At 38.9% G+C, this 144,179-nt stretch overlaps 1 protein-coding gene and 1 pseudogene across 2 annotated transcripts; one reads left to right on the forward strand and one right to left on the reverse strand.

Annotated features, from left to right (window-relative positions):
• Nucleotides 1-14,028: 14,028 nt before the first annotated feature.
• Nucleotides 14,029-116,509, forward strand: LOC135224539 (uncharacterized). 2 transcript variants are annotated; one of them, XM_064263611.1, is made up of 6 exons: nt 14,029-14,193; nt 40,468-41,118; nt 41,468-41,678; nt 93,616-93,767; nt 94,000-94,158; nt 115,674-116,509. In XM_064263611.1, exons 2-6 carry the CDS (start codon nt 40,825-40,827, stop codon nt 115,884-115,886), a joined length of 1,029 nt encoding a protein of 342 aa, XP_064119681.1. In that variant the 5' UTR covers nt 14,029-14,193; nt 40,468-40,824; the 3' UTR covers nt 115,887-116,509. The 2 variants fall into 2 exon arrangements, with proteins under 2 accessions (XP_064119681.1, XP_064119682.1); XM_064263612.1 differs by having other exon boundaries at nt 40,810-41,118.
• Nucleotides 33,674-35,989, reverse strand: LOC135224811 (uncharacterized; annotated as a pseudogene).
• Nucleotides 116,510-144,179: the final 27,670 nt, after the last annotated feature.

Here is a 144,179-nt window from a genome sequence, read left to right on the forward strand (position 1 = left end):
AGTCTTTGGGCTAAAGCTAGTTTTGTTATGAATTCTACATCATCCACGATGCATATCCGTTTTGGATTTCTAAGTGATATATATATATATAGATATATTATATATATATCTATATATTCTATCCATATATATATATATATATATATATATTATATATCTATATATCCGATTATATTTATAATATCTATCTATCTATCTATCTATCTATCTATCTATCTATCTATATATATATATATATATATATATATATATATATATTGGAATCGGTCAAAAGGACTAGGGATAATCCGAGGCACCATTCTCTTACTAATGTTCGAGTGGTTCCACCCACCAAACTCGATGCAGGTGGAAGGAACGAAGAGATGACAACAAAAACAACAACTGATCATTGCCTTGGATATGCCTCTCTCTCTCTCTCTGATATTTTATATATATATATATATATATATATATATATATATATATATATATATATATATATATATTATATCTATCTATCTATATATATAGATAGATAGTAGATAAAATTATATTTTATAGATAGATAGATATAGATATAAATATATTATATATATTATATATATATAATATATATATAAAATATCAGAGAGAGAGAGAGAGGCATATCCAAGGCAATGATCAGTTGTTGTTTTTGTTGTCATCTCTTCGTTCCTTCCACCTGCATCGAGTTTGGTGGGTGGAACCACTCGAACATTAGTAAGAGAATGGTGCCTCGGATTATCCCTAGTCCTTTTGACCGATTCCAATTCCTTGTTTCATGAGCATTGGCGGATTTAGTGATCTTCCTTTTGTACAGGCAAACGAATTTTACTTTCCCCGTGACATTTGGCCGTCGACAAGGGAATTCCGAACTGGCCATCATCAATGAAAGAAGGAACTGGAATCTTTGAAAAGGACTCGTTATAATTCCAAACCCTCATACCAAGCGCAACAAATTCGTCACGGGTGGGAACGGGAGCAGTAAACAAAAATAACCAATCATTTCATTCAATATCAACTACGTTGCTATCGTACAAATTTCTGTATTCGCCAGTTATACGTATCATAGTCAAAACATGTAGTGTGTTTTAGACGTAAAATTGACTGAAATCTGAAGAATTGAAATAATTTAATAAACTGTTTTGATAAAAAAAGTAGGGTGAAGATAATATAGTTTCTATTCACCTAAATAAATCATACTAACTCCCAATGTCTAGCCCAGACTCACCGATGAAAATAAATGAAACAGTGCTATAAGAAAAAAAACTGTTATTGGTTCCTCAAGTGATGGCAGATTAACTCGGCCTTGTCCCGGAACGGCCTCTTTCTTCTGGACAGCCCAGGGGAGGGATAAGTAGGATTTTATGACCGGATTAAAGAACCCCGAATTGTGGATAGAAGTTTGGAAACGTAGCTAATGACACCCATATTGTGTACAGTGTTTCTGTGTGTACTTTAAGTCAAATTATATACATGACACTCATCATACATATATATATATATATATATATATATATATATATATATATATATATATATTGTTTTTCTTGTAGTGTTGTTAGAGTTCTCTAACGTTGTTCTTTATCATTGTCAAAATTGTTAGGTTCGAATTTCTGTATATGGCATCAGTGTTCAAAGGAGGGTAAAGCAGAATACAAAGAAAAGTTTCTCTCTCTCTCTCTCTCTCTCTCTCTCTCTCTCTCTATCTCTCTCTCGTCTCTCTCTCAACTCTCTCTCCATCTCTCTCTCTCTCTCTCTCTCTCTTTACACGACTTAGACTCAAGGGTAATTTGATTAAGAAAATGGTGATAGAGATAAATTTCATCATCTGTTTTTATAGATTTTCCTTTATCGATGTAATGGAACTGCCACCGTTGTCAAATACGAAATCTTAGGACCGGAAATTGCTGGCAACCCTTTCCGAATCATTACACATATTCATACTTTATTGTTTTTACCTTGTTTACCCTCTGTTTTCGTTTTCATCACTATAACTGTCGGATGAATTTTCAGCAATGTTTGTTGTGTAAGAATTTTGTACATAACTTTCATTTAGAATATGGTACTTGTGCATTGTTTCATAAATGAAAGTTTGTGCGTTCTACATGTAACATCTTGTTCTGTAACGTTCCAGTACATTTTTTTTTTATATTTCAGTGGGAAAAATTTCAATAAATTACAATTACGTGCTTATCATTTTTTATCTGCGTTGGAGCTGGAAAGGAAACAGAAGAAAACAACGCACGACTGACGGTAAGTTGGCTTAGAAGGATTATAGCCCCTCTACCCCCTGCGTTGAAAGACCAAAATTCCGAGTAAATGAACGACCAGCCAGCAGCATGTTGTCTCGCTACATAACGACTCCACCAAGTGATTGGCGAATTCCCGCGTTAGATATAGAAAATCAGGAAAATTATGATAAAAGGGGTTCGAGAGGAAGTGTTTTTGTTTGGATAAGGTCGACAACACCTCCTCGAACCTAGAGAGAATACATTAGAGAGGATTTACCTTGAAAGAAAGGCAGGAAAAATCAACCGTATATATACGTACTAAATGTCGTGTTGAAAACATCCGCTCCCAGTATATATACGTACTAAACGGCTCAGGTAGCGTTGGCATGCTACATATATATACGTACTAAACAGTTAAAGGGTTAAATGTCAGTGTAGTATTTTTTAATTCTCATTAATTTATGATATAGTTCTTCTTGTTATTTGGAGTCTTAATTCCTGTCTTCGACCAAGTACAATTTATTTATGATGAGAGGAAATGTCTAGCATCCTACAAAAATTAAAAGTTATTACGGCCCAGACACCTAGAAAAACAGATATGCATTGCAACATGTAATCAGCTGATTTTTCTTTTTTTTCCAAGCTCTGTGAATAAAGCCAACATTACAACGGTCGTGGGTTTATTCGCCGATGTATGATCCAGCCTCTAGCCTATCGATAAACATCATTTACACAACACGGACAAATCAGCAATGCTGTTATTCATACCCGTGATAATAGACTGAGAAGTGGTCCAAGGAAAAACCTGTGGCTAACAGATCCTGTGACTAAGCAATGACCCACTGTATACATGTATATGCCCACCCCACCCTGGACCTACTGATATCCTCTATGAAGCCTGGCCCACCTTCGGAGGGCAGACTCGGTAAAGGAACTTCCAAAGATCCAGAACCGCCTCTAGGCCGCCTGGGCCATCGCCCAAGCTACCGAAGCAGCAACCCAAGAGAGGCTTAAGATCAGGTTTGATAAGTCCACCAGTGCACGAACCCTTACCATGGGAGATGAGGTGGTGGTGCTTAGGACAGGAGCGACCAGACCTCTAGACACGTATTTCATAGCTCCTCATAAGATACTTGCAAAAAGAGGACAACTTAACTACCTGGTGGACTGTGGACAATGCTGAGCTCAGTGGCTCCATATAAACCTGCTGAAACCATACCAGAGCAGACCTATGGAGGATGCCCCCCTACCCATGTCGCCATTGCGGCTGTATTAGGCGTAATCACTGCCCCTTCCTTGCCTAACACAAACTCAGATGTCTTGAATAACCTCGAAATAATCTATCCAGAGATCACCGACACCCAACGGGAGGATATGAGGACCTTTCTTCAGGAGTTTAGAGAGGTCACAAAGGACACACTTGGCTGTACTTCCATACTGGAGCATACCATCACTCTGGTGGAAAGCACTAGGACTATCACTCTAGGGTACTATAGAGTCAATCCAAACAAAGCTGTATACATGTATACGCCCACCCCAACCTGGACCTACTGATATCCTCTATGAAGCCTGGCCTACCCTCAGAAGGCAGACTCGGTAAAGGAACTTCCAAAGATCCAGAACCGCCTCCGGGCCGCCTGGCCCATCGCCCAAGCTACCGAAGCAGCAACCCAAGAGAGGCTTAAGATCAGGTTTTATAAGTCCACCAGTACACGAACCCTTACCATGGGAGATGAGGTGCTGGTGCTAAGGACAGGAGCGACCAGACCTCTAGACACGTATTTCATAGGTCCTCATAAGATACTTGCAAAACGAGGACAACTTAACTACCTGGTGGACTGTGGACAATGCTGAGCTCAGTGGCTCCATATAAACCTGCTGAAACCCTACCCATGTTGCTCTTGCAGCTGTATTAGGCGTAATCACTGCCCCTTCCTTGCCTAACACAAACTCAGATGTCTTGAATAACCTCGAAATAATCTCTCCAAGGGTTACTGGCAAGTGCCTCTAGCTGAGGAATTGAGGCCCTTAATGGCCTTCACTGTCATGGATGGATTCTACCAGTATAAAGTCATGCCATTCTGGATGAAGAACACTGGGCTGCTTCCAGAAACTAATGCATCAAGTTCTCTTGGGGATAGATAATTGTGTGGTGTATCTCGATGACATAGTCATCTTTGCCATGTCTTGGCAAGAGCACCAGGCCATCTTGCACAAGGCGCTGTATTCACTAAAGAAGGCCAATCTGTTATCAAATCTAGAAAGTAAGGCCAGTTTGGGGGCCTTCGAGATCAACTACCAAAGCCACCAGATGGGCAGTGGAAAGATGATGTCCAAAGATGCTAATATTCTGGTAATCAAGGAGATACCATATCCTAGTACTTAAGGTTCTTAGGTACGGTCAAGTATTTTCATTGGTTTATACCTAACTTCTCCGAAGTCACTATCCCTATCACTTACCTTTCAGTTCCTTTTTGCTCCGATTAGTTGAGGAATTTTAGGCAAAAAAACATCAATCGACTTATCAAATTTGCAGGAACATGAAAATTAGTCTGTGGTTTCTCTAGGCCACTCTAGTGAACATACTAAATGTCTATACAGGTTGTGCTAAGGCGGCCATCTTTGAAAATGGTGGACAACTCTGTTTTTTCTCGAATAACTTGTAAACTATTGTAGATACAGAAATTTTTCAAGGGTAAAAAATAGTTCCTTTTCAAAAAAGAGAAAAGATTGGCATAAACAATTTTTTTGTTAAAATTTAGAATATTAGAGATATGCTCAATTAAAGATCTTAGCCATTCAGTTATAACATATTTGCATATTTGAAACCAGTTTGATGTTTATGAAAAATGCATATGTTGTAAAACGTTTTAAATCAACTCAGTAAATGAGCAAATTTATTATTATTATTGTTTTGGTAGAAGACCCTCTTTTAGACAAATATTGTTAAAGAGAATGGCAAAATCAAGCAAGTTGATTTTATATATTGTTTTTTCTATTTTCCTTACAATCAGCTTCTCAGGTTCAGCGATGTTTCTGAGTAACTGGCCAATACTCATATTGGGAATTTCTAAAAGTTAAAAAAAAATGCTGAAGGATCTTTTATTTTATTAAAACAAGATCTCAGGTCTAGGTCAAGCTTGGCCTGGACTTGAGATCCTATTTTAATAAAATAAAAGATCCTCCAGCATTTTTATAACTTTTAGATATTCCCAATATGAGTATTGGCCAGTTACTCAAAAATATTGCTGAGCCTAAGAAGCGGTTTATAAGGAAAATAGAAAAAAACAATAAATTATTATCATTATTATTATTATTATTATTATTATTATTATTATTATTATTATTATTATTATTATTATTATTATTTCACAGCTTAATATTATATCGATAGAGATAGGCTATAATATCATGAATAAACTTGTATTCCTTTTATTTTAAATGTATATTGGGCTTTGAAATAATGATTCAAGATGGAATGCTTGATTTGAGAAAGGAAGATTGATGAAGGAGAAAGGGTCTTAGTCGAAAGAGGACGGAGGACTTTAATCCAAGCAAGTGTGGAGAGGGGAGATATAAACACAAGTCATTTGAAAAACTGAAAATTCTCCCAGTCCATAAACTATGTCGTAAAACTGCACTAGTAAAGACAGTATAGCTGTGGTGAAAAAAAGTCTATCACCGTGTTGCAAATACCATCAATTTGGTAGCAGAGGAAGGGCGTTATCACTTCAGCTGCTATACCTAATTTAGGCATATTCCAAAACGAGAATCAGCAGGCCGTCCAGAGGAGTCAGTAGCATTTTCTGCATTCAAAAAGCTTTTAGAATATATTTACAGCAATGATGAATGTCAATACAGTTTGAGTGAGTTAAATAAAATTATGGCTGAAGTTTCTGGGACGAATGAAGATGACCTTTATAGTGACCACTGGCTAAAAACTAAACTTCTCGCTCACTACAGTGACAGCATATACTCTACTCATCTACATTCCCAGCATAACAGTTTTACCTTTACTCAAACGGGACAAAAAATTTCAACTGAGCAATGGTATGCAAACAAGAAATCTGATGAAACTAGTGAGCGCTTGTGCATTGTTGAAGCTGCTGCAACAATTGTCAGAGAAGATATTTGTAGAATGCCACATGATTGCAAGATATACCCAAACATTGAAGATATGAAGACTGGAGGCAAAAATCTCGTTCTAGCATTACTTGACGCATTTAGTAACATTGTTATTACTTGTAGAACTGACTTAGTTCAAACACCACTAATCGAAAGAGAACAATCATTAACCAGTCAATAATTGCAGCAACCAGACCTCGTTCATTCACATCCCCACCCCAGTTAGGTCTTTCAGTACGTTTGCATCGCTGCTATGGGTCAACTTCAAGACATCTAATAGATATGTTGCATGTAATGGGTGTCTGTTCGTCTTGTAAAGAAGCCACAACTTATTTAAACTGTGTTAGCAGTCCACAATCAACCACTGAAACTGGTACCTTCACACAGTTTGTTTTTGACAATGCAGAAGTTAATATAAAAACCCTAGATGGCTTAAAAGCCTTAGGTACATTTCATGCACTTGGAGGAATAAAATGTGTAACTCCTGTATCTGTCTCGCAATGGCCTCCTGCAGAAAGAAAAGTTGGTACAAAATGTGACACAACCTCAAATCATATATCCATAAAACCTTACAAAAACCACACATTTCAGGTTTGAAGAACATCAGCATGTGGGATACGAAGATGAAGAAGTTATTCATAAAAGTTTTAATATTGATGATAGGATTCAGTGAGACTGAAAATAAAATCCAATTTAGAATGGTTTTATGAAATCAGCTGTGAAAAATGTCATGTGTTACCAATCCCTTTCATCAACCTTCCACCAGGTAATATGACAACCCTTTACTCAGCCTTGAACATTTGCTGCAAATCAAATCAAAACTCGTAATCAGACATGTATAGCTACATTTTACCAACCTCTGTTTTAGAAATCAGTAGCAATTGTTACATCAGAGGCTAGTGATAGTCTTGTGTCATCAGTCGTAGTTCGATTAGGTGGGTTTCACTTATTGATGTCCTTTATGGGAACAATAGGAAACATAATGAGTGGGAGTGGTATTGAGGAGTTGTGGCACACTGTTTTTGGAAAAGCTACTGTAGGGCACATGATGAAAGGAGAAGCATATGCAAGAGCAATGCGGGCTCATATTTTAACAGCTACTGCATTATTCTGTCTTATTCATGTAGAGTTAACTTCATTATCTGAAGTAGGGCAAGATACTCCAAGAGAACTTTGCAAAGCCTACTTAAATAATGAAACTACATGCAATGATGTATAGTGCATTGCTCTCTGAATAATTACATTGACTTGTTTGAAAAGTTCAAAAAGGATCTTGAAACGTCTGGTAGGACCCCAAAGTTATGGCTTCAATATTTTCAACGACTGGTAACTGGAAACTGCATATTGCAGTAAAAAGAGATGGTGCCCTATTTTCACAGTGCCGGGCAGTTACACTACGCTAAATGTGCTCATCTTTATTTACATTTGATGGAGGATTTACATACTGAAATGTCAGCTCTTGATTTTCATAGATTTACAAGAGATGGTTACTTTGCAATTAGGCGTAGTTTGATCAGGAGTCTCAACTGATATGTGTATTGAACAAATTTTGATGAGTAACTTCAAAGTAATTGGTGGCCTTACTCACGGTCAGTGAATAAAAGATTCGACTCTACAGAGGTGGGTGTCATTAGCTCCAATTAGTTTTGAGATTTCTGAGGCTTTATCAGAGTTTACCGGGGTCAATGTAAAAAATGTCCTGCAGAGTACAGTCTGGAAAATCTCGAATATCAAGAGATAATGATGAGCTTACCAAGTTTATCAACTGACTAAAAGAACATAGTCCATTTCGTCAGTTATCAGGACAGCTAGTTAACATCTCAAATGGTCTGGTAGCAGACCAAACAATATATGTGATAGAGCACTGGAAATAGGAAAATAAACCATCAGTTCCCTTTCAGGAACCAACTTTTCTGATGTTCTGCTGCAGCGAAAGAAAGAATGAAGTAGTTCCTTTGTCTATACTAACATCGGGCACGATAGAGATGCATGATAAAAATGTAATATTGAGCTTCAAACAAGAACTCTTTCACAGAATGTTACGCCTAGATGTTAGTAAAAAAAATTTAAAAGAGTACTTCGAGTGTGAGCTAGCAAGTGTACCTCCATCATTATTTGATTCCTCACAGTTAAGGAAAGGAACAGAGTCTTCCTTTTTTAATGCCTTAGCAGATATTGTTATTATCAAAGTATTTCTTGAGCTTGCTGAAAAAAAAATCCAACACTTGTTGTAGGGCAGGATACTGACTTGCTTGTACTTTTAACTGCTTTAGCTAATAAAGATCTTGACATATGGTATCTTAAACCAGGAAAATTAGGTAGCACTCACAAATTGTACAGCATTCAGACAGAGACAAAAATATAGGTGAAAGCTGTGACATTTTGTTTTTTGTTTATGCCATGACTGTGTCTGACACGACATCTGCACTGTAATTAAAAGGTCAAGTAAGAGCACTTAGACTTCAGAAAAATAATCAGGTTTTGCGAGACCAGTGAAAATATTCTATCTGAAGGATGTCAGCGGGATGCTGTAAAAGATGCCGGTGAAAAGTTTATTCTTGAATGGTATGGATCTAAATCAAGGTCATTAAATAAGCTCAGATATTTCATGTATAATAGAATTATTCCAAAGAAGAAATTACGTTCATCTTTTCAACTGGCCTCTTTACCCCCAACCTGCAGAACAACACTCCTACAGAGTGTATTTGCAAGTACGGGAATGGCTAAGAAATTGCCTGGATCCAACAAAAATGGGGTTGGTCAATTATAGAAAAATCACTGAAACTTATCCCGAGTACCAAAGAGGCGGCTCCTTTGAAACTCTGAACCTGGTTTCGTGCAATTGCAAGGTTGCACGCAACAAGAGGTGCAAATTGTGAAAACTCAGTTGAATTCATTTTAGAAGAACAAGAATACTGAACTGGAAAATTGTGAAATAACAAGTTTGAAAACGTGTATAGCACTTTTGATATCCATAGTATAATTCATTATTAGAAATTATTTGTTATCAACTGTGATGATATACAAGAGTAATGCACTATATTTCTGGAAAATTAGAAAAAAAAATAATGTCAGCTCAGTATTGCATAAAAAGAAGATTCACTGAAATAATGACTGCAAATATTTTATGAAGTTGATGATTTCACATAGATGTATATTAGTTTTTAAACAGTTATCATTCTTTCCTATGTAACCTGATAATGCGTACTCTTTTGCATTCATGCATAAGGGAAAATACAGTTTTCACCGTAATTTTTTTATTTTTCATCCTACAAGAAAACTGATTGAATATTTTTCTATATTTTATGAGGAATATTTCTTAATTCCTGCATATTTTCTGTAGCGTAAACGGTTTAGAAGATAAACACAAAAATAGGAAATCGGCCGCCATTTTCCAATATGGCGGCTAGAGCACACCTTCAATATAATAAGGACTTTTAATATTTTAATCAGTGTAGGTCAATGTACAACTGTACCAAGTTTGAACTTCCTGCAAATTAGTTAGGTCGATTTTGCTAAAATTCCTCGACTATATCCTATATCTAGCCTAGCCAAGGCATAACATGATCTTAGGATGAATGTATGATAAACCTTAACCAATAGATTTGCGTATTGGGAAATTGGAGTTACTAACGTAAGATACAGGCTAGTCTGCCTAAATTTAGTAAAAATCATAAATGTTGGGCCTGATTGTTTGGAATTCAGCTTGATGCCGACATCTTCCCCCTTAAATCATATTGTGCACAGTAGAGAGAGAGTATATATTACCATTTTCTCCTTTGTTAGTAATTAATATTTGCAGATGCTCGCAGTCGGACAACTGTGAAGCATCTTCGTGTGAGAAAAGGCAAACTGTTATATGCCCCAAATCCTGGAAGGTCACTCTTCCATAAAACACTATCTCTCAAAGGGCAAATTTAAGTGCAAGATAAAAAGGTGGATACTGGCAACCAACTGCAGTTTTCTTTCCTTATCTCCTTGGAGTCACTCACCAGCAGGGCTTCACCATAGGGCGTGGGCAAACTGGTTTCTTCCACTGGGAGGCAAGCAATAGGGCAGCAGGTAGGAGGAGCTTGACAGGAGCTCAACTTGTGATGGTAGCGGTGTGCAACTAGCCAAGTGGTAACCCAAGAAAGTCTAAATGGCCCCTGTCACATCCTGAGACAGAGCAAGGTTCTCAAGGGAGAGGCTAGGGCAGGCAAAGGTCTAGAGCGTAGTGAGTGGAGAGGGTCAGGGCAGAGGCTTCGTACTTAAATGGCACTATGGAAGTGCAAACTTCTTTAATGACTCGAGACTGTCAGTGGAAGTTGACATGAACACTGGTCATGTCCAGGACTCGGTTGAGTGTGGTTTCGAGCCTAAGTCGCGGTTGGCGTGAAGCTAGGCCTGGATACCAAGGTCGCTGGACTTGAACCAAGGATCAGCTGTCACGGGTACCTACTCTAACACATCTTGGCCCTATAGGGTACAGTAAGCACTGCGATGGTATGAACTCCGCAGGGCGTATTTATACCCCAGAAGGAAGGTATTTGAGTTTGGGCTTTCAAACCCCCCAAACTGGAGTTGGCGTCGTGGCGCGTCTTAGCTGACAGCTTACGGTGGTGATCATGATTTTCCAGAGGAGTGATGGCGCCAAGGCCTTTTGTTCCTCCATCTCGAAGACCAGGATTCTGAAAGCAACAATTAGACCAGTATAAAGATTTTTAGGAGGGGGAGAGGTGCATGTGTTCGGAGAGAGAGAGGAGGTAGCGATTGTCAAAGCTGAGAGGACCACGTCTGAGGGCGTTGTAAATGGGTCAAAGGTCGATCGAAGAACTGACCGGTAGGGGATGGGGCTGGAAACGTTAAGCTGGGTCAGGGAAGGTGTGAATTCTTGTGCTACTCCCCGACAGGTATTGTTAACCCTTGAAGAGGTTTAGGGAGTGTGGCAGAAAAGCAATTTACAGGTGTGGGTGGCGCCTTGCTCTGAGGGGACGTTCCTTTGGAGAAGGTGTTTGACAGGCCATTTATCATCGAGGATTTTAAAGGGGGGAACCTCTTCCCGATTTTACGTTAATGACTCGAAAGTCAAAATATTCCCAAGAGGACTGGTGAGATACGACTCTGGCTAAGGACCTTAAACATATGGGGAAATGCGTCTGAAGAAAACTTTCCAAATCTTACCCTATGGTTGGAGATGGGCGCGGCAGTGAACTGAACTTTTACTTCGCTTTTCTTATTTGAGACTGTGTTGTAAATTTATGCTATAGAAACTGAGTATATGCCATTATTAGACAATCATACTCGTATATATATATATATATATATATATATATATATATATATATATATATATATATATATATATATATATATATATGGGGATAAAATCCACAATGAAGTAAAATCCTCTTGTAGTTTATAATATATATTTCTTGTACAGGATTAAAGCTTTCGACCATCAACTGTGGTCTTGTTCACTAAAATGTGAACAAGAACTACAAGAGGATTTTACTTCATTGTGAATTGTATCCCCATTTACTTAGAGGTACGACATAGTACCTGGCTTCTGCATATATATATATATATATATATATATATATATATATATATATATAGTATATATGTATATATATATATATGATATACATATATATATATATAAATGTTAATATCATATATTATTATATATATATATATATATATATAATATAGATATTATATAATATCTATATATGTATAATACATATATAAATTATTATATATGTATAATCTTACATACATATATATATAATATATAATGATATATATATATATATATATTATATACGCTTCTATGTATATACTATATATAGTATAATATGTATATCTTATATATCATATATATATCTATATATATTATATATATCATATTGTATATACATATATCATATCATCATATATATATTATATATCTCAAACCAAGCAAACTATATATATTTATATATGTATATTATATCATTTATCTCGATCTTATATTATAGTATCCTTATTTTCTAATCATATCTATATATATCTATATACTCTATATCTATCATATATATATAGTATATATATATAGCTCGATATATGTATATGAATCACGGAAATGTGATATGACTTATAGATTGGCTACGTGCTGTCAAAAGCACTACAAACACTACCGGAGTCGAGGTGGGTTGATGTTGTCTCCAAACCACTAATTACCTGCGCGCGAAAGGTATATGAGGGTGTGGAGGCGACATGAACTTTTAGCCTCTCGCGGTGGTGTAGTAGATAAAGCTTCACTGACGTTCCTGGGTTTTGAAAGGATCCTAGGTTTCGCGCCCTGGTCCAGGCAAATCTATTATCGAGAAAAAATTCCCCTTCGGTTAAGCATATATGAAAATATATTAATTCCGAGGTAGAGCGAATTAGATATTAAAGGACATTGTAGCTCGATATATGTATATGAATCACGGAAATGTGAGATGACTTATAGTATTTATATAGATATAGATATAGAATATATATATAATATATATATATTTATATATAGTTTAGTATATATATATATATATATATAGTTTAGTTTAGGATATAATATATAATATATATATATAATTATATACTATATATATATTATATACACACACAAGATTTTAAGCTGCTATGCGTCAAGCAGCCTAATATCTTGTCGAATTTTGAAGGAATGGAAAAGTTATGGATAAATAGCAGATATGTCGTTGAAGTATTCTGGCCTTAAAGCAAAGCAGATATCCGATCAGCTGGGAGGGAGGAGGCATTCAGTTCGACGCTGGGTTGTCCGGCTAGTCATAAAGTATTCTCATTTGTTTTATAAGTCGGTTTATTGATTGATATATAAAAAATGAAAGTTGGAAAGGGAGTAACATTTTATTTACAAGATCTCGGGTGAGGAATTCCACAGTGTGACAGCATTACCGGAAGTACCAAAGAATTCATCAAACTGAACAGTTTATTTTCCTGACCACTGAAAGCAACGGGACTTTACTTTTGAATATTATTAATCATTAGTATAATAAATATGATGAATTCATTATTCGGTTAAGTAAAGATAATTAATTCTAATAAGAATTTTATATATATATATATATATATATATATATATATATATATATATATATATATATATATATATATATATATATATATATATATATATATATATATATATATATATATATATATATATGTGTGTGTGTGTGTGTGTGTATATATGTATATATATATATATATATATATATATATATATATATATATATGTTTGTTTTTTCTGTTCTCTTTGACAAAACAGCTCGTCTTTTTTCAGTTGCCATCTGATGTCTTTAGAACGATGTTTTTAGGATCCGGTCGCCATGATTTTGTTGCTCATTTTGTACATTAGCATGATGCAGGTTCCTCCTCTACGGTTTCTCCTAAAATCATAATAATATAACAATAGTAATTATATAGTACATATTAAGGTCGCTGTGACTGGCTAAATGAAAGCATTATGTGCATAAATGAAATGGCTTCGTTAGCAGTTGAGGTTGCTGGCAATCCGCACTGAAAACTGTGGGTGGTGTCAAAACAAATTTCACCACATGCGCGTAGGCATGAGTTGAACAGGTGTTCCAAATACTTCATTTTCACCATTAACAGAGTGAGAGCAGAACCAAACGCTAACATTCATCACATTTTGTTTTTATCGTTTATCGTGATGTGTTGCCATACGAACTAATGTCACAGTGCTCTTTCGTGACAGGAGAGTTTGTATCATATACTTGGACTACTGAAGTTACTGGAGCCGTGTCTGTGCGCCTGGCTAGTTTTGTGGAAGGTCAGAGATAAAATTATGTAAGCGTGTACGAAAATGACATTCAATAAAGGCTTATGTACGTGCTGCTACATCAAATAAAACGTTTCAGATCCTAGACCAAGAACTGGTCTTTTGAAAAGACTTGTCTCAGACTATCGTTTAGGATTATTATCAGTGGTGCCAAGCAAATATTGTTATTTCTGTGACTAGTGACTGTTGCTAATTTGTCTTTCAGAATACCTACAAAGTACCTATTTGTCTATTTGTCGTTGCAGTTTATCTCTCACATCATTGTATTCGTACTACAGGCTGTGACCACTGTTTGTCTTGTGAGGTCAAATCCATTCCCAAGGAAAAAATACTTCATGTTTTGGCAAAATTCGGCATCATGCCCAAAGCTCAATACAAACGTGATGTGGTATAAATTCAAATAATAAAACATCTCTTACGAATTACTTAGATGAGAGCCTTTTTCTGTTGTCACATGTATGGTTTCCATTGCAACGAACTATGGGCGCCCGCACATAGGGGCAAGAGGGGCCACTTGACCCCCCCACCCCCGAAATCCTGGAAAAATGTATATATATATATATATATATATATATATATATATATATATAATATATATATATATTACTTTATTAAATTTAACTACATCACTTTGTTTTCCCTCCATTTTACAATATATTCTTACAGTTTCAGTAAACTGAAGTTATCATTAAGTATTGTATAATATTTGTGAAGGGTATATAACGGCGTTGTTCTTTCCAGAAATATTTTAATAACCTGAACAGTATTTGGAACAATTGAAAAAAGTCAATGTAACATTGTATTTTTTCCGTATCGCATTTTGCTTATCTTAATTGGGATCGCAGTTCCACTGCACACACACATACACATACACACACACACACACACACACACACATATATATAATATATATATATATATATATATATATATATATATATATATATATACATATATATATATATATATATATCTTATATATATGTATATTATATATAGATATATATTATATATATATATATATATATATATATATACATACATATATATATGTATGAATAATTATCACATCACAATCCGATCCGATCCATTTATATATCAATTCAAGCTACAAATGTCCTTTAATATCTAAATTCACTTTACCTCCCAAATGATATATTTTCATATATGTACCGAAGGGGAATTTTTTAATTGATTGGCTGATTGGATAGCGTCACTGACTGTCCTGATTTCGTCCCCGTCCACTTGGACGGTGGTTCGATCCCATGGAGGGACGAAATTATTATCAATTAAAAAATTCCCCTTCGGTACATATATGAAAATATATCATTTGGGAGGTAAAGTGAATTTAGATATTAAAGGACATTTGTAGCTTGAATTGATATATATATATATATATATATATATATATATATAATATATATATATATATATATATAATTTGTCCCCTCTTGAAAAATATGCTGAGGGCGCTCTACAACGAACGCGTGTTGCTTATGAAATCTAATGAAGCAAAAGTAAAACTTTTGAAGCTGCAGAGTTGTCAGCTGGGAAATTCATAGCAATTGAAATATTTGGTTGACTTATTTAGACTACCATTATGAAACTCCTCAGGACTTTTTTGAATTTCACCTTGATGGCACAAATGTAATGGCGCCATAACTTTTTTATTACAAATAAATTTTGAAGCCTTCTTGCTTACGTGGAATTTTTCATGATTGGCTTTTGTCGCTAGGAATTACAAAAGCCTAAACAAACGTTGTTTCTATTTGAACATCAGAGTATTGACTGACTGGTTTCCGCAAACTAGCGCAACAACTAGTACTATGATAAATAACGGGATAAATCTTCGGGATCTGCTCATTTCGTCACCATCTTTGGAACCCGTTTCGTCACCACATAAAAATATTAAAATGCAACAGTGTATAAATGTTGGTCAAACGGATTCATAAAATAGTTGTTTTGGAGGACAAAGTTTGTCTTATCATGTAGCATAATTTCAGCGGAACGCAACACCCCTAGAAATACTGTAGTGAACGGCCTCAGAAATAGAATCGAGGCAATAGATTAGATTGTCTCTCCATCTGTCCATTTCAGACGTTATGAAACATCGTTTCAGGCGAACCTGGCAGGTGCCACGAATATAATCAGAACGAGTGTGGCAGTCCCAACACTCGTTATCACCTACCCCCCTCCCCCCCCCCCCCCCCCCCCCCACCCTCCGCTCCTTCCATACTCCCTTCCCTTCCTTCTAATTAATTGTATGTAATTAATTGTATTATAAAAGTTGTTTTGGAGGACAAAAACAGTAGAACAGTTTATTAGTTTGCCTTACAATGTAGCATAATTTCAGCGGAACACTAAACCCATTCAAATATTAGGCTACTGCAATAACAGGTTGGCGGTGTATCATCGCAGTCTAAGGAAAGCGGAATTATTAGTGACGAAACACATTTCACAATGGAGTATTCTTGGTGACGAAAAGGGTTTTTGGTGATGAACGGGGTGGGTGACGAAATGGTATGTAAATACATGTAAATATATGATATTGTAATTGAATTTGTGAACTTGTTAACATTTCAAGTAGTTTGTAGCTATTTTTAGAGATCACAAGATGATTGTACGAATCTGTCAATTTGAATTGTTTCTGCATCCAGTTGATCCCACAACCCCTCTTCAATGGAGAGCAACACTAGGCAGTTGTGATTCCAAGTTCTCCTCAGAGCGAATTTCTTAGCCTTGTCTTTGTAAACGTTAGCTTTTAAACTGCTTTCATGCCTGTTTTCTCTAGGTGCTAGGAAGTCTTGTTGCCCATATCCAAACAAAGTATATATATATATATATATATATATATATATACTATATATATATATATATATATATGTATATATTATATATATATATATATATTTATATACATATATAAACATATATTATATATATATATATTTATATAACATATATAGATATATATTAGATATATATATATATAGGTATATACAAATATATATATATATATATATATATATATATATATATATATATATATCTATATACCATACATACTCTATATATATATATACTATATATATATATATATATAATCTATATACATATATATATATATATATATATATATATATATTTATATATATATATCATATAATATATATATTACATACATATAATATATATATATATATACTTATAATATATAGATATTATCATTGTGTGTTGTGTGTGGTGTGTGTGTGTAATATATATGTATGTATGTATATATATATATATTATATATATATATATATATATATATATATATATATATATATATATATATATATATATATATAATATATATATATATATGACAAATAATATTGCCAAGACCAAGAAGAACATTCTTTATCTAACGAGCTTCCGAGGTATAAAACCTCATCAACAGGCTGAAAAATTGGCAAGGATGAGAAATCACTAAAATTGCAATAAAATTAATTGTCTTGCTAAAACCTTCAGTAAAAACAAAATAAAACGAACAGCACATGCAAACTAAGAAATTAAACACAAATTACGAAAAAAACTATAAAAAAAACGCAAAACATATAAAAATAAAAAGGTGAAAGGTAAATTCCCTCGAACCTATATATGCAGGTTGCTTCATGGGTTATTGTGAAAAGACTTGGATGTCTGAATGCCCTAGTGTTTTCAAACCCTTCTATTATCGCAGGTACGTGAATAACACTTTCCTTATGTTTAAGGAACATTCACACGTAGATTTTTTTTTTGAATATTTCAAATCTCTTTTACTTGTGAGACAGAACAGGATAATAAGTTGTAATTTTTAGATGCTCAGGTATACAAAACTAGAGGCAAATTTGAAACCTTTGTTTATAGGAAAAGTACTTTTACTGGCTTGGGATTGAATTACCTCAGTTTTTCACCAAAGCTGTTTAAACGTATTTCAGTACTACGTACCATGATAATAGAACTTACAATGTTTGTTGTGATTTTAATTTATTTCATCAAGACATGACCTTCGTCCTGAATTATTTTCTGCAAATGCTTATCCCATATTTGTATTTTACAAAGTTCTGAGTAGTCTTCTATACGAGAAACTTTGTCCCAGTCCGGTGTACAGATATGTTCGTTCCACAGATTAAAAAGTCACATAGTATGAAATAGTCTCTTCATTTCGTAATACACAATCATGGGCCTATCAAGAATGACAATTATTCGGCCCAGAGAGACCAACAGAGTTCCTGTCTAAATGAAATACGACCCGCATTAAAATACATAAGAATATTAGTACATCTCATAAGTGAATCATTATAAATGAAATAACGAAGCAAATAATTCAGTGCATCAGTACATTACTATGAAATTAAGGGCCTCTGTAACACGGTTTTTTGGATTTTGCTACTTATCAAAGCATCGGAGGTAGCTGAAAGTTGACATATGTATATTTTACAACTACACACAAATTTTGTCAGCATTATCAATAACCTAAACCCGATAGTTTTAATTTTTATAGAGTAAAAATTATCTAGCCGACGACATGGCCAATGATTGCGAGCCAAGAGTCGAAAAACATTCATTACGTAAGCAAGGTAAACATCGTTTACGAAACGTTGCCCCGCCCATCCACTAGAAAGAAATCCATTCACCTTATTCCATCGGCTCTGAAACCCATAGTAGTCAAGAATGGCTAACAGGATTTCGAACTGTCCCCGTGGTTGCAAAACTGCATTTGTCTTACGACTTGCAACTTTATACAGTCAAGAGAAAGCCCGTGGCCATACTTACTATAGTCTGAATAGGTAATTATTCAGTTTCTAGTTTAAATCCAATGTTTATGGTCTGATTTGTATTTAGCGTAACGTGATTATAATACTTGTAATGTCATTCAGGATTTCGAATATTTCCATTAACTATTCACTATGCCACCAAGAGAGAGAGAGAGAGAGAGAAAGAGAGAGAGAGAGAGATTGTATGTAAACAGTCTTTATATAACTATTTTTGTTAAAATAAGATTTTTATCCAAAGTAAATACAAGCTTATATGTGCTAAAATCTCCAGCAGACCAAAGGATCATCCGATATAATTTTTTTTCGTCTTCTTTAGTCTGTACGACCATGTTGGGTATAAAGACTTTATGAATGGCGGAACGATACATAGATATGGGTGGGGTATCTGTGCTAGCGTAGTAATACTACTGTAGCAGTAGTGCCGCAAAATTAGTAATAGCAGCAATATACATGAATTAAACGTTTAGGCCAACTGCTGGAATCCCTGAGGATCATTTAGCACTACTCGAGAAATAAGTTTTTATAGCCAGAAGTTAGATTTTCTAATACAACAATGGCCATGATAGCCTTCATTGTTATCCTGAATTATAACGAGGCCAAAGTGGGTGGAGCCTCATGACGTCATCATTCTGACGATAATTATTGGTGAAGGTTTAAAGCCAAAATACAATACCGTCTTTTTTTTTTTTTTTTTTTTTTTGTAAATAGGTAGATAGCCGATAAATAAAATTGCTTGACATTGGATACAGCAGTTATCAAATCAAGCTTGTCTACTATGTCTTTGAAAATTACCAACTATTCCCTACATCTTGTCAATCTGATTGTGACCTATAAAGTAGATTATAATTTCTTAGGACACTTATTTTGGGAGTTAGACTAATAATCAAAGTGTTTTTGTATTTATTAACATATTTTGTTGGTTTGTTCATTATGACAATTATCAGTGGAGAGGATTCAGAGTTCTTAAAGGTGTACTGCTTTGCTTGTATTTAAATTTTTGTCATTGTTGCCAGAGGTATAGCCTTCGTTACGTATAGCCAATCATCCATCGAGAAAGAGGGAAGAAATGCTGTCATAAGTTACGTAACGAGTGCGTTCGAAACCTTATCTCTGAGTAAGTTGGCCCGTCTTCAAAAAAGGTCACTTTTACATTATAAGTACCAAATTTATTCAACCTACGTAATGCAGAATACAGTCAAAATTTATGTGTAGATATAATGTGTATTCTGAATAAGCGTTATATCTATGAAATGCATAGATAAAAAGTTATTGCCAAAAAACCGTGTTACAGAAGCCCTGAATCTCATAGTAGTAGAAAAGGTCGGAAGTGTTTAGACACTGAAAAAAGAGAGAGAAAAAAAAACAGGTTAGGGGAAAAGAATAAATTCCATTACTTCTCTATTTTTTTATTTAAGAGCAGATTTACAAAGTGAAAGTTGTATATAAACAAAGTGAATATTATTTACAATTAGAAACTTTTATAACCTATTCATTTATCAGAAAAAATATAATTAAAATAAATATTCTCATCTTTCAAAAATCTAATTTTTCTAAAAAGGAACCGTAATCATTCTTTACTCTATTGCCATGTATTAAATATAAATCTCTCCTGTAATTATTGATATTATTAATAAGTAACCTTATGATATCATCTGCAACCATATTCAAATCCTTTCTAGTACACCATATCGTATATATATAAGAACACAATAAAAATATACACACATTCCTCCTACAATTATCTTTGGTATTGAAGTCAAAATATAAACATTTCATATTGTTTTCCGGCTCAAAATTACAAATGTTTTTAAGTATATTTCTCAGCCATCTGAAAACTGGTTTTTTTTTTTTTTTTTTTTTTTTGGTTTTTTTTTTTTTTTTGTTTTTTTTTTTTTTTTTTGTTCTCTTACAATAATAAAAAAAAAGTGAACTGCTGGATACATTTAAAAAGTGAAGACGTTCTTTCACAGGTAGTACATCATGAAGATGCTTAAAGATAATCTCCTTTCCCACGAAACGGTCAATATCACAAAAATTCTTCCATATTACTTTCCAGTCAAATGAAGGATATTCATATACTACAGAGAGTTATGTTTTTGTTTAAATACTTCGGTAAACACTTTTTTTTAGATAACCTTGGAAAATTATGAACCTCCTTTAATTTAACTATGAACCTAATAATATAATTGTAATATGGTGTGGGATAGCAAAATATTTGTGGAGCTTTAAAGTCTTAAGTCAAAGAACTTACACAACCTAAAATAACAATAATGGAAAATTAAGCTCTGAGGACCCTCATTCAACATGACAGTTTTTAAAAAGGTATTAACAATAATAGCATTAGCTTTAGCTCTCACATCGACAACAGCTAAACCACCTTCAGTCCTACCTCTAGTCATTGTATAGGGCTCATGCCTTTGTATAATAAGGCGCCCTGTGAGGTTATGTTAGACCTGCGATAATTTTACGCTAAGTCGGTTGGTTATGACTTCCATACTCATTGGAGTGTCTTGGGTTTTGATGATAACTTACGAAGTCAGTATCTTCTTTGGTTATGACGACGGAGATGTTTTAACTCATGATGATAAATTCTAAGTACATTCAATATCTTCTTTCTGATGTGAGGTTTCTAGTAGAAAACACGAAGCACAAAAATATCTCTATTCTTTGAGATTACATGATGAGGATCGGATACAATTTGTACAGGTCTGCCAATGATGATGGCTGATTCAATTCTGACTACAATCTCGGTTACAAATCATAAAGGAAGCAGACAGTAGCTCGAACATACGAACATACACACAGATGACATAGATTACAAGTCACGTAGGCCGTTTGAGCTATAGGTCACAGTGGTTGTCTCAAGCAGGAAGTTTGGAATACAGTTTACAAAACAAATGAATGACCACAGGTGACGAAAAACTAGACACTGACTCATTACAACACGTCATCTTGGCCTACTTTATCGTATCTGGTCTGATCACATTCCTGCAAGCAAACTGGTTGACCTCTTGGGTCACTGGTTTTAATTAATCATAGTTTTAGTTTTTTATATATGGAATACCATTCCATATATTCTGCTTATGTAGCACTTACATAAATGTTCGGTCGGCTACAAAACCAACACTGAATATTACTCAAGCTTGACTTGCATTTGACTTATAGGAGTGTGATACAGACACTATGGTGAATGTATGTAGATATATAGAAAATACTTATAAGTAAAAAAAATTCATGGTGTACACAATACAGATTCATGTAATAAGATATAACACATATGCATATGATGATATTCGTAAATAATAATGATCACGTGATATATAATGATACAGTCTTTCACTTCAACTCATTAAGATACATATGCTACAGAAAATACTAATGTACTCCTGATAATTGCATAACTTAAAGATTAACATGATAAAAATCATATTTTAACTGATAAAAATCATATATGAAATTATAAAAATCATATATTTACTGATATATTAACTGATTTATTAATTGATATATTAACTGATATACTAACTGATTCATTAACCCATATACTAACTGATTCATTAACCCATATACTAACTGTAGTTATTGGTAAGATAAAAGGTAACAGATTGATTATAGGCTACCTGATTTATTAATACATATATATATTGATTCATATAATTACGATTAATATATGTGCACTATAATAAATTCCTAGTGCGTACACTCACAGATTCATTGATTCATTGATTAACTTTTATATTCTTCAAATAGGATATATTTTGATTCATAAACTGATTCTGTTATTTACTGATACTTTAGCTATGATAATTTATTATTTACTGGTCCTTTACTGATACTTTATATATGGAATACATAGCCAAGGGTGTACCCACTACACATTTAACTAGCGTTTCGAACTACTTTTCGTCCATTAACAAAGTTCCAGACAACCACCTATAGCCAAATGAAATGGCTAATTCCAAATGGTTAAAAACAAGGGGAAATTGCCTGGGCACGGTCCGACGTTCTATTTTGTGCTCATACTTGTTCTCTGCATCCTATGCCATACGAATACGTTTGCGATGAATAAAATCATCCCCAGCACAAGTCCTCCGCCTGCAAACGTAGAGTTGAATACCTCCTTGGTCGTAATTGTCGGAAGTATGTCCCTTTGTAGTCAATTCCGACAGCCGCCGGAGCATTCCACATTAAAAACGAGATTAACGACGGGATACAGGTGTCGGTCCAAGAAGTCCATGAAATAAGCTTGTTCACTTATGATGGTGCATATTCCCTTCACATTGTAGGCGGTTGTTACTTCACGGGTTTTGAAGTTGTAGACGATCTGTCCGAGCATGCGATGTGAAACTCTTGTACCGCAGGGTGTAACCAGGTTCCGCTAATCAGCCTGTAAGTGAAATTATACTTGTCACAGGGGCAAAGTAAATTCAGACAACATCAAAATATGGGAGGGAAAAAGCCGTTAAGGACTAGACTTAACCCACATGAATTCGCTGGTATTTTATGGAATTCAAAAGAGTCAGCTGTACAGACTTTTTTATCCATGGCATTATAACAGTGAGTGAACCTATCCAGGTCTCTGACGACCGTAAAATATCCATATTAACAGATATCAATACGAATCCCAAAGAAATTCGATATTACTGGTAGTAAGTTCTAGACAAAGAAGTGGGAAACGGAGCTATTTGTAAGATTGCCAGGCAACATAAGAGTCAAAGAGAATATTAATCATGATTCTGTAATTCTCTATGCTTACTGAAATTAAGCTGTGATAAAATCTGATCCTATGTGCCCCTAACAAAAGGTTCATATTCAATTTTCTCGCATGCATCCTCTGAGATTAAATTTTAGGCAGGAGATGCTACGAAAGAACCCACTATGTAACTAATTTCTATATAAACTTTGGGTTTTTCAAGAAAATGTGACATTTTCCCATGAATGTGATCTACTTGAATTGTAATAGGCTAATGTTGCAAGTAAATTTTTCATACCCATGACCTGATACTTCTTAAAATGTCTGTTTACCAATGTCATAAGCTGATTTATTGACTCTAATTGTCTATGAAGTTCAGAAAAAATTAATTCATTTTGATGTTATAGAAATTCTATTCGCTATTTTTGTTCATTAATTTTAAAACGATTGCGATTCCTTAACTAAACTTGCATTGCACCGCGGATAGACACTTCTACCTAACAACCTGCCTTGCCCGTGAGAAGTTCGTGCTAAGCATTCCTCTCCAGTTGGCTTGTTTTTTGCAAGCCCGAGACAACACACAGCCTGTGCAAGCGGATTATTGGGGTTAAAAGGAACAATGATGATTCAGCAAACAAGCCAGGCACGAGGCTGCGCTCAAGCTAGCTTTAAGAGTTACGTTACTTGCTTATATAAATACGACTTTAGTACTTTCAGTGATAGCCATGTAAAAATTAGATATTTTTTTTTGTTTTAATACTCCACCCACACAAGAAGAATGTCTGAAAAAAACAGTATCAAAATTGAACAATATAATATTAGTTTCATGTTGGAAACCTGCAAGATTGGTAAAAATATATGTAATTACTTGCGTTAAGTTAGGTATTCCTTATTCAAACTAATGAAAAGGGTTTCCATACAAATTTTATATATTATTTACCCTGTAAGATCCATATAGGATTATTCACATAGATATCCATTTTCACTTCTAGACTTCCTGACTTTAAAGCCCCCCCTTTTTTTTTTTTTTTTTTTTTTTACTATGAATATAAACCACCGGGACAGACAATATTCCAGTAGGTTTTGATATGTGCTTGAACTTTTAGTTTATTTGTCGTTAATATCCCTAGAATACTGAATGGACTACTAAACTAAAGCATTAAGTTAGAGTTCAAATCTTTACGCATATATATTTGGATATTTTATAAACACTTACTGCATATGGTTACGTTTTGCTTATTGGTTTTATTGTGATTCGTTTTTCATTACAATTTGTAACCCTTTCAACTTCTTATGGAGTGTATTATATCGACTCCACTTGTATCCATATTAATGGTTGGACTATATGTGGAAAAGTGTTCTAGCGGCGTACCATATAAGGCTACTTGCGGTATCATTTCTATAATTACAAGATATGAATGATAAAGTTATTTAAAACCCCGAGAACCGCTATAATCCAGTTCGGATCCAATATCACGAGTGTAACTCGTATGACATTGACACTTTCTTATTTATCCATTCTACCAAACCGATTGACTCTGAGTGATAAAATATGGTATTGGTTTTCTTAATGGAAAGGAATTCACACAACGAGTTAAGGAAATTATTATTGATTTACACCACCCGAGTCAGAGATTATCATGTGTTGAATTCCATGTTTACTGATGTAGTACTCATAATTATTCCTAGCGCACTCAATTGCAGTGTTTGTCTTTTAGTGCTATTAATTCTATATAACGTGTCAAGGCAACTATTAACACTAAGAGGTGTTTATTTCCTCGGTCAGACTCGTAACTCTGTTAATAATTCTACGTGTATTCTTTCAAGGATTGATTTGGTACGGGATAGGCCCCTAAACCAACAGGTGTCTTAGTGTGTCCCTTGTTTTCATGAAACGTGTGACAATTAGTTATGTGCTTTTTTATATCGGTAAGCACTGTAGGCCAGAAAAATAGTGATTTGGCTTTCTGTGACACAATAGAGAACCTTGGATAACCATGTAATGGATTGGAATGCAACCAGTTTAGGATGATTGGTATGAACGAGATTATTACTACTACCTGGTCGTTAGTCACCTGCTGTGTTCTTCGGGTTTTCCTAGTCACGGACCTACATATAATATTACATTTGATTACATAATTCTGCTACACATCCTTTAAATATACTTTTGCTTTGGGATTTCCGTTCGAAGCATTTATTGTTTTGCTTAGCTGCTGACCCTTGCTTTGTTCAGTTTGTAACAGTTCAGCGCTCCAACCCAGGTATTCAATGTTCACGATCTCTTGGGTTAATGAATTTTCTTGTTCAGATACGGTTTTAACAATAGGCACAGATGTTTCTATATATTTTAGTCCAACTAATGGTTCTTTGCAGTATGGTGCGGGATTGCGGGATAATGCATCAGCTATAATATTTGCTTTCCCAGGTAGATATCGTGTCTTGGCTCCAAAGACCTGAATGATCATTATGCCGCCAAGTTCCTTTAGGACTGTGATAAAAGCCTTTGAAAAACTCGGTAAGGGACTTATGGTCAGTAAGGACTTTAACAGGATAGCCGTAGATTGTGAACTTAAAATGTACTGGTGAGTTAACGATACCTAGCCCTTCCTTGCCTAATACTGCATATTTACTTTCAGAGGGCTTTAGTTTACGTGAATAAAAAGCTATAGGAAAGAACTGTTTATCATATTGCTAAAGTAGTACCCCTCTTACCCCTTGGTCCGAGGCGTCTGTTGCAATAAAAAAAAAATTCCTTATTTAAATCAGGGATTTTTAAGATAAGTGCGCTGCATAATTCCAATTTTAAGATATCGAACTCTTGTTGATGCTTTTCAGACCATAATAAATCTACGCCCTTCTTCGTAAGATCTGTTAAAGGAGCTGCTATGATTGAAGAGTTACATATTTACTTACGATTGTAATACCCACTACAGCGCAAAAGTGCTGTATCCCCCTTTTACGTTAATAGGTACCGGAAAGTTATGAATAGCCGACACCTTACCATGGACTACTTTAAGACCATGGCTAGACAAATAAAACCTAAATAAACATGTTCGGTTTTAAAAACTCACATTTAGATATTTTACTCTGAGATTATTTGTCTTTGTCTCTGTAGCACTAGCTCTAGTTTATGCGAATGTACTTCTAAGGTATTAGAAGTACATGTAGGGTATCTCCTTAAAAGTCTCCAAGCACTATATTAATCATTCTGGTGAATGTAATTGGGGCGCAACGTAAGCCAGAGGCACACGTAAAAATTGATAATGTCCCCTGAGTGTGCTGAAAGCAGTGTATGAGGTACACTCACATAGCTAATGGTATCTGGTGAAAGCCTTTAAGTAAGTCCAAGCTGGTGAAAAATTTATTCTGACCTAACAAAGATAAGATATCGTCGGTACATGGCACTAGAAAATGATTGGGAATCGTTTCCTTGTTTAAGCGACAGAAATCTACTCAGATACGCCAAGTCCGATCTTTTTAGGCATGACGTTTAAGGGAAAAATTATATGGGGTATTTGATTTCCTAATGACTCTTATTACTAACATTTTTTCAACTTAGTCATTTCTCTCTATTTTGAGATTTCATTGGGAGTCTATACAAAGGTACGTATATAGCTTTATGTTTGTCCTTAGACCGTATTTTGTGTTCAATGACATCTGTTTTCCCCCAGAGATCACTCACTAGTGGAGAAACATCCTGGTATTCAGGTAAAAGATAAAAAAATTTCTGCTGAATCACCTCTGCTTGAATGACTTTACTGATTTTACTTTAGATAGAATATAACTGTTTGGGCATGATCAAATTTAGCAACAGCAAAAAATGTGATATTTATAACTTCCATAGCGACGATATATATACAGGTTTTGTGGATTACTAGATTGGTATTAGGATGGTTACAGACTTCAATATTAACTTGTTGCTGTGAGTCAACAGTGTATAGTGGTTTGTTCACGGAAATCCATTATATTTCAGTGTCAGGAAGGATTCAAATTTCAGATCCCAGCAAAGTCTTTTACATGCGCTAAGACATTTGAGGGTGCATGCGTCTCGAGATTTTGCGTGCAAACTGCAACTGCGGGTGTGGGAGAATTCTGTTGGGTCGCTTGAACCGTGTCACGATTTATGAGACAAGTGATTGGTTCCTCTATATAAGTTATTATTTGATTAACTCTCTTTTTGTTCAAAACGGATTTTAATATGTTAGAAGGTTTATAGAATTTTCCTTTGATAAACACGCCTTATTTGGCAGGAGGCAAGATAATGTTTTGTATACCCATAGATGGATATCCTACAATTACACTAGATATAGATCTATGGTTTTTATAACTATAGAGGTCTCTGTTAGCGTGCGCTTACCCGCCCTGTACTGAAACTAAGTTACGCTACGACGATTAACTCTTTATTGCCAATTACTGAACCATACTCCGGACTTCTCAATAGGGAAGTTCGAACAACAAACAGTGAGTCCTTAAATACAGGATATTACTTGGACTAAAGGAATAAAAACAATGTAAATGGCTGATATTCTAATTATGTGGCACGTACAGTCGGGCATAATCCACCACTACTTATAATAACTTATTGTATTAAAATTACGAGAACCTGCTCTGATTACTTGATACGGTCATGTGATTCATAGGAAAATTCCTTTTTAATTCAAAAAGGTATTGGCATGAATGATCCAACATCACTCTCCCCCCTCCACTTTGCTTTGAAGACTCGGCAGATTTGACTGACCCTGACCGTTATGCTAGATGGCGCAGTAACAAAGTTTGCTGAAGCACAATTTGTTTGTTTCTGATTTTTAGGGCTACTGTTTACCTATTTCTTTTTATAACAATTAGAATTCTTCTCTTTATTATCATCGGCAATGTATTGTGTGTTTTTAGCATTATGTTGCTGTTAGTTACATATAAAGCAACGAACGTAAGAATAACTTAAACTCTTATGAACTGAGTGATTACTATTAAGACAGGTTATCTCTACGGCGTTATTATTAACTATATGTACTTGCTGTGGTTTACTTTCATCTTTTGCTAAAATTTGAAATAGTGAGGGATCCAGGTCAGCGCATTTAGACATATTTTGTTAATTGGTGTATATGAATGTTAAGTATGTTAACCTAATGAAAGTTTTTACAGACATGTTATTCCCTGCAATCCAGCCGTATTTTTTAAAGTAACTCAAAAAACTCAAGGCTAAAACTGCCATCGGGACCTTGCAAAGGAGCCTTTATTGTCCTGACCCAAAATAGTGTTACCTCTAATTTATCCAGATTTGTACGGGTGTTCCACTTGTTTTTGTGTGTTTTCTTATCACTACGGTACCTAACTACCCTATCCATGCATCTGTGTAAATACAGACGTCCACTGCGTAAACTCATATTCAATGTTTACTATGATTTGTTACGTACAGAATTAATAATCACCCAAAATGATAAAATTAACACAGTAGAACTTCTGGAAACAGAAACTCAAAGATAAAAACTCGCAGTAACAAAGTCCCAATTATGTAGATAATTTCTGTAAAAAAGTAATATTAAGAATGTCTCGTAACTTCAGCCACAGGAATAATGAAAATTCGACCTGCAAAGGAAACACTCAAAGTTACTCCAATGAATAAAAAAGGATTGTACTTAGCTTGATTTTGTGGGAAATCACGGTGTTTCAATACGGCCTTGGCCCTCCTTCTCTGTTTAGCGGATGACCCTGGTTTTTAGCTTGAGTTTCCCCCGTGCGTGTTGTTCATTTGTTGGATGATTCGAGTCCTTGAAGATCCGATGCTGCAGACGCATCCGGTTTGTTTCTTGAAGTGCTGGAAACGCTCAATAAACGATAATGTTTTCTTGAATGTTTCTAATGAGAGACATCTCTTAGGACGAAGATTGCGTTGCCGTAGGAAGCAGACACGTCAGGTTTGTTTCTTGAAGGTATGCACTGCTGAAGATGCTCACTAACGATGATACTAAGATGCTTGAAGAATCTCTTGCTTTTGCCATCGTTGACTTCTGATATGATACATTATTCATTATTCTGGTTATTCTTCGGAAGACGTTGAAGAGTTCTTGTTGTAGGCTGTCGCCAATGTATAGCTGCCACCAATTCTATAGGGCTCATGTCTTTGTATAATAAAGCGCCCTGTGAGGTTATGTTAGACCTGCGATAATTTTACGCTAAGTCGGTTGGTTATGACTGCCATACTCATTGGAGTGTCTTGGGTTTTGATGATAACTTACGAAGTCAGTATCTTCTTTGGTTATGACGACGGAGAGGCTTCAACTCATGATGATAAATTCTAAGTTCATTCAATATCTTCTTTCTGATGTGAGGTTTCTAGTAGAAAACACGAAATACAAAAATATCTCTATTCTTTGAGATTACATGATGAAGATCGGATACAATTTGTACAGGTCTGCCAATGATGATGGCTGATTCAATTCTGACTACAATCTCGGTTACAAATCATAAAGGAAGCAGACAGTAGCTCGAACATACGAACATACACACAGATGACATAGATTACAAGTCACGTAGGCCGTTTGAGCTATAGGTCACGGTGGTTGTCTCAAGCAGGAAGTTTGGAATACAGTTTACAAAACAAATGAATGACCACAGGTGACGGCAACTAGACACTGACTCATTACAACACGTCATCTCAGCCTACTTTATCGTATCTGGTCTGATCACATTCCTGCAAGCAAACTGGTTGACCTCTTGGGTCACTGGCTTTAATTAATCATAGTTTTAGTTTTTTATATATGGAATAACATTCCATATATTCTGCTTATGTAGCACGTACAATTGTAGATCGTTTAATTGGTTCATATCTACCACACCAAATACCTCAAAAAACTAGTCTCTCAACTCTGACGCCATAATTATGAGTTAAGGGATACACATGAGCAATATACCATACATTTGCCAGAATGCAGCATTTGCATATGACGTCCTCTGAAAAAGGTTCAATTTCCTTGCATGAAGCACTTTCAAATGGTTATCTATTTTACTTATGACATGTTCCCAATTATTCTTTAGACTTTCCTTATAATCATTACAATGATGGATACCTAGCGTGAACAAAGAAGTAACATTCTGCCTTATCCATGTAAGGGGCCAGCCCCTTTCAGTCTTCCAACCACTGATACTGACTAGTCTTGACTTTTCATTTCTATCAATTTTGCTATTTGTAGCTAACTCAAATTCCTGTATCCACTTCTCTTAAATTATCTTCTGTTGTGATTATTATATTATTATCATCAGCATAACCAACTGCTTTGAGAGTAGTGTGATCAGGTAAGACTAAGGGTTTCACATTAATATTTTCCTTAATTGCTATAAAGAACGATTCTTGATAGATTGCATATAACATCATGCTAAGTGGACATCCGTCCCTGACTGACCTTGCTATGGGGAAAAAGGAAGTTATATTATTATTTACATACATTGCACTTTCTATTTCATTATATAGCATACTTATTTTCCCCACAAATTTGTCTCCAAACCCTAGACACTTCAAAGATTTATACAAAAATTCTGTATTAATCATATCAAAGGCCTTATACCAGTCTAATTTAAGAAAGGCAGCGTCCATATCAGTAGAATTATCATAATACATAACATCCATGATCAACATATTGCATTGAACAATGCTTCGTCCTGGAATACAGCAAAACTGACTAGTATCTATCACTTTGTCTAACACTTCTTTCATACGAATAGCTAAAAGTTTAGAAATTATTTTACAATCAAAACAAAGGAGAGAAATTGGTCTTCAATTCTTCAGCTCTTTTTCGTCTCCGCCTTTATGAATAAGTGCAATGACCCCTTTCCTTTGCGAAACTGAAATCACCTTATTTCCCATTACATACTTTGCCAATGAAGAAAAACCATCCTGTTACATCCCAATTTTTTAAATAGAACTTCACTGGCAGACCATTGATTCCATGTGTACGATTCTTCTTAAAACTTTTGATAACTTTCAAAATTTACCCTTTTGAATAATCTTTATGCAACTCTTCCCTGTCACTGTCATCAAGCTTTATTTTTAAGAAGGATAAAATTGTTCTTGCATTTCATTATTAACTGCCCTGAACTATATTACTCAGAATAAAAGGAATTAACATAATTATTTATACTAGCCGAGGATTGAAGCTTATACCCTATATTATCTTTTAAACAAGCAATTACTTTCTTCACCATAAATTATTATTGTTTGGCTATTACAAATTTTGAAACTTTTCATCATTTTGAAAATTTAGCAAACGGGATCGAACTTTGATACCTTCTTCAAATTCGTCTCTTATATCCTCAATTTTCTTTTTCACATTATTGATTTCTAATGTGTTACGATTTCCGGTCTGATAAGAAGCCTCATACAAGTATCGTAATCTACTTTCTAACAAGTTTAACATACCAAATCTCTGTTGTTTCTTAAAAGAACATGCTTTCATATAGAACATTTTAACTTCCTTTTTAACCAGAAAATATCCCACCACAGTAATATATGAGCATATTCACCCCTTTTCCTCTGTAACTCAGTCCACGTTTGTTTAAAGTGTTCTTTGATTTTGGTGTCTTTTAGAACTGAACAATTCAGCTTCCAGTAAGATTTCCCTACTATGCATTTCTTGGCCGTGTCCAATTGATTTTCGCTGATAAAATCCTACCAAAAAATCGGATATGGGTCACATTTTGGAAATAGGTATTTGAAGCCACAGCCTAATTGGCAAAAATATGCAATAATGTCTAATGTGAATAATAAAGGCACTTACCAGAGTAAATCTAAGAAATTGAAAGGGTAACTTAGCTAAATTTAGACGCACCCAGAGAGAGACTATGTAGACGTCATTACTGAAGACCCTCCCACTCATTGATACTCTATTGTAGTATGACGTAGTTACTAGACACTCCAGTCGTATAGCCACTTTATGAATGAAGACACACAAATAGCTACCCTATACACTTCTTCCCTCATATCTATAATATATAATATTTATAATTATATTTTATATATTATATATATATGATATATATAATATATATTTGTATAGTTATATATGTATATATATATATATATTTAATATATATATATATATATATATATATTTATAGATATTATATATATATATAGATATATATATATATATATATATAGAGAGAGAGAGAGAGAGAGAGAGGAGAGAGAGAGAGGAGAGAGAGAGAGAGACGAGAGAGAAGAGGAGAAGATAGAGAGAGACAGAAGTGTATAGGGTAGCTGTTGCGTGTCTTCATTCATAAAGTGGCTATACGACTGGAGTGTCTAGTAACTACGTCATACTACAGTCTACAGTAGAGTATCAATGAGTGGGAGGGCCTTCAGTAATGACGTCTACATAGTCATTATATATATATATATATATATATATATATATATATATATATATATATATATAATGAATATATATATATATATATATATATATATACATATATATATTTCCTTTAAACATAACTACATTGAAGTGCAATATGATACTCATAATTCATAGTCTAAGCACTTGGGCTATAACATAAATTTTATAATCCATTAATCCAATTATTCTGCTGAACTGCATTAAAACTGAAATGTGAAATAAACTTATACAAAGATTAAAATATAAAACTATGTAAACGCATATGTTGTTGTTTGTTTAAGATTAAGACAGAACTTGTTCGAATCTGAGTCTTGCTCATTGAGCAGACCATAAGTAAAGAAGTTTCGTTACAAATACAGAAATCAATATTTCTACATGAGTAAAGGGAAAAAAAAAAGAAAATAGAGAACACACAACCAAAATAATTTTCACCATCGTCATCATCCAGGTATAGGTCTTCTATATCCTCGTCATCGTTGTCTAAGTTTATAATGATAGGTCCAACAGGCTCTTGAATGTTGTCCATTGACCAATACCCATCCTCAAAGGCTCGAGATCGTTTCACTGCAGACCCCCAAACACTTTCAGTGGCCAAAAGGTTGGCTTCCTCCAGTCTTGCCTGCAAGTCTGCCCGGGTGATTCGCTGTAAAGATGAACGCACATGACGTTTCATTCACGCCCATACTTGCTCAATGGCATTGAGCTCTGGGTGGGCAGGTGGCAGACGCACCACCTCGTGGCCCCACTCACGAATTATGTTGTCCACGATGTATTGTGGTTTTGGCCTGTTCTGTTGACATATGAGCAACAGCTCAGGTCTTGTGGCACCGTCTGGGGCAGGGATTCGGCGACTCTGAAGCCAGGTAATAAGGTCTGCTTTCTTGGTAGCCGTGGTAGGACACCGACACTCGTCTAATAGCTGGCTGTGATAAGGTGCGTTGTCGAGCACCAACACTGATGGTTCAGGCAGCAATGGTAGAAGCTGCGTTGTTAACCAGCGTATGAACAGCTCGCCTGTCATTTCTCCGTGGTAATCGCCGCTTGTACTCTTTGCAGGATAACAAAGGAAAGAGCCTTCAATAAATCCATTTGCAGTGCCAGCTGCTACCACCACGAAGCGCTCTCCCTCGCCAGGTGGTACCTGTCGGCTATGCGTGGCACTGGTAGCAGGTGGTGCGGTGTCCACCCACTCTCTGTTGTGGCTCATTCTGGTGGTGAACCACGTCTCATCGACATATACTATCTCCCTTCCATCTTCTCGATGGCGCTTCAGAGCCCGGAGAGCCCCGATCCGTCGGCAAACTACATCAATGGACTCTTTTGCAAGATACATCTTTCGTTGAGACGTTTTATATCTGAATCCCATATCTTGCAGGAGCCGCCACACCGCTATCTCGGAGGTTGTTTCAGGGATTATGGTGGCTGTCTTCAAATCTGTCATCAGGGTTCTAACAGTAAATACTTGCTTTGCAGCAAATATCTCGTGAACAAACCGACGAATGGCACCCACTGTAAAATTATCAAAGACTTGTGGTATAGGAAATACTTCGCCAGCAGACTCATGTGAGATCACTGATCTGTTACGGTGAACAATCTTCTTCACAGAAAGCGACGTGATACCCATGAAATTTGCCACACAGTAGTAGGGCCTGTGTGGACAAAGACCAGTATTTAGCCAGTGAATAAAAATATATTATATGTTATACTTTGTTTTCTCTACGCACACGTTCATGCAAAGAAATTGATAATATTATAAGTCATAATAATCACATTAATATTCGTCACAGTTATTATCATTATTGTTGTTATTAATATAATCATCATTATTGTTATTATTCATACTTCGACATCAAGGAAGAGTATGAGTAGAATATTTAGAGATATATAAATGCTTTACATATATGAACTTAGACATATATAGTACATACATGCACATAAACATAATTTATAAATGAAGCTTTATATATAAATGTGTGTGTGTGTGTGTAAGTACAGTGTATATATATATATATATATATATATATATACACTGTATATAGATATGATATATTTTTAATATATATCTATATATATATGTAATATATATATATATATATACACTGTACTTACACACACACACACACATTTATATATAAAGCTTCATTTATAAATTATGTTTATGTGCATGTATGTACTATATATGTCTAAGTTCATATATGTAAAGCATTTATATATCTCTAAATATTCTACTCATACTCTTCCTTGATGTCGAATTATGAATAATAACAATAATGATGATTATATTAATAACAACAATAATGATAATAACTGTGACGAATATTAATGTGATTATTATGACTTATAATATTATAAATTTCTTTGCATGAACGTGTGCGTAGAGAAAACAAAGTATAACATATAATATATTTTTCTATTCACTGGCTAAATAACTGGTCTTTGTCCACACAGGCCCTACTACCGTATGGCAAATTTCTATATATATATATATATATATATATATATATATATATATATATATATATATATATATATAAGGAGATCAGTAGAATAGGTAAATTGTTAAATATGGTTGATGAAGCTAGTCAGTGAGATAGTTTGCAGTCAAGAAAAAATCTGTCATCTCTTATTGTTATTGTGAAAATTTAGAAATACATTAATATAAACAAAATATTTTTATATCTCATTTTTTTTTCCAAACTCGTCATTCAAGTATGACCCCTATAAAATTTAATTTAGGCTTCCTGTCTGAATCATTTGGTGTTTGTGCATGATCTGTTATCCACTTACCTGTTAATATTAATCATATGACGCATGCGGTTCTTTTCTTTATTGCATACTGCAAAAACACGCAGCACGAAAGCAGTCTTGCAGCCACGAGGACAATTTGCCAGGCCTGCCATAAGTGAAGCACCAGACAGCAGTCACGTTGAACAGATTGGCTTTGACGTATGAATGCTCTGCTGTCCTCCTCCTGTTATCAGCGTGTTTACTATTGCGAATGGAAAGTTTACTGGGTATTACGTCTGATGTCATAGTACACGTCACAACTAGCCTCTCTCTGGGGGCGTCTAAATTTAGCTAAGTTACCCTTTCAATTTCTTAGATTTACTCTGGTAAATGCCTTTATTATTCACATTAGACATTACTGCATATTTTTGCCAATTAGGCTGTGGCTTCAAATACCTACGTATTTCCAAAATGTGACCCATATCCGATGTTTTGGTAGGATTTTATCAACGAAAATCAATTGGACACGGCCCTGAAATGCATAGTAACTATACTATAACAGGTAATCTTATATCGCAGAGGAAACAAGTGTGGTCTGAAAACCACAATGGAACAGTTTTAGTTTCTGTGACACTATTTTTGTCTATCTGCATATAAATCCTGTCCAAAAGCGCAGCATAGTTCCCCCTAACAAAAGTGTACTCAGGTTTACCTATTACGGATGTTATGGACATCCTTTATCTTCTGAGCATCAACAATATTCTTCAAACCATTCGAAAACAAGATTTTTTATGGATGTGGAGAGTCCTTATCATTAATGATGCAATTCCAATCTTCCCCAAAAATCGCCTTATCACAATTATTCTGTATCATAGTCTTGACGTTGGATGTAAATACACACTTTCAATTACTACATCTATCTTCTTACTAACTAGTTCTGCAGTCTCTCCCTTAATATTGATAGTTGGATTTAAAATGATTTTATAAAACCTCTCCAAAAAAACCAAGAGAAACTATGGACTTCACATTATGTCCTTGCAGTAACAGTATATGTATCTTATTATAATAAATGAATGAGTGTAGTTTAGTCTGCTTGTTAAAACTAGACAAACCATTAATATTAAGGGCTGCAATACGTAGGAAGATAATTTTTTTCATAAATGATCATAAACATTATTGCTAATCAACCAAGTTATCTGTAAACATAGGGGCATCTTCGGCACGAATTTCAGTTCCTGTATATTCTAGATATTCATCGTCTTCCCCCACCCCCCACCCCCCAACAGAAACTTGTCATCAGTAGTCCGTTTAACATTGCCCTCAGTATGGAGAACTGCTATAAGCCTCTTCAGAGCGCCATTTTCTATCTCTTCTCACAAATTCCCTCATAACATTGCTTAACTTGAATTATTTTTTCATGATAAAACTATTTCTCTAGTAAATGTGTTAATGTTTAGAACTTTATTTTACTCATATATATTTATGTATAATAAAGAAATTCCCCATAGAGCAAATTTAACTTTTACGCAAGGGAAAATACTGAAATATTGTTCTTTTCAGCGAAGACTTGTTTTAAGTTAATACATTAGAAATGTGTGCCATAAAAAATCATACACAATAGCATACTTAAACACACACACACACATTCACAATATAACAACATAATATCGTGCTCACCAAGGGAAATAAAAGGCGCGGCAACTCCCAAAACCTACGTCAGCACGCAGTTGCCTAGTGTAAATTATGGCAACACTCCCGATTTTTTTTTTTTTTTTTTTTTTTTTGAGAGGTTGTTTAAAGTAAAATGTAATAAACATAACAAGCAGTTTGAGTTACCATGGTAGTAATTGTTTATTTTGTATTGGGTATGTGTAAAGCTCTATTTTGATAACAATGAAAGCGACTTACGCATTGTTTGTTTGTCAGAGAGAGAGAGAGAGAGAGAGAGAGAGAGAGAGAGAGAGAGAGAGAGAGAGAGAGAGAGGATAACCTTTTTATGAAATATTCTATGAAATGTCTATAATCATTACGTAATTCCATGATAAGAATTTTCTATATTTTTTGCACATTCCTACAAAAGGTGGTGGTGGTGGTGCATGGTTTCGGTTTTGGTATAGTGCGTATTATAAAGGAAACAAAAGCAAAAATAAGATAAAGTAAAAACCCTTATCTCAAATTACCCCTAGGTCGTAACTGTCCTTTTGCTCAAATAGACTGGACCTTTTAATTTCAGAGTTGCTCTTTATTAAGAGGATGAAACCGGAATTAAACAACAACTCGTCCGGTAGTCTGCTAGCTATCGTGTCATTTCATAAAAGGTACACAAGTGGGTCGTTAGCCATTTTACTTTGAGTGAGGTAGTTTGTTTATCTTTCACCTGTTTTCATTTTTATTGTATATATTTTGCCTTTGTTTTAGTTTTTTTCGTAACTCATGAATGACCCTTGTTTTGATGATGATGAAATGTGATTTTGTAGCTGCCAAATTGTATCAGGCGGACACCATTATTCTTTATGGAAATAGAGGAAGTTGATTTTTTTCTTTGTTTTCTTATTGACCAGTGTAAACTGCATATAAAGGAACACAATTATTCAATTCGCAGTCATTTCGAATTCATTTTTTTGGCTAAAATCTGTAATAATGGGAGTGTGAGGTCGCAATATGACAGAACTGAGTACTAACTGATTTATTATGGTGTTTGTTGGTTTAGATTTAGCTGGCCTTATGCCAGCACGGGCTCTTGCTCCTAGAGCAGCCGTAATTCAAGATGAAGAGAATATGAGATGCTTAGGATATGAAACTTTATTAGTGATATATACATGGATGGGTGTCTGGTCAATTCGTCGCCAGTTAATTTGACCCTATCAATTCGTTGTCGGGCAATTCGTCCCCAAGTCAATTCGTCGTTGGTCAGTTCGTCGCATCTACATACTCACATGCCTATTTAGGCTGGAGCGACAGCTCTAAGAAGGAAAAGTAAATATTGAAAATATGCTTGAACCGTTATTTGTTGACGGTTACTTAAAAGGAAATGTTTATTTAAGTCTCTGAGAGTAGTTATCCTTATTATGCACATCGATGAGCTTCCAAATATTTGGATGACTTATATTCACTGTGTCTTTCAGTGCGCTGTGGTAGGTTTCTAAACTATTTGTAGTGAAAGCAACCCCCGACATACATCGATCCCAAAAATTCCATATAGTTAATGGAAATGGTGGTTCAAGGCTTCGCTTCCTTTCTCCTCTTCCCCTGAGTGGTCCTATATTATTATTTTCGAAGTAGGATACGAATAATATCATCATCTACAAGTTGTTCATATCCATCCACAACATCATCAACCGGCAGGAAGGCAAGGGCAAAAAAAAAAAAAAAAAAAAAAATCGCATTTTTAGGCTAAAACTGTCATCTTTATGGTTTGTAAGTGGGGTGGCAGGATGATTGGAATCAAATTGCCTCCAACGTCTGATATTCCTATTAAGCTGTTCAAACCGAGGTATTTGCGACAATGTACGGTCGTTTAACTTTTCAACTTCACTAGCGATAATTTGAGCGAGGTGCATTTCGAGATGAAATCGACTTTTCTTTAATATTTGAGATCGTGATCTTTGCATTTACCTCTGCAGCAGTTGAAGTGTGATTATGAATCCTAATCTTCTTAGCTCTATATAGTTTTCATCTGTATGAAGTCTCGCCTTGCACGCACGATTTTCACACCTCCTGTATATCTTCAGTCCATCAGCATTCTCCTTATTTTTTTATTTATATATAATTCTCTTGATCGATCACTTTTTTTTTCATATCTCTGAAGTTATAGTCTTGCATGTTGATGGATGGGTTTATTTTGAAGAATTAATTCGATCCGAGTAAAACTTTTTATTTCGAACTGTCCAGAACTGAAAAATAATCTAAAACTGCCCAAAGACAATTTTAGTCCTAAAGTAATAGCTCCACACTTTCTTTCGAAAATTGCATTTGATGGAGAGTTAATGAAGAAGAAAAAAATAAAACTGTTGAACGACCATTTTTATTCCAATGTGTCTTATTCCCGTGTCTTGGGGACGAATTGCCCAACGACTAATTAACTTGGGGACGAATTGACTTGCGGACGAATTGATCATAGTCGAACTGACCGGGATAAATCAACCGACGACGAATTAATCGGGGACGAATTGTCTTAGCACCCATGGATGAGACGTGGAATGAAAGATTGGATGGGCAAATTTGGAATCTCTTTAAACCCCAAGGTACCCTTCAGTTGTAGCGAAAGCTCGATAGTAGTGAGTGTTGGCAAGTAGGAGAGGCCAACAGATTGGAAGAATGAAAGGCTTGAGTGTGGGCTCAAAATATTTATCATTGTTGTTTTTTATTAAGCTGACCTTGTCTCAGCACGGGCTCTTGCTCACAGAGCAGCCCGTAAATATTTATTACCTGGACAAGCAATATATATATCAGTGTGCGGACGGAAACGGAGTGCCCGACTCCCGAGTCTCGCGACCCGCACACAGACAGAGAAGAATTTGTGTTTCTTAGCGGTTAATAAAATGACAATAACAAAAGACATATTGGACATAGATTGATGAATTATATATCGGCGGAAAGGCCAGGAAATTCTATTATTTACAAACATATACATGTGATTCTTGCTGCTTAGCTAGATGAGATACAAGATCGTGATTAGTGGGTAAAGAAGGTCTTTACAGGAGAAGTGGAATAGACAGTTTCTATTATAAGAAAATGAACTTGAGATAATTGTACTATGGATCTGCTATCGTTTTGACAATACAGTGATTTTCAAAAGGAGTGAAAGCAGAGATTTAACTCAAGGGGCAGTATGGTAAAGTTGGCCATAACTTGTTGAGTTTTATGTCTATCAGCAAAAATAATTTTGATTTACTGTTAACACCAAAGGAGACTTATTGTGGATTATCTTTATAGCCTATTCCTGTATGCGTACTATTCTAGTATAAGAACGAAAAAATAACCTTTTTTGTAGTTATCTTACACGACCATGATGAATAATAGGACTTTCAAAGTCATACTGCTCACGATCATATCTCTTGGTCTTGCTTTCGTACTACTTCTGAACGAAGCGATCTCGAAGCTACGCCAATCAAAACACCAGTCATGTAGCATAACTTTTGACTTGGGTACCTGCCCCTGCAAAAGGACCTTGGAGGCACCTCTCAGTCATCCTTGTTCATGGAATACAACTTCTTCTCAAAAGGCTCTCGAACATTTGGAGAAAACCTACGGGAAATCGACTTGTGGCAGCTGGGCATCTCTTAGAGGACCTAATCAAAGGGTAAGTTGGTGATTGTACAACAAGTACGATTTGTGCATTACTTGTTACAAGATCATTTCGAGATTCTCAGTCATTTACACGATTTTCATACTGAATCCAGAATAATTTAAGTAGGACGTAATTAGTGTTGTCTAGCTTCATTCGCAAAAATTGTTTTTCATGTGCTTTCATAAATTCGTCTTCTCCTGTTGTGTAAGTTTGTGACGACGTAACTGACAAAATGATTTGCTATAGTTATAAAAGTTAAATGCTTTTAACAAGGGTTAAATTAAGCACAGTTTAAATTGCTTTATTATTTGCAACGTCAGTTGAGGTAAAAACTAGACTATCTGGGTTCATCCATTTGCAGGTAGTGAGCTACTCTGTTTACGGTACCTTTCCAAGTGACTACTACAGTGGACTTGAAATTCTCATTCCTGAAGTAACGAAAACTTACCCTGGCTGGAGTGTCCGGGTTTACCATAGTCTTAACATGTCAGACTTAGCCTACACGAGCTGGATGTGCGAGTTGGCATGCAAGTACCCGCATCTGGATCTGTGTCATACACACTACTTACCAGGTTAGTTAAAAACTGTTGTCACTCATTAAATTCCATGATAGACATTGCTAGGCATCCTCATTTTAGGTGAATTTTCACAACTTTAGAATAGTAACATGTCTGAAGGTGTATACTTACCTTAATGAAAAAGAAACCCTGAAGCCTTTTTTAATTTTATGGATAAACGTTTTCCACTTTGGTTTCTGAGTATGTGCATATCATTGATTATATGTTATTGATACATAGTCAGTAGCTGAAGAAACCCCTGATCAGTAGTACCATCCACTGAATCATCGAACCTGGCCTGACCACACTCCCTCTGTTCGCTCAAAGAGGCTGATGGAGAGGAGTTGTAATAAGGGTTTAGATTCATATGAAGATGGTGGTAAGTTTTTCCATAGACTAAGTAATTCCCTGCCCACAACAGATGAGAGACTGGGCCCCTGTTACTGCACTGAATCACTGAAAGTGAAGCCAGCAAAGGGAAGCCATAAATAATCTTTAAGAATGTGTTTGGAAATATCATTTATCGAAATTTTTAAGTCTTGTCATATAATGCCTAGCCTATTGTATAACTGCTACTTTTGAATGAGAAGTGTGAGGAACAGTTTAACCGATCAGTAGTAATAATAAATGTCGAGTGGATCATGTTTGTCTGCCCCGGTATGAAACATGGAGTGTTGGGAACTTATGTTCAAACACTTTGGTATCGACCAAGCAAATTACAGAGGAGGCGGGCCGACACGTGTGCAGCATAGAGTGCCATAAAGCTAGTAAAGAATGTTATTCAGCTATTAATTTTAACTGGATCCTAGTGAGCAGTAGTACTAGTTCACCTGTGATTACTTTAGTAGATAGTATTATTTGTGATGAATGCTACCTACTATTAAATCTAGCCTACATCTTTGCAATTTTGTTTATTTTGAATGCTTGGCATTCAAGTTAAACAAAAGAATAACACTTAGCTAACCCTAAAGGAGAGTGTATATTCACTCCCACTAGGTATTGCTGGAATGTTTAAATTCTTATCAGAATTTGTCCTGCTATGTCTGCATTTGTAAGGTTTGAATTGGCTATACTAATTTTGATTATATTTTGCCTGATGTTCTCCTGTATACGGTACGTATTGTGTTTGTTTCATGTTTTGAATGATGATTTTACAGTAAGCATAAATAGAAGCATTAGATTATGCAGGAATGAGAGTTGTGTAATCTAAATATGTTTGGTTGAACATGATGGTCATATGGTATGTGTTACCAGTAAGGGTAATAAGTGCAATTTTCTTCTCGTTGTGAAGTATATGTGGCATGTTTGATGAGTATGAATAATTTTGTGAAATACTGAAAGACATGAGAGGCTAAAGACTGGATCACACATCGGTGATTCGAGGCCGCGTACGTTGTAAAAGCTGAATTACACTGAATTACGGTCAAATCTTCATGTGCGCTCACACAGTCGCCGAGTCTCATGATGTCCACTAAGTAATTGCAACAACTAGGTGTTGCATGTAGTTGTTGCGGTAGAGCCACGACATCTGCCAAAGGTCTCCATGTCATGCTGACATACCCAACAGCTCTTTTGACATATGAGAGAGTGGCGTAATGGTCTTTCGGCATACATAATGTAATTATGGCAGACATATGTAGCAATTTTGATGTACGGAGTCCGTTTCGACGTACGCAATAGTCACAGTGCGACACGTGTGTTCCCAGCAATAAAAGACAGCATCCCAGCTGCCAGGTCAACATTCTAGCTTGACCTTTTGAGTGCTATAGGATAATTAACCCCCCTCCCCCCACCCCCACAAGGACAACTAACCCCCAAGGACAGTTACCCCCAAGGACAATTACCCCTGTCGTGAATTATTCGTTCTTGACTTAATTAGGTTCTAGCCCAGTGGTCTGGGCGATAACAAGGTCTGAAGGACTAGACTCTACAACTCTGTGGAGGGATTGAGGAAGTAAGGTTTACAGTTTTAGACTTTTATTAAAAAAATAAACTATAATTACACTCAAAACATTACCCCACATATTGTGTGCAAGTTAATTCCATGTGAAAAGGGCACAGGAAACATTTAATACGACAACTCAGTGAATTAAAGTAGCATGTGGCCATTGCAATTCTATGTTCGTAAGGCGAACCAAGAGATAAAAAAGTAAGAAATCTGACACAAAAGTCCATATAATCAGATTGCTCACTTTACATTTGTCAATACAAACTCGGATTAGGCTTCATTATTCATAGGATGCGTGGAATACCCTGCGATAAACTTACACTATAGCATGTTAATCGAATCAAGGTAACGACTGGCTGTGTGGGGATGAGAAGACGATCCATCTTACCTTTATCTTTTCTCTTCGATACCTGGGAAGCGAATCCATGCTGTGCGTGGCGTTGCCCTCGAGCACAACTTTTGTGATGTCATGGTGTAACAATCCTTGACGCTTGATGCTTTACTCTATTGCGTCTCATCTTTATGCGTTAACTACAAGATATGGTAATTCGTATTAAGGTAGACGATGAACTCTAGTTTTACATGATGTGTTGTAACTTAGTAAACTCGAGGGATTCCCCTGTAGACGAAGGTTTTCGCTAGGCGCGCTTCCTTTATTTTTATTTTATATACATGGTTAATTCAGTTTCAGAGTTTTATAAGAAATATAAAGTTTGTAAGAGGTTATTTCACTTTCGTTCCTATCACAGTTTCATAATGATTAGTTGCGGTTTTCACATACCCGTGACATAAGTCATGTAGTCGCTTGCACTCGTCATTGGTTCTTACTCAAGTTAACCTGATGTTTGCAGCAGGTTTGTCGCAAAAAGGGGGATCCGTCCATTTTCGCGACATCCTCCACACCAGAAAAATTCTGGCTGCAACGCTGAGCATTCAGAAGGCTCAGATGGTGGGAGGGAAACTCCAACAACTACGGCCAACTTGACTCCAATGTGACCGAGCCCTCGCCATTGGAGATGTCAGAACAAATACACCAAATACATTTCAAAATACACTTACATATAGGTGATCACCTTTTAATGGTACAATCTTACATTATGACACAAGCAACAACCTTAAACACACATTGTCCAGTGCAGCCTGATCAGCTGACACGAGAACACTTACCCTTAAATATGTACAACTACGCTGTTTTCTATCATCCTTCAAACTCCTTCTGACACAAACTCACCTTACATGGCCCCTCCTGTGATTTGTACATGACTGCCATTTCCTATGTCTTACACATACTCGTTTTCTACCCACTCTTTCATCCGTTTTCTTAGTATCACTGCCGCTCTCCATTTACGACGCATGAACTACACTTCCTCTTGGTCAACTCGCTCATCCTGAGGATAACTGCCCAAAGATACAATACTCATGTTTCTTACGGCCCTGTTATTCATGTCATCTGCACCCTGTCCTCCCTGAGCCTCTACCACCCACTCGCTTTCCCTGGATGTAACTCACTCTCCTCCTTCGATGCCATCAATGGTACTGCTCACGTCCCCAATACCGTCCGTCCCATCCTCGTTGTCCTTGACTGCTTCTGCCTCGTCCTGGGCTGCATCCTCATCGTTGTCGTCTTCCTGATCATCGTTTTCGGTGGACATATTCTCCAGGGGAACAAGGTGGGTGATGGCTCACAGGGTTTCTGTGCCGTCGTATAGCACCATGGCAGATCAGACGACCCTGTCGTCATCGGGATAGACCTCCGTAATCTTACCAAGGGGCCACGCAGCCCTCTTACACTGTTCGATTTTCATGAATGCTATGTCTCCCGGTCGAAGATCAGTCCTTTTCCCGGGGTCTAGAGTCATGTCTGGAGTGTAGGGCAAAAAGATATTCTCTCTTCCAGTGCTCGTGAAACGCGAGCAGAGTGTCCGTCAACTGGAGATAACGGTCTCTGAGCTTGCGGGTGATCAATGTCTGCTTCAGGTCTTCTGGTGGGAGTAAAGGGGCTATAAGATAAATGAGGCGCCCTCACAGCAGGTGGTAAGGTGTGAGGACTTGATCCTCTCGCCCATCCCCAGTGTACATGGGTGGTCAGTTATTGACCACGGCTTCGGCCCTCCTTCACTAACGTCTGGACGTGCTCCTCTGGAAATGACTTCTTCTGGAAGACTACCTCGAGCATACATTTCACTACTCCTGTCAACCTCTCGAAGAAGCCTCCCTTCCATGGTGCTCGGGGTGTCCGGAAATGCCACTGAATGCCAGTCCTCCACAGGAACTTCATACAATCCCTGCAGGAAGTGGCTGGCCAATCTGAACATCTGGTGGTTGTCTGAGACAATGAGAGAAGGAGCGCCATGGGTAGTGTTGAATCGTCACAGAGCCAGGATGAAGGTTATGGCTTCCAGATTGCTGCAAAACTCCAGGTATACTGCCCTGGTGGTCATACAGGTGATGAGCAGGACATGGCCTGCACCCTCTGTGGTGTGGATAGGACCCGTGTGGTCCACTCCGACGTATTCAAATGGGGGCTCAGGTTCGCTCTTTCTTTGGGTAATTGAGGTGGTGGTGGCTAAGTCAGTAGGGGCTTGAAGGCGGTTACTCAGGCTCTAAACTGTCCCACAACTTGTTTCGCCCTGACCCTCAGTCCAGGCGACCAACAGCCCTGACGGGAAAGACCCATGAGTTCATTGACACCGCAATGCATATTACAGTGATGCAAATAAGTAAAGTATGTCCTAACTAAGGTGCCATTGGCAGACAATAGAACAAGTGACTTTCTACAACGGTTCTCATCTAGAATTCTAGTTTGCGTACACAATTCCATCTATTAGACATAGATTTAATTGATTTGCAAAATTAATCACATCTCTAGCAACTCTAATGTTAGTTTCTAAATAGCAACAGGTACTGGCCAAATATTTTTTCTGATCCAATCTTACTAACATTAAGAAAGGAGACTTATTTAAACTCAGAAATCTGAGTACCAATTTCATAACTCAACAAAACAGGAACTCTACTCCCCGTTCCATGATTTCCCCTGTCTCGCTGGGTTCTACCATAGCAACTTCTTCTTTCATCTCACGGAGGGCTGCGGCAACAGTCGCAGTCATGGGCTCTGACACACAGATGTCTTCCAAACGTTTTGGCTCTCCAACACAATGCAGAAAGGGATCGCCACTCAGCCACAACTGGTTCAGTTTCAGTTCTCTCAAGGTGGCTCCTCTCAACAGGATATCAGCTGGGTTCTGACGGGTTGGCACGTACTTCAAGACCATGTTGTTAGTGTATTCTGTAGGGTAAAAAGAATCTCCACCACCCAATTGTTGATGAATACGTTCTTGTTATCCTTACAGCTATTCACCCAAGCAATTACCACTCTGCTATCCATCCACAAGGTGACAGTTGACGGATCCATAAGTGATTTCAGATGTTTAGCTAATCTACATCCCAACAACAAGGCTAGCAAGTCCAACTTAAGTATTGTTAATTTTAACATCTTTTGGGGGGTAACTCGCATTTTGCTCGTTAGAAGAGTGGTCTTTCCGTTCCCTTGTCTCACATATGCAACATCCCCGTAGACCTTACTCGACGCATCAAAAAATATGTGTAACTCTGAACCCTCCGAGCCTACAGATCGTTCAATCCCCTGTTCACTTACGGACTTGAACTCCTGTAGCATTTTACTGGCTTCTTGGGCCTTAGCATCATCTAGCACATAATCCCATCCTACACCATCTTCCCAGAATTTTTGAAGAAACAACTTTCCACTCACAAATAGAGGACTAACCAAGGGGTCGAAATTCGACACTAGAAGTGAGAGTACCCTGCGTTTTGTAGGTACCCACCCTTCCCTCATCTCTTGGATCCCCCAACTCGCCTTCACACGGATCTTATCCTCATCCCTGTTCCATTCTAGCCCCAACACACTCACACGCACAGGTTCATCCCAACTCATTCTCTCGTCTAATTCTCTGACATTACTGGCCCAGCCAGTCAAGGGCATGTTGGCTTGTTCTAAGAGTTCTCTCGTGCACTTGTGTTCCTGCATCAGTGATTTCGTTTCACTGAAAGTTTGGATATAGTTATCTGCATAAAATTGACTAACAAGTCCGGCCGTCCTTCCCTCTGCAAATGAGTCTGAAGGACTTGTTGCAGGAGGAAGGGGCTCTTAGTGACGCCAAATACCACAACCCGAAAGGAGAAGGTAGCCGTACAATTAGGCACCTCATGCCAGAGGAATTGTGTGTACTTGGCATCACTGAGACCTAAGAATATGCAATGGAACACTTTGCAAGTATCTGCAATTAGGGCATATCGACCAAATCTAAACTTCACTAACAATTTATACAAGGTCTCTACCAAGTTGGGACAGATAGAAGTCAATCATTTAATGACAGCCTGTCGTTTGACTTCGCTGATGCATTGAACACAATGTGTAAGGGGGTGGTACGGCTCTGCTTTTAACCCCAAAGTGGGGCATGTAATCTCCTTCGATTTGGGGGGCTTCTAACCTCTCAGTGAATCCCGCTTCTAAGTAAGATTGCAATACCCTTTCGTAATTGGCATGGTATTGGGGTTCCCGATCAAATTTTGCATTGAGTGATTCTAACTGGGCCACAGCATTTCGATAATTCACGTCTGACCTAACCTCGGATTTAAAAGGGAGACTCACTTGATAGCCATATTTAGTATGACCGAGAATATGTATTGTAGGATTTGCAGATGACACGACCATTATAGTTAAGTCTGACAAATCAATTAAAGATTGTTTGGAATAATAAAAGACTATGAAGAAGTAACAGGCGCAAGACTTAATTATCAGAAAACAATGATAACAGGAATAGGATTATGGAAAAAGAAGGAAGTATGGCCAGATTTTAGCATAAATGTAACTAGGGTCCTTTAAAATACTCGTTGTAATATATGATAATGATTATGAAAAGGTTAAAGAAGAAAATTGGAAATTTATAGAAAAGGGTATAGCATCTAATATAGACCAATTGTATCCTAGGAAACTGTCACTATTCCAAAAGTCAGTTATAGTCAATTCGAAGGTTTTATAAAAAACTTGTTATATGTCCCATGTGTTTCCCTTACCAAAAAAGAGTGGGAAATCCGTAGAAAGATGTAATTTTAAGTTTTGATGGAACAGAAACTGTCACCCATTAAACAGGCAGATTATGTATCTAAAAAGAGAGAAGGGGGGCATTGGAATTATGTCACGGACCCTGGAGGTCCGCTACAGGTTCAATATTATAATAAACAAAAAGGATTCAACACCAACAGTTGAAACTCGGGATACGAATATAGAAAGAAACGCAAACAAAACAAAGGTTTATTTACAAGCTTAGTAACAAAGATAAATGCAGAATAGTTTCTTCTATTTACATAACAAAAGTAAAATCTTACAATGCGTGAACTGGGGAAACAGTGAGGTAATGAAATACTTGCGAGGTGGTGTTGCAGCTGTCGAAAATCTGTGCTGAAAGCAGTGGCTTCACAAAGGAGAGCTGTAGAACTTTACACGTCTTCTAGACTCCATACTTCAGAAAGCAATGTCTATTCTTGATACACGAAGGTCAGGTTACTCCTCAAAATCAACTTGTAGGACGTTTCTTCTCTGAAAGCTTGCTCCACGTTGAAAAATCCCTATTCGCTCTCTCTCTCTTACAGGACGACTTGACCCGATTCCGATCACTCGTGCACCTTCTTCTCTTTTCTCTCTCTGATGATCTGATCTCTGGTACTTCGTCAGTCGTATATATACGGCTATCTAGGGGCGGGGCCTACCAGCGAACGTCACAGACTCCCGAAATGACAGGAACGTTTTAGAAGGATCTAGGTGAATAGTTACATCATAATACATGGCAACACATCGGCGCCTGTTGAGTTCCATATCCCACCTGGTGATTCTAAAATAATCATGAGAACCGGCGCCTTCAACCCATGCACGAATGCCTCCTGGCTGCAGACCTACTTGAAGAAAATGCATTTTCCTTTCCTTTAATATATTTTACTTTGCTATAGAGTGATTACCATGACACGTTCCCCCAAAAGAAAAAAAATGAAATCAGTGCAGGGGAACAATTCTGCATAAAGCTTTAATCCAGTTAACACACACACTTCTCCACCCTCACACCCACTCGTGTCAAAACAGAAAATGGTCATCAGGGTACTCATTCTGAAAAATCTTTAGAGAGGCTGTCAGCTATAACATTATCCTTTCCTCTTAATTTTTCCCTTTCTGAACTCTGATCAAAAACTTCGAAATTCTTAAGTAATTCTGAGTTTTTCTCAAAACACCATCTCTATGGACACGGGCTGTGTCCACGGCACGGAGCGTTCTTTATAATTCTGAAGCAAGTTTACATGCATCCACTTTGCTCTACTCTTACCCATATCAATCGAATAATTTAGATTTCCCCTCTTCTCTAACACTGAAAAAGGACCTTCGAACTTATAAGATAAAGAGGGACCTTCTTTCTGGACTAGTACTAAAACTTTATCTCTTACACAGAAACTTGTCTCTTTCACTCTAAGATCATGTTTCCTTTTAGTTTCCCCTTGACTCCCACTCTCGTTCTCCTTCGCTAGTTGCCAAGCATCTCTCAAAATTGTTTTTATAATACTCTAGATTAGTTATGTAGTCTTCTCTACCCTCTTTAAGCATTAAATTACATTTCAACCTTTCCAAAGGACCTTTAGAGGTGTGACCGAAAACCAGATCAAAAGACTAAATCCTGTAGTGCCATTCGGTGCCAACCTTAACGCTAACAGAACAAATGGTAACTTTACTTCCCAGTCATGTTCAAAGTTCCAACACAGTTTTCGTAAACAACTCTTTAACATTTGGTGAAACCGCTCCACAATGCCTTGTGATTCAGGATGGTAAGGTGTGGAAGTTACGAGTTTAATGCCTAACTCTTTCATTCTATCCCTGAAATATTTGGATGCAAAATTTCTACCATTATCACTCTGTATAGTACGAGGCAGACCAAACTTAGAAAAATAATCTAACAATCGTTTAACTACGGTCCTTGCATTACAGCTTCTTACGGGTATGCCTCGGGATAGCGAGTTAGTTTATCAAAAGGTTCGCCTACTGAAGGAATATTACACAACAGAGCTCTGGGAATTACTTGATTCGGTTTCCTGGCAATTTGTCATTCATGACGGCTTAAAACATACCTCTTTACGCCACTCCCCATTTTAGGCCAAAAGTACGCCCTACTAATACACCTGAAAGTTTTATTTACTCCCAAATGTCCTTGCTCATCATGGGCTAACTTCAAAACTAGCTCGGGAAGCTTCCTAGGAACCACTAATTGTACGGTGATTTCCTCTTTACTATCTGACTTAGGACGAATATAATGACACAAAACTTCGTCTTTTAAACAAAATGTTTCCTTATACACATTATTGAGATCATCATCCAGCTCACATTCGAAAATTCGGGTTAGTGTCTCATCCTCTCTCTGAAACTTGACTAGCTCATCCTTATTCAAAAGGTTAGTAACTAGTACTTGATTCCACTACATCGACTACGTTACTCTCGACAGCTACACCTTCTGCTTGGCTATCACTGTCAACACCGATAGAGTCAGGTCTCTCAGCCACACTCACATCAAGATCAACCTCGCCACCTTTATCACACTCAATTGAATCCATGAACTCACACTCATTCGAATCCATGAACTCACACTCGTTCGAATCCACGAACAAACTATGACCGTAGTCTATGTCTGTATCTAAACCCAACCTAGTTACTATCATTTCAGGCACTGGAATCTCACTCACAACAGGATTCACATTCTTGGATAAAGCTAAGTCATTACCGACAATAATGTCTGCTCCATCAACAGGCAAACTGTCAACAACTGCTTGTTTCACTTCTCTTGACACTACCTGACTTCCTAATTTTAACTTCAACAAAGGACAAAGAACGCAAATGTTAGGAAATCCACCTAACATGACTTTTTCTTCCATATTGATTTCTGCCTTGTTTGGCACACTCTCTCTCCTAATCAGTGAGACAGCAGCTCCTGTGTCTCGAAGCAAGACTATTCTCTCAAACCTACTCCTCCAAGAGAGGAAACTACACGTTCTGTCAGAAATTTGCCAAAAATTTTCCTAGTTTCTCTCATTATATCATTCCTACTTGACGAAAGGTTAACTATAGACACTGGTTTCTTAACATCCTTTCTTTCTACTGCACAATTTCTCATCAAATGCCCTTTCCCATTACATCAGAAACAAGTTCATTCTTTGCCACTAGATACCACTTTATTCTTACAAACCTTAGACGTATGACCAGGTTTTCCGCATGCATTACAGGAATAGTCACTTTTACTTGCATTGCTATTACTAGAACTGAAACCTTTACTGTTTTGTACTCTACCAGGCGAAGGATCATTTCGCTTCTTACTGACACTTAAATTATTGGTCAAACTATATTCGTCTGCTAACCTAGTTGTTCCTGCAAAAGATACTTCTCGCCTACCTTCAATATAAATCTTAATCTCAGGGGATACGCTATCTTTGAAGTTTTCTAACAACACTAAGTTCTTCAAACCATCAAAATCCTCAACTTTAGCAAAAGTTAACCAATCGAAAAACAACCTTTCTAACTTCTTACCGTATTCTACATACGTAATATTCTCATTCTTTCTAAAGCTTCTAAATTTCTTACGGTACTAGCCTCTACACACTATACATTCTTCCTTAGACATACAACTATACACAGGAAGCGCCCTACCACTCATAACTGACTGTAAATATAGAGTCCACATTTCTTTAGGAGAACCTACTCTTTCCATTAACTTCTCAAAACACATGAAATATGTCGTTACGTCTTCCTCATCGAACTTTGGTACTAATTTCAGCACTGTACTCATACCTAACCTATCAGCTCCATTTTCGTTCTCGCCTGTCTGACTGCTAAGAGTACTTTGCCTTAAACGAGCGATTTCCAACTCATGCATACGTTCTTTCTCTCTTTCTTCCTGCTGCATTACCAACATTTCTCTCTCTTGCTGCATTTTCATTACTTCCCTCTCTTGCTGCATTTTCATTGTTTCTCTCTCTTGCTCTTGCTGCATTTTCATTACTTCTCTCTCAGCCACTCTTTCATCTCTCTCATACTTTTATCTTTCTTTCCTTTCAACATACTCACGGAGATCATTCCCCTCTAGACCTAGAAGCTTACGAGACTCAATAAACTCTTTCACCATCTCACTGATTCTGGTTCTTTCTATGTTCTCCCTGTTTCAATGTAACGGAGCCGAATAGCCTAGCAAGGTCGCCAATTATGTCACGGGTCCACTACAGGTTCGATATTATAATTAACAAAAAGGATTCAACACCAACAGTTGAAACTCGTGATACGAATATAGAAAGAAACACAAACAGAACAAAGGTTTATTTACAAGCTTACTAACAAAGATAAATGCAGAATGGTTTCTCCTATTTACATAACAAAAGTAAAATCTTACAATGCGTGAACTGGGGAAACAGTGAGGTAATGAAATACTTTCTGGCTAAGCTGTAGAACTTTAGATGTCTACTTGACTCTGTACTGCTGAAAGCAATGTCTATTTTTGATACTCGAAGGGTTGGATACTCCTCAAAACCAATTTGTAGGACGTTTCTTCTCGTTGCTCTCTCTCTTACGGGATGACTTGACCCGATTCTGATCAAACTCTTTTGCGCCTTCTCCCTCTCTTATCCTTCGTCTGTTCCTTCTTTTCTTATCTCTCACTGATGATCTGATCTCTGATGCTTCATCAGTCGTATATATCCGGCGATCTGGGGGAGGGGCCTACCAGTGAATATCACAGACTCCCGAGATGACAGGAACGTTTTAGAAGGATCTAGGCGAATAGTTACATCATAATTTGCGGCGACACGTCGGCGCCTATTGAGTTTCATATCCCACCTGGTGATTCTAAAATAATCATGAGAACAGGCGCCTTCAACACATGCGCGAATGCCTCCTGGCTGCAGACCTACTTGAAGAAAATGCATTTTCCTTTCCTTTAATATATTTTACTTCACTATAGAGAGATTACCATGACAAATTATCAATGTAACATCGAAAGCCAGTTCAATATTTTTCAACACATTTTATAAGTCATTCATAAAAAGAGTAATTTGTTATGAACTTCTTGTGTATTACTGTAAGATGAGGACGTCGTATCTTTTGGAAATTGAACAAAATATTACAGACATACCTATGGTATCCTCCACCTACTAGCATGACCAAATAACAACCTTACAGAAGGTAATAAAGATGGAAAACTACCCAAATGTGAGCTCTAAGAGTGTTTATGGGTTTTTATTGGGAGATGAGAAGTTCAGCCCAAATATTTAAGAGAATTACCCTTTATTTGATGGGAAAATGTTAACAGTAAATTTATTAATAGTTATGATAGAGAAATTTTGTTCAAATATGTTCATGAAATTCTGGCCACAAAAGATAGATTATATATGATGAAAATACCAAATAGTAAACCATGTGAAAACTGTAAAGTACCAGAGAATGTGATGCTTTTAATTTATTTTGTAGGTGTAGAAAGAAACTGGTTAATTGGTTTTGCTAATTATTAAATGAATTGTGTAATGATAAGACAAAAAGTTTATTGAAAATTTTAAAATTGGTTTTTGAAGTACATTCAAAAAAGGACAGGAACATTGCTGTAATTTTAATTTGTGCCTATGTTGTTGGTATCTGGTTAGCCCACAAAGCAGGAATAAAAGATGAAAAAGATGGTATAAACCCCTGGTTTGGTCCGAGGTTAAGCTCAAGTAGTAAAGGAGGGACCCCAGTGGTCTGTGGAGGTCTCGCCCATGGTGAAATTGGATTGGGAAGACTGCTCCCTTGAAAGACTCGAAGGTCCTCCGCCACGGGATGCAGATACCAACCAGATCCAGAGAACATTTGCAGGAAAAGCAGGTAAGGGCAGCGAAGTGAAGAGAGGGAGATGCTAGGGAAGGCGCTCCACCCCAATTGCTACCACCTGTGGGGGTGTCTGTCCTGCCACTGGGTAACTTGACAGCAATATGGAGCCAAGGCCTAGGTAGTGGAGGTCCTCGGGAATGGATACCTACTCCCCTTTGAGTCTCGGGGCCCTTTCACCGATCTCCCGATCCATCTCTAGACATATGTTTCCAGTTCCCTGAAGACATGGCACTCACGGAAGAAGTGCAAGCCATGCTGGACAAGGGTGCGATAGAAGTTATCTTGGACCTCTCCTCAGGTTTCTACAACCGTATTTTCCTGGTGGAGAAATCCTCAGGGGTTGGAGACCAGTAATAGACCTCTCCCCGCTGAACATGTCTATTAATGTACGTCAACGACTGGCTAGTCCTGACAGGTTCACACTCGCAGTTACTTCAGGACAGGGATCAACTTCTCAAGTATTGCTGTACCCTTGGGGTTGTGATAAATCAGAAGTCGGATAAAGTACCTGGGCATGTTGATCGATACAGTGGCAGAGAAAGTCTTCCCCGCAGACTCTCGCACCAGCAAATTCAGGAAAGTTGAGCTGCTATTTCTGTCCAAACAGGAACAACCAGCAAGGCAATGGCAAAACAGTTGGTCACCTGTTGTTCCTGGAGAATCTGGGTCCCCATGGATGTCTCCACTTACGTTCTCTTCAATGGAGAAAAGGGGAGCACTGGTCTTGGTCAAGAAATCCACAATCCTTCCTTATTCCTGTATTGGAGAAAGTAAGGAGGGATTTGGAATGGTGGTTGAATGAAAGGAACCTCTTAATAGGAGTACCCTTGAGTACTTCCCCTCTCGACATGCTCCTGTACTCAGATGCATCGACTGAGGAATGGGGTGCACACCTCAAGGAACTACTGACCTTGGGGGTGTGGGATCAACACTACATATACCTCCACATCAACTCCTGGAACTCAAGGCAGCCTTCCTGGCCCTTCAAGAATTCCAGGACAGAGTGATGGGCTACTCTGTGGTGATCATGACTGACAACACCACAGTGGGAACATATGTCAACAAACAGGGGCCTCGCTTCTTTACAGCACCACCGGTTGACAATGGAGGTACACGAGTGGGAAATTGGGCAATTGCTAACTCAGTGGAACTGTTGGCCAGGCACAGTCCGGGCAAGAGGAATGTAGTGGCAGAAAACTCAGCTGCTGGAGACATATTCCAGCACCCATGGGACAACCTCGACGTCTACACCTTCCCTCCATTCTGTTTGATTCCCAAAGTAATCAACAGAGTGATGGTCACTCCAAACCTCAGAATGATTCTGGTAGCTCTCAAGTGGTTGTAGGCCATTTGGTATCCCGACCTGTTGGCCCTCCTTGTTGCAGTGCCAAGAGTGCTACCCGAATGGCACAACCTCCTGTGCCAGCCACACGTATAATGGTACCATCAGGCAGTACACAACCTTGCTCTTCACGGTTGAAGATTATCCAGTCTCTTGTGAGAGAGAGGTTTTTCACACTGAGCTGCAACAGAAATGTCTGGATTCTTCAAGAAGTCCTGCACAGCCGTATACCAGAGTAAATGGGCCATCTTCTGTGGTTGGTGCTGTCAGAGGGGTGTCTCTCCGATCAGAGCCACACTTCAACAGGTCGTGGACTTCTTAGTTTTCCTTCACCGGGAGAAACTTCTCTCAGTGTTGGCAATAAAGGGCTATCGAGCAGCCCTCAGCCTATTCCTTGAGCTAAAAGGAGTTTCAAAAAGTCTTGCTCGCCCAGAGATCTCAGGCCCCCTGCTTGGGACGTGAGTCTCGTTCTAAGGAGTCTGACATGTGCTACTTATGAACCCTTATGGGACTCATTAGACAAAGATCTAACACCCAAGACCGTCTTATTGCTTGCCCTGGCATCAGCAAAAAGAGGAGGCAAATTGCATGGCTTATCTTTCGATGTTGAACAATGTACGGTTGCGGTTGAGAGTATGAATGTGGATGACTGGCTCCCTTCTCTCCCATTATCCAATCCTTCATCTCTTCCCTTTGGCAGAGAGCAAACAGGCCATGATGCAGGTAGGTGACATAACTAGTGGCCATTCTTTGTCATAGACAATAGAAGCATCTGCTTACTCTTGCAAGGGGAGTTAAGCAAGTTCCAGACAATAAGACAAACCCACTACGTGTATTTTGCCTTACTGTCATTACCAGTCAGCTTTCATCCAAGCTTCTTTTTTGCCTAAAAAAAAGTTCTCACCCGCTTTAGGAAGAATGCCCAGAAGTCTGATGAGAGATCTCACATTTCAACACTAACCATTTCACCGATGCATCATTCATCTCTCTAGCTCTTATGACCAGGGTCAAATCGAGGTGACCAAACTCCACTCAGTTATGGGACTTGTATCAGAATCCTCCCACCAAATATAAATCTTCCTAATGTTAAGGACTGAGGGTTTGTATACCATGTAGGAAAAAATCACAATCTTTTAAAGTAAATAGTATTTTTCCTATCTATACAAACCTAAGGTCCTTTACACATTAGGCCCACCTCTGCCACCCCTCATTCTGCTATTCCTGGGCCAAAAGCAAAGTGATATACGTATACCCAGGTGGGGGTAACCCTCCCACCCAGATGGTATTTAACTACCAAACTACCTTACAATAAAAATCTAGCAGCCGTTCCCAGCTTTGCTAAAGGTAATTCTTAATGTAAAGGGCCTCAGGTTTGTATAAGGAAAATTACAGTTTACTTTTAAAAATTGTGATTTTCTGAACTGCATGACAGTACTTAAGTTGTGGAATCATTTACTCTTCTTTTTCTGGTATTAAACCTTCCCTTATTACCCAACCCCCCTTCTTATTCCCTTGTATTTCTCACCTTTTGATAACTGTAACCTATTTAAATTAGCAGCCCTTCTTCCTTCGCCACATCTTGTGTTGTCCAGATGTCATATATAGTCTCAATATTGAAAGCATAATGAATATAAGTACATAAGTAACAAAAAATCATAAATGCTACCACCAAATTACAAATAAAAGTTCATTGTCTAAATAAAGACAGGAACATTAAATACCAAATAGATATACTTTCAAATCCAAAGTCATTCCAGCAATGAATAATAAATAACTGGATTCCGTTAAAGAAGGACATCTTTATGGGACATGCTCAATTCCATTAACATTACACCAGCACTTTTATCAGTCTATAAAATTATTAACCTTTTGGAATATTCAAACATAAATAAATACCCCGAAAACCTGCAACACAAACTGAACGGTAACGTTTCTAATGCTAGTTCATTTTCGCCATCCAGCAATTTCTAGGCACATATTAGAGTTGGCCCCTAACACCATTCGACTTAAACTGTTCTCTTTTTGAAGAATTTCTCATATATTGTTATATCCTGTACTTTCCTTTCTTTCTTTTTTTTACATAACTTCTTTCAATCTAAACACCTTTCAAACTTTTCAGGAATACACACCATCAATACTGTTAACATGTACACAATGTCAAAAATATATTTTTTAATGTTCGTTATATTTGAACTAAGCGACGAAATCATCACCACGATCACACCATCTATGACTGTTCTACACATTGTATACATTTTCTTTAAGACAATCACAAATTGGTAAGAGTATTTGTAGATGTGTATGCAGCCGTCACTCGACACCTCACCAAAGTTAAAGACATCATTGGCCATCACAACATAACCTGATGATTGCAGTTGTAATGCAAACACGTACCTAGAGAACTTCAACTTAAAAAATTCAGTGAAATCATCAAATAAAGAGCTAAGCCACCACTAACCTGCATTAATTGCTGACAGCATCAAATAAAGAAGTAAGCCATGTTTAACCTGCAAGGTTCATTGACAGCATCAAATAAAGAAATATTCCATCTTTAACCTGTATGAAATGTTGTGAGCATGAATTGCTGACAGCATCAAATAAAGAAATAAGCCACCTTTAACCTGCAAAATTCATTGACAGTGTCGTGAAAACCCTCACGACGGGGGTTTACTGTTAGCCTGATGTCAGTGGCTATATGGCCTACCCTAGGGAACAGCAATTGGTCTGTTGCAAAGGACGAGTGAATAAGGCAGGGCGGAATTTTACAAGATTTTATCACAAAAGTAGATATTTACATCACATAATTACTCTTAAATAATCCGAACATATACTCTTGTACTTTATAAATCACCGATTAGCTTCGTGAATGGCCACTTAGCTCCCGAGAGTCTCACAGATTAACTCTATTACACAAAATAAAGAAGACCCAGGAAATTACTAGCTAATAGTCAATGCGGGTCGGAGAATATAACATCACTACTTACGTTACATAACAGAAGGACACAGTTCAATGAACACTGATTCAAATGAACAGATAAATGCACATGGTGACAAATGATCTAGCCGGCGACCAGGGGGAGAGAGAAAATTATATGCTGCCAACCTCAGTGAAGTCTAGTGGCAGAAGACACTCATCTTCCCTATTTTCGCATTGTGCTTGATTAATTAAGCATCATTCTAAAACCCCTGATTCGATCCCTGATCCCGATAGGATAGTTCAATAACAATTTATGTGATGAAAAGAAACGGATGTACTTCCATGACCTGGACAAATAAAACCCCCAAATAGAGACAAATACGAAAGGGAAGGTTGAGACTGTTGAGGCCGCTTGCATGGGCATACTGGCTGTGGCCTAGGCGGCTCGCGTCCAGCTCACAATGACAACTTACATGTTCCTATCAGAGTGGTCACTCAATTAACTCAGAGGATACAAAATATACAGATTCCACAATCAAGGAAAATCCCTATACGTCACTACTCAATTGGTTCAAATTGTAAATAATCAATATATTACTAGGTAAATTAATATTGCGGAAAAGGGTTGCAATGAACACCATACAAATAGACGAAGTATTAAAGTGCAAATCAATCAGTAGTGCAATTCATCAATAAGCAATAAGCAATATGCAATCAATAATGTGACAAACTCAATCAATAATGTAACACATCAATAGGCAATAAGCCTAGCAATCAAGTTATGCAACAAGCAATCAATAATGCTATAAGCAATGTGATCAGTAATGTAACACATCAATAGGCAATAAGGATTGCAATTAAGTAAGGCAGCAACCAACCAATAATGTTATAAGTAATGTAATCAGTAATGTTTACACATCAATAGGCAATATGCCTTGCAAGTAATGGTGTATCAATACCAATCAGATATAATGCTGAAAATCATGCAAAAAGGATACATCAGTGTTTTAAACATTGTAAGGGTTATCAATGAAAAATTATGAAAAGGTAAAGGGCATGGTATGCACCAGCAATGTAATATTCCCCTCTGGAATTACAAAAAGAATCATGGTTATTTACTGCTAGCATCCATTAGAACAAACGATTGATTGTGAATGTAAACTGACTGTGTTTGTCAGAACAAGTAAACATTTTTTTTGCTAGTTCAATAGCAAGAGATTCTCTTTGCTGAATGGTATGTGTTTCTGTCAATGCTCCTGAGAATGTATGTATTGCATAAAGTCACAGCAGTTGAATAACATAATGCTCCATACGGAGGCACTTGAGGGATAACCTTTTTCCCATGAGTAGATTATGAGTCACACAATGATACAAAAAAAATACAGCAAAATATAACAGTATACATATACATTTCTTTTGTGCTTTCATTAGCATCTGCCATCCGCCCTTGCTGGATGCACGACATGTAAACTTATAAATTAGCCATAGAATCTTCAGGTCTCTTATCAGCTCCCACTCTTTGAAGCTCACTTCTGAAAAAAAATCAACACTAAACACTACACTGTTCTGTCTCTCACCCACTCCAACATTTTCTGTCTCTGCTTGGTAGCAACTTTCCTTTTTGGTCTCGCATCAACACTGTCCACTGCTTCGTTAAGACTTTCAAACTCTGTTTTTGTTCCACTCACCTCGAGTCTCTCAGTTTGTCACATTACACTCTCTATTCAATCTTCCAACATGTTCAGATCGCCCACTTCTGATCCACTTTCCTCTTCGATTTCCTCTTCACTGGCTTCTCTTCCGTCATCATGGGTATTCACTTCCAGCAGCACAATGTGTCCCACTGCTCTCAGATGCTCTTCACCTTCGAAGAGAACCTTTATGGAACACATTACCCCAGGGTTGTCAGGGTAAACAGCAACAATTTTGCCCAAGGGCCATTGACTGCGCTTTTGTTGCTCCACCTTCACCAACACAATGTCACCTACGCTCAGCACAATCTCTGGGCTCTCCCTGAAATCATGTTGCTCTTGAAGCGACCGCAGGGAGCCCTGTTCCCAGTATTGCTTGGAGTATTTGAGGGCTTCAGTAAGCTGAAAGTATTGATGGCTCAATTGCTTTGTAATTGAGTTTGGTACATTTCTTCATGAGGGACAACTGGAGGTAGCAGCCATACTAGGTCACCCCAAATTAGGGAGAGGGCATGAGCACTTCGTCTTCCCTCATATCCCCCTCGTACATTAGCGGGCGGTTGTTGACCATGGTTTCAGCTTCCTTAACGAGGTTACAAAGCTGCTCTTCCACAAAGACGTCACTCAGTAAGTTAGTCACCAGTGTAGGCTACACTTGATCACTCCTATCAATCTTTCAAAGAAGCCTCCCTTCCAGGGAGACCTCAGAGTCTGGAAGGTCCATCGGATCCCGCTTTCTCAGAGGAAACGTCAGGTAACATCTTCATATACCTCACTTAAGAAGGTGCTTGCAGCGCGGAAGTCTTGGTATTGTTGCTATACATCTTGGAGGGTGCACCGTGTGTAGCCGCGAATCTTCCAAGCATCAATACAAATGTCTTGGCATCCATACTGCTACAGTTCTCCAGATAAACTGGTCACGCAAGTGATGATGAGGAGGTACCCCACCCCCATTTCAACTCATATGAGGCCAGTGTGGTTGACCCCAACGTTGGTGAAGGGTCGTGTCAAACGTGTTCTGTCAGCTGGGAGGGGAGGGGGTGGTGTACAGCTGAGAAGAGGTCTGAAGGCTAATATACAAGCTCTACATCCTCCCACCACACGCTTGGTTATGGTCCGCAGTCCTGGGCTCCAACACTCCTGTCAGAAAATGGTCATTAATTCATTAATGCCATAATATATGTGGGGCATGAAGGTGCCTAAGATACAATAGAGCTAACTTCCCCTTTAAGGGTAAAAAATCAATTCAGTTTTTTGCCCTACAGTATTGTTCTTCCTACTTCGAGTATACACAATCCTGGCTCTCATTATCAAGTCTAAATGAACAATAAAATTATTAATGTGGTGGGTACTCTGACCCCATTCTCTAATCGGTCACATACTGTAGGTAACTGGTGTCGTTGCTTGCTCCATATGGGCAAGCTTAACAAGAGGGTCTGCCTTGTGGGATGGGAATTTCAAAACATATTTCATTATCACCATTAAAGTTACAAAATCAACATTACTCTCCATTTCCCAAGGTCAGCAGGCAGAGTTAGCCTTCCTTCATCTCTCAGGTCCAAGAAGGCAGCTATAATATGTGCTTGGCTCTTGGTCGATGTTTCATTAACACTTACTGGTGGGTCTGCTTGGCCTGTCTTATGAAAAAAAGGCTGGTCCCTCACGCCACAGACAGTTATTGCCCAACTCCTTCAGTTATGGAGGAGTGATATGGTAGTTGCATTTGACAACGTCCTCAAGGGTTGTGTGTGAGAGAGAGAGGGAGCGAAAGAGTGAGTGAGAGCGTCGTTGGGTTGTTTGTAGTTGTCGGGAATAATCGAGAGTTTAAATGTTTTTGTACGTTAGTGTGTCGTGTTCGTGTTTGGTGTTGCTGTTTGGTAGTGTGTAAGTGAGTGTGTGTTTTTCTAAAGAGTCTGAGTGAGCAAGCTATCGAAGGAGAGAAAGAAAGAGCGCAAGTGGTGGATGGATAGTTAACAACTGGTTTGCTTTTTGGGCCATTGTCTGGGTTGTCTGCTGGCATGGTTGAGGGTCAGTCAGTCTTGGATCAGTGTCCATACTGGACAGACAGTCTTGGATATTGTAAATGGTCAGTTGTGTTGTGTTTCTGGATTGAATTGTTTGATTTGCTGTTGATATTGCATGCTTAGAGTTGAAATTGTTGCTCTTGTTTGCTGGAAGGTTGTTGAACTTGTGAGTTTCTGTTGAGTTGTATATGAGTTGTTGTAGTTGTGAGTTGTTTAGTGTTGTTGGTGGTGAGCTGTTGTGATTTCTTGATGTTGTTTGTGAGTGGTTATATATGGACTTGTAAGGTTGTTGTTTTGATGTTGGTGTTCGTCTATGCAGTGTTTTGTTGTGTTGTTGAGTTGTTGTATGGTTGTAGTACTCGGTTGGTTGTTTTGTGTTGTGATTCTCGGCAGTGGTTGTGTCTCGACGACCTTATCTAGCAAATAGCACAGCTTCTTGCCTTGAAGACAGTCATAAATGGTAAATACGAGAGTGTGAAATTGTTGTCTGTAGTTTTTGTTGAACCAACTGTCCTGCACTTAAAAGTAACATAACAAGAGTAATTTTGGCAGCTGGATCGTTTAAAGTAAATAGCAGGGGGTCTTACTCGCTTTTGTTTTCTTTTTAGCTTGCGATTCCGCCAGATAATTTTTGGCGCCCGAACAGGGGCTGCTAGAGTGGCGGAGACAGGATGGTAAGTGCATTGTGTGTATGAGTGGTAGAAAATTCCGGATGGACGGATTGAGTGAGGTAGAGAGGTTGAGGCAGAGAGGTTGAGGGAGGAGTTGAGGTTGGCAAGGGAAGAGAATGAATGAAGATGAGAATAAAGTTGAGTGTAAGCTGCAGGATGAGAGGGATTTAGATAGTGGTAAGTGGGAATTGGTAGGTAGGAAGAAGAAGGGTAAGAAAAGTATGACTAAAAGTATGGATGTGCGCATGGAAGTAGATTCATTGCATACGGAAGAGGGTAAGAAATGTCAAAATGGAAGTAGCAAAAGTGAGAGTGAGAGTGAGCAGAAAGTGTAAAAGGCGGTGTATATGAGAGAGGTACCCCGGTGTGAGAAGTATGAGGAATATGGTAGTAGGGACGTAGGGAACTTTTTTAGAGTATGTGAAGTATTGTCTGGCTAAGTATGGGGATAACAAGAGAGTTTGGGCAAGAGAGTTAGATGGCTTTTTGACAGGATTTTTGTTGAGTATGTATGGGGTAGTGATGAGTGTAGGGAATGTGCCGTATGAGAGTGTGAAAGCCAGGATTGTGGAACAGGCAAAGAGAATAAAGAGTAGCGTTAGATATAGGAGAAAGCACGATTATGAAGAGGCAAGAATGAATGTTGGTGAGCCATTGTCAGTGTATGTGTGCAGGTTAGAAACGTTAGCTAGGCAAACGTTTGGAGATGAGGGAATTAGTGAGGAAGTGGGAAGTTGTTAGCCTGAGAGTGTGTATGAGTTTATAAATCTGAAATGTAAGGAGAAAATGAGATGGACAAATGAGAGGTTAACGTGGAATGATATTTTAGAGATAGTTGGGGATTACGAGCTAGATAGGTGTATGAAAGAGAGTAGAAGTGTCAGTGTCAGGACCGAAGTAAATGAGGGTATGCCTGAGTTTAAGAGCTATAGGGAGGTAATTTTAGAAGGGCCGAGGTGAATGAGAGCGCGAGTGGTTGATAGGAGCGTTAGAGCAAGTAATGTAAGCGTGGTAAAACCTAAGAGAGATAGAAGTGCAAGTGTCAGAAGGTTAGGGTCAGTTAGCTGTGAGCAAGAGCAGAAGTTTTACAGATTTTGGAAGCCAGGACACAAGAAGAATGAGTGTCGGTGGGCATTAGGAGCGTGCTTCGGGTGTAGGCAAATGGGCCATTTAGTGAGTGAGTGTAAGAAAGATAAGGATATTAAATGTTACAGGTGTGGACAGGTAGGGTACATAGCGACTGGGTGTCGAGGTACCTGTGTGAATGTGATTTGCGGTAATTGCAGGAAGAACGGACATTATGCGAGGATGTGTAATGGATGGTCATGTAGTGAGTGTGTGTAGATGGAAGAGAGTGAATCAAACTAGTGTGAAGGATTGTTGCATGAAAAAGGGTTTGGTAGTAGAGCACTTGAGTGTATGAGCATACAAGTGAAGTGCAAAGGGATATGTTTGGTTGTTTTGATTGATACCAGGTGCAGTGTAAATATTCTTTTTGAGAACGGATGTGTCAAGTTAAGGAGTGAATGTGAAATTAGGAAATGTAAAGGGGAGGAATTTAGGTATGCCTGTGGTAGGGATGGTATGTGAGAAAAGGGAAATTGATGGGGTAGCAATGGATGAGAGTAACTTAAATGTAATTGAAGGGATGAATGATAAGTATATGTTGCTAGGGTATAAGTTTTTGAAGAAGTGTGGGATGGTGGTCCATCCGAGTACGAATATGATTGAACTGAAGATGAAAGGGAGTATACGAGGGAATTTGTATTTGAATAAGGATGGAAAGGTAGACAGTAAAGTATGGAAGGGAGTGCCATTGGTTGCAAATGAAGATGTGAAAGTGCCACGTGAAGTCAGGGAAGTTGTTAGTATGAAAGGTGTGTGGCAGGATAGTTTCCACATCCCCAGACCATTCGTGAGTTAAAGGTTTTTTGGGTTTGATTGAGTGTGGGAGGAAGTTTATTAGTGAACGTTTAAGTATAGGGAAGCCGTTGACTGAATGGACAGAGAAGAATAATTGTACAAAGCTGAGGTGGGATGAGGGAATGGTGGGAGCATTTGAGAGATTGAAAGAGGAGGCTGCTAGATGTGTCACCTTGGCTTTTCCAGACTATAGTGAAAATGTGAGTAAGCTTGAGCTGTATGCTGATGTAAGTTTAGTATGGGAGGGTGTTTAGTGCATAAGTTGTTGTTAGCAGTAGTTGAGTTGTTTGGAATAAAAGTGTTTTTGTATTTTGAATGGGACAGACTGGTTGAGTATCGAGGGAGGGTGAGTGCAAGTAGTGAGCATGGGGTTTCAATGATTCAGTGTGGGGAACATGGTTGTGATTGGTTGGTTAGAGAAGGGGATTGTGGAAGGGATTTGAATCAGAAGAACGGAAGTGGGAGATAACTGAGGATGAATGTGGTAAGGATGATTGTGATGTGGATAACCAGGTGGGTACAGGAGTGAATGTGTGTATGCATGGTACTCAAGGAAAAATGGTGACGTTTGTCAGAGTAAATGATAATGAGTACTGTAGTTTAGTTGATACCAGAGCACACGCTTCCTTAGTGAGTGGGTCAGTAGTAAGTGAACATGAGAGATACGATTTGGAGGTGAAAAGGCAGTGTACAAGTGTAAGAATACATAGGTTAGGATAAGGAAGTCTTTTAGTAGCTATGGGAAGAGGTACAGTTAAAGGATAGGTTAGGGGATTTTGAAGTAATGCATAACTTTATAATTATGAGAGAAAATGATATGCCAGCTTGCTTTTTGATAGGGATAGATTTTTTGAGGATGCATGATGTAAGCATAGATATGAAACAGGATTCTTAGAAAGGGAGGTTAGCAAAATAGCTAGGATTCAAGATAGTAACGTGTTTGTAGCGAACTTTGTGGGTATGATTGATATTGCTAGAAGTGAGAATGATAGAGTAAGTGAGGAAGAGATAAGTATTTTGCAACAATGTGTTTTGGGAGGAGTATGTGCGGAAGATTAGCTGTGTGAGTTGGATGTGTATAAGAGGGTTGCTAAATGGTTTGTAGTGTGTAAAAATGTGATGTACTTTTTACATCCTGAAGGCATGTATGACAGGAAAGTGTGTGCCGGTGTTTTCTGTTAAGTCAGCTGCGAATGGTGTGGCAAGTGATGTTGCCAATGTGTGTGTGTTAGCCTGTGAAAATGTTGAGTGATAATAGACCTGAGTTTGTGGGATGGGAGTTTGAAGAAATGTTGAAAGTATGGGGTATTGTGTATGTGTTTTCTACTCCATATATGCCCAGAGCAAATTTTTTGGCTGAAAGGACTGTTAGAACAATGACTCAGATTTTGCGAATGATGAGTAAATGGGACAATGATTGGGATATGTATGTAGGACGTGTAGTGGGGGTATACAACGCCACACTGCAGAAGAGTATAGGTATGTCTCCTTATAAGTGTGTGTTAAATTTTGAAAAAATTATTAGGCTGAGGTTGGGTTTGTCAGAGAGTGATCGGGATTTGTGGAAGAAAGCGAGTGAAAGGTTTGAAAGTTTTAAGATTGGGGATAAAGTATTAAAAGAGGTGGTTGAGATAGGAAGAATGAATGTGAATAAGGTAAGGGAGAAATTTGAAGGGCCTTTTGAGATTTGGGAAGTGGGACCAAGTGGATTGAGTTATGTTTTGGGGAAATTGCGAGTAGATGGGGATATAGATGTGGTTAGGGCACACCTTAACCAACCCCGTAGGTGGAGGGATGTACCACAATATGTTCGGGAAAATGCGATGAGTGAATGGTTGAGGGTGAATAAGTATGAGCTGAGTGTCAGGGAACAAATGGGTCTGGGAGATCAACTGTTAGTGTTGGCAGAGTATGGAAGGAAGTCGAAGAATGTAGAGAAAGAGAATGGAAGGAAGAAGCGTGAACTGCATGATAAGGGTGTTAGTGTTAGAGTACAAATTGTTGCTAAGGCATGTAGTACGGATGACTTTGAGGGAATGAATGATACTTATAGTGTGTGTGGATTTGAACTGGAATGGATAAGTGAGATTTCAGTGGGAGGGGAACTGAGTAGTAACAAAATAGTTGGTAGTATGGATGAATCTTTGCAAGAGGATTACAGAAGTATAGATGAACTGAGTGGTTTGGTAGCAGAAATGAGAGAGATATTGGGACCAGAGCTAGAATGTGTAGATGAGGTACTGAATAAGATTTAGTAGGATGGTACTGAGGGAGATAATGGGAATCTGAATGAAAGTGGTTAATGTGGTTTGGAAGAAGTGAATGGCAATGTAACTAAGAGAGTGTATGAGGGTCCTCAAACAAGATCCAGGGGGCCTGCATCCGAGCATCCTTGGGTGTTGCAAAAGGCAATTTAGTGTGGGTGTTGTGAGTGTAAGGTGATGTTGTCAAATGTAACGGGGGAGGTAATATGGAGGAGTGATATGGTAGTTGCATTTGACAATGTGAGTGAGAGCATCATTGGGTTGTTTGTAGTTGTCGGGAATAATTGAGAGTTTAAATGTTTTTGTATGTTGGTGTGTCTTGCTCGTGTTTGATGTTGCTGTATGGTAGTGTGTAAGTGTGTGTGTGTGTGTTTTTCTGAAGAGTGTGAGTGAGCGAGCTATCAAGAGAGAGAAAGAGAAAGAGCATAAGTGGTGGATGGATAGTTAGCAACTGGATTGCTTTTTGGGCCATTGTCGAGGGTCAGTCAGTCTTGGATCAGTGTCTGTACTGGACAGTCATTTTTTGCAGCAATCTTGCATATTGTTAATGGTCAGTTGTGTTGTGTTTGTGGATTGAATTGTTTGCTGTTGATATCGTATGCATAGAGTTGTTGTGGCTGTGTTGGTGAATTTGTCGTGCTTGTGTTTTGGAAGGTTGTTGAGCTTGTGAGTTTCTGTTGAGCTGTATATGAGTTGTTGTAGCTGAGAGTTTTTAAGTGTTGTTGTTGTGAGCTGTTGTGATTTCTTGGTGTTGTTTGTGAGTGGTTATATATGGACTTGTAAGGCTGTTGTTTTGATGTTGTTGGTGTTTGTCTGCACAGTGATTTGTTGTGTTTTTGTATGGTTGTAGTACTCGGTTGGTTGTTTTGTTTTGTGATTCTCGGCGGTGGTTGTATCTCGATGACCTTATCCAGTAGACAGCACAGCTTCTTGCCTTGAATACATTCATAAATGGTAAGTACAAGAGTGTGAAATTGTTGTCTGTAGTCTTCGTTGAACCAACTGTCCTGCACTTGAAAGTAATGTAAAGGGGAAAGCATGGTCGAGGGTAATTTTGACAGCCGGATTGTTTAAAGTAAATCAGGGGGGTCTTGCTCGCTTTTGCTTTTTTTACCTTGTGATTCTGCCACACAGTATGGAGCCTCAGGTGAGAATGTCGGCTAAGTTACAGTTGGTGGGTACATATCCAAGCTCAATGTCCCATACCTGTTGGAGAAAATTTATCTCTCCCCCCCGGTTAAAAATTAATGTGTTCTTATTTTTCTCCCTGCTATCCACCCAGGCCATAGCTACTTTGCGGTTTGTCCAAATGAAAGTTTTCTAAATCTCTAAATGTCTCTTTAAGAATTTTCCTAACCTAAAACCTAACAGCAAGGCTAACAGTTCTAATTTGGGTATGGTTATTTTGGCTTGTTTCCTAGGCATCACCCTCATTTTAGATGTTAGAATGTTAACCTGTCCTTCCTTTCCTCTTGTGTATGCTACAGCCCTTCATAACTTACTAGAGGCATCCATGAAAATGTGCAATTCCGACTCTCATAAAATAACCCTCCTCTGTATTTCAATGTGTGAATGTAAATAAATACCTCTGATATCCTATTGGCCTGCTCTTGTTTCTCCTTACTCAATTCATCATCCCCTCCTACTCCCACCTCCCATAATTCCTGTGTGAAGATCTTAGCCCTTACAAAAACTGGGCTTGCAATGCTAAAAGAATCAAAATTAGATATGAGCAATGACAATAACTTTCATTTCGTAAGCCAGTTGCCCTGTTCGTTCCCTTTTATCCCTTTACATGGTATCAAACTCAGATTCTCCCAATTCATAACCAAGATAGAGATCTCTACTGGCTCCTTCCCCCAATCTGTCGATTGAATTCTTCACTGTTACTTGCCCAACCCTTCATCAGCATGTGAGCTTCATTTAACAAAGATTTAACCACTACATAATCTCTTCCCATCTCTTCTAGCATGATATGTCTGTAAGTAGTTATCAACATAGAATGACCTAATGAGTTCTTTACCCTTCTCCCCAAGATGAATTCTGAGAACTTTGTTGCAATAGGTAAGGACTGGTGTTGATCCCAAAAACTACTATTTTAAAGGTGAAGGTAGCCATTCGTGTCAACATTTTACACTAAAGCAAACGAGCGTATATCGTATCTTTGGGATCAAGCAATAAATGGAGGAATGCCTTGGAGATGTCTGAGGTTATAGCAAAAGTATTCTTTCTAAATGTCAGTAACAAATCATGAAGCATATTGACCACATTTGGCCCTGGGTACAAACAATCGTTTAAGGATGATTCCTCCTTGGTTTTAGATGATGCTTTAAAGACTATGCAGAGAAGAGTAGTCAAACTATGTTTCTTTACCCCGAAGTGAGGCAAGTAGTATCCTTCTATCTGTGCATTGTGTACTTCCTTGATAAAGCCCGCTTCCAGATATGTCTGGAGGATGTTCTGATTAGCAGCTTTGTAATCAGGATCTTTTTCGAACTGTTGCTCTAGGGAGTTTAATTGCACAACTGCATTTCGATAATTATTGTTCGGTCATTCTGACCCACGGAATGGCAAGGCTCACGTGATATCCTTGTTCGGCTTTAGTGATACTCTGTTGTACCTTTTTCATTGCTTAGTGTTCGAATGTGGTGAACTGTTGATACGGGGCAATACCATTTGTATCCAGTTTCCACCATATGCCTACATCCTGATTGGTTTCCACTAACCTACACACGGCAGGGCTCAAACAGCTGATACGTCTACCCCCTGTATAGCCCACTGAGGTACTTTCCCTAAGGCTAAACCCCATCATGAGTGATAAACAAGCTAATCCCATCGACCTTGTCTGCCCCAATCACGAAAAAGTTAATGTAATCAGCCCCTACTAATAAACTGACATTCTTCAAAACATCCCCCTTAATGTCCGGGTCAGCCATTTTGCAGCTTTTTTTTTTTTTTTTTTTTGTAAGTCTATTTTTAACAAACCAACATTGTGAATAGGGGTATCAACTTCATCGTACACTACTAGTTTGGTCCTTTCCCATGTGAATTTTCAGGATATAATATCGAATTTCTCTTTGACTACTTGTAAGCCAAAGGGTTCAATGTTAAGGGAGACACATTTTACCACTGGTAAGTTTAATTTTCTCATCAACCAGCTAGAAATGAGACTCCGCTGTCTCCTGGTGTCTAGAAACACTCAAGTCAAAAATGGCTGGTCATGCGTGTACAAAATGGCCATCGCTGTGGGTAGTAGGGGGGCAGGCAGATTGGCTGAAAGTTTATCATTTACCACCTTTGCGTTCACACAGGCTTCTTTCAATTTCCTTTAGAAGGACTCCCTTGATTTACATTACAACTGCGGATTGGATGGTTTTGATTCAGATGTTTTACTGGTTGGGACACGCCATGAGACGAAGGATGACTGGATGGTCGAAAACTGGAATTGGGTGTACCTGACCATGACTTACTATTACCACCTTCACAGATAAGGCTATGATGGCATCCATTGCACAGCTTGCAGTTTCTCTTACTTCTGCATTGTTTGCTACTATGTCCTAAGGCTAGACAATTAAAGCATTTATGATTCATCACTAGTTGGCCTTTCTTTGCCGCAGCATTCTTGTGTTTAGAGCAATTGAATATGGAATGATCCATGTTGCAAAAGGGACACAAAATTGTTTCTGACCCCTCGGGCACAAGGGTCGTGATAGATCTTTTCCCTTTCTGCAACCCATCGTCTTCCATATACCTAATAAGAAAGTTTAGTGCTTCAAACCATTTATCTAAGGTGTGATCACACTTTTGATATACATGACCTTAGGATAATTTTTAGTTAATCAGGCTCAATAACATACCCTGATCTAATGCAGACCCACTTATGCATTTAATCTGTTCGATTAACACAGTAAGTTCAGTGTGAAAGTTCTTTAGTTCATTATAATTGCACTTTGGAACAAAAATATTGGATAACCTCTGATGCAGTAGGATCAGCGTCTGATGCTGATTTCCATAATATCTATCTAACATATCAAAAGCTATTTTATAATTGGCAGCAGTTATGCTCTGCTTGAGTGGCTCTCCCACTAGGGATCCTAGTAGATATGTGAACCTAGTCACATCATTTAGATCAGTGCGCTGATGTACATGCATATTAAATAGTTCCTTAGAATTAGCGAATTCATTCTTTTCCCCTTGAAACACAAGTAGCAGGAGCTCCTTCAAACAAGTTAGGCGCATTGTAGGGTGCATTGCGCTAGCCAGTGTACTGATTCAGTTACTAAGTAACATGGCCGTACAACCAGCTTCATCAAGAGTTTGTCTAACTTTGTTTTCAACGTTTGACCCCAACTTAGTGGCGCTTGTGATAAGCAAGGCTTGCAGCTGCTGTTCATCAGCTCAAATTCTTTCTAATATGCCTTCGTACAAAATTACATGATGCAATTCTAGGAGGTTGCTTTGAGCACAAGCCAAGGTGTTGGAGAGGAGAACAAGAAGAGAATCATTTTCGGTTTCAATAGCAGTGGCCATTTTGAGCAATGGGAGATTACCCAATTAGTTATGTTATCATTAATCTGTAAAGGAAGGTAGGGTGTCTAAGTCAAACAATCTAAGGAGGTTGCAGGGAAAATGACACAGCCGTTTCAGTTACATGAAAAGGAACTTAAGCTTAGTTCCCTCCTCCAACTTTGCCTGCCCGCTCACCTCGAATCAATTGCATAGTGCAGTTGAGGATAAAGTTTCATATCTGTGCATTGCAATGCACCCTGTCTGAAGTTCTTCCTGTTCATGAGCAGTTGACGTACTCCGTAATGCTTTCGTTTAGAGCAGTACCCCCTGGTATGTGAGTTGAGCCCCTTTACTCTGGCACTGTATTCCTTGGAATTTATGTGGAAGCGGTTTGTTTCCGTGTACTCCCTCATTTCTGTATTACATATTGCTACAGCTATCATAATCGACCTTACTCTCATGATAAAGGCCTTCAGTTTATCCCAGACTTCTTTAGCCGCGTTCTCAGCTAGATCATTCCCACACAGGTAAATAACCACAAGATCATACCTGCGACTCCAAAATGGCAGTTTGGTTACCTTTAAACTAGATATCAGCCTGCCGGGCCTACGGTAAATTTCAATTTCGTAACCTTTGATCTGTGGGAGGTGTGTTGGCAACTGTGAATGCCCTAGCAAGACTGCTCTAAAGACCATTATCCACTCGTCAACGTTCAAAATCCGATAGTTTAGACCAATCTCGTTCAAAGAACCAGCCAGTGTCATGAAAACCGTCGCAACCGTGGTTTACCGGTAGCCTGATGTCAGTGGCTATATGGCCTACCCTAAAGAACAGCAATCGGTCAGTCACGAAGGACCAGTAAATAAGGCAGGATAAAATTTTACAAGATTTTATTACAAAAACAAATGTTTATCACCCATAACTACTCTTACAATAATCCAAAGCAAATACCCTTGTACTTTACAAATCACTGATTAGCTTTGTGGGCAGCCATGTGGCCCCTAAGAGACTCACAGATCAACTCTATTACACAAAATAAAGAAAACCCAGGGAAACTTACAGTTACGTTACGCAGCAAAAGGACACAATTCAATAAACACTGATTCAAATACATGGTGGTGAATGATCTAGCCAGCAACCAGGGAGAGAGAGAAAATTATATGCTGCCTACCTCAATGAAATTTAGTGGTGGAAGGATGCTCACCTTCACTTTTAGCATGTTTGCGTGATCAGTTAGGCCCTGATTCGATCCCTGGTCCCGGTAGGATAGTTAAATAACAATTTATATGATGAAAAGAAAAATAGAATTACTTCCCACGACCCGGACAAATAAAAAACCCCTAAATAGATATAAATACACATGTGTGTTCAGAGAACCATCACCTTCTTGCCATCAGCTTCGAATTCCGTTACCTCCGATTCTGGGGCAGATTCAAGTCAAGGAAAGAATGTGCACTCGTCTTTTCATAACAGACAGCATGAAATAAAGAAATATGCCACCACTAACATGCAAGAATTGCTGACAGCATCAAATAAGTAAATATACCACCTTTAATCTGCATCGTTCTTGACAGCATCAAATACAGAAATATGCCACCTTTAACTTGCAAGTTTCGTTGAGATTATCAAATAAAGAAATATGCCACCTTTAACTCGCAAGATTCGTTGACAGTATCAAATACAAAATTCTGCCTCCTTTAATTTGCAAAATTTGTTTACAGCATCATTGTTTTACCAACAAAAATTGAAATAGATATGTTATATTTCATTAAAAATAAGTTTTCTGTACTGTTTAACATCCACATTATCTATTTTTGACATTTGCATTCTAATAAATAATTCATAAATATCCTATTCTAAAATTCATGTATCTTTAACTCAATGCAAAACACCTTTTTCAGATCTCAGAGCTTTTTCATAGCGCTTACCATAGGGCTTTCCTACCCCCTAACAACAACAACAGCAAAATAGTTTGAAGGCTTACTCCCTGACTAAGCAAAAATCTGAAATGTAAGATCTTTCTCATCTCAAGAACTTCCCACCGAATCCATTTATTACAAAGATGGCTCCTGCTTGTGCCTCAGCATGGTCGTCTCTTGAATTAGATCTTTCGTCTAATTTGGATTTGATGTTGAAGTGTGAGGTGGATGCTTCATCTACCATTGAGACGTCATGCAAGAACCCTCTGTCCTCCCCATCCAACTGTCTATTTCCCTTCCATCATCTCATCTGCTAGTGAGTTTCCTGCTCCCTCTCTCCCTGCCATCCAGCACTTCCCAACTGCTTTTCATGATATCATTGTGATGGTCCTGGGCACGTTACTGTCTCAGGCATCTGTTGCCTCCCTGTCTCAGTCTGTGCATTTGCCGGTTTCTGCCTCCCCAGTTCTTTCTTCAGACTTGGCAGCTATTAATCCTGATCTGGAGGATTCTCCATCGGATTTTTAGCATTTGAAAGAATATGGTGTTTTGCTTCACCCTCAACTTTTACTGAGGATGATCCTGTTGAGCGACACTCTCTTTCATGGGCTTCTACCATGGTTCTTTTTTCAGGCATGTGGGAAGTTGAAGTTAAGGCACATTTTGAGGCGATTTCAGAAGTGCTACCCCGTAAAGTGGCTCTCAGAATTTGACCGATTCAGTTTCCAGTTTTATATAGCTTCATAAATCTGCAGCTTAGGACATACATCTTTGTCCTGCTCTCAAAACCAGATATGTTGTCTTTGGCTTAATGCTGAGGTGGAAGCACTTGAAGTCAGTATATTGTTCAAATAAAGCACAAACTTTTGCAGAAATTGTCTAACCACAATTGCTTATTTATTGTGCTAGAAAAATTGAGAGAGAGAGAGAGAGAGAGAGAGAGAGAGAGAGAGAGAGAGAGAGAGAGAGAGAGAGAGAGAGAGAGAGAGAGAGAGTTAGTCCTGAAGCATTGAAGCACTTACTTTGCCTAGTATACCTATTTTGGATACTTTTGGAGACTGTCTCTTGTTTTTATCATCTCAGTTGTTAAGAAATGGGAACATTTATGGTCATATTTATAAAGTAGCTACATGTCAACGATTTTAGCTTTTTTTACGCATCTTAGCATTATCTCCTTAACCCCAAACTGTTTAATGCCATAGCTGAAGATGCCTCAGATCAGGAGAATAAGGATTTCTTAACACACACTTTGAAGTCTTCCTTCTAGTGTCCTGCACCTGCATGTGCTAAGCAACCCATGAATTCTTCTGCTTCCTGTTATCCCTTTTGAGTTGATCAAGGCTCTCGTTCTATGGGAAAGAATCACAAAGGAAACTGTAACTGATGTTCCAAGCCCTCAAGGTCCTGTAAGAGGCCTACAGAGTTTTGGATTGTCTGGTGAAGGTTCTTAAGGAAAGGTACAGCATACCTTTTTTGCACTTCTACCCCTATCAGCTCCCCGATTTCCTTCCCTGTGTACCTTCGCCATGCAGAAAATCATTGAATTTTGCAGGAGGATATCAGATAGTTGCTATGCTAGGAGGTGATCAAGACAGCTTTAGGCAAGTCATAGGTATTGTAGTCCCCATTTATTCTTGTTTCCAAGGCCTCAGACATTTCTAGAATAAACTGGTTCTTTTGTCTGAATACTTTTTCAGTGGAACCATCCAGTTTAGTCCGAGTTGCCATCTTGAAGGGTGACTGGATGAGGTCTTTCAATGAACGGGATGCATACTTCTACATCCCGAGTCATCCTCAGTCAAGGAAGTGTCTATGCTTTGTCTGTGAAGGGAAGGTCTTCTGGTCCAAATTGTGTTTTGATCTGAGCACTGTCACCCATGCATTAGTGCCATTTGTCAGTCAGCTAGGTATCCAAGTTCAGTTATACTTGGATGACTGTTAAGTTCTTTCCAGCTTGTTTCAGGCATTCTTCGGGGCTAAGGATTGTCTTCTGCATCTGACCTTGGTGCTGGACATTCTGATCTATGTTGATAAGCTCAAAACACAAAACTCCCAGTATACTGCTCTCATAGCATCTTTGCTATAAGCATGTCTTTCAATTAACTCAAAAAACTTGCTACAGAAAGTTGTCAATGTAGCTCAGTGGAGGTGTATCTCAGTTCTGTCTTGCATTAATTGTGATACATCAAAATTGCATATGGGAATTCCAAACCCCTTAGTCCTATTTATCCCAGAGTGGAAAATTTGCTCCTAAACGAAATGAGAGGGTAATCTTCCTTTTTCTCTTATGGTTTGGGGAGCATGAAGGTATAGAAGTGTACCTTCATATTTGTTGTCTTTAGTTTTGGACAACTGACTAGCCTTTCGACGCTAGCGTGGGAGTCATTAGTACTCAATGAGATAGAGCCCCTTTTCTCTATAAGGATCCTTCACTGAATCTCACTACAAGGACCCAATATCTAGTAGCAGTACTTAACAGGAAGGATCATATAACTTATAAAATTCATTTTTAGTTTGCTTGAGTGAGATGATGTTTCTCTGCCGGCACTAACTCACCATCCTCATTCAATATGGTAATCAGTTAACTTTAACAGTACATCAGGTTCATCCCAAATAATGAAAATTTTCATATAACCTACCCAGCCTAGCCTCCCTATATCTTAGTGGGTGTTCAGAAAGAATTCTAAAAGTACATACAGTACTATCTGCTGGGGAACAAGTGATGTTGACAGTCTGTCTGGGTCAGCCAAGCATTATTCTATTGTTTATTTTGAATTCCAATTGCACCTGGGGCATGAAAATGTATGGTAACTTTAACAGTGGGTAAGCAACCAAATAATTTAGATATTAAATTTTCATTTTAAGTGAAGGTGTATAACTTTAAAAAATCTAATTACAAATAAGTTTCATGTGAATAAACTGCATAAAAAATTGATATTCAAGGTATTAGCACAGACTGTTCAAGATATGGTTTGCTGTAACCATACCAATTCATAGCATTTTGATGGTTACAAAAGGTCTACCTCTCATTCTGAAATTATCGTGTTAGTCAGAAATCAAATTTTGCCAATTGTCACATGAATATAGGCAAAAGTTCCTTAAAGTGGCAAGGGAAAGACATTATTTATTATGAGATGCTTCTGGAACCAAGAGAATTATGACTGAGGTGAGTCCCATGTCATGGAAGAGACCTTTTAACGAATAAGATCAGTCCCATGCAATGAAATAGTTAATTAGAAGTATGATATATTGCTTGTAAGTGGTCCTGAATCATGCTTTTTATCTGTATTAGGTAACATAAGTAAGTGCAAAAGGTCCAGTATGGATGTTTGCTCTTATGCGTGATCCATTAGCGGACTGGTATGTGATCAGTGATAAAGACTCTTCCATACTGCAGAGAGAAGTGGATGCTATCAGGATATGGCTCTCATCTGGCAGTCAGTTTTTAATTTTATTTGTAGTAAAAGTATCGTGGAACTATAATTGATATTAAACATAATCTTTAGCGAGTACAAAATTACAGCTTGATAGATGTTACTGACGAAATTTTGTTGAATAATTCTGCCAAAATTGTATCTGAATGATATTTATGACGACAGTCCTAATTATTAACAGTGCTTCCACTTGATGCAAAGCCATCCATACCTATCACAGAGTTTCAATTCTGAGCAGAACTCAGGGTGACTGTGTCACGTCGCATGAAAAAGAAGTCCATTCTATAAGGGACAAGATTTTAAAATCTACTATTTCAGCACTAGGAAACCAACCTGGATTAGTATTTATAAAAAGCATTATTTATTTGAACCACCAGAGTAGTCTTCTGATGAAGATATGATAAAGATGACATAGAGTTCCTCTAGTGCAAATTCAAAAGATATCTGAAAAATCATACTTCAATGTCAAAGTAGTAATAGTACAGTATTAATTGTTTCTTTTAGGTAGTTCCCCTATGTAGCCTACTGTTAATGTAAGTTATGATTTTTGAGAATGAGTAAGAAATTTTAATTCCAGAGCTATAGGTAAATACTTTAGTTATTATTAAGGATATATTTGTTTGGTGAGATGTTAGTGAAACTCTAGAATATTTAAATGATTACATTTTTTGAAGTTTTACACTGATTGTTTGTTTGTACTAGTTGACCAAGGTTATTTGTGGGAGTGTGCACAGATGCCAGAACTTTTGAGAGCTGGCAATGGTTTTACAAGTAGAAGCCCATGATTGGTGAAACCAGACAGGACAAAGTAAGATAAGGCCAGACAAGGCAAATATATTAGGAATATATTTGTTCAGAGAGGTGTTAGCAAAACTCTAGAAATTTAATCATGGTTAAGGGTATTTAGATTATTATATTCTTTGAAGTTTTACAATGGCTTTATGTTTGTCCTGGTTGACCAAATTATTTGTGAGAGTGTGAATGTGTGCCAGAGCGTTTGAGAGCTGGTGATTATCTTACAAGTATCAGCTCATGATTGGTGAAGCCAGACAGGACAAAGTAAGACAAGACCGGACAAGGCAAGACAAGACAAGACAAATTAAGAAAAGGTCAGGCAAGCCTCCAGTTGTGTCATGCAGATAGAAAGAAGAATACAGTGCTTTCATTTCATACTGAACATTTCAGTATTGTGCTCCATAATTGGAGCTGGCCTAAGGCCACTACCACTTAAGAACCTACCGCACAATTTTTGTGACAAATTGGTTACTGTAACAGGAATGTGACAGTGGTTTGATGGGCTCCTCAAATGTTAAGATTTAAGTACATTTCATCAAGGCAGCAACAGCCATAGCCAAAACTCATGGATCTTACATGGAAGGTGGTTTTAGAAAGGACAAGAAATAAGAGATTTTGTTCATAAACAGCAAGGCCTAATGAGTGCAAGGTGACAGAAAGCACGAGATGCAGCAAGAGAAGAGTCTGAAAGGCAAAAAGAAGAGGCTTGAAGGCAAAGAGCTTATGAAGAGAGGGCGTAAGCAGAGGTATGTGTGCAAGAATTTCAAGTATTAAGACTCGAAGCACAAGTAGGTAGTGGAACTTTACAGGGACAGGTGAGAGGCATTAATAATAATAATAATATGCTTTATTTCAGCTCAGGGCCATATACATTGAATATACAAAATACATACAGTAACATACACAATCTAGATACATGAGACATGATAAAATAAAAAAGCAAATGAATAATCGGCACTTAACCATCAAAATAGCTGAGGTAGCATAAAAGCTAGTAATCATCATACTGGTAATAACAGTAATAATATTGGAGAGAAAAAAAAATGCATTGAGAGTAATAACAGTTAGTGCATATATTATATAACTTAAATTTCAACTTGAGACCTTAGGTGGTTACAGTAGTCAGGTCCAGAGGGCTAAATACATAAATTAAATGTAAATAAAACTTTAACTTGATAGTAATCACAGTAATAATAAAAAATTAGAATATCAGCAATAAATGTAATAATGACAAAAACTGCAGATGACAACTTGCCAATACAGAGATTAAGTCCTTTATGGGATAAAGGCCTCATTTTCCCATCTTTCCCACAATTTAGATTTTCTTCTTGCTTCACTCCTTAGGATGCTTTGTATGAGCGAGTTGCTGCTGTTTCTCACTCGGGTTACCAGACTGGACATTGTTCACCTAACAATGATTTTTAAATTGTCCAGGTGGTTTTCTATGAACATCTGTGTGGCGGAGTGGTAGCGGGGAGTGTTTGTGAGGCGTCTCAGAATGTCATTGTGCACAACAGTGATGCGTCTCATGGTCTCTTGGGTATAGTTCGTCCAGAGGGAACACCCATAGATACTGTAGCAGTACGAGAGGAAGAGCAGCAGTTTCACATCTCGGTGACAGAAGGCAAACCTCCTTGCAATCATGTTACCAGCTGCACATAGTTTACGACACCTCTGTTCAATGTCTGCTGTATCTTTTAGGTCGTTGGTGATAATATGACCCAAATACGGAAATTCGTGCACAAATTCCAGCCGATGGTTTCCGAGGAAAATTTGAGGTTCTGCAATATGCTTAAGCGATCTCAGGAGCAGCGACATGCACCGGGTCTTGGTTTTGTTGTAGATTATATCAAATTCCTCTGCATATTGGCGGCAAGTGTCGATGAGTTGTTGGAGACCTTGCACTGATGGGGAAATCAGAACCATATCGTCGGAGTAACAGGTTGCTTATAGTTGTTTCATTGACGGTGCATCCGATTGGGAGCGAGTTCAGTTTGACATTCAAGGCATCTGTGTACGTATTAAACAGGTATGGAGAGAGAATGCCCCCTTGCCGAAGCCCATTTAGGGAGCCGAAGGTGTAAGATAATACGTTACCCCATTTGACACAGAATTGCTGTGTGGAGAACCAGCAATGCAAAATGCCAATTAGATACAGGGGTGTGCCCCTTTTATGCAGCTTCAGGAAGAGCTTCAGGTAGTTTACTCTGTCAAATGCTTTTCTCACATCTACAAAACACAGGAAAACAGGAGAGGCTGATGATAGGTAGTAGTTCAGCAATTCTTTCAGTATGTAGATGCAGGTGTCGGTTGAGTGGTTTGCTTTAAACCCAAACTGGTTGTCAGTGGTGTGTAGAAAGGGGAGAAGTCTCACTAGAAGAACAGACTCAAGTATCTTCGATGCGATCCTTGTGATTGCAATTGGCCGGTAGTTGCCAGGGTCAGCTGCGTCCTTTAGCTTGTTTTAGATTAATGGTATCAAATGTAAATTATCAGATGGCAGAATTTGAAGGCCTCTGCAGGAAGACCATCACAGCTGGGCGATTTATTATTAGGTAGGCTGTTTATGGCATCGCTGATGTTACCTGGCGTACTACGGTCTGCAAAATGAAATTGAATGTTGTCAGTAAGGAGGTTATCTACATCCCTTCGGGAATCTTGATCATTTATGCAATTCAGGATATTGTTGAAGTGATCGCCCCACATTCTTGCAATAGCTTCGTCTCCGACTGCTTCCCATGCTCTCTGTGATAGCTTTTTAGTTTTGGGATTTAAGGACTGGATATCTTTCCAAAGACGAGGATAATCACCAGATTCTAAGTTTCTGGACATTGCATCGGCTCTTAGTTGTTTTTCATTTAACCTGCAGTGCTTGAGAGCAAGTTTGAACTGCGCTCTCGCCTGTCTCATTAGTAATGCATTGTGCCCTTCCCTGGGGCTACCATTTTGCCTCCACAGTAAAAACATTTCTCGTGAGTATGTATACAGATCTTTAACCAAGTCATTCCATCCAGGTATATAACGAGAATTACCTTGACGAAATCTGTAGGCAATCCTGCCCGAAGCAAGCATAGCGGAGATTATGTTCGAATAGAATTCATTCAGATCCCTCTTGTGGTGGTCATTTCTACACTTTGTGTTAACACAAAGTAAGGCGTCTGCCGGTTGAACTATTGACCGCAGCCTGGTTTCCGTGGTCGCCCTAAAGTATCTGGTTTTCTGTTGGTTTTTAAAATCCCAGTTTACTGCTGGTGGGCGATCAGTTAGGGGGTTCACGGTAGGGAGGGATGGGGTACAGAATGACACCTGTCATGGGATGTGATCGTAGCCCGTTGCAAGATCATAGCGAATATTGCAGGTCATAATAGAAACATGAAGTTGTAGAGATGTGATGCAGTGGTCCAGCCAGGAAGTTGTAAAAGCGCCCACTCTATTATGTACATAAGAATAAGAGGAGGGAGGGAGGAGCATTACATCGCTAATTTGGAGAGCATGATTTTGACAGAAGCGAGTAAGTTCATTATAAAATTGTTTTGTGGGGTGAGAATTAAGGTCCCCGATTATACAAATATGATTAGCAGGAGAATCATGAATAATACTGTGTAACTCCCCTAGGATCATGCAGTAGTGATCAAAATTATTGTTATTTTCCCATGGCATATAAACATTAATAATTAGGATATTAGAGTTCCCTAATGTCACTTGAAGCCCCAGTAATCTGTCACACCTGTAGGTCATCACCTTTATCGTATTGTCTAACGATTTGTGCCACAGGAAAGAAAGGCCTCCTTTCGGGCGACCGGCTAGGATTTGATCTGTAACTTGCATCGATGAAGTCGAGAAGGTTCTGAAGTCTTCATGAATTGAATCGCAGATGGCAAGGTCATGTGGCCAGAGGAATTTCTTGCAATGCAATGATGCCTTTGAAGTTTTTGCAGAACATGTTTAGGAGAGGAATGTTCCGCTCGAGGCCAAAAATATTCCAAGAGATTATGTTTAATGTATCCATGGCTACTCACGAAGATGGGAGATGAATGCGCTGATCATTTGGGTGGATAGGGGGTTAGCCATGGGGAGTGGGCAGTCACTCGCCGTGGGGGGTTGACTGGCACTTGCAGTGGAAATGACCCTAGTTGGAGTGTCAGTAAGTTCCCCTGGGGGTGGTTGATCCTGGATTAGTTTGTATCTTGAAGCCAATATATTAGGACCGAAATTCTCGCCTTTAAGAATGTCGAGGTGTTGAAATAGGCAGGTAATCCTGTAAGCCACTTTATGTTTAATCCTGCATGGGAGTTCATGAGAGATGAGTGGGTCAGAGCCAGTGAGAAACTTGACTCTCTCCACTATGGCATCTAACGTCACCGATGAGCGCAGATTGTGAATTACTACGTGACATCTCTTCTCAGGTGTCGGGCGAGGTGAAACACGAATGTTGGGCTCCGGTCCAGCGGCCAAACGGGAGGTTCTTCTCCTCTTTCTGCTTGTTTGTATCTGCCAGCCACCAGACCCCTCATGATCAGTTTCATCTGCATCTATGATGCGGGGTTGGGGGGGAGAGATAGGGTGGGGAGGATTACGAGGGCTAGTAATCATCACCGGAGATATATCTTCCACCGGAGGTACTGGGGAGGGAGAAGAGGTTGGGGACCAACAGTCCCCTCGGAACGGGGCACTTCCGTGTTGCTGGAAGGCGAGGAAAAACTGGATGCCGCATTCGTAGGAGTCTGGTGGCTATCTGTGCGATTGTCTATCGATCCCTGCACTCCTTTGATTAGCACCCCTGGAGTTAGTGTAAAGCGCATTACACAGATTTGATGATAAGTACAGTGATATGGGCATTTTCTTCAAAAGATATGAATGGGTAACTGAGCACCAAGGTTAGCCTTGAATGTTTTCATCAAAAGATTTGAATGGTTTACTAAAAGCCAAGGTTAACCAAGAGATTTGTGAGCTATCTATCTCAGTCCATTAATAACAGTCAGGGATGCTTTCATCATAGATTCGAATGGGTTACTGAAAGCCAGTGTTAGCCTAGAGACTTGTAAACTATCTGTCTCATTTCATTATTAACAAACCAGGGGCTGCATTGTGCAAGGAAAGTTCATATCCTTTTGTAGCTAGATGATTTGGTAGACTTCCCCATCAGAAAAAACATGTATCAGCATTAGCTCACCCCAGATGGCACCATTTCTCAAGGAAAGTTTACTAAAGAACATTGGTGAAATTATAAAGTTTTGTGAGTGATATTTAGAAGCTCATGGGATAAGCTTAGTGGAATGCCAGAAGCCCCTACATAAAGAAGTCTATTGGCAGTATCCATAAACTCAGACAGACAAGAAGGAATGTTAGTGCTTATTGTATCACTAGCCAAAATACTTATAAAAAATTACATGCAAATTACATGCTTATTAGAAATAAGGACTAGCATAAGTCCAAGCAAAAAGCAACCAAAGCAATGGTAGTGGAAGAATCAAAGATAACCAATATCATGATTTGAGAGGATTTAGACATAGGCCTTTTGGATGTCTGCATGGAAGATAGACAGCTGAAGCTGGCAGGTGGAATTGAACTACCAGTTGTGTTAGGGGAATGCTAATCTACAGAACAGAAGAAGAGGCTCCATAATTTGCTAGCTGGTGAGGATTATGGTGGCAAGAGGGCTGAGACTGCTGTATGGAGAAGTTTAGTTGCACTGGAGACAACTTGATGATAAGAAACAAGCGTGTGCACTTATCTATATGAGCATCTGGAGATACAGTTACAAAAATTAATGTGAACACTCCATGCTATGTAGGAGAATTATGGTCAAGTGCCTAGATAACCCCATTTATGAATGTTTTCTTGAAAATATTTTGGGTGTACAGGACTATGGAAAAGTTAATAATGTTATGTTCAAGAAACCTGTACAGACAAACGACCAAAAGGACAAGCCAGAAGAATATATAAAATAGAGATAGATCCTGAAAAGGCCTGTCCTGAAACAGCAACACTTTCAACCAGAGCCTAAGTCTAGCAAGAGAAACACAACAGCAAGTCACTGTTAGTAGTGTCTAACATTCCGCATGTAGGAGCATGGCGGTGAAAAGAAGCAAACAAAAATTGTCTTAGTCTAGCCAAGCAGTGGGTGAGAGCCAAAATAAATGGGGAACATGGCTGGAAAAGTGTGCAAGTAATATAGTTGGCCCATAAGCCCATTGATTATGGTCATCTTAGAACTAAGAAGATTGTTGAGTATATAACCAACAGTTTCCATTGCCAAGGAGTACTTGACGACATTACTAGACTGCACCAAAACACCATAAGGAAAGATGACATTAATGGAGGAGCTATTAAGGTTCATGTTAGTGGGAAACTGAAGACTGCTTACAAACATCCTGTTTACCTACAATGAGAGGGAAGTGAATGAAGCAGCAGCACCCATTGTTGAAGAGGAGATGTGCATGAGTGTGACCGTTGTTGAGGAAGAAGCTGATGAGGACCAGGTAACTCTAGATGAGGACTGGTTAGAACTTGAATCACATAAGGAAGAAAAGATGTAACAAGAGGAAAGCTTTAGCAATGACCTAAGCAAGCAGTAGAAGAAGGAAGTATTGCATTGCTGGAAGTAAATCAAAACATTAAACAGGAATCCAGGAAAGACTTGGCTCAGTCAGCCAGAGCAAAAATGCAACCTTTCCCATATGCTACTAGGAACTGATTCAGAAAGAAGTTGAAGAGACACTAGGAGAGGAATTCATGAAAGGTTTGCCAGTAATGATGGTAAGGAAAAAGGATGGATTAGACAGTCTATGTGGATTGCCGTGAACGAAACACCATAACCAAGCTTGGCGGTGAACTGATCTCCCTAGATGAGAAGTCAGCTTTCCTAGAATCAGGTGGATGTTGCCAGTTCAAGAGGATGCACTTTGGGTAGATGAACTCAGCAGCAGTTTTCAGCAGTGCAGTGATAGATGCTAGGTGGTACTAAGAAAAAGTTTTTTATGGATGCCATGTTAACTCATACAGCATGATGAACAGAACACATCGAGAGACTCAAGACCTATTCCAGAGGATAAGAGAACAAGATTACCTGCCGACCTTCCAAGTTCACATTCATTATAGTAAAGTAGAATTCCTAGGATACAAGGTGAAAGGATAGCCATGAATGAAGCCAAACTGATGAAGAACCAGGATGTATCTATCACTAATAAAAGCAAGGCACAAGTAGGGCCTTTCCTTCGATTGTCAGACTATGACAGGAAGTTTGTGAACAATTACATGAATCTTGCAGTGCACTGTCCTTTGACCGGCCTAGTGAAGAAGGGACAACCAAACAAAATGGGTGCATAAAATTGTCATTGTGAGGACTGATGTATTGAATGAAGAACTGAGAGCTACTTCTGCAGGAGTTTACTGATGGTATATGTCCAATTGTTTATGCAAGCAAGAATCTCGAGAAGAATGAGTGCAACTACTGCATAATTGCGAAGGAATGCAAGCTCATTGTTCCAGAGTTAAGTTCTGGAGAGCTCATTGTTAGTGTCAATTACCTCAGCAGATTAGAATAAAAATAAATTATGAGATAATTATTCTTAATCAAGTGTGTTGCCACTATTTGCATAATGTCCAGGTAATTTTTATCATACATTTAGTTTGTAGTATCATTTCCTATGTTACAGTTTTAGAGAACATGTGAGTAAATTTTTATTCATGAAATTTATTTAAATAATGTTAAGCTTTTGCAAACGCTAATAATCAAGTGAAGTTCTAGAAATTTTGACTGAGTTTGAAGGCATGTCAATTGTGATTTTCTCAAAAATTTTACGTTTGTTTGAGAGATATCGAGGTTGACCAGACTCACCAAGGTTATGCAGTGTCATAAATTTTGTGGGAGCATGTGCCAAAACTTTTAAGAGCTAGTTATAAGCATATGATTATGAGCAGCAGCCTGTGCCTGGCAAAGCTACACAATACAAGGCAAGAACATGGAGAAATGCAGGTCAGGTGAAGCCAAAGCATTTAGACAGGAAAAAAAAAGAGAATACATTAATTTTATGTCAACATAAATATTTATGTATTTAGCTCTTTGAGAGGAGCAGTTAATAAGACAATTCCTGACTTCCAGCAGTACAAGAATATTAGGACAAAAGCCATTATTACCTATGTCAAAAAATGTATTGTGTGTGGTTTGATAGGCCAGTGGCCAATGGCTTCATACTTGGTGTAATTAAAACATGAAGTAAAGGAACAAAATAAAATTTATTACTCACAACAATTTATACATGTTCTACTTCAGACTGATCATAACTTGTGAAATTAATCTGACAGGAGTCTTTGTCCTTAGAATGGTTCCTCTCCTGAAGCTAATGCTAAACTAAATTCTATTGAACTGAGAACATCGCATCATTTCTATCTACATGGGATGACTGGGATTGGAGGGTTGCCTTGTTTCTTGTTCTTTCCCTCTCTCGCTTTCTTTACATATGATTGCCTCAGCCTCCAACTTTCGATGATTCTGGTATATGGACTGTATTACCACATAATGGATATTATATAATCTTAGTCAACTTAGGCAGGCTGGATATATCTCGAATAAATAGATTATGTAAAACCTCCTAAAAAATTATTGTGAAGCTTTTAAACAAAAAGTAATTAACGAAATTTCACCAAAATCTTACTAAACAACGATTTAACAAAAAATGTCTGCATGAAAATAACGTATGATATATCAAAGTCCCCAAATGTCCCAGAATACTGAAGATTTCATCTGCACTCAAACCCGCAATTGTAGTTCTGTAGTGCAACAGACCACCTCATAATCCTTGGATACCCAATCTTGCATCATTGGATGTATGGAAGTGGCTTGCGTCCTGTCTGTAGAAAGAAATCCACCCCATAGATGTTCAGATTGAATTTCTATACTACATATAGTATTATAAATGTAAATATTATTATAGATATGTTCTCTACTTATAAATACTTTAGATTAAAGGGTCATGCCATCAATTTTTGGTATAAAAGATCAGTTTTTTCTGGATATATATCATTCATTACACGACAAAATTTCATCCAATATCTAAAGTAACCCCTCAATACCATCCACTGAATCAATAGGGGTGGTATGCCGTCAGTTTAATCATGCTTGGTGCACTAGTTATTTTTTCTGCGTCCCTTTGGCCACAGCTACAACCCCTTCATTCATTTTACGATACTTCTATTGATATTTCTTCTTGCATCCTACTTTTCACCCTCTCCTAGCAATTGTAGCATATCGTGACTGAAAGGTTTTCCTCCATTTACACCTTTGTAACCTTTTAACCTAAATTTTCCTTTCAGTACTAAATGACTTGATAAGTCCCAGCACTTAGCCTTTGGCCTTAATTCTATATTCCAAACAGCCATTAAATCATCCACCTGGCCTGACCACTCTCTTTCTCAATGAGCACAAAAAGGCTAGTGGAGAAGAGTTGTAATTAATGTATAAATTTATGCGAAGAAAGTGTCAAGTTTTTACTTAGGGTATGTAATTCCCACTATCAAAAAATCAGGTCAGAGATTTGGCTCTTGTTACAGCAATGAATCGCCAAAAGTATACATTGAAAACTTTCTAGTAATGTTCAAAAGGATATGATTTATTGAAGTTTACAAGTCTTCTTACATGACTTCTAACCTTTAATTTAACTCTGTTGTTTGTGAGTTAACTTCAGATAGACCTTGATGAAGAGTAATAGTTCGCCTGTGATTAGTCTAGAAGATGTATATTGTAGGGTCTCACGTGGACCTCACACATCTTCATCCCACCTGACCGGCTAATCTCTTCACAACGGTATGCTTCACTCATCTTTTATACATATATCTTCATTCATATTGTCATGTTAAATCTATAGTCATTATCATATGCATTACAATGTCAGCATTTCAGCCATATGTACCATAGCTTCAGTCATGCCCTATGTATCGATTTATATGGATATTTCCATCTGTCAACAAACAAATTTTTGTGTTGTGACCTCTCTTTTTGTTTGCCTCTTGTCAGGCATTACATTTCCATTTGCAAGAGCTTTTGACCTGTCTGTTTGTTGTCTGAATAAATTAGTAAGTTTGTAGATTCTGTCTATAACTCATGCCTTTGCTACATTGGTGACCACAGAGATCTGACCCAGCCAACCATAACAATGCCAGCCTCTTCAGCGAGACTATCGCCGCTACTTCAATATGTCAACTCAATTCACACCCCACAATTCAGAAGTTTGGTTCTTTAGGGCGGGGACAATCTTCCAATCGAGGAAAATTACCCCCTCAGCCTGCAAAGCAGACACTGTCCTTGAATTCCTGTCAGACAACGTTTTTTAGAAAATTGCTGAAGGACCAGCTGAAGTCATCCTTCAGCATGCCACCCGCCCTAAGAGACAAGAAATTCCTCAACAATGTGGGGACAGCCATAGGAGACAAGTGGCCATCGCATGTGTACAAGCAGTTGCAGTAGCTCATAACGCTACCCGCCACAGATTGCCAACCTGAGTTAACCCTAGACCTTGTGAGCCACACAGCCACCAACAGCAGTCAACTGACAGAATCTGAGTGACCTCATCCACAAACAAAATTTCCCTAAGCAATTCATCAAGGGCAAGATCGGACAGAAGAAAGATGATGGACCAGAGGGAATGTGCTACTTCCATTGGAGATTTAAGAAGAAGGCCCACAAATGTGACAAAGGCTGCCTGTTTAAAAAAAAACATGCAAGAGGGTCGCATATACAACCCAACCAACTAAATGTCAGTGGTGAATAGACTGGTTGCTGATGTCTTTCTTCCAGATATGAATGTAGGGGCTCCATGTGTTTCTTCGTCAAGGACAAAAGGTCAAATACAGAATTCCTCATCGACACCTGGGCAAGCAGGTCACTTGTACCAGCCAGTCCACATGAATGACTCAATCCTGCTCTACCCATCAACCTCAACATATCTACTGCCAGCAGAGCACCACTCAAGATGTCCAGGAAGTGGGATATGAACATGTCATTCAATGGGGAAGTCTACAGTTTGGACCTTCATCATGGCAGATGTGACAATAGTACTTTTAGGAGTAGACTTCCTAAAAAGCACACAACCTGCTAGTGGATGTAGTATCAAAACAACTGATCCTGAAAACAACTCGGCCATCATCTTGTCAACAGCCACTCAGACAAACCACAACCACACCATCACCATAACAGCAGACGACAAACATGTCCCATCGCAGCAGCTACCCCACCACCAGAAATACTACGACTTCTACAATACTACCAAGAGGTTTTCAAAGACGATCTGCAACACAACTTAATCAATTAGCAAAATATAACATCCAACACCACATAGAAATGGCCAAACAAGTGTTCAAGGAAATAGAGAATGTGGGAATATGACAAAAAGCCCCAAGCCTATGAGCATTCCCCCTTTACATAGCACCTAAACCTAACAGAACGTGGTGCCTGTGTGGAGACTACCTGCGACTAAACGTCAAAGCAAAGCCAGACAGATACCCATTGCCGAATATATCAGACATAACCAAGCAGATGAACGGAACAAATATCATCACCAAAACAGACTGCTGTAGGGATACTTCCAAGTTCCAGTAGCGAACGAAGATATAGAGAAGACTGCAATCATCACCAACTTTGGCACCTACACATCCAACTACAGCTGTTTCTGCCTTTGCAACACAGGGGCAACCTTCCAAAGACAGGAATGTTCTGCTAGGCAACCTTCCCTTCTGCATGGTCTATGTCGATGACATCCTCAAAATGGACTCATAGTAAGGGAAGACAAATGCAAATAGGCAAAGAAAATGGTGGAATTCCTGGGACATCAAGTAGCCCATATGGCATTAAACCCCTATCAGAGAAAGTAAAAGCAATCACTGACTTCCCAAAACCAGCAACAAAGCTCTCATTGGATGGGTCAGCAGACACAGAGACCCGCAGATGATTTCGAGCAACAGGGGGACCGCAGCATAAAGAATTAGAATGAATAATGCCAACCAAGACGACATACCACATGACCCAAAAAATGTATGTCTCCGGCAAACTGCAGAACACAAAATATGTGCTCATACAGGTAGATGCACACAGAGCAACCGTCTTCCCAGCCTACTTGGGACCATAAGTTATCATCCAGAGACGACACAAAGCCTACCAGATGAACAGTGGACAGCAGGACTACATGAGTCTCTATCGACCGTTTAAAGCCAGCATACCTCCTGGACACTGACCTATAACCATAGGCCTCCCCAAGTTGGGGGATTCCTGTAGGGTCCCACATGGACCCCACACACCATCTCACATGACCAGCTAGTCTCCTTACAACAACATCTCTGCACGCCAAATGCTCGGACACAAGAAATGCAGCATATGGCGCGCCTCTTGTATACATATATCTTCATTCATATTATTGTCAAGTTAAATGTATCATCATTATCATATGCATTACATCAGCATTTCAGCCATATGTACCATAGATTTGGTCGTGTCTTGTGAATTGATTTATATGTATATTGCCATCTGTCAACAAACACAAATTATTGTGTTGCAACCTCTGTTTTTGTTTGCCTGGTGTCAGGCACTACATTTCTACTTGCAGAACCCACTAACCTGTCTGTTTGTTGTCTAAATAAATTAGTAAGTTTTTAGACCTTGCCTCTTACTCACGTTTTCACTACAGTATAAGTGACAAAGTCTACCCTTAAAAAATCTCTATGAAAGTAAGTGTGAGGACAAGAGTGAGAGAGACAGGTAAATGGGTACTGATACTTTATTGCCCGAGAGCGGGATCTACATTTGTAATAGAATTACATACAAAAAAGGAAATGCATCTTATTTCCATTATAAAATATCTTTATGCTCTGTATAATAGATCAAGGAGGAAAGAACTCCCAAAATTATCATGTCCACTCAGAATGTTGTGCAAATGCAGAATCATCATGTTTCTTATAAACAGATGTTTCATCAGTTCGCTGGGTCTAAGTGACCAGACTCCCATGAAAATCTAGATCAAGCCTTGAATCATTATTCTTTCTCATGACCTCAAAAGTCATGTGTGCATGTTAGTTTGTACATATGTCACTTTTTCCTAAGATCAAATTGAGAACTTTTGGGAGCATTCACTCTCAATCTTCCATCTACTCAAGAGTCCTTCTAAGAGCTCATACCTCTATGATGAGTCTCGACTTGTAAATAATTAGATAGAAATATAGTATTCCTTTGTACTTCAATGTGTTTCAAGAATCTTGAAGAATACCAAATATGAACGGAAGTGAGAAAACAATCCAAGTCCCCTACTAGACACGGCCATCGGAGAGAGAGAGAGAGAGAGAGAGAGAGAGAGAGAGAGAGAGAGAGAGACGCTAGCTATGCGCCTCGAATACCAACCGCCATTCACACCTGTGAATCAAAAGTACCTCCTGCTGACTGCTTTCCTGTACATTGTAGAAAGTTGGTCAAAGCCATAATACATTGACAGGTGTGGACAGACACCTGAGATCGACAATTTGTGTTCCTTTACATACACATACATAAGAATAAATGCAGACCTAGGCTGTGTACATACATGATATTTACATTGGCAGAAAGGCCAGAGAATTCTACATAAAATTATATAAATTGGAAATGGCACGTTGTTAAAATATCGGAAGGACATTGTCCCTTCAAATACTACCCCCCCCCCCCCCCCTACACTCAAAAGACGGCTGCGGAGTGACGTACCAGGAGCCTCAGGAGTGGCGTTGGGTGTGCGGTAGTGCCATGGAGCATCATTTCCATCCGGCAGTCCAAGGAGGCCCACAGGTGTGCAGAGGTGTCGGGTGTGAGGCGGTGCTGTGGAGCATCATTCCCATCATGTGCAGCATTGGCATTGGGTGTGTGGCAGTACTGTAGGGTGTTTTTCCCATCAGGTGTACCAAGGAGGCCCACAGGTGCAGCAGCGGCATTGGATGGGCCGAGGAGGCCCAGAGGCAGCGGCGTCAGTGGACCGAGGAGGCCCACAGGTGTGGCAGTGTCATCAAGCTGGCCAGGGAGGCCCACAGGTCGGACAGGAAGGAAGGGCCTCGGTCTGTGGTGATGTCAACCTGTACGCTGCAGCGGCTGATCCCGCTTAAGAGAAAAGACCTCCGTATAGGCGCTAGTAGTGGCTTCTGTCGTCGGAGTCTCCTCGGGCCACCTAGTGGATTGGCCTATTATTGTCAGGAAGTAACTGGCGACCCCTGATTGTGGCAGAGGACCCACGACATCGAAGTGGATGTGTCTGAAGTGTCGCCTGGGTTGTGGGAAATCTCCTACCCCTGATTCTGTGTGTTGGCTGACCAGCACCCAGTTACCCATCTTCGTAATTTGTCTCACACACCAAAACACAAAAGCGCTGTATTTTATCTGTTATGGTGTCAGGTTTGTCAGAGTCAAGACTAGTCGCCGTGTGGTTCCGTTAATGACTCTTAGTGTGGTCGATGTGTGTTGTTAATGGCAGGAGCCAAACTGTTTGAAGATACCAGATTACTCCTGGAAAGGCGCACCATAGTAAGTCCATTAGTGGCATCGGTGTCGACTGAGGAAAGGAGCTTTCAGAGACCTAGACTATATATTGCTGTGTGGGTACATTAAAGGTTTCTCTGAAGGTAAGCAGCCATAGCGAGTCTGTTAATGGGAGGAGCCAAAACCGCTGTTATACTGTCCAATATTGGAGGTCATCAGGGTACTGATACTTTCTTGCCCGAGAGCGGGGTCTACATTGACAGGTGCAGACGGACATGTAGTACCTAGGTTGCAAAGATCGACAATTTGTTTTTCTTTACATACACATACATAAGAATAAATGCAGTTGTAGACTATGTACATACATGATATTTACATTGGCGGAAAGGCCAGAGAATTCTATGTAAAATGATATAAATTGGCAATGCAAGTTGTTGAAATAAATATAAAATATATGAAAGATATAAATATAGAATAAGTTTCTTGTGAAATAATAGATCCAAAGTTTTGATATTTAAGATATCATTAACTGAAATATGCTTAAGATAGTGGTGCAAAATTTCATAGTGCATCATGAGCTGCGAAATGAGACAGGATAATAAATGGCAGGCTGGTAAGTGCCTGGTGGTTGTGGAAAATAGATGTTATTGTCTTAACACCTTAGTTGATGACCATTTTACCACTCGGAAGTAAAGGGGATGATGAAGGTAGGCATATTATCTAGAACTTTTTAAGCCCACTAGCACAGTAACAGTGGTTTTGCAATTGTGGACCAAATAATCCGTAAGTTTTGTTTCGCCTAGGTATTGTCCTGAACCTGAAGGAGCAGTAAACTTACAGGGTTTACACAAATGGAATGCCCTACTTTCCTCATATTAATTGCTCTTGCAGTTGTTTCTAACTTTCCAAAAATCATAGAATTCTTGAATTCAGTTTTCACTAGTCATAGAACATGGACTTGATATTTTTTTTTTATTTTTAAAGTATTTTGTCGTTTTATTGTAATCATTATTCATTCTTTTCATATATCAGAATATTGTCTGTAATTTACTGGTAAGTGGTCTTAATGCTTTTTTTATTAGTTTTAGGTAACATAAGTAGAGCAACAGCGCGAGCATGGAGGTTCGCTGTGATGGGGGACCCATTAGTGGACTGGTACGTGGTTCGTGATGTAGACTCTCCCATACTGCAGAGGGAAGTGGACGCTGTCAAGATGTGGCTCTCATCTGGCACTGTCAGTCAGCAGTTTTTTTTTTAACTGTAGTAAAGCTATTGAAAAACTATCCTTGACGTTAAATATAATCTGTAGTTTGTCATAAAAGTTACAGCTGGATAGATGTTACTGATGAAACAATGTTGACTAATTCTCCCAAAAAGATATCTGTTGAACAAATTTAATGTCATAAAAATGATTTTTTAGCAAGATCCTAAATGATATTTGTGACGACAATCCAAAATATTTACAGTGTTTCCATGTGATGCGAGACCACCAATTCCACGGAGTTCCAATGTTGGCAGGAACTTGGGGTGGCTGTGGCATGTGGCATGAAAAAGAAATCCGATCTATAAGGGACACAATTTTAAGAACTGCTTTTTTGTATACAGAAGACCAGACAGCACTAACAGTTAGTAAAAGCATGATTTATTTGAACCGGTAAAAATAGTCTTTAAACAATGAAGAGATGATAAAATGATGTTAAGATCCTCTAGTGCAAATCGAAAATGATAACCATATAATTAGACTTCCAAGGCAAAGTATTAACTATGTTTTTATATTTTGTCATATTTTCTCTTTTATACAGTTTATACTGAAGTGAATGGCATTATTTGTTGACTATATTGTTATTTGGCCTTTAAATCAGTCTATATTCTTCTTTGTCTCCTCTGGCAAGTTTCTCCAGAATAAAGAACGAATACTCGCGTTTCTTTCCATTTACTTATTGTCGATACACCATTTGGAAGCCAAGTTTTTTTCATACTTTACATTTTAGGCTTAGCTGTTGAGTCTGCATGCTGTAATAAAAACTGTTTATGTCAATTTATAATTTAGTCTTGAAGACCCTCAATGGGTGGGGAAATAGTCTGTCAGCTATATGGAGTAAATGGAAAGAAACGTGAATAATCTTTTTTTATTCCTGAGAAGGTTGTCTGTAGAGAAAACTTAGTCACTGATTCAAAGTCTAAATGAAAAGATAGTCTCTATAATAAATGTCATTGCCTTCGATAAAACTTTTGTTTTATGATAGTATTTTTTCTTTTGTGTAGTCCTTAGTAGCTTATTGTGTTCTATGTTATACTTTTGAGAATAAGAGAACTTTTTTAAATTCTGGAACTTTAGTTGAATACATTAATCTTGTATAAATATTAATTAATAAGAAAATACGTGTTTGGAATATTCAATCATCGTGAATGATATGCCAATTAAATATAATTGGTTTGTCCGAAACATGTCCAGGTTATCCCTGTTGACCAAGAGTATGTAATGTTCTATTTGTGGGAGTATGTAGGTCTACCAAAACTCTAAAGAGCTGGTGATGACTAGTAAAACTAGACAAGAGATAGAAAGAATACAGTGCCTTCTATTCAACATAAACATTTCAGTATTTTGCTCTGTGAGAGGAGCTGGTCAAAGGACAAGCCCTGACTATAATTAATATGAATATGATCCTCCTAGAAACTATTGTTACCTCCTGCGATATGTTATTGCAAAGGTGTTGCAAATGAACCTTATATCTTTATATTTTTATGATGTTTCAATCACACCTTGTATAAAACCATTGCCTGACTTGCTCCTCTGTCATCAGTAAATGTGGCATTGTTCCTATGATGTCCTTCCTGGATTCTTGGTTAAGACGTCTTAGTAATCTTCCAGCAACTGCAATGCCTACTGCTTTATTTGCTTTTCTCTCTTTGTAACCAGTCAATTCCCGCTGACATCAACTCATACTTCATGCAATTAACTACTTCCTTGGCTTTAAATGGCCCTCTCCACTGCATTATTATCTTGTTTGGCTCTGCTAGTAATAGCACTAACATTTTCATTTTCATATCCCACCTTGAAGTGATGGTCTCTGGCCCTTTTGTCGTTTTGATGCTTCTGTCATCCATGGATAGGTATCTTGTCTCTTACTGGAAATTCCTCAGCTCCAACAAATACAGGAAAGTAATGCATACTTCATCCTTGCATTCTCTGATCCCTACTCTGAGAACCTGCATAGGTCCTTCACTCTTTCCACCTAACAGCTTAAACATGGTAAATCTGGTTCTTGAATTTGATACTTCTTGATACACGAAAAGGATCGCTGTTAGATACAAGTCTCAGTCCTTTGGTCTCTTCTGGCACATCTTCAGCATAAATTTTAGTATACACAATCCATTATGTCTAGGGTTATAGGGCACTAACAGCTACTTGGTGCTTACCAGACTGCTCACCTTCCTTATCATATTATCAGAAGTAAACTAGGTACAGTTACCTCTCGAATAATATGAGTTACTTTTCTGATGGGCTGTGACATTCAAAATTGTGTCATTTACACAGTTTTCCAATGAGAAACAATGGCATTAATCTTTACAGCCCAGCCTATATATACTCATACATTAAAACCCCATCTCCATGCAAACTTTTTCAGTGGAAAAAGAAAGATAGATAAATACTCATGGTATAAGAGAATAATTCTCAAAATATTTGTGTTGTGTTCCTGCCACAGGAAGTTGAAAGGGAATATTTCCAACCCTACGCAGGGCCTCTTTTCTAAGACACTTTTGAAAATACCAGCTAATTATAGCGAGCTATACATCTGCTCTCTAATATCTTTTGTACTTTATTGAACAGAAACACAATAACAGTTCACACAATATCATTAACGATGAGAACTAAAACCAAATCTATGGACAAATACTAATGTGATGTATCATATACTATCTTGGGCTCGTGTCATTTGCTGCCTTGATGTGTGATGTTATGTGTTTGCCTCTTTCGATTTTGTTTTATTTACATTCGTTTTTTGTGCTATTGCACGATGTGCTCCAAGGGACTCTTGCAGGAGTTTTTCATGATGGGATAATGTTTGCTGTGTAGTGTGAAACCCTCAATTGTTCCTACACGGTATACAAACCCTCAGTCACTTACATTAGGTTTTACCTTCAGCGAAGCTGGAAACGGCCTCTAGACTGTTATAGCAAGGTAGTTCGGTAGTTAACCACCGTCTGGGTGGGAGGGTTCCTCCCACCCAGGTATACACATATCACTTTGCTTCCAGCCGCCGTTGAGTTCAGACACATATTGCATTGCTCTCTGCCCATCTGTCACTAGCTTTACCTGTATATCTGCCGGTGTATTATGGTGAGATTGTTCCTTTTGTGTGTTTTCCAGTGACTTGCCTGTGTTTGCGGTTTTTGTGAATTGCAATATGCAAACCCATGAATTCATTGAGCCAGCTTCTAAAGCCTCCCTCCCCGTCCAGGGCTGGGTGGCAAAAGTGCAATAACTGGAGGTCGTCAGTGGATGTCGATCCTCATGCTCTCTGCACATCTTGCAGGTGGCAGGATTGCAACCCAAAGTTAACTTGTGATGAGCAATTATTCATGGTCATTAGTGCAAAGGGTGAAGTTTGCAGGGAGGAAACTTTACTGGAGGGAGGGCTACAGGGCGCTGTCAGAGGGTCACATGCCCCTGGTCTCTCCCTTGGTGCCGCACCCTTCATCCTCTCCTCCATTACCTGGCAAACTTTCGCCTTTTGCTCCCTCTTCCACTGAGGATGCTTCCTCTTTGTCCTCCTCGCCCAATTCGTTGAATGATGAGGATGGAGGAGAGGCAGAGATTCATGATGCCCTTGATACGGAGGTCTCGGTTCACTCCAAGGGAGCTGTCATCCCCTCAGGCCAAAACCTAGCCTCCCCCACTAATGTCATGGTTCTTTCTTCAGGTACGACAGATGAGCTGTCCTCAGAATCTCTTGGTGGCATGGCATTCTCTTAGTCAAGCGGGAACCCTGTTGTTATAGGTACTGCTGATGCACCTCGTGGAGACACCCACACCACCTCTGTCACCATTACAGCATTTACAAAGGTTCCATATCTGGTGTAATGCCATTATTCAATTACTACAACACCCTCAGTGGTGACAGGCACCGCAGTAACCCTCCCGACCTCTCAGACTGTGGCGTCTCCCCCTCCGGGATTCATGATGCCCCCAACCATCATCACTGTGCCCGATGTTCCGGATGGACCAATTATTCATTCCAAGGTACCGACTAGCGTGAAGTCTCAAAGAGCTCTGCAGCCAATACCTACTCCTGTAACCGCTCCGGTTCTTATGGCCCAAGTTCCACTGTTCCTTTGTCACAGCCCCCATCCTGGATGAAGGACTTCATGAACATCCCGAAGAAGGTAGTGAAGAAGAAGTCGAAGACGAAGTCCCGTAAAAGGTTTGTCATCATCATCTCCTTCCTCTTCGTCATTGTCAGCTCCTGCCTCAACCCTTCCGCCTTCTAAGGTCTCCTGCGGGTGTCAGTAATGGCCCGAAGGCTCTTGCTTTGCCTTCAGTTTCGGGAGCCAAAGGAGTCAGTACATCGGTAACTGCTTCCTCAACTAGTTCAAAGAAGTACACTTCTAAAACTAGTTCTGTGTCAAGGCCTCGGTCAGACCATGATGCCCTGAATGTTCAAGCCTCCACGGAGGATTGTACATCCCAGCTCACTAACGGAGGTTCTTCTCTCCATACAGGGGAGGGCACAGCACGAGAGAAAGGGAAGAGGCACCAGGGTGCCTCAACTCCCCCTCCCAGTAGGTACCTCCACTAGTGCTCAGTCAGAGGCACGAACCAGCACAGCGGTGCATAAACAAACACACGGAGAGGCAAAGACGAGATCCCCTGTTCAGACTCCTTCGACAAGGACTCCAGCTCCGAAGGACTCTTGGGCACGAGTAGAGAGAATCGAAGGCCCTCATTGGCAGGCTATATCCCCAACACCCACCAGCTTGATGGAGTAGAGCAGCAGCTTGATCCGAGGTATCGGCCCAACCTACCTGAGTTGGGGTATCGGCCAAGCATTGCTGGACTGAATAACTGGCCTGCTGGACAAGAAAAATTTGTTACTCTCAAGATAGCACCTCCCCTCAAAGGCACTCTCCTCATTCTGTATTGCAATCTTCATATGACAATCACATACAGGTTGTCTCTCCTCCCCACCTGGTGGATAGGAGGGATGACAGTGTGGGGTCCCCTTCGCCTGTTCCTTCAACCTCCTGGGGTTAAACCAGGGGGCGTGACCCAAACAGGGAGGGCTCCATGGATCCTGTAAATAGGAGTCCTGCTTCTTGAGCCTATTCCCCTGGTTTTGTCTTCAGACCCACCATAGCATATGCACAAGTAGTAAAGGAGGGACCACAGGGGTCTGAGGAGGTTTCCCCCGTGAGGGAATTGGATCCGGAAGACAGCTCTCTCAAAGGACTCGAGAGTCTCCTGCTACAGGATGCAGATACCACCGTGACCCAGAGAACATTTGCAGAGATCATAGCGCTGATCCGTCAGCACAGTGATCTAGGGGAAGGATCTATGGCTTCATCTATGAACCACCCCTCACATCTGGAGTCTTTGGGGGCTCCAAAGAGGAAACCTAAGGCATTAGTGGTGCCGCCATGGTCTTCTCTTGCTGACGGAATCCTTGACCAGGTGGACAATCTTGTCATCAGACAAGAAAACTCCCTCAGGTCAAACCGATCAGACAAACTGCTTCCTCTTCCTCGCCAGAGGAGTTTTTATTAACCTTTGAAAAAGTAATTGGCTGCCAAACAGGTTGATCCAAGTCTAGTGCATCAAGACCCTAGTCTTTTGCTGCAACAGTTAACTGCAGGGGCAGTGTCCCTCTTGCAGCAGGAGGCAGTGACCCTGGAGGCTACTACCTTGGCAACCTCCCAGGCAGTCGTGTGAATTGAACTGTGGTCCTTTACAGTGGCCAAGATCGCTTCCTCCACAGGGGAATGGTCCCTGGGGAGGATTCTGCATTCGATAGACTGTGCCATTCTGGGGGTAGGGCGATCTCCTACCTAGCCCACCAGACAGCAAACTTGTGGGCCAACCTAGTCCCGAAGAGTAGAGACCCTGGCTTGACTCGCCTGACCAGGACTTTAGGGCCCGAGTCTGCCATGACCCTAGGGATGGATCGCTGCTGGGTTCTTCTTCCCTCTTTTCTGAGATATGTAGATGCTGCAGAAGACAAATGAAAGGTCAGCAATAATGGTTGCCTCGTCCACCAGGCAATGATGAGGGGGTCAGCCCCTTCACCTGTCACTATGGCTAGACCAGTAGTCCAAGCTCCACCCTCCTCCAGCCCTCGGAAGTCCCAAGCTTCGAAGGTTGCCAGAGGAAAGACCCAGCATCCTTCGTCTTCCTATTCTGCTCAGAATTGTCACTTCAGCCCTCCTCTTCCTCAGGAAAGGTAGGTAAGGGCAGCAAAAAGAAAGAGAACAGAGGGAGGTGCTAGGGGAGGTGTTCCCCCCCAGCTGCTGCCACCAGTGGTGGGGGGGGAGGTTGCCTGTCATGCCATTGGGCAACTTGGCAGTGATATGGAGCCAGGATCTGGGTAGTGAAGGTCGTCAGGAATGGATACCTACTCCCCTTCGAGTGTTGGGTCCCCCTCACCAATCTCATGCTCCATCTCCAGACATATGTTCCTGGTTCCCCGAAGGACATGGCACTCATGAAGGAGGTGCAAGCCATGCTGGACAAGGTCATAATAGAAGTCATCTCGAACCACTCCCCAGGTTTCTATAGTCGCATTTTTTTCCGGTGGAGAAATCCTAGGGGAGTTTGAGACCAATAATAGACCTCACCCCACTGAACCAATTCATTTATCAGACTCAGTTCACGATGAAGACAGCACATTCAGTACTCACCTCAGTCAGGGAGAATGACTTTTTGCTGACAACGGATCTAAAGGACGGGTATTTTCAAATCCCATCCATCAATCCTCTCGAAAGTACCTCCACTTTATTCTTGGGGAGAAGGTGTTCCAGTTCAAGGCACTTTACTTCGGACTCTCAACTGCCCCCCAAAGTGTTCACACTCGTTTCGGCTTGGGCCCATTCACAGGGGATACATCTATTGAAGTACCTCGACAACTGGCTAGTCCTGGCAGGTTCACACTCGCAGTTGCTTCAGGACAGGAATTAACTTCTCAAGTTTTGCCACACCCTTGGGATTATGATAAATCAGAGGTCGGATCTCAAACCCAAGCAGAGGATAAAGTCATTGGGCATGTTAATCAATACAGTGGCAGCAAAAGTGTTCCCTGCAGATTCTCACATTAGCAAGTTCAGGAAAGTTGCTCAGCTGTTTCTGTCCCAACAGGAACAACCAGCATGGCAATGGCAAGGCATAGTTGGTCACCTGTCATCTGTGGGGAAGCTGGTTCCCCATGGGAGTCTCCACTTATGTACTCGAGATCCACAATCCTTCCTCATTCCTCTATCGGAGGAAGTAAGTAGGGATTTGGAATGGTGGTTGGACGACAGGAACTTCATAATGGGAGTAGCCTTGATTATTCCACCTCTTGGCATGCTTCTGTATTCAAATGCATCGACCAAGGGATGGGGTGCACACTTCAAGGAACTACTGAACTCGGGAGTGTGGGACCAACATGACAGATACCTCCACATCAATGTCCTGGAACTCAAGGCGACCTTCCTGGCTCTTCAAGAATTCCCGGACAGAGTGCTCCCTGCAGATTCTCACATCAGCAAGTTCAGGAAAGTTGCTCAGCTGTTTCTGTCCCAACAGGAACAACCAGCATGCAATGGCAAGGCATAGTTGGTCACCTGTCATCTGTGGGGAAGCTGGTTCCCCATGGGAGTCTCCACTTATGTACTCGAGATCCACAATCCTTCCTCATTCCTCTATCAGAGGAAGTAAGTAGGGATTTGGAATGGTGGTTGGACGACAGGAACTTCATAATAGGAGTAGCCTTGATTATTCCACCTCTTGACATGCTTCTGTATTCAAATGCATCGACCAAGGGATGGGGTGCACACTTCAAGGAACTACTGAACTCGGGAGTGTGGGACCAACACGACAGATACCTCCACATCAATGTCCTGGAACTCAAGGCAACCTTCCTGGCTCTTCAAGAATTCCCGGACTGAAAAACATGGGGCCTCGCTTCTTTACAGCTCCACCGGTTGACAATGGAGGTACACGAGTGGGCAATTGCTCACTCAGTGGAACTGTCGGCAAGGTACAGTCCAGGCAAAAGGAATGTAGTGGCAAACAAACTCAGCCGCCAAAATCGGTTGGTAGGAACAGAGTGGTCCTTGCACCAGGATGTAGCCAAGAGGTTGTTCGACCTGTGGGGGGATCGGTAATAGACTTATTCTCCACCAGGCACAACAGGAAACTTCAGGTATTCTGCTCATCGTGGGCAGCAGCAGTAGACAAATTCCAGCACCCGTGGGACAACCTCAACATCTACACCTTCCCTCTGTTCTGTCTGATTCACAAAGTAATCAACAGAGCGATGACTATGCCGAACATCAGAATGATTCTGGTAGCTCCCAAGTGGCCCCAGGCCATGGTATCCCAACCTCTTGCCCCTTCTTGCCGAGATGCCAATAGTGCTACCTGAATGGCACAACCTCCTTCACCAGCTACACATATTTAAGGGGATCACCTTGCAATTGTTTGACCTGCGATGATATCCACAAGTGTCGGTTGGTATACATCACATCTTCATCAAAGTATCATTGACTGTGATGATATTTCTTCTAAGTCCCCATCAATCGTTACTTCTGGTATGTAGGTTTGAAGACGGTAAAACTCATAGTTAAGTAACAAGTTATATTTAAAAGGCTTACATCACAAATGATATCTACAGGAAGATTTGAATAGCTCTTCAAGCGGAGAGGTGTGATAGAAGTCTGATATACAATTCTGTTATGAGAACATAGTCGAGCGATACATTGCACAATGTTATACAAACACACGAATAGGACTGTGACGTAGGCACAGACTATCATGGGAATGACAACATGTATTTTGCCAATGGGGCATCGGTTGACGTTACCTTTTTAAACATGAAACTGATGATCCAGGTGTATACAAACTAAGACATTATACAAAGCGTCATCAGAGCAACGTCAAGGCAATGTCAGCTATTCACAAACTTCTGTTTTCCCATACTGCAAGATCCTACAGGAACACTGGAGTCATGATATTCATTCAACAACATGTTGCAACTTATAGAATGTCACAATACATTCGTTTTATATGTAATCACTTACATAATGCTCGGTCCGCTATATAAAATCAAATATTAGATTATAGTTATTCTGAAAGTTTGACTTGCATTTGACTTGTAACTGTGTGATTTTTTTTTAGATATAAATGCAAAGATGTGATAAACATATAACTACCATCAATCAAAGTGTTTAAGAAATGATATACAACTGGTTATATGTAAAAATCTGATATAGAAAATACTTATAAGTAAAAAAAAATACATGGAGTACACAAATACAGATCCACGTATAAGGTATAAGACATATGCACATGATATGATAGTAAATAATAATGATCACATGTGATATATAATGAGGATACATATACTACAGAAAATACTAATGTACTTCTGATAATTGCATGACATAAAGATTACATGATAAAAATAATATAGTAATTGAAATTAGTGGTACCAAAATGTGATAAGATGCAAGGTAACAGATTGATTATAGGAGATACCTGATTTCTTTATTCAAATAAATGATTAATACAAATGATTAATAAAAGTGATTAATCTAGGTGATCAATATAAGTGATCAACATAAGTGCACTTTATATAGATTCCCAGTGCGTAGACGCACGAAAATAATGATTCATTGTTTAACTTTAATATGCTTCAATTATGTACGCGCATAGATAAAATGGTTAAGGTAGATTACAGTTAAGATACTCATGCTTTTCATATGGAATACATTGCCAAGGAGGTTTCTACTACACATTTAGCTAGCGTCTTAAACAGCATTTCACACAATTCACAGTTCCAAACAACCTCCTTGAGTCAAATGAAATGGCCAATTTCAAATGGCTCTAAAGTCAAATGCCTTAAGGGCCACTGGAAAATTGTAAATTTTCTGGGCGGGGTCCGACGTTCTGTTGATCAGCCATACTTGTTCTCCTCATCCTATGCCATAGAAACATGTTCGCGATGATTAAAATCACCACCAGCGCGAGGGTCACCGCTAGTAAACAGTAGAAACTAATGTCCTCCCTAGAATAGTAAGCATGGGAAGTATGGTCCATTGTAGTTAATTTCGACAGCTGCTGGGCCACCTTCTCATTAAAAGGCAAAGGTAATGCTGGGATACAGGTGTTGGTCCAGGAAAAATTGGCGAAATAAGCCTGCTCTCTTATGATGGTACTTATTCCCCTTACGTTGTAGGTGGGCAGTGCTCCAATGCAGCCGTCCGCAGTGACGAACAGTCTTGAAGTTGTAGACGATCCGTCCGGGCATGCGACGTTAAACTCTTCGACTGCGAAGCGTAGCCAGATTCCGTTATTCAGCCCGTAAGCGAACTTATTTTTGTCAAAAGGGTAAAGTAAATTCAGACAACGTTCAAGCGTGTGAAGGAGAGAGCCATTAAGGACTAGATCTAACTCACATGAATTCGCTGATATATTATGGAATTCAAAAGAGTCAGCTGTACAAACTATATTACCCATGGCATTAGAACAATGAGTGAACCGATCAAGGTCTCTGACGACCGTAAAAAGTTCCTTATTACGGGATATTAATACGTAGCCAGAAAAATTCGTTATTACTGGTAGTGAGCTATTAGACATGTAAGTGGAAAACGGAGCTATTTTGTAAGATTTCCAGGCATCAGAAGAATCGAAGGGAATATTAATCATGATTCTGTAATTCTCTACGCTTACTGAAATTAATCTGTAATAAAATTCGATCTTGTGTGCCTCTAACAAAGGTGCATAGCCAAGTTTCTCACGTGCATTCTCTAAGGTTAATGTTAAATCTTTAATAGGCAAGAGATGCGGCAAAAGAACTCCCTTTGTAGCTAGTGTAGTTGCTTTTACATAATCTTTGAATTTTTCAATAAAATGTGAAATTTTCCCATGGATATGATCTATTTTTGAATTGTAATATGCTAATGTTGCAAGTAAATATTGCATATCCATGATCTGATTTATATTACTAAATACAATGCTCATTCACCAATGTTATTGTTACTCATTAGGGTCAAACAAGCATCAACATATAATGACTTCAGTCAATTACAGAAATTACTAATTACCAGATTCGTTTAAGAGAACTCAAGACCCTTTCTCTACATAAAGAATTCATTGCATTGTGTTACAGACATGAAAGGACATACTATATTCTATTGTGTTTTGCTCCCGAATTATTACTTACTAGTTTCATATGAAGTTGTTGCCGAGTTCGGATTACAATAGGCACGGGTAAACCACGATACCACTAATATATATTCAATTTTACCCAGTCACGGAATCCCACGCACAGATATGCATATCCCTAGCGATTTATCCTAGTCAAGGCAAATTAAATAATATATGATATAATACTCATCCAAACTTCGGTTGATTAATCCATCCACTTCACTAAATGCTGGGAAGGAACGACATCGTTAATCGAAGTGAAACTCTATTCACTCTGATTAAGTTCTGCTACCAAACCACTCTACCAATGTTGAGAAGCGACTGACTCCCGTTCCCTTTGCTCACTTCTGTATCGAAAATAATACGTTCGCTCTCTCACCCAAACCCACGACTTCGGCCTCGTTCGCTCACGCCAAAATTAACAACAAAACGAACGAAGCCACCAAACCAACACGAACCAAACGAAACTATCAAACAACTTACATCGCATTGTTAACCAATTATACAAACCATTCACAAGACAATATTCCTTGGTAACAATGCTTATTACAATTAAATATAAATAAAACATTCATTTGTACACAAACCTGCACATTTCCACTTAACGCTATGTAATATAAAGGAACATTTTCCATATACAACATGAACATAAGATATTCAATAAAAATTGATTTTCCATGTCGTTATTGTAAGTAACGACAAATGTCATAAACTGATTTATTGACTCTAATTGTCTGTGAAGTTCAGAGAAAATTAATTCATTTTGATGTTGTAGAAATTCTATTCTCTTATTTTGTTCATTAATTTTAAGACGATTTACAATTCCCAAACCTAAACTTGCAACGGACCCAAAAATATTAAGCACAGCGGATGAGAATGGATTACGTCTTTCTACGTTATTGTGACCTACGGTCCACATAAGAAGTTCATGAGACATAAGCAAGCAAAAGCAGAAACTGCTAAAGCAAGACTGGCTTTTGCAGAGAGAGGAACTGCCATTTTAAAAGAGGAACTCAGAGAGAACAGGAAGCCCTCAGGAAAGCAGAGTTTGAAGCCATCCTCAAGTTTCTAATTACATGTCAGGAAGCTGCCATCACCAAAGCTGAAGCATGTGTTCTTGAAGAAGATGATGGTCATTGGGAGCATGATTTTGATGATCTCTTACAGAAGGAAATCAAGGATTCCTTTCCATGGATACAAGATTTCATGAACCAGCAAGCGGTAATGATGTTTAGCACTATTCAGAAGAGACACCGCATTTTACAATCTCGAGGATCCATTTGTTCATCAACTCACTCGAAAGCCAACCACCATGGAACAGAGTGCATCAATGACAGTTGCTAAACCTGAATATTAACCTGCCTTCAAAAGAATTACCTTTCAACCCAGTGACTTGACTCAACAAACCACGACCATCAGTCACAGACCACTAAACGTGTTAACTTAATCTCAGTCTAGATCACATGACATGTCCAGACCTGTATTGCCTCAACTGAGTTAACCTTTAGGCACGCTCTCAGCATTAAAAACTCTAATGTAGACAACCCTACCAGAGGCAGAAGACTGTTATGGGAACATGTTTATGAAAGATATGGTTCGCCAGAAATGGTAGAAGCTTCATTAAAGGAGAGGTTGGCCAAATTTCCCAAACTCACAAACAAGGATAGCAAGCTCTTTTACGAGATGTCCGATATCTTGTCAGAGATTGGTTCCATCAAGGAGAATCCCAAGTTCAAAAGCCTTCTTGGTTACTTTGACTCATCTTATGGGGTGAAATCTATAGTTACCAAATTACTATATGCACTTCAAGAGAAGTGGATCACAAGAGCATCCAAGTACAAGAGTAAACATAATGTTGCCTTTCCCACTTTTACGGAGTTCTGCCCTTTCATCAAAGAAATGGGTAGGATAAGAACAACCTAGCTTTCAACTATGAGTCAGATGGCAGAACACTAATGACAAGGTTTTTGCTAGGAAAACAAATGTCAGCAGGAAACGGGAATACAATGGAAGTACCAACGTTGAGATCATACCACTGGACCTATACATACTTCACAAAACTAGACACTCTTTGGATGACAGTAGAGGATTCAGGGCAAAATCCCTTGATGAAAGAAAGAAACTACTGAGAAAACATAACATATCCATCAAACAACCACAAGAGCCATGAGTTTACTGCCAGTATTACCTGTAAGGAACGCAGAAGTAAGCAACATACTAATGTGCTACATATCAGCAGGAGGGACAAGTCCACCAACTCAACAACAGCTTCCTCCATGACGGAGTATGGTGGGGAGATGAAGAGCCCATCTAACCACGCCCCCCTACTGTTCCATCAGTTAGTTCAGCCTGCACTGGGATATGTGGAGGCTTGCATTGTGGGAAATCTTGTGCAAAGATCCTACTTGTTGAGGTTTTCACATGGACAAGGCAGACGAAGTTCATATGTACGCAATCATAGATGACCAAAGTAACCAGTCATTAGCATCACCTGAATTCTTCCAGTTGTTTGGGATTGAAGTATCTCCAGAAACTTACATCCAGTCAACATGCACCAGCAAAATTGGGACTTTAGGGAGATGAGCAAAAGGATTTGTTATCAGATCAGTTGATGGGAACATGAGCTTGCAGTTACCCACATTAATAGAATGTGACAACATTCCTAACAACAGGGAGGAAATTCCCTCTCCGGAAATAGCATTACACTACCAACATCTCAACCAGATCAGTGGGAACATAATACCCGTCAATGACTGTCGTATTCTCATCTTGATTGGTAGAGATCTTTTAGAAACACATCACATGACATGCCATATCTGTGGACCGCCGCAAGCTCCGTACGCCCAACAGCTTATGCTAGGTTGGGTCATTGTTGAGGAGACTTGCTTGAATAAGCAATATGCACCTCTTCGACTAAATTTATTCAAGACGTACCTACTGTTTGGGCAGCCCATTGCACTGAAACCATGTACTAATCTGTTTGGGATACGTGAATCGTATCTGGATAGGCCCTTTCTACATGACGACTCCTCGCTTTTTGTTAAAACTAAGGAAGATGAGGACAAAATGTTCATGAGACAAATGGACAACAAAAATTCGCCCAAGATGCCTCAAAAAGTTGGGTAGCTCCTTTACCATTCTGTGCATGACAATCTTTGCCAAACAGCCAGGAACAAGCTGTTCAACGGGCTAAGTTGTTAGATGAAAGTTTGAGGAGGAACCCCATGAAGAAAGAATGCTGACTTGCAACATTTTTTATTATTGTGGACCCTTTAGAACATTATATATACTCTTGCAATACCGAGTTTTTCCCAACTAAAAAAAAACACTTTCTCACATTCATGGGCAAGATTTTGGAAAACAACCACGCGGAAGTTGCAATGACAATGAAGAATATTGGTGCTTGCCATTATTTGGAGTCTACCACCTGAAGAAACCAGATCAAATCCAAGGAATATTTGACTCTTTTGTGAAGTTTAAAGGAATTTCACTAAACAGTGTTCTGCTTTCTGGTCCAGATCTAGCTAATAGCCTACTTGAAGTGCTGCTATGATTTCTTAGAGAAATGCTGGTACAGCAGATATGCAAGACATGTTTCACCGCTTCATCATTATAGAGGTTCACAAAAATTACCTGCGATTTCTTTGGCACAAGGACAACGACCTGGACAAGGAAATCATCAAGTGCAGAATGACCATACATGTATTTGGCAATAGTCCATCACTGGTTGTCGCAAACTTAGGATTACGCAAGATTGTTCAGAGTGCAGAACAGGAGTTTGGTAAACTTGTCACCAACTTTGTCTTGAAGGATTTCTACTTTGATAATGGTTTGACGTGGTGTGTGACAACAGAAGAGGCCATTTAGATCCTGAAAGACACTCAAAATGCAGTGAGATATAATGGAAACCTTCATCTATGTAAGTTTGCTTTTAACAGTCCCGACATAATGTCAGCATTTCCAGCTTGTGATTTTGCCATGAATCTAAAGGATCTGGACTTGGACACCAACAACAAACCTCTACAGCATAGTCTTGGATTAAGCTGGGACTTGAACACTGACTATTTCTTGTTTCAATAGTCTTTTGTAGACAAACCAATCACCCGCAGAGGAATACTGTCTACAATCAAAAGTATATACGATCTGCTTGGATTTTTACCACCTGTAATTATATATGAAAAACTCTTAGTTAGGAGGTTAATATCTGAAACTGTTGATTGGAATCATCCCATCTCTGATGAGTTAGCTCTTGAATGGGAGATATGGAAGGCAACTCTCAAACCACTTGAAGCACAAAGAATACCACTCACATATGTTCCTTATCTCACTAGAACACCAACTCAAGAACTACTGATGCATCGGAAAAATCCATCGCAAAAGTCATTTATCTTTGCACTATAGACTCAAATAGGGCTCCACAACTTGGATTCGTTCTTGGAAAGGCAAAAGTTGCACCTACCAGTGGACACACCATTCCACATTTGGAACTGTGTGCAGCTGTGCTTTCTGTCGACATCACACAATGTGCCATAGACCAACTCAATATACACATTGATAATGTGAAATACTGCACGAACAGCAAAATAGTCTTGGGTTACATCTTCAATGAAACAAGGAGGTTCTTCTTATATGTTGCTAACAGAGTGGAGCGTATCAGGAAATTTTAAAGTCCTAGTCATTGGAGTTATGTACCTACAGATCACAATCCAGCAGATTTAGGAATTAGATCTGTACCAGCTAAAGATCTATAGGACAACATCTGGCTTTGAGGACCACAACAATTTTTACCAGTAATTGTGAGAAGTCTTGCAACCAAGGACATCAACTTGTGGATCCGGATGAAGACAGTGAGATCTGACCTACATTCATTGTACTGGAAACTTGTGCTGCAACTGAAAGTGGCTTAGAAACCCATAGATTTGAAAGGTCTTCAGATTGCAAAAGACTTGTTAAAGCCACAGCTTTTTTGAAACAGTTCACACACACTTACAGAAGCAAGAAACAGCTAGCGAATGCTATAACTGTCTCGACTCTGAGTACTTCATTGTGAGATCCATTCAATCAAGAGGAAAAAGACTGCATCCTACAGCAGAACACCATCAGCAAAGTTCCATTGCTAACCTAAATCTATTCTTGGATAAGCTAGGAATAATGTGGGTAGGTGAATGTATCTTTAATTCTGATCTGTGCTTACAAAGGAAGAAACACTGCTCGTTAAACAGTATCACAGCAAAATTAAACATCAAGGTTGACATTTCACAGAGGGAGCTATCAGATCAGCAGGATGTGGATTACAGGTGCTAAATGACTGATCTCATCAGTCATTCACAGGTGTGTGTGACCTGCCGTAAACTGAGTGGTAAAACTGAATCCCAAATCATGCCAAATCTTGTAGAAGATCGTCTGGAGGTGTCACTGTTGTTCACTAACGTAGGAGTGAAGACCTTCAGACCGTGGAACATAGTATCACCTAGGACTTGTAGAGGTCATGACAACTCCAACCGTTGGGCTGTTCTCTATACATCTTTAGTGACAATAGCAGTTCACATAGAAATCGTTGATGAAATGAGCTCATCTGCCTTTATCAATGCTGTCAGGAGATTCACCGCCATCAGAGGACCGGTAAAAATATTCAGATCCGACCGTGGAACAAACTTTGTTGGAGCAGTGGACGATCTGTAAATTGGTGCCATCAATGTCAAAGACAGACCATTACAGAAGTATCTTTTTGACTGCAACACAGTATGGATCTTCAACCCATCACATTCATTGAACATGGGAGGATCATGAGAACATATGATCAGCATTACCAGAAAGATATTCGATTCCATGTTAGTTAGCAATACTGGAAAGATATTAACGCATGATGTGTTGATTACCTTTATGGGTGAAGTCAGTACAATCATCAAATCAAGACCTCTCCTACCTGTCTCTTCTGATCTGGAATGTCCGCTGATTCTCACACCATCAATGCTGTTAACTCAGAAAACTGACTATGAATTCACTGCTGATTATTTGAGAGAATTCAATGACAGGGACTTGTACAAAGCAGAATGGAGGTGAGTTCAAGCCTTAGTTCCAAACTCATAAGAAATGGAAGTACACCCATCGGGATATGTCAACTGGAGATGTTGTCTTAGTTAAGGACAAAACCTTGGACAGGAACCATTGGCCGATAGTAGCCATTGTCAAGGTCTTAGGCCGGGTATTCACGCTCAGGTTGTCTGTTAGTCCACCCACAACCGTATTCGGATGAACGTTCACATGTACAGAGTAGAACTGTCAGTCGGACAGTCAACTCGAAGTCATTATTTGGCAGCGATGGAAACTCCGCTGGCTGATAAGGAGGTGGAGCTACATATACTAGTTACTGCGGCAATTCACTTCTAAATAAGAGAGAGGCAAAAAGGCCTAACAGGGTATGGTCTAAATATTGCCTATCAAAAAGAGATGTCTATTCCCATTCATTATTAATGAATAAGGTTAAATTAGACTTGGGGGTTGGTTCATTTATTAATGAAATAGACATGGAAGCCTATTTTCACTAGTAACACCTTTCATAAAAAGGCAGGACACTGGTCTAGGACTATACCAAATTGTCTATTGCAGGGATATATATATATATATATATATATATATATATATATATATATATATATATATCATAAGATTTGTACTCACAACAGTCTACAAATAGCATCGCATGGTCTAACAATGAAATGAATTAGGCCTATACATAGTTATTCATATTCTGGTCCCAGCGGCTGAAATCCTTCCCAGGTGAAGTCCAGTGGCAAACTGTCATAAAATCGTTGGTTACCCATCCACACATGTGATCACCTGTCAGTTGGTCGAAAGAACTTTGCAATTCCTTCCTTTCATCAGTTCTCCGCCCACAAACTGTTGTCCACACAAACATTTTAATGAGTTTCAATGAGCTTACAGGGTGACTAAGAGGTAAACTTGTGCGTGAATACCAGCCTCAGAAGGATCTGACAGACACATTGGGAATGCGAAGCGTGATTTGTCTGAATGGAAAACCTTCAGTTATAACACAGCCTATTGTGTACATGATACTTCTAGTGGAAACTGGTTTTACTTAGATTATGTGTATTTCTCAGGCATGTGTTAATTTTGTGGTGGTATCCATCAGATATCAGATGAGGAGTGTGCTGTATCATATACTGTTTTGGGCTCATTGTCCCAGTCATTCGTTTGCTGCCTTGATGTGTGATGTTTTGTCTTTGCCTCTTTCGTTTTTGTTTTGTTGACATTCATTTATTGGCACGACTGCACGATGTGTTCCAAGTGACTCATGCAGTTTTTCATAATGGGATGATGTTTGCTGTGTGGTATGAAACCCCAATTTATTAGCAGACTACATCGTAAGGTGTCTGTGAAAGTTCATTTTGATGTTTTAGCCTATATAATTCCATCTCATTTTGCATTGTGATTCAGCATTCCCGTGATTTGCGGTTTTATGATGCTCTATTAGTTTGAGTGATTTGCACATTATGATTCATCGAATTTTGTTTCACTTTTGTAGTTCTTCACTGTGCAGTGCCGACTAAACTTCCTAACCTGGTCTGTTTATCTAGCTGGACAGCCAGTATAATTAAGCTGAGGTGTGAGTCTTGCCATAGGAGTTGCTATATAGTCATTGATGGCCCATTCGAATGATCTGAATGTTTTCCAAGAAAATCATTCAAATATCATGGCACAAAAGAAGTATTATTATATAATATTTGCCAGAAATATTCACATATAATTATTGGAAATCAGAAGATACTCCCATCTCTAGAGGGTTAAGGAATGCTTCATTCCTAGATTCTTGAGAAAGTTTGCCTACTTTGAGGATTACAGTAATATAACTGATACAGAAATATTATTTATGTCCTATAACATTTAAAGTAACATTATTAATACAACAGAAGGTCACATAAAACAATATATCACAAGTTTTCACTTTACTGTACTGTACTCAAATTCTACTTTATCTATGTTCATTGTCTCCTCTTGACTGGTCACTGTCTGCAACTGTCCATCCATCCTGCCTTACCCAACTCTCCCTTTTCAGCTTACCCGACTTTCCCACCTCTCTCTTCTCTTGACTCCATCTCTATTTCAGTGCAATCCTTTTGTCAACTTAATACTAATATGCACTGTGTAAGAATTAGTTTGCAATTTAAAAAATGCCTGAGAGAGAGAGAGAGAGAGAGAGAGAGAGAGAGAGAGAGATGAGGAGAGAGGGGAGATGAGAGAGAGAGAGAGAGAGAGAAAGAGAGAGAGAGAGCACAATTTCATCATTATTTTATCAATACAGAGAAAAATGTTCAAGTTAAAGTGCATCTCCAGTCAATTATTTTAGTCTCCTGAATAATTATTGTGTTATCTTACACACGGCATCATATATTGTCCAGAAGGGTAAATCATCATATCTGTACAATATATTGTTTCCTCTCCTGCAGTTAGGTGGCGTTGCTAGTTGTGACATATTGCCACAAGGGACAGTCTTAGGCACGATGCTGACTTGAAAATGATACAAGTAGATTCGCGTTGAATCAAAATGATCATGATAGTAAAACATATATCCATATATGCTTGCGTTAAACCAAAAATGATTATCTAAACATGTACTATTCACAAAGTGACTGTACCTTTGGTCTCTAAGAATTTCCTTGAGGAACCCTACCCTGCTGAAATCTTGAAGTACTGCTTCTGCTACTTGGTCAGGTTCTGTTTATGAGAGTTCTACTACCTCTGGGTGCCTTGTAGTGAAGTCCACCACAGTTTGGATGTGCCTGGATTGGCCTTTTAGTGTAGCCTTATAGTAAATATTACATCATCTGCAAAATAGGGTGACATCTGCAACCACCCCAGGCAAATGAAAACTGATTATATGACCTGCAGTTTTCAGAACTCCAAGATGTTCACCAACGGTGGACCCTTGAGCCAATTTCATCACTGATTATATATATCACTGGTGCTAGGATCTGCTGCACTTCTCTGGCTTCTTTGACCAGGAGTATATGGTGAAATATAACATTAATAACATCAAACTTAAAATCTCCTTCACTTTTCTGTATTCCATATCAGTCTTCACTCTTGCCTGACTAGACTGCTTGGCTAGAATGGGAGCTTTTTACCGAGTTTCTTTTAGCTCCCTTGCTCCTACATGACTAATCCTTTTTGGTCATCTATCCCTAAAATTTAGCCATTTCTTTAGGTTTTTTTTTATACCTTTTACCTTGTCTATCTGCTTATATTTTGATATCTCGTACTCCTTAGATTTCTGGATACTCCCACTATATTCCTTCATTGCTTCTGGTATTCTAATATGCATATTCCAGTAGGTTTCTAAATACTTCTCAGTAAGCTTCACTGTCTCACAAATGTCTCTTTGTAATAGTTCCATCTCAGTTGGACAGTTGATGATAAGCAGTTCCTTGATGATCAAATCAGCAAAATTATCAAACTCTTTTCTGTTTTTACGTCTTTAATCCACAACTTGAAATATCTCTGTAGCTTATTTGCTAACTGATATGCAATATACCTTAGTCTGACCTAGTTTCATGGAATTTCTTTCTACATCTCTCTTCAGCCACGTCATATCTCATTAATACTGCTCTCTTTAGGCTATCATAGCTTAAAAGACAAACAGTACACTCTTCCCTGTGCCAGTATTGACTGCAAACGTCTCACATCTTTTGATGAAAATATCCATGTTGTCGTGTGTCTTATTGGGTCTGAGTAATCTGGGTTTTGAAGTGACTATATCGGGGTGCTAGTGCTGATCATCTGTCCCTTATTACCTGAAGTTCATGCTCCCATTGTCATTCTGCGTTTTGTCTCTGCATTTCCGTCTCTGCTCTTGCTACTTCCCTTTCTTTCTGCCACTCAGTTGTTGGGTTAGAAATCCATCACTATTTCACCTCCTACCCATCTCTCTTGCCAGTTCCAGAAGCTTTGCTATATCTGTCATTATGACTTTAATATATTTAAACGTTGAGCTAATGCAGTAGAATCAAACCAATATACTGCCACTAGAATTAATCCTGAGAAGGTCGCCAAATTATGTCACTTGATGTGTGGCATAGAATTCATTGAAAACACCAGATATAACGTATTATACTTCAGCCAATCACAAAGTGCGGATAAAAAAAAAATTCCCGTGAAATAAAGACAATATTCTTTTTTATTTGTTTGAGACGACTTGGGATGTGAACCTTGCTGCACTCTCTCTCTCTCTCTCTCTCTCGTCTCTCTCTCTCTCTCTCTCTCTCTTTATATATATATATTATATATATATATATATATATATATATACATTATATATTCAGTTTCATCCATCTCTCAATGATTCTGAGGTACACGCTATAATACCACATAATAAATGTATATTATTATATGAATTTAACGTATATATCCATGAAATTGCAACACAAAGTGTGCTTAGGGAATATTAAAAATAATAATAATTTCCTCTTATATCATACTTTGATAGCTCCTGTGATACTCGTTGTACAAATGTTGAAGATGAATCTTATAATCCTTTATTTTTATGGTGTTTTAATCATACCTGATATAATGCCACTGGCCCTACCACACAAATAATGCGACATTTCATCACATAACTGATCGACTTTTAAGAAACTTAATTTTTTCTCGTGATTACTTAGCAATTAATCTTTTCTGTATGAAATGGAAGTCATTAATTATTATTTTCTATGTTTTCAGAACAATCTTTGGCAATTAGCAAAGAGTAACTTGACAGCCCACGACTCCTATACTTGCATGCGCTTTCCTGGCTCGAAGCCGTTTCCTTCGCAGAGAGTGAACCACACTTACATCGGTGAGAAGTCTTACATGAAAATGTTCGAAAGAATTCCAGCTGAAGAATGCCCAGTAACATGTCGGCCATCGGAACACCCCGACTGGTTGTATTGTTGAACAACATTTTTGTTGGTTTGTTTTGTTATAGAAAAAATGCTTTGTACCTTCATAATTCGACAGAGTCAACCAAAGTATGATGTTTCTCATTACGAGCTAATATAGAAAGATATAAATTAAATTTGTACAGAAAAAATAATGGTTTTGAGTGTTTACACATTTCAGCATCGTAAAGCTAAGCAAAATTACAAATAACGAGTATTTTTTCCACAAATACCAATATGGGAAAATGAAAGTGCATTGATGCATTATTAGTTAGAATTGAGAACGTCACCAGGTTTAGTCCTTCTCAGTTACTATAATCAATTCACAGCACCCATGCATTTGCTGTCCAACCCCGTCTGTTTCGATGCTCCTGATGGACTAGTGATGAGCCAGTCACAGGGGTGGAAACTGACCAGTTCACCAGTAACTTTCCAGCGCTCAGAAAGTACACATCTCCGCTCCGACCTCTTCTGACTAGCATGTCTTCCAAAATAATAACTTTCATTACACCTCAGTTTTAGCATAAGAAAAAAGTAGTGTTTCCCAAATTCATCACTAAACATCGTCAAGCCAATTATATGCCAAAATATTTATTGTGAAATAAACATGAAATTTGTAATATAAAATATATTCTTTCATTCCTTACATGACATTGCAGTGCATTCATCATTTATCGTCTTGTGTTTCATACAATACTGTGGCTTAAATGTAATCGATGACAATGCTACCAAAAAATTAAAGGTAGGGCTATCAACATATATATATATATATTATCGATTATATATATATAAAATAAAATGTTATATATATATATATATATATCTATATATATAATATATATAAATATGTATATATATATACATATATATAATATATATATATTATATATATATATATATATATATACGTATATATATATATGTATATATATATATATATAGAGAGAGAGAGAGAGAGAGAGAGAGAGAGTTAATCTTCAACGAATATCAATATGTAGTTAATCAGGTGATATTTCCATTCCTTTCTGATGTTTAAATACAATCAATTTGTGACTAAACATGTTCGACAGTAACAACAAGTGAAAGCAATAGATTCCTCTAGAAGTAAGGAATGTAAAGTTGAGGTGGGTGGTTGCCCGGGGAGCTATTGGTCTGCCAACACCCCTCACTCCTTCTAATATTCTTAATCTTTTCCTCATTATTTTCATATTGATATCCCTACCTATAAATTTTTGGTAGCATTTAAGCTACAATATTGGATGAAACACAAGACGATAAATGATGAATACACTGCGATGTTATGTAAGGAATGAAAGAATATATTTTATATTTAGAATTTCATGTTTATTTCACAATACATATTTTAGCATTAAGTTAACCCTTTAATGTCCGCATACCGAAGGATTTTAAGTAAGGTCATGAATATCTCAAAATTTATTTGTTTAGGTACACTTTATGATGAGAAAACCAAAAATCCTCATTTTATTATTTCCTTTATTGTTTTTTTAATGTGTTCCCAAAATGGGAACATTGGACACTTGGGGGTGTACAATCTCGGTATAAAAAATGAAAATAGGCATTTTACCAAAATTAACAAAAAACTGGTTTTTGTGTGTGTAAATCTTATAATATAACATTGTTTTAAAGACTTTGTTCCATTAATATTATTTTCTTTACTGTTTATTTGATTATTTGAGAAAAAATTTAACTACTTGTGGAATGTGCTACTACACTTCTTATGGAGCCTTTTATCACACTTTTTGTAATTCAGTCGTGTGTTTTTCTTACAGACACAGCATTTACCTTGAAAGCATTGCTCAAAGAAGGGATTTATTTTATCATATCGCACTCCCCTTGGTAAAGGTGATGTTGGACCTTCTTGTCTGTTGCTGGATGTTGGGATTTTTACCAGTGTACGAGCTACTTTATGCCTGAAATCCTTATGGGTTACACGAGAGCCAGGATTCACATGCTGGTAGAACTGTAGTTAGCTACAATGTAGAGATTCAGTTGTTGTGAGAATATATTTCACCTCCATTTCTTTGATCTCAGCCTTGGCCTGTAGGTTGACAACATTTTGTCACACACATCTACCCCAAACAATCCTTTATTATACATGCTTATTAGATAATGCTGCTGCACTGTCCTTTTTCCTTTATTCTTCACCCATCTATTAACTTTCTGAATGGTATTGATTCCATAGTAGTTACTGGCAACTGCAGCAATACTGTTATCATTCATTCCATCTCGCACATCTGATCTTTGGTAAAAGGGAGCATTTTCCAGTACGGGAACTCTTTTAGGTGCGATTTTCTCTGATTGTTCCACAAGCACGGAAGTCTTGTTTTGTAAGATCAATAATCAATGCATAACTGGTAAATTTGTCAAAAAATATGACATATGAATCCTTATTCACGAATGGCTTCGACATGTCCATAACGACTTGAGATCCAAGTAGCAGCTTCCTGTTTTCATCCTTACCACTACCACAGTGAATTGAAGAGTTAATATGGATAGCCATCGGCACATCTTATAACCAAATCTGACAGGTTTATTTCGTATGAACTGCTTAGAACGGTGGTGACCATGATAAGGGATCACTGATTCATCAGTACTCAGAAATTCATGAAAAATACCATGTTTTTGACATTTCTGAACATCAAGCAAGGGTGAAATCTTTGCCATTTTTTATTTTGACAGATTATTGTTATCTGCACCATGAAAATACTAATTTGTGGATTTTAACCTTTCTCTCTTCATAGTGTTATGAAATATTGGTATAGCTAAGTCATCACTTGTCGACCAATAGTCATTCTCAGAGGGCATACTATCATATCCACTTATCAAAACTAATCCCAAAAACTTTGTCATATCTTCCTCATTAATACAAAAATCCTTGTCCTTTTTATCTCATCGAGCATACAAATTCGTTTGTGCAGTCAGATGATGATGAATGATCTCATCTGGGAAGAACAGCTTACATATCTCAAACACTCCTTTTTCACCACCTTCCATTTTCTCTGAAGTTTTCGACCTCTTCATTTTCAGTTTCATGGAGTTCAAGCTCTCCACTAATCACATCAAGCAACCCTTCTCTATCAAGGGCATCATCTTCATTTTCTTCATCACTATCAGCATGTTGGTCACCAGTAGAAGGAGGTAGAATGACGATATCAAGATATCAATATCTTCAGCGGAATTTGATTGAGTTATTATTTCAGCAGCATCACGTAGAAATCGATAGGGCATTCGGTCAAAACAGCTCAGGTATAATTTATGAACCTTATGTTTTCCTACTAAGAAATATGATGTACCATAATTGCGTATGAAGTGCAGAGTTAGTCCTATAGAAAATTGTGTTCCGAATAAAAAAAAAATAGATATAAACAACATCAAAAACAACGAACGATGATGATGACATCAACAACAATAAAGACAACTACAACCATACGATGATGATGGTGGTGGTGGTGGTTGTTGTCAAAAAAAGATGATGATATAACACCCATATAACGAAAAATTATGACATAATGTGATGATGACGACGACGACGACGACAACAACAAAAATAATAATAACGATGATGATGATGATAATGATGGTGGTGATAATGATAATGATTTTGATAGTGATAATATGAATAAAAAATTATAAAACTTCAGCCGTAAAAGTTTTTACTATCCATGGATAGCAGACGTAGGATATCGAATTAAGTCAAGTATATCTTAGGTTTACCAGACCACTGAGCTGATTAACAGCTCTCCTAGGGCTGGCCCGAAGGATTAGATATTTTTACGTGGCTAGGAACCAATTGGTCACCTAGTAACCGGACTTACAGCTTATTGTGGGATCCGGACCACACTATATCGAGAAATTAATTTCTATCACCAGTAATAAATTCCTCTTCGGACCACCGGATTGACAGCCGAGCGCGAAAACCACTCGTCCAGCGAGGAACTGTGAGTACATCAGGGTATCCGGCATACCCAAGTGTCCAAAGTTTCCATTTTGGGAACATCTTGCAAAAATATTTAGTGGTATTATTGTAATAAAAATCATAATGGATATAATTTATCATCGAAGAAGTATTTAAGGTATATATGACAAATAAAATAATAAAATATGATTATTTTCTTATTGAAATAAAATGTTTATTTTGTGCCACTAATTTTCAAAAAAATCTCAGAAAACACAAGTAAAAAAATAATGGAATATTTTCACATCTTTTTTTGCTTCATCATATAATAATTATTAATTTATGCGTCAAAAATTATACTTATCTTGATGAAACCATTATATTTGAAAATGTGAAGCTAGGAATATAAGGGAAAATCATGTTCCCAAAATGGGAACATTGGACTGTAAACGAAGCACATAATTCAATTATCAGTATAATCTTTAAATAATTGGCTTAACGATGTTTAGTGATGTTATTGGGAAACACTACTTTTCTTAGGGTAAAACTGAGGTGTAATGAAAGTTATAACTTTTGCAAGACATGTGAGTCAGGAGAGGTCGGAGGGGAGATGTGCACTCTCTGAGTGCTAGAAAAATATGGTCAACTGGTCAGTTTCCAGCCCTGTGACTGGGTCATCACTAGCCAATCAGGAGCTTCGTAACGGACGGGGCTGGATACCAAATGCACGGGTGCTGTGAATTAATTATAAGATATCCTCATTCACTGAGAACTATGGTTCAAACCTTAGCTTACTATTAACTGAAGGACAAAAGATGGACGGGTGCTCATGCCTTTTCCTTCTCTCACCATTCTAAGGTTAGGAAATATCATGCGTACTTATGTGATTGATACACAGCCAAATTTGAGAACATATGGGTTTATATACACAATGATCCCTGAGAGAAAATGTCGGCTATGTATTAATTTCCATGTTATATGTGCAGTTCTTTCACTATTTTTGAGATTGACTCCATAGTGCTGGAGGAATCATTTTGTTGTGATACATTTACTGTGAATCTTAAGGTGAGTTTACTCTAGGCTTCACCACACACTGCATGCGCAAAACTCATCACCAACTCCTCCCAATTTCTTGTTAGGCCTACCTACTGGACTGCTCATCACGACATGTAATATACTACCACCACCTCACCAAGCCAAGCTTGATGGCTGAAGCCTGACTACTCTGCCGATGACTCAGCTGCCATCCAGTGCATTATTTTACTGTATTGTCATGTAATGGCAAAGAAGAGATCCATTTTTTGATAGAGTTATTATCTATATTATCCATGTTTACGGAATGTAAGATTAAAATCATATTATAATTGAGATGAACGTGACGCCGCAATGAAGAAGCTAAGGGAAAAGATGGTTTTGATTAATGACAAACTTACAGAGGATAAAAAAGAAAATCCACAGGCTATGTGGCCAGTACAAGTGAGGACAGAAAAAAGAACGGTAATATAAAATCAACAGTGACGAGGAAGCATTTGCCTGTGCTACCTTTGTTGTAGCACAAATGTATTATCAAATGCACAATTTTGATAAGAAAAGGAGGAAATTGACAAATGATTGTCTTCTACAGCGAAGGAACAAAGGAAGTTCTGGAAGATTATTCAAAGAGCTTTCTGGAGAACGGGCTATTTTTGAAAAATACTTCAATAATGAAGGTGAAATATCATGGCAACGACAAGTTGTATGACTGCAAAATTAAGTGATAACTTTTCTTTAAGAGGAAATAAAGATCATATTACTGAAAAAAAAATTAATTTATAACATCGAAATATTTCTTATAAAAGCAATTTTTATCTCAACATATCAATATCTCATTAAAATATTAGATAAATAATGAAAAATACACAAATTAGCAATACTCCATATTTGTATTGATGTATCATTACACTAAACGACTTCTAAAATGTGTTTACCTCTATCATTTCCAATGATGAAGTTAACTCTCGAATATTGTCGTCTCGCAAGAAACGTAGCTTATGAATATATAAATCATCTGTTCCAGCTCCTGATTTTATATTACTGTTCTTTTTCCGTTCTTGCTTGTACTGGCTACGTAGCCAGCGGATTTTCTTTTTTATCTTCTGTAATTTTGTCGTTAATCAAAACCATCTTTTTCCCTTAGCTTCTTCATTGCAGTGTCACGTTCATCTCAATTCTAATATGATTTTAATTTTACGTTCTGTAAACATGGATAATGCTGATGATATTCCATAAAAAATGGATCTCTTCTTTTCCAATACAGTAAAATAGTGCACTGGATGGCAGCTGAGTCATCGGCAGAGTAGTCAGGCTTCAGCCATCAAGCTTGGCTTGGTGAGGTGGTGGTACTATACTACATGTCGTGATGAGCAGTCCAGTAGGTAGGCCTAACAAGAAATTGGGAGGAGATGGTAATGAGTCTTGCACATGCAATTGTGGTGAAGCCTAGTGTAAACTCACCTTAAAACCTGGCTTTTGAATGTGCTATATACATAATAATTTTGATGGTACTTTCTCATCTGTATTTTCTCTGCCTCATGCTATAATGCTTTTTGTTGGTTCATAATAATTTGTTCACTGATATAATACCTGTCTCTAATACACATTATGTATTATTTATGCTTTTACTTACTACAAGAAAATACCTTTTATGCTGAGTTCCATACAGTTCAAGTCATTTGTTAACTAGACTTCTCAACTATATAATAATGACGATATTATTATATACTGGTACTTTCATAACGCATATTTCCTCTTTTGAATGTATGAAATGTTAGAAAAGAGTTTTGCAACATTTTCAGATTCCTTATTTAGCTTAGAGTTATAGGATGTCTAAAAATGTATGTCCAGATTTCGCATAACATGATTTAAAAGAATATAATGTAGAATGTGAAAAGAGGGATAGATTAGCATTGTCCGTTCCAAGCTAGAAATTGTTTCGATAACTTGTCATCGCCTCGAGATAAGAGGAACTCGAGATCTCCGTTTTGTTTTGGAAACCTGTCAACACGTCTGATAGGGAGTTCTGTTTGGAATATGTAGAGGGCATACAACGTACAGGACTGATTTCAAATGTGTATGTCTTTGCCGAGTAATCACATGGAAGCGTTGCATCATCTTTTTGTAAGATCGTTCAAGAACCTTCTGTTTAAGCATACGTCATCTTTGAGGAATGGCGTCATTTAGTGTTGCTTTCTTTGTAAATCATCATTCCTTTCATATTAAAATACTTTTATCATCTTAAATCGTGTAATAATAAATGTTATTTAAGATTGTAATTTCAATTTCTCTTTAGATATTGTTTTAAAAGAGAATTTTTATGATATTAGCTGAACTATGTTTCCAAAACGATTTGAGACTGTCAGTTTCTTGAAATTTGCCCACACAAGGAGAGAGAGAGAGCGTTCATTACAGACTTTGAATTCCCGCGCCATATGATTTTACATTAACGTAACGTAAAGATTTTATACTTAGTCATTGGTCACTCGTAACTTTTAGATTTCAGACTTCTTAGAGTTATTTAGTATTATTTAGTGCTTATTGTGGAATCTGAACAAACATTGTGCAAGTGTGTAACGGCGCCTTTTCTTTTTTGTATATGTGTGTGGTGAAATTTTGGAGATAGCTGCAGCAGGGAAAATTGGTACCAAGGTAATTATTACAATGTTTATTAGTTGCAACTAATAGTTACAGTGGTTTGGGTGAAACTATTTCAATTTTTACATATTGCAAATTTTTATGTTTTGTGTTTGTTTCATTTGAAGTGATTTTTTTTAGCATTTATCCATTTTTCTTATTGAAGTGATTTTTTGTGCATTTATCCATTTTCTTATTGAAGTGTGCGTTTTTATTTTGTCCTGTGTGATTAGTGCTTTTTGCAATTTTGGTATTTTCCATATTTTTCTGTGATGTGTTTTGATTTGCATTCACAATTTAATTAACTTAATTGTTTTCATTAATTAATCGTTGCACATTTAATTGAATTTAACACGTGAATTAATTTGTTTTTACTTAGAATTCTTTTTAAGTTTTAGTGTTGTTTAGCACTTGTCAATTAATTTCCAAATTTTTGTTATTACTAACACTTTTGAATTTCGATTTAATTAATTTTTGTGAATTTTGTGATAAATTAATTTTGATTTAATTTTACTTAATTAATTCAAGAATTAATTAAACTTTGCTTTGCTTTCAAGTAACAGTTAATTTCCCTAAGATTGTGAATTTCACTTAAAATTTTGAGTTCGATAATAAATTTTTGTATTTAAAATTTTTATTAGTTTTCTTTTGCACCAGTATATAGGTATATGATTTGTTTAGGTAGAAACATAGAGTGGTAATTGAGCTGTTTTCCTTCAATATACTTGAAGTGACTTAGTACCAGGGAAGTACTTACTTCTGAAATCAGGGAATTACTTTGACTTTTAAAGTTGTTGATGGAGTGATGCCCTTTAATTAATTTAATTACACATAAGAGTACCTCACACTGTTTTAATGAACTTAGTCTGATTTTCTGCAATAGTGGTAAGTTGCTTAACCCTTACCGGTCTTGGGGCGGCTGGGAGCAGCCATCCATCCCTCTCATACTAGGTACTGAGGGCTGCTCAAAGCCACCCAACCCAAAACCGTACATATATTTGTAATAACTTTATATAACGTCCCGTAAACTTAACCAATCCAAAGATTGTTTTCTCTACTTGATATCTATATATTAAAGAAAACCAAATTCCCCAAATTCAGTCCATAATCTACCTCTGAAAATAATTTTCGAAACTACTCCAAAAACTCTGCTTCTTTCTGGCGAGACTACCTCATTTCTCCCATGAGTTACCCAGGTGAAAGTCGCCTCCTGCTACTTCTAACTGGCTTCATTTCCTCACATGTTTGTAACGTTGTCACCAAGGCGCCCTACATCCCTAAATTTGATTTGATGAGTAACTGGTGCTCTTCCCTCAGATTCAATATATAATTTTCTGACTGAAGAACAACATTTTCACTGTAATCCATATTTCTAAAAGGAAAACAGTCAGTCATCATCAGATAAAGTAGCTGCGTTCAGTCACATAATGAAGTCGAGAACATCTTCAGTCCGGAAATCAGAATGATGCCAGTTAGTAAATTACCAAAGAATTATTTCTAATTTTACGGAAATAAATCCTTTATGAAGGCTAACACACATATATATAGTAATGTTTTTCAATTTGAAATAAAAAGGCAGAAAAATAGAAAATTACTGAGAGAACCATAAAATATAACTGAGACAATCCTGATGATATGGCAACATTATCGTACAGGCGATTATAATGGTCCAGGTATATTTACAACTATAGTGTGTGAATCCATATACCCACCCTACATACCCGACTGACCAACTTTTTTGATAGACGATGTAAACATGAGAGAGAGACAGGGGTGGGGGAGGGGGTTTAAAGATGTTCATCTGTGAAGTTTATGCACGCACATATATACATGCATATTATATATATATATATATATATATATATATATATATATATATATATATATATATATCTGTGTGTGTGTATTTACGTATGTATGTATTTATGTATGTGTATGCATCATGTGTGAATGTCCACGCACTCAACATGTAGAGCAAGATTATGGGAAAATTGGTAAGGTTACAAGGGTCAAAAGTTCGTCAACAACAGTGCTTTGCTTTCCCCAGGACCCACTGGCTTTCCCTCATACCTACTTCTATGTTTATCGGTCTTCTTGAAGGGTTCACCCACTGACTAATTATAATATGAGCAATTGGAACTTCTCATGTATAACTGAATATGTTTCATTGATAACGTGTGTACAGGCACGTTATATTTACAAATTACACGAAAATCATATAATTAAGTACCTATTATAAAATATGTGGGTTAAACATATTTATATAATAGTTATTTTACCAAAAGAAAGATGTATAAAATCAGTGTATCTATTGGTAAATGTCTCATGTTCATCTTAAACACGTAGTAGAGAATTTCATAAGTAATACAGGCAGAGACATTTCTGACCATATCAAAAACACATACACACACCAACACACACACATATATATATATATTATATATATATATCTATATATATATATATATATATATGATATATATAGATATAGATATAGATATAGATATATGTCAGCCTTTTCTAAGTTTTTGTCCACATAATCTGAAATATTGGAATAGCTTCACATTTGCCTTTCAGACATCGAATACCTCGATGAAAATTGCCGTTTTTATAATAACGAAGTTATTATGGACAAGGGAAGGAACGTCTCATCCGATTCCTGTCTCTTGACGAAAATGAAAGTGTCATCTAGAGACGAGATGCACACTCCTCTTCATTTTTATTTATTTTATTTTTACCATTGATTTATTGTAATTTATTGCCGACTAGAGTGAATGATTTTCATTTTATTTTCGTAATTTATAACAGATATAACCGAAAGTAACGTATACAACATAAAACGTCACACAAAGGTCTGGAAATAATAGTTATAATTTATTATTGACTCGTCAAAATTAATAGCTGAAAATTTTTCTACTCTGATGCGGCATTCAATACATTTCGCCTAGTCTCTCTCTATGCCTAAAGATACCTACACACCCACACATATTCATTCTCCCACTTGCATACGTAAAAGAACACACAAAAGCACACACATTTATATATATAGTTTTACGTATGAGCCTGGCCTTAAGGACCCAAATACGTAAAGGGAAATATTTTAGGGGAAAATGCAGAATAACTTACCTTAACAAAGGATTGATTGAAATATGTTACTCTATACTAAGGTCGCCATTGAAAACCAGCTGATTAATTTACAGTATACATTTATTTACACGAGGCCGTTGAACGGCCTGGAGAAAGAGTAAATGCAGCTTGTCTGCACGGGGACCACTCTTATCTCTCACGAGGGGAGAGCTGGCTATAATCAGGTTTACCTAAAGGCTGGTTTCCAAATTTACTCAAGTTATCTTGCGTTAATGCAGCACTTGCGGGGAGCGAGACTTGGACACGTGACTCAGCAAATCTGGAAAAATTCCCAGATTAGACACAATGAAAGGAAGACTTCTTGCACAAGTTACGGTTATTCAATTTTATCTAACACACTGGGGGAAAAGAACTCTAGTGTTTAACTGAGGTATGCAATGAAGACTTAATCTTCAACAAGTCACAAGGGGAAGCACATGGCCCGATGAAGGACAAAGTGATTTGGCTGTAAAAGTGATACAAGGGAAATTTGAAAATGAAATTAGCATGAGTCGTCTTGGAGAAAAAGAGCTGGTTTGGAGTTTTGCACTTTCTAGACGTAGTACCTTAAATCCTTGAGGCTTGAACATGTGTCATGCTATGAAGATGGTCCCACCAGCGTGTGGACAAAGGGCTGACTTCCAGTCAGAGGAAGAGCAGGCACGTCTGCCTTGCTGTACTCTAGCTTCGACTGAGAAGGAAGCTGGGTGTCTTGGAAACGCGTAGATTTCACACACAGCCTTCGGCATTGCCTGGAAAGTACGAAAACAACAACCAGCGAATTTGGAAGGGAAAAGGTCTTATGGTAGGAATCCCTAAAGCCCATATCGAGGCCTAGCTAATCTATTTGTAACTGGAAATTCCTTTTCCCTTGTCCTACTTCATGTTTCTTTCCCAAAATCAGCTGATTTAGGAGAAAACATGGCTGCTCTTTTAGACTAACTGAAATCAAGAAATTCTGGGTAGAACGAGAGGGGCAATAAACGTAATAGCTCCCCCTGTTAAGAAGGCATTCACTCCCTTTCGGGCGTGAAGGCCTTGGCTAAACAAATTGATCATCTTGACTACCCGGTTCTCTTAATCTAACTGAGGTTTTAGAGCAGCGATATGGCTAACTACAAAGGCCTACCTAACTTATAGGGGGAGATGCAAAGTGTACTAACTTATTGAATTAATGTAGTCTAGCCTAAGTGAGAACTACTGGTCATCTGTGACGACAGTCTACTCTACCCCTAGGTAAGGTTACTTTGAAAAATCTACTTGCTACTACCCAAATACCATGGTACTAAATTATTAGCCTAACCTACTCATTGCAATTAATTAGAGACACAATCATTCCAGATTGTGGTACACACAGCAGAGGTTTATCGACCTGAATCGTTAAAATACATAAGAGGTGTGAGGATGATGAGTGATTAGTAGTGTACCAGGATGGAAATGTAATGAGTAAATATGACATTTAAGTGGGGGTTAATAACACACATTCTAGGGGTTAGAAAATTAGTCTACTGGCAGAGATCAAGCTGGCTACCATCTCTGGGTAGGTGCCAGGATCACTCTAATTTAATGTGACACTGTACCTAGGGCACAGGTGCCAAGGAGAGCATGTGGCTCTTTGGTTAGTTTATTAATTTGCTACGTCCCTTCTTTGTCTTCTTATTCCTCCAGGGCCTGGCTACACCAGTCTTAGGAGTAGACGGAGGCACCGACTCTGGGGTAAGGCCAGAAACGCTGTCAGGAGCAGAGACAGTGGTAGCCTCAGGGATTTCAGGAGAACACCCTACTTCGGTATCTGCAGCAACCGTCGTAGAGGTGGAACCTACTGCAGGGGAGGCTCTCACTTTGGCTGCTGCGACAGCCGTCATAAGGGTAAGACTCCAGGCTGACTCCTGGTTGGGCAGTTCCTGGTTGTCCAGAGGAGGTGTAAAGGTGAGGTCTGCAGAGGGTTCATCCTAGGGCGACAGAGGTGATGTTGAAGAAGACTCATGGTCTTGGGATTGGCCATGGGCTGTGGTAAGCTCCATGCCTGTTGGAAGATCTCCTGTAGGAGGATCCTTGATTAGGTTAGGCGCCGGCTCTAGCTCAGGGCCAGGCGCAGAGGTCAAGGTTGGTGGTGGCTCTATAACCAGCCTGGACGGAGCTTGGCACTGCTCAGTGCTGCCAAGTGGCACTGGCAGAGAGTTGAGGTCGATTGGACCTGTGACGGGTACTGAAGGTGGTAATGGGAGACAGAGGCTCCTGTCTCTTGTGGGAGGCTAAGCCTTGTGGAGAATGGACAGTGTCCGTCCGCTGCTGGCAGCTTGCTAGGGCACCTAGGCCAATTCGTGGAGTGTCCTATTATGTTTCAGGTTTTGCAGCGGAACTGTGAGTGATCAATCTCCCTCCTTGGTAGCGGGGGAGACTGTTGGTGGCCGTAATTCCGGGAGGAAGTAGGCCTTGGATGGCTCCTTGCTTTAGAGTGGTTTGCCGTGGGGTTAGGACCCCTAGACATTTTGAAATGCAAGGGAGACTTCAAGTCTTGTCCTAGGAGGAGGTCATAACCTCCCCCTGGAAGGTAGCATTGCAACTGCAAATGTACATAAATCTTTTTCGAGGTGAGGTCGTGAGACTCTCAATTGGACTGTTGGAAGGGTCATCTTAATGTGGTTGATACCTTTAGTGGTAATCATTTGACGTCTGTCAACGTTAGCCCTGTGAGGGATTCGATCTTCCCTTATCCGGGAGATTTGAGCGCCAGAGTTGTCAAAGGCTCTGACATGGCTTGGTGGATAATGGCTTTGGAGGGGTGCGACGGTAATAGGGCCCTTAGCTGGGGGTCCTAGTGAAGAAGGATTGGTGACGGCCATTGCGATGGCAGGAATATTGTAATTTGCGCACCCTCCTTAGTTTGCAGACATGTGACCCTTGCGGCCACAGTCTCTGCAGAACTTGTTCCAGAACTTGTTCCATGGCACTGGACGATAAGGCCGAGATGGCAGCACAGGTTGCGACGAATCTATGGGGTCACCAAGGCTTGCAGTGTGCTCTGGCACAGGTGAAGAGTCCTCTCTGTCAGTGATTTGATGTGGGAAGGTTAAGGAATCCTCCTTTGAATTACCCTCAGGCACAAGTCCGGGGTTAACTGGTGGGCTCACCTCTTCCAAAAGGGAGGAGGTAGGCGGTGAAATGGTAAAAGGCTGGCAAGAGACGGCGGGACTGTGAGGCACAGTGGGTGTACAGCTGGAAGCTTGCCGAGTGATTTCTACATCTCTGAGAGCTAGCTCATGCTTTCTCTCTTCTTCTCTTTCCTTCCTCTCTGCTTCTTTCTCTTTTTCCTTGGCTTCTCTGGCTTTTCTCTGGTTTTCTCTTTCTTCATCTTCTTGCTGGTGTGCGGCATCCTGGTGCGCCTTCACCCACTGGCCGAGTGCGGGTCGAGCGTAACCGGAGTTATGAGGGTTCGGAGCCTCTCTAGCTCTATGGCAAAGAAGTCGTGGGAAGCAGGGGAAGACATTTCCCTTAGGCTGCAGTAGAGGCTCGGAAAAATTTGAAAATGATGGCCAGGAACAGCACTCCCATTCCATCCAGCCTACTTGGTGACGTGGCACTCACCTGGAGATGGATTCTGCAATGTGGTAAGGTTCGTGATGAACAAGGTAATGTCTGAGAAGACTGGGTGCTCTGTGGCACTTGGGAAGTGTCCCGTAAATGGGTGGCACTTTGAAATGGCACCTTCTAAGAAGGTGATAAAATTTGAAAGAGTGTGCTATGTGAGTCACACTTAAGGGCCTTCCTTACTTGGGATACACTGGAATGGGCAACCTGTAGGTGCACGACACTTATGGAGGCATTCCTTGGCAACACTATTAGAGTGCTGATGTAGCGGCACTTATGGAGGCGTTCTTTGGTCAGCATTAGTAATGCTGGGATTGCGGCACTTCAGGAGGCATTCCTTTGTGGAGTGTTCCGAAGGACCACTGATCCTTATGCACGGAAACACTGATGAAATGGACGTTCCGTAATGGCAGACACGCGGGTAAAATGGCTACCTGTACGGCCTGTACAGATGCAATGGCACTTCAGGAGGCGTTCCTTTTGAGCACTGGTAGTGTGCTGGTGTGTCCCGTCGGACAACACTAAATGCAGTGTACTCAAATATACTGAAGAGATATGGCACTCTGTTCGGGGCAGAGTGTAATGGTGGAGGAGAGAAAGTAAAAGGGGGGAGTAATTCAGCAGCCAGTCAATGGACAGTGTCACGAATTAGTGGCACTGTAAAATGTAAGACCTGTGGTGCACTGGTGGTGGCCAGTCCTAGACTGGTAGGCTTCCTTGTATGGAAGTAAGGCGGTTGCGTGGCGCACTGTGCAGTTTGTGCTTGCGGTATACGCAAGTCTTTTGTGATAACGAAATGGAAAAGACCACTCGGGCACAACAGGTAACGGTAATTTGGAAATGCTCAGTCCTTGGCTGAAGTACTCGGTAAATGAAATAAATGGTTGCAATGGACACAGGCGCGTACATATCACGCTCAGTGTAAGTGAAAAACACAAGAGACTAAAATAATGTTAGTGTTGGATGCGTAAGTAATAGATGTAGTACTCTTGGCTTTGTGAATAATAGGCTCTCTCTCTCTCTCTCTCTCTCTCTCTCTCTCTGACTGAGAGCATAAAATTGATATATGATGAACTCCCTTGTATTAAATTGAACTAATAATGTTAGTTTAATATGACACAACTTTTGTTAAATGATCTCCTTAGTTAAGTTTGATGAAAGAATGGCTTTTTAATAAGTTTTATGTAAACCGAACGCACTATCGATGAACGAGGTTTACGTTACTGTAAATGGTTGCGTTTTATTATGAAATTTACATTGACGCATTTACATGAACAATTCCTTTAATGTAACTTACTTTCAAGATTTATGTTACTTTACTTTATGTAAGGTTACTAGGTCCCTGTGACAAGTGAGATGACGGTAAGGATGTTGGAACAATGTTAGCAAAACATTTGTAAATGGAAAGGTTACGTTCAATACGAAGTGAAATGAGACTTTTGCACAACGAGTGAGCGAGCAATGCTAAGTGAAACGTGCAGTGAGGCAAGCAGAGGACAGCTGATTTGTAAATGCAGTGCGATTTACACAACGCAGTTCTAATTTCTTATTCAAGCAAAACAGCATTAAATTTTCTGGCAGAATGATAGATACTAGTATGGTGATTAATATTATTTACGTTAAAACATCAAGATTTACGTTAATTTGCTTAAATTGTTGAGATAAAGCTTTAAGAGGTAAACATGGCCGCGGGTTTGTGAACAAGGTTTGGCCTGGCTGCGCATGCGCTCTGACGTTCTTAGGCGAGCGTGCTGTGGTTACCACAAAGACTATATACTGAAGGAAGATAGGAAGGCTCAAAATAGGAATGTTAATATACTAGTTGCCAACCCCAAAGTGACAACATAGTTTGACCGCTCAGTGTTCAGATGGCGTTGTAGGTATATCGCAGGTCGTCTGTTTGTTTATATTTAAAATTTGACAGTTGACACAAACGAAATCGTGGCGCCAACAGTGAATAAGTCACACAAATGTGTTGTTTGCAATAAACGAGAGAAACCGATCCTCAATAAGTGTTTCACAGGTACCCTAATGATAAAGAACGGTCATTACTTACAGCATAATACATTAAATATGTGCTACTAATCAGTAATCCCCACTGATATTGGCTATAATATAAAGGCAAGGCATCCGCAGTACATTTTTTTTGTTTCAAACTTTTTTTTTTTTTTTTTTAAGTTTACTGAGTAACTTTATGACTTCATCACACTCAAACCAGCAACCAAGCAGTGCTGTGCCAATTCAGGAGTGTTAAGAGAATGAAAAAAAAGTGCTGGTTTTAGAGAGTAAAAGTGTTCAAGGTATGTCAATGAAAGTATAGCCTACAAGGTTAGAAAGGTTAGAAAAAACTTCCAAATTCTTAGCCTAACCGAAACTGATTAGTATCACAGCAAACATGCCGATAGATGTCCAAAGGTTAGACAGATTTAGTATCGGGGATGATCCAAAATCAGTGGGTAAAAGATCGAAAAAGTGGAGAAGCAGCTTCCAAATTTATTTAGAAGCACTAGGGAAAATGGATAAAAAGCAGCAGACCATGTACTTCATACTGCAGGTTTAGAAGTTCATTTTTGGATTTTACAGAAGACAATTGAAGGGCTTACAAATCCATTTGCTCCTCAAGCAAATATGTACTTTGAATGTTATTAGCTCATCGAAGCCTCGCAGGAATCAGGTGAGACAGTAGATTCATTTGTGACTAGGTTAAGGAAATTAGCTTCAACTTGTGAATTTGGAGATCTAGACCAGAGGTTAATAGAGCAAATTATAGTAAAGACTAACTCACAAGAGCTTAGGAAGACATTGCTACAAGAAAAGTAGCTAACCTTGCAGAAAGTTCTAGAAATAGCAAGAGCGCATATTTCCCAAGTCTAAATGAGTAGCTGAGTCACAGCCAAGAAAATACGTTTGGCTGTAGCTCCGAAAATAGCCATAGGATTTTTCAAAAAATAATCTCAATGTGATTCCCACAAAAGTTACCATACATTGCCCAACATAACCTTACCTCTAACCTAACTAACTATAGAATAGTAGAATGATTTTTTGTATGCTGGTGAAATAGGATGGCATAACATAGTATAGTATAATATCACCTAGATGCTTGATATGGAGGAACCTCATCCAAATTCAGGAGTTGAGGCAAAAAACCTCACGACAACTAAATTGAAGGTAGTATTGTGTGTGCAGCAGGCATTTCTCCACCAAAAAATAACTTCATCCAGCTTCTGACAAACACTGCCACAATGCCTGCCCAGATCAACATGTGGAAGGTACATGTTATCTATTTTATTTATGTGTTTAGTCATTATAATATTATCAACTGATTTTTTATCAGTGAGACATATTTTTCTACATAAAAAGCCTGCATCTATTGCACATTACAGGTTCTACTAGCTGCACCAGATCAGATGTTGACCTTATAAAGATAAGTGAGTTATTGAAAAATGCTGATTTAATTGTAGCCATATTAAAGCTTAGATGCCTTTTTACATGTGGGTATGCTGCAAAGGAAAATGAAAGGTAAACTCGCAAGCACTTTTGCCGTATACGTACTTTATTCTGATAGCAGAATAAAGTACACAGAAAGCACTTGCCAGTATTCTCACCTTTCATTTTCCTTCATGGCATTCTTTGTTTCATCCTATTTATATTTTTTTCCATGTGCAACTTTGGATATATCTATTCATATATGTATGTATATATGTCTTTAATAATTTATATAACTGCAGTACATAATTTAGTAAAATGATTTTTGTGCGCTATATTTTTGTGTATATTTTTATATAAATATATTTTGTATAATGCACTTATTGTTGAAATACATATTTTCAGATACATCAATGATTTACACCACCAGCAAATTACACATCAAACTAGTTGCTGACTTATCCACACGAGAATTTGCACAACCTTGAATATGGTGTGTGTTTGATGTGCAGTTTGTATATGTTAAAATTTTCTGAAATGATAAGTGCATCACAATTATTCTAAATATAGTTAATCTTGTAGGTATCATTCCTGCTCTGGAGAATAGATCATCTGACATAAGAGCTTCATCCTTGAAACATGGTAAATGGTCTATGCTTTTGGTAGATATTCCAGTTTTGCTTTTACTAACTAGAATTCATATAGTAGGTAAAGATTGACCTTTAAGATTTTGTTATATTATGCTACACATATATTCACTTTGTCTTCAGTGAAAAAGTGTTAGACTAATTGTTGTATTATGGCTATAAGGTTCATCTATCAACTGACCAGTGAAAATTCCAAAGAAGATTGTGAAAATATTGAATTAAGTGAAAATGTTCAATCAGATATTGGTAAGAAAATCTTGTTTAGTAGGGTTTTTGTATGTATTTATGCCTAAAATACTTATGATTTTACCATCCAAATGATAAAGTATGATATGGCATTTGTTTCATTTCATATTATTTGCATTTCCAGAATTTACTGATGGTTATCCAAAGGATACTGGCCGTGAAGTGTACAGTAATGCCACAGTAACAAGCATTATGGATAATATTAGTTGTATTGCTACAAGTGTAAGTCCTACTACAAATATTATGACTGCTTGACCTACATTTGCTATTAATACTGCTACTACTACTACCCTTCCTCCTACTGCTGCTGCTGCTTCTACTACAATTACTACTAATGATGGTGTTGATTGTAGCATTCTCAATGGAAATGATAATTTTGTACATTAACTTCCCTGCCAGATATATACTTAGCTATAGTCTCCGACGTTCCGACAGAATTTCAAATCTCGCGGCACACGCGACAGGTAGGTCAGGTGGTCTACCTACCCGCCGCTGGGTGGCGGGGCGTATGAACCAATCTATCTCTCCAGCCAGATTTTTTTTCTGTCGCTGAAAGCGATAACAACTGTTGTCGGTTCATTCCGATATATTCTTCATTTCTCGCTTGCCTGGAGATTGATTTGGACATTTTGGTGACGTATTTGCTCTATGTTGGCTTGGCATACGCTGATTGTGGACCGTTATTGACTTTGCGCTGGATTTTCCTGTAGAATGTCGATTTTGATTCTGTTTCCAAAACTCCGGTTTTGTTTAGAGTATGTGTGACCGATGGATGTAAGGTGAGGTTTCCGAAAGCTGCGGTTGACCCTCACAACTTTCTGTGTTAAATGTAGGGGGAATGAATGTTCGTTTAGTAACCCGTGTCAAGAGTGTGAGGTTTTGAACGAAGATGAATATAAGTGGCTCTTTCTTCTTATATTAGGAAACTTGAAAGGGATAGGGTACGTAAAGCTTCTTCAAGGAGTTCGAGCAGGTCGAGAATGAGTGAGAATGAAACTAACATTAATGTAGTTTTAGAACCTTCCTCCCAGGTCTCAGCTCCTGCTCCCCGCACCGAAGCCGTAGATTCGTCTTCGGAGGCGGCGGCCTCAAAAGCTTCCTTGTGTTCTAAGGAAGACAAGAATCTTCGTACTGATCAAGGTAAGAGTGTCAGTGATGATAAGTGCACTGTACCCAGTGATGTGGAGGGTGCGTCTGACCGGCTCCTTAGTGCCTCCAGGCCTAGACCTCTTCCAGACTCCCAGTTCCAGTGGAGGAGGAAAGTCGAAAAGCCGCAGGAGGGCTAGGGAGAGCCCCCACCGGTCAGGCGTCCCCTCGGCAGATCCTGAAGTTCGCTCCCAGGCTGACCTTGGATCGTAAGAAGAAGAATATTCTTCGCCAGTGTTTTTTCGTCATCCTCTTCTCCTTCGCCGAAGAAGCTGGTTGGAGCTCTAAGGAGGCGTCACGCCCGTTGAAGAGGGCTGCGGAGGCTCCCTTCAGTACGTTTAGCGTCCAGCCCAGAAGACTTTTCTGATGTAGCTTCCTTGCAAGCAAAGAAGCCTAGGAGATCCGGTGATCGCCCTCCTTCTCCCGCGCCTCGCGCTGAGCTTGCTTCGGAAGAAGATCCTGGGGACTCTCCTTCTCGAGTGCTAGCGGGCCTACAAGCTCAGATCACAGCCATTGGCGGACTCCTTGGCATCGAGATCGCGTAGAAGGAAGGATTTGTCTCTCCCGATCAAGAGATCGAGGCGCGTTTCGTCGGAAGAGCGCTCTCCTTGTAATCGGCGTTCTCCTTCTTTTGAGGATTCTTCTACACATCGTAACATTTCACGAGAGGAACACCACTCCCGCTCGGAGGTGTCGAGACGCCATTCGACGGATAGGCGCTCCTTGGACTATGAAGATATTTCCTCAAATCGGATTCCTGCCTCGGGTAGAACGCTCAGCCCCTTCTGTTTCTCCTTCTTCTAGAGTTCGTGCAAGAAGAGAGAGTCGCTCAGGTCATAGAAGACTTGGTTCGTCGTCTCCGTCTCATCTTTCTTCTCCTCGTCTTCTCAGAGAACCTAGGGAATGCCCTTCTGAAAGTAGGCGCACTTCTCCTTCCGACTACTGTAGTCGGGCGTCGGATAACGTGACTGGTAGGCGCTCATCGCATGGAGTTCGCTCCTCCCCTGTAAGACATCAAGAGTCTAGTAGGAGCCCTGCTCCTGGTAAGCGTCATTCGTTTAGTAGCTGTTCTCCTGGAGAAAGACACCTTGATCCTCGTTTGCTTCGTTCTCCTAGTAGGCGCTCTTCGTTCTCGAGACTCCCTACTCCTGATCGGTCTCCTCTTGCTAGAAGTCAAGAACGCCTCAAGCGCCCTGATTCTGTTAGGCGCTCGGAGCCTTACAGACGTTCTCCCCTTGGTAAGGACCAAGATCTCGCAGCAGAACGCCCTGTTTCGTTTAAGCGCTCGGAGCGTAGCAGCCGCTCTCCGCTTCGTAGGCATCAAGAGCCTCTCAAGCGCCCTGCTCCTGAAAGGCGCCCTATTTTTAGCAACGTTTCGCCGCTTGGTAGGCGCCAGGATTCCACTAAGCGCCCTGTTGCAGATAGGCGCTCGGCGCCTAGTAGCCGCTCTCCTCACGATCGGCGCCAGGATCTTAGCAGGCGCTCTCCCTCTCGTAGTTTCCCTAGGGATAGACGTGGTCTTTCTAGAGAAAGGAGTCCTTCCTCTTTTGCTGTTAAGAGTTTGTCTGCATTTAGGAAGGAATGCGAGGTTAGACAAGAATTTTCGGATAAGCGTCCTTCTTTTACAACTCGTCGTTCTCCTGTACGCCTTTCTACTTTGGAATCTTCTCCTCATTCAAGACGTTTGTCTCCTTCATCGCACTGTACCCCAGCTAGGAAATCATCTAAGGATTCTCATAAGGATCCTCATCCCCGTTCTCCTCCTCAAGAAGACAGGAAGCCTCTGAGGAAGAAACTAATACTTCGGCAACAGTTTCTTCGTACAAGAAGCTCACAGAGCTTCTCCTTCAGGAGTTCGGAGAGTCTTTGAGCCCTACTGTTCCTCCTTCTCCACACTCGTTGTTCTCCACAGCGAAAGCAACGAAAGGATCTTCGTGTGTGAGAATGAAACCGACGTCTTTTTCTATGAAGAAAGCGCTCAAGAGTTTTCGGTTCATGGATGCGTACTAAAGAAGAAGCGGGGAAAACAATGTTTGCCTTCCCTCCGTCGAAGCTTTCAGGACGGACAGGATTTTGGTATGAGACAGGAGAACCCTTGGGACTGGGCCTTCCGTCTTCAGCTGACGCAGATTTTTCGGCACTAGTAGACGCCACAAGAAGATCAGCTTTGAATTCGGCCAAAAAACTACGTGGGCAATGAATGAAATGGATCACATTCTAAAAGGCATTTTAGAGTCTTGGAAGTTTTCAACTTTCTCGATTGGTCCCTCGGAGTCCTAGCCAAGAAAACTCAAGGACCGGACACGTTTTCTCCGGAGGATTTGAATTGTGTCTTATCCTGTATGGATAAATATCGGTGGATGGTGCCAGCGAAATAGCTTCAACTGTTTGGAGCAGGGGTCTTGAAGAAAAGATCAGTATTTGCTCATTTTTAACAAAGTCGGTCTCACATGCTCAGAGATCGTCTTTGCTTTTTTGCCCTCTCTCTACACAGCTGTTTCCTAAACACCTGGTTCTAGACATTTCGAAGGCTCTCTCTGCCAAAGCTACGCAGACCTTCTAGCGCAGTCTGCAAGGAAGCCGCGCCCTACCTTCCAGACTAAGACAAAGAAAGCTAAGCCGACCTCTCAGGAACCCTTTCGAGGGGCATCTACCTCTAGATCCTCTTCGTTCAGAGGTCGGAAACCAAATAGAAGAGGGAGGACTTTTACGAAGTCAATCAAACCTCCCAAGTAAGACTCAAGTCCTTCAGACAACTGTAGGCGCCAGGCTTTTACAGTTTGCAGAAGTCTGGGCCCAGAAAGACGCAGATGCCTGGACCCTGTCAATTTTGAGGAAGGGCTATCTAATCCCGTTCTCTTCGAGGCCTCCCTTGACGAATACCCCGAGGGAGTTGACGGCCAGAATACAGGGACCCCCATCATGAATCAAGCCCTCCGACTAGCGGTAGATCAGATGCTGGAAAAGGAGGCGATCGAACTAGTGGCAGATCATCTTTCGGCAGGCTTTTACAACCGCCTGTTCCTAGTTCCGAAATCCTCAGGGGATGGAGACCGGTGTTGGATGTAAGCGCCCTGAACTTCTTCGTCGAAAAGAAGAAGTTCACGATGGAGACCACTGCCTCGGTGTTAGCAGCACTCCGTCCAGGGACTGTATGGTGTCCTTGGACTTACAGGACGCTTACTTCCACGTACCAATCCATCCTTCCTCGAGGAAGTTTCTAAGATTCATGATGGGAGGAAGAATCTTCCAATTCAGGGCCCTGTGTTTTGGCCTCTCCACGGCCCCCCAAGTATTTACGGCCATCATGAGGAATGTGGCACAATGGCTTCACCTAGAAGGGGTGAGGATTTCGCTCTATCTCGACGATTGGCTTATAAGGGCCAATTCCAGAGATCGTTGTCTGAAGGACTTGAAGAAAACCCTGGATTTGACTTATTCCTTAGGACTTCTGGTCAATCTGCAGAAGTCAAGTCTGACTTCCCGCTCAAGAGTGCGTTTATCTGGGGATCCAGATGAACTCTCTGAGTTTTCGGGCTTTTCCGTCACAGGAGAGGATAGCCCGGGGACTCGAAAAAAGTAACAACCTTCTTAGGGAAAGAAGTATGCACAGTGAGGGGTGGGATGAGTCTGCTGGGGACGCTCTCCTCACTGGAGCAATTTTTTTTCTTGTTTCCCTAGGAAGGTTGCACCTGAGACCGCTCCATTCTTTCTTCATCGAATTGGAGTCGTCCTTCTCAGGATTTGAAGTTCTCCCTGTCAATTACTCTTCAAATCAAGAAGAGTTAGCATGGTGGGCGGATCCCGACAAGTTCTCGCAGGGACTGCCTCTTCAATCCCAGAACCCCAGCCTGGTGTTGTTCTCCGATGCGTCGGAAACAGGTTGGGGGCGACTCTGGGAACCAAGGAGGTGTCAGGAACCTGGATGGGGACCAGTCCTTCCGGCACATCAACAGGAAAGAACTAATAGCCGTGTGGCTTTGCTCTGAAGGAGTTCGAGTCAGATGTGACAGGAGCAGTTGTGCAAATAAACTCGGACAACACCACGGCTCTGGCATACATCAGGAAACAGGGGGGGACGCATTCCTTCTCTCTGTACGAAACAGCAAGAGATCTTCTTCTGTGGACAGAAGAAAGGGGGATAAAACTTCTCACCAGATTCGTACAGGGAGAAAGGATGTAAGGGCAGATCTCCTCAGCAGGAAAGATCAGGTCCTTCCCACAGAGTGGACTCTGCACCAAGATGTTTGCCAGAGCCTTTGGAAGTTGTGGGGCAGGCCTCTCTTAGCAATAGGGATAGACGCTCTCCTACTCGATTGGAAAGGACTCGATGTATACGCGTTTCCCCCCTTCAAGATTCTGGGTTGACTTTAAAAAAGTTCGCAGAGTCAGATTCCGCGAGGATGACTTTGATAGCTCCCTTTTGGCCAGCACAAGATTGGTTCACAGAGGTTGCTGGAATGGCTAGTGGATTTTCCAAGATCGCTTCCTCTAAGGAGCGATCTACTCAGACAGACCCCACTTCGACAGGTACCACAAAAACCTCCCCGCTCTCAGTCTGACTGGCTTCAGACTGTCCAGAAACTGGTCAGAGCGAAAGGCTTTTCGTCAGCAGCTGCTAAGGCAATCGCTAGAGCGAGGAGGTCTTCCACATTACGAGTGTACCAATCGAAGTGGGATGTCTTCAGAAGATGGTGCAAGAGGAATAACGTTTCCTCTTCCAGTACCTCTGTGAATCAAATTGCAGACTTCTTATTATTCTTAAGACAAGAATGTGGCTTAGTCGTCGACGATTAAAGGCTATCGTTAGTATGTTGGCGAATGTCTTCAGGCACAGGGGCCTCAACTTATCGGAAGATAAGGACCTACAGGACCTTATTAGGTCTTTTAAACAACAACGAAAAAAATGCAGTATCCTAAGACACCTAGCTGGAATTTGGATGTAGTCCTTCAATTCCTTGGGTCCTCTAGGTTTGAACCCCCTAATTCAGCTCATTCAGAGACCTTACCAGGAAGACTCTGTTTTTGATGGCTCTAGCTTCCGCCAGAAGAGTGAGTGAGCTTCAGGCGATTGATGGTAATGTGGGTTTTAAGGAGGACTCTCTCATTTGCTCTTTCCTTCCTGGTTTTCTTGCAAAGAATGAGAACCCATCAAGTCCATGGCCCAAGAACTTCGAGATTCGTGGGTTATCTTCTTTGGTAGGAGAAGAACCCGAGAGAACTCTTTGCCCAGTGAGAATGGTGAAATACTACCTTAGAAGAAAAGAGCAACTGAAAGCCAACCGAGAGGTCCTGTGGTGTTCAGTAAAAGAGCCTACTCGTCCATTGTCGAAGAACGCATTGTCCTTCTTCTTGAGAAGCCTCATCAAAGAAGCACACGGATCCTGCAGAGAAGAACATCTTAGGCTTCTTAAAGTGAAAGCACACGAAGTAAGAGCCATAGCAACTTCTCTTGCTTTCAACAAGAATATGTCCGTGCGAAATCTGATGGAGACAAACATTCTGGAGATGTCAGTCAGTGTTCGCGAACCACTACTTACTGATGTGAGAATCACTTACGAAAAATGCTTCGCCTTGGGCCCGTACGTATCTGCAGATTCAGTGCTGGGGCAGGGGAGCTGGAAACTCATCCTGTTTAGTAGTATAAATTTTTCCCCCTTGTATTTGTTGTTGTTGGTTGCCTTAAAGAGGATGCATGAAGGCATCTCTTAGGTCGTAATACTAATCTTTAGTAGTTTGGTTAGGTGGTCTGATGAGTGTGGCTCTTGCAGTAGTAGTGGTTAGGACCTGTTAGATAGGGACGAACTCCCTTTAACAGGATCCGACTTGGATTCTACCACACAAAGGGATCACATATCCCAGTGGTAGATCCGAGAGTCTTTCAGCATCAGGTCACGTCCTAGCTGTAGCTCTCCAGGCAACGCAGACTCAGAGATAATATCAATGAAGTCTTCTGCCTGAACAGGTTAGAACCAAGGTTATTTATATCCTACAACATCAGTTGTTTCTTATCTCTCCTTATTACTTTAGCTGTCTCTTACCCTCCACCAAGGGTGCCAATCACTAAGTATATATCTGGCAGGGAAGTTCATGTACAAAAATGATATTGTTAAACTACAATAAAGTTTTGTACATACTTACCTGGCAGATATATACGTCTAATGGCCCACCCAGCCTCCCCTCAGGAGACAGGTGAAAGAGAAAAAATCTGGCTGGAGAGATAGATTGGTTCATACGCCCGCCACCCAGCGGCGGGTAAGGTAGACCACCTGACTACCTGTCGCGTGTGCCGCGAGATTTTGAAATTCTGTCGGAACGTCGGAGACTATAGCTAAGTATATATCTGCAGGTAACGTATGTACAAAACTTTATTGTAGTTTAACAATATCATTTTACAAAATCCTGAAATACAGTATGAGACCATAAAATTAGGGTTACACGAAGAAGGAGAACCAACATTCACAACCATAAAATCAAATGTAAGATGTTACCAGAATCAGTATTTTTAACAGATCAAAACAAAATATTTTTCCCCATAAATGGTCAGTTCTGAAATACAATTAAATAAATAAATAAATTTCAAAATTTTATATATATATATATATATATATATATATATATATATATATATAATATATATACAATTTAATAGTTATTCTTATGTTGCACTATGTATTTAATTCTTGAAGAAAACCTTTTTTAGTATTATGTTTTTCTCATATTTACAATTATATTAGAGCCTATTTGCATGTAATTCATCATGCAATTTTGGTTTGCTTGTATGTTGTTGTTTTTTTTTTTTTTTTGGTTTACAATTTTTTGTATATGCACTATTATTTACCGAGTTATTTTTTCTTATGTATAATTTTATTAAAGTTCATTTGCATGTGATTTTATCTTGCATTTTTGGTTGGTTTTGTAGCGGCCTTATTTCTATTTCCAACCCCCTTTGATTATTTTTGCGTGTGATACAATTTAGTGAGTTATTTTGTTCCTTTTGTTTGTATATTTATACATTTATTCGTTTATGTTACTAAAGAGTATACATGAGTGCATCATGCATTTCCGTTTCAATAAAAAAAAATTACAATTGTGTTTTATATACACCTAATATCTCCATTCTACAATGGCCTACAAACTGTAATTAAATGTATGCCTACACTTATGCACTTGTGGCTAAGTTTAACAAATCAAATGTATGGTATATTTTACTTTATTCGAACATGATATTGTATAGAACATTTAAAAATGGTTGTATATACAATCTTAAAAATACACTGAGAAAACATAAGGAAATGTCTTCTTAATCTATATATGTACCTATTTGTAAATTTGCAATTTAGTTACCTAAAATTTAAGAATATAAATATAAGAATAAAAATATACTGACGTAGTAATTGCAAATTATGAACAAATTTGTCGCAAAATTTACATCGAATTCCATCCTATATTCCCGTAGGCATTACCGCTCTGAATGTTTAACCGTTCGCTCAATAGATGGAGCTATTCGTTTCGCATGGGACTATCTGGCATCTTTTTTTCGCACACTCATTTGAGTGATATTAGGCTCAGCCTTCCTATCTTCCTTCAGTATATAGTCTTTGGTTACCACCTCTTGAAATGTAAACTAAGTTAAAACGAATTCCCCTAACATATCACAGACACTCCTAACTAGCTAGGCTTGCTAACACATGCAATAAACCCTGGCAAAGCACTTCCTAGTTTTAACTAGTACTTTCTGGCATCTATCTTACACAGGTACTTGTCTCCTGCACACTGCCTCTGTTAACAGACTTCGCGAGGCAAATTGTTTGTGTGCCGCTAAAATTAAGCTCTGGCACTTTCGCAGTTACAATAATAATATCCCTCTAACTCTGAGAACACTTATACAAAACACTTCTAATAAAACTACTAAACGTACCTTAAGCTAACAATTGGTTATAAAAATTAATCATATATGAATGATATGCCTTACCAGTGAGTTGTGCGTGTCTCCCGTGCGCAAGTGTGCTTCGATTTACGCTTTGTAAAATCATTTACAGTTTATGTTTTACAAGGGATAACGCAATTTACAAGCTTTTTAAGCAAGCCTGGGTTCGATCCTCGGCTAGGTGTGCCATATTTACGTATGAGCCGGGCCTTAAGGACCCAAATACGTAAAGGGAAATATTTTAGGTAAATGCAGAATAACTCACTTTAACAAAGGATTGATTGAACTATGTTACTCTATACGAAGGTCACCATTGAAAACCAGCTGATTAATTTACAGTATATATTTATTTACACGAGGCCGTTGAATGGCCTGGAGAAAGAGTAAATGTAGCTTGTCAGCATGGGGACCACTCTTATCTCTCACAAGGGGAGAGCTAGCTAAAATCAGGTTTACGTAAAGGCTGGTGTTGAGTAATAAACTCAAGATGAATCATTCTATATGCGTTTATTTAAGTTTACCACTTATTTTTATTACATTGTCTGTGATTTGCCACTGGCGCCTCTGTTGGTGAAAGTTGTAACTACTGTTGTTGTTCCAGATGAGGAAGCA

The sequence above is a fragment of the Macrobrachium nipponense genome, chromosome 12, assembly GCF_015104395.2.
Source record: "Macrobrachium nipponense isolate FS-2020 chromosome 12, ASM1510439v2, whole genome shotgun sequence".
Taxonomy (NCBI): Eukaryota; Metazoa; Arthropoda; class Malacostraca; order Decapoda; family Palaemonidae; genus Macrobrachium; species Macrobrachium nipponense.

Excerpts from the sequence above, each read along its gene's own strand:
- LOC135224539 (XM_064263611.1), top strand. The coding sequence starts at position 40,825 with ATGATGAATAATAGGACTTTCAAAGTCATACTGCTCACGATCATATCT. Across the intron at positions 41,679-93,615 it reads TCATACACACTACTTACCAG|TTTTAGGTAACATAAGTAGA; the intron begins GTTAGTTAAAAA and ends TTTTTTTATTAG. Across the intron at positions 94,159-115,673 it reads AAGACCAGACAGCACTAACA|AACAATCTTTGGCAATTAGC; the intron begins GTTAGTAAAAGC and ends CTATGTTTTCAG.